The following is a 144179-nucleotide window of genomic DNA, read 5'->3' on the forward strand; positions in this document are numbered from 1 at the left end:
TTCCAAATCCAAATAACTGACTAACCTATCCATCCCTTAAAATGTACTTGCATGTTTCACTATACTAATTCAACACTAATCCTCTATGGGTCCCGGAGTAGTGTGCTACTCGCCGAAAAAGTGCTTTGACGCCTCGTTAGGGGTAGTAAGCGCTATATAAATGCAATTACAATACAATACAAGCACCAATATTCCACCCATCATCACATTGTCTCACCATCCACATGCAACATTCTACAGCATTCCCACTCACCCCATCCATACACAGACACATCACATCACTACATCATCCCCTTTCCTTACACACAGGACAAACCAGATGTATACACAGACAGATCATGTTGCAAAACAATTCTACTACACCTAAGGCGTTCATGCTCATCTGCTGCTTCATCCCTCTTTCAAACTCCAAAACAGCTTCTTTTCATCTGATTGACAGAACACCTACAGCAAACAAGCACCTCCTGCAAGGAAGAATTTTCAGAACTCTTTTTCCATCCTGCACACCACCCTATATTCTTTTGAGACTTCAACCTCCCCAGCAACTCTAACACAAAAAGCATTAAGGAAGCTTTAGGAAATCCACCTTTTCCGCACGGTCATCTCAGATGTTTTTACCTTTTGCTGGACCCTATATTGTTGCTGGTTTTATAACACTATGCACTTTACTCAACTACTTTACTCCTGTTATCCAGTAGCAGAGGGTCTGTGTTGCTCCTTTTAACATGGTCAAATTGGTGTTTTCCTAATTGACACATTTAACTTGCCTATACATCCATACTATATGGTACAAAGTGCACCAAGAGCCTGAAAGGTAAATGCCACTAGAGGCCTGCAATACCCATTGTGCCATCTGCTGCAGTGCAAACATGGCTTCAGGCTTGACTGTAGCAGTGTAAAAAGTTCAATCCTTTTAAATAATATTGTCAGCCTTATGCAGGCCTTACATCCCATAAGGCAGGGTGCATATTATTTAAAAGTAGGACCTGTAAACATTCAATGTTAACATGTTTTCATTGACTAGCACCCAAAAGCTATTTTTGACTGTGGTAGGTGTAGCTGTCCTATACAGAAAACAAGAGCACATATTAAAATCCTAATACTGTATCTTGTGAATAGGATCAGCTGGAACAATATTTAAAGTATATTTTCAATAATTATTAAAAATCCAATTCAATGGTGAAGTTGGATCTTTTAATAAGTACGAAGGGAAAGTAACTTTTAGAAAGTTACCATTTCTCTGTCTGAAGTTCCATTGAGGCTAATTTGAGTTGCCTCTCCAGCTTCACCCAGCCATTAATTAGCATTCAATAGGTGTGAAATCTTTCCCAGGAGCAAACAGGCTGACCTGAATAGGCAGGGATGATGACTCTGAACTTCATTGAATATGCAGGACGCGGGCTTTGGGCTTCCTATTTGACACTACAGTGTCAAATCATGCTTGCATGTCAAATCTGCATGACAGGTCTGCTGAGTTTATATACAACTCTTGGGGCACAGTTGAAAGAGGAGAGAACAGGACGCCAATGCAATTTTTGTGGATACAGTGTAGTTGCTGATGGTCGCTGCTTTTGTCCTACCAGACGTCTGTCTCCGGGTTTGTTGTGGGAACTGTGGCTGCCTCAAAGTGAACTTTAGTGTTAAATGTGGAAGAAAACCAGAATTACCACAATGCACTCCCTACCACACCCCCAGGCCTCAGAACCCAAGTTTAGTGTGGCCGAAGACATTTGCCATCTTGAAAATGCCAAAGGTGTGTAGGGTTGACACCAGGAACCTTTCCCCGATTGGTTAGGGCGTGCCTAGGAGTAATTCCCACCCACTAGTTAGTGCCAGGTATAAATGTGCCACCCATTTCAGAACACTTTTTGTACCTGAGGAAGAACAGAAGAAGTCGCAACCTGCTGTCTCACCTGAGAGGAGCCCTGAAGGAATGGACCTGCTCCACTTTACACCCAGTTCAAAGAATTTGACTAAAAGGGTCATAAGGCTGACCTCCTGTTCAAGCTACAGGGGTACAGCAAGCTACACTGAGACTTTTACTGAAAGTACCCAGCTAGCCAGTGGCAACTGGACCTGGAATGGACCCTGCTGTTGGCCTCTGACTGACACCCTGTGTGTTTCCACTGCCAGACACTTTTTTCCCGGACTGGACCAACTACTCTGCCATCTCGTTCAGCATTGCAGATACAAGACCTCAGCACCAAGAACAACCAAAAGGAGGAAAAAACAACCTCCACTTTATCGAGCCATAGATCTGGATAAAATCTAGGAAGAACTAAACAATGTACCAGTACACTTCCAACCTGCCACAGATGTCCATACATTCTTCAAGATCTTACACACCTCCATTAGAACTCATGTTGAACACTATTCTCCACTGAAAACCGAGCTACCACTCCAACGTTTTCAGAAGCATGAAACACTTAAGAGCCTAGCAAAACTGAACATACCATACAAAAACAGGAAGAGAAATGAAGAGGTTCGAAAATCCTAGATGACCTCACCCAACTCGGAACCCTCCTATATAATCTCTGATCCTGCATCATCAGAGTTAAAGCCTTTTACTATAAGGCTGCCATCATTGAGGAAACCAACAGAAGCAAATCCTTTTTCAAGGATGTCAAACACTGCACAAATCGTCTTCAAGAGCCCACAGCCCTATCTTCAGTCAACAAATGCAATGCAATTTTCATCACGAGAAGATAAGACAAAATAAAATCCAACATCTGTAGTGATTTCATTCTCATCCAGGGGATACTCATCAATAGTCATAATCTATGAATAATCCCCGCCCATGTGCGGGATCCCGGAGCATATAGAAAATACATATATATACATACATATATATTGCATACAATAATGCTTTATTGCCATAAAGCAAACTTGTAATTGCAGGCATTTGCCTGTAGGCTGCAGCAGAGTACTAAGAAACAAAGAAAACTGACACCTTGCCTTTAAGGCATTAGAGTAGGGGTACCGTGCCTTTAAGACCTGCAGGAGACCCCCTGCTCCCATGATGCACCCAGGGCCGGACTGGGAACCAAAACCGGCCCTGGGAAAGTGCTCGACCGGCCCCCCGGGGCTTGGGGGTGCCGCCGAGCTCTTTGCGAGGTCCGGTGCTGCAAAAACGGCCCTGTAACAAAAACGGCCCCCAGGGACCCAAAACCGCCCCCCGCCCGTGCGGCGCACCGGGGGATTGCCCGGTGCCCGCTACGGCCAGTCCGGCCCTGGATGCACCACAGGTGGCAGTTAGGTCAGTTCTTTTTTCCGGCTCCTTATATGAGGATCCTGGAGCTTTAGCTCTTCAGTTTTTTGACTGAAAGTGATTTAATTGATGTTTTTCTCAGAAAACTCGACATTTTCTGACTCCTAAAGGCTTATTCTACTGTTTTTTTTGGTCTTACCATTAATTTTTTCCAGTCAGAATGCCTGCATTATTCAGGAAATGCCCTTCCTGTGGCACTGGCAGATCCACACTCTGTGTGTATTGTGTGTCTTCCATCCTCACACAATCCTGACCAGTGTTACCACTGCCAGAAATTTTCCAGGCGGACTCTGCGTGACAGAACGCATAAAACTTCATGCCCAGCTGGAGAAGGACAGAAGCCATCATGGAGGTGACCATGGAGTCTTCAAACCACCTTCTTCAATCAAACAACACCGAAAACTGCGACATACCACCTCTCCTGAGTCCAGAAAGAAGAAGGTAACAGGAGATTCGCTGTCGCCGTCGAAAAGACCCAGACACTCTTCAGCGTCGAGGGACAAATCACCATCTCGACGTCGAGATTCTCCGCCGCATGCACGGAAGTCGGCGTTGAGGCACAGCACTTCGGGCTTCGGGCACGACCGTCCCCATAAGAGAAGAAGCATGAGATCGCCCACATGGTCTTCCTCCACGAGGTCCTCGGTCCGGGATTATTCTCCAACCTTCTCCTCAACTCCTCCATCGCGGGTGTCTCCCATCGATGACATTGCGACCTTCTCAGATGTCCTGGGTAGGGGTGCGAAGAAACTAAACATCACTTTGCATACCCCTGTAGTTCCCACATCTATCAACTTCGACACCTTACACCATCGCACAGCTCCTAGACCGCTGCTTCCTTTGGTGCCAGGATTCTTGGAACCAGCTATGGCCACATTCCTCACCTCTGCTACGGTGGGCTGCGTACTATCCAGGATTGCCAAAAAGTATAAGCCCCCAGCCGAGGATCCCTTATTTCTCAGCACTGATCAACCAGCGAACTCCGTCATTGTGGCGGCAGCCATGAGGTCTCATTCGGCGTCTGCGACATCTTCTGTCCCCCCAGAGAAGGACAGTAAGCAGATGGACTCCTATGGCAGGAAAATGTGCAATAAGTCGGCTTCTTCCAAGAAGATTGCAAGTGCCTCATCCGTTCTCAGGCTCTTTGGGACTCCCTGTCAAGGTTCACCGAAAAGCTCCCCAAAGAAGACTGGCAGGACTTCAGCGAAATTCTGCTAGAAGGTGGGCTAGTAGCCAATCAAGTTATAAGTGCGGCAGCGGACGCTTCAGATCTCGCCGCTCATGGTTACTCCCATGGCGTCTGTTTACGGCGCTCAGCCTGGCTGAGCCTTACAGGCCTCAAGCCTGATGCACAGAAAAAGATTCTGAATCTTCCATTTAATGGCTCCTCCTTGTTCGGGGCTCACGCCGACGAGGAGATGAACAAGATGAAGGCAGAGCTGGATACTGTCAAGGCTGTAGGTCTGGAGAAGCGCAAAGAATACCGGAAGCGCTTTCGTCAGGGCGACAAACGTTCCTTCCAGCAGAGGGTTCAAACCCCTCAATGGTCCTCCCAGAACCAGCAGAGGTCCCAATTCCAGCAGAGGGGCCGTGGCAGAGGAAGAGGGAACTACAAGCAACATCAGTCCACCACTAAGCAGCCTCCCAAACAGTGAGGCATTGCTTCCTCCGCACCCGTTTGCCACTCCGGTAGGAGGGAGGATCGTTTTTCACCTGGAAGAGTGGGAAACCATAACAAGAGACAAATGGGTGCTGAATATTGTGCAGCATGGTTTCTTGTTAAGGTTCAAGTCTCCCCCTCCGCAAGTGCCCCCGCAATTGAAGCGCCTTCCTCAACTTCAAAGTCGGCTTTTACAGGACGAAGTTTCTATCCTCCTCTCCAAGAGGGCCATAGAGGAGGTCCCACCTCTCCAAAGAAACCAGGGGGTATACTGCTACTTCCTAGTCCAAAAGCGAGGAGTAGCCAAAGAGTACAGACCTATCCTCGACCTGCGCCTGCTGAACAGGTTCATCAGAAAGGAAAAATTCCGAATGCTAGCCCTGCATCAAATCTTTCCGCACTTTGGATGGCCTCGTGCATCTACATTGTGCCCAATGAACGCCTTCACATGCGGCCTCTACAACAGGCACTCGAAGATCAATGGTCTCAGAGGTCAGGTCGCTGGGAAGATCGTGTCTCTCTCCACTAAGCTGCCAGGGACTCTATCAGATGGTGGATGAAACGTTCTCACCTGCTGCAAGGGGTCCCTTTTCATCAGACACCTCCAACACAGACAGTTGTCACAGATGCCTCAATGCAAGGCTGGGGAGCTCATATGGGCCAGCTTCAGGTACAAGGTCTCTGGTCCGAGACAGAAAGAAGTTATCACATCAACTTCTTGGAACTACGGGCGGTCCATCTGGCGCTCAAATCCCCGTATCCGTCTCTTCAATCCAGCCACATTCAGATTCAGACAGACAACACAACGATGTTCTATCTGAACAAGCAAGAAGGCACCAGGTCACGAGTCCTGTCTCTGGAAGCCCAATCCATTTGGCAGTGGCTGCTGGTGGGAGGTCTCTCAATCGTCGCAGTCCACCTTCCAGGAACCCTGAACGTGCAGGCAGATGGCCTCAGCAGAGACTTCGTAGAAGCACACGACTGGTTGCTCAACAAAGACGTCGCTCAGGAGTTCTTTCGGCAATGGGGAGTGCCGGACATCGATCTTTTCGCAGATGTGGCAAACACGAAATGCCCCGTCTTCGCGTCCAGATTCCCCCAGCAGGGATCACGGGGGAATGCACTTTTGATCAGCTGGTCGCAGACATTGCTGTACGCTTTTCCTCCGCTCCCTCTAATCCCGGCGGTCATACAGAAGTTCTACAGGACCAACACCAGAATGATCCTGATAGAGTGGCTACGCCAGTGGTGATCTCCTCCAACTGTCAGAGGTTCCACACCGGAGGCTGCCCTGCCGCCCGGACTTACTGACCAAGAACGAGGGGAGAGTGTTTCATCCCAACCTCCCCTCCCTCCAGTTGACTGCATGGCTCCTGAAGTCATCCAGTACGGACATCTAGACCTTTCGGCTGACTGTATGGACATACTTAGAGAAGCAAAGAGGCCCTCCACAAGAAAGTCTTATGCTTTCAAGTGGAAGAGTTTTTACCTTTGATGTAGGGACAACGCTCTTGATCCGACTCAGGGTCAAGAGCAAGTGATTCTTCCAAACTTACTGCACTTGGCAAGGTCTGGCCTGAAGTACCCCTCTATTAGGGTCCACTTAGCTGCTATCACAGCTTATAGAAAGTCTCCAACCCAGACCTCATTCTTTCAAATGTGGTCAAAGATTTCCTAGAGGGGCTTAAGAAAGTGTTTCCACCAGTGAGGTCCCCTTCGCCTCCCTGGGAGCTTAACATTGTCCTCACCAAATTGATGGATGCTCCTTTCGAGGCTATTCATAAGGCATCTTTGCAGCATTTGACCTGGAAGGCTGCTTTCTTAGTAGCCATCACTTCAGCCCGCAGGGTGAGTAAGATTCAGGCCCTGTGCTGCAAGAAGCCTTACACTGTTTTCCACGCCAATAGAGTGGTGCTGCGGACTCAACCGAGTTTCCTGCCCAAGGGGGTCTCGGATTTCCACATCAATCAGATTATCACGTTGCCCACTTTCTTTCCTCAGCCAACCACTCCCCCGGAGAGAGCTTTACATTCTCTAGACCTCCGGAGGGTATTGAAGTTTTACCTTGATAAAACCCTTCCACTTAGGAAGTCTGACCGGCTCTTTGTCAACTATGGTTCAACAAATACCGGGCTGGCTGCTTCCAAAAGATCTATTTCTAGATGGATCGTCTCCTGTATAGCCTGGTCCTACCAACTAGCCAACAAGGTTCTGCAGGGCAGACCACAAGCACACTCTACCAGAGGGAAAGCTTCTACTACAGCTCTCCTTCGCAACATTCCTATATCTGAGATTTGCAAGGCAGCTACATGGCGCTCGATACATACCTTTACACGCCATTACTGCCTAGATTCAGATGCACAGACCAATGCCCAGGTCGGGCAGGCCTCTTTGAGGAATTTGTTTGCATAACTGCTGTTTTAATGTGATGTTACTTCATGTTCTATATGCTCTGTTACTCGTCCGCGAGACTTTGGGTATGGGCTTGCTACTCTATTCATAGATTATGACTATTGATGAGTATCTCGTGGATGAGAAGGATTAGTTATTTACCTGTAATCCTAGTTCTCATTCAGGGGTATACTCATCAAAGTCATAAGCGACCCACCCACCTCCCCGGACGAGCATTCTCTTGAAGTTATTGTTTATTGATTGCACATCTACTTAGGTGCATATGCACCGTCAAAAAGAACTGACCTAACTGCCACCTGTGGTGCATCATGGGAGCAAGGGGTCTCCTGCAGGTCTTAAAGGCACGGTACCCCTACTCTAATGCCTTAAAGGCAAGGTGTCAGTTTTCTTTGTGTCTTAGTACTCTGCTGCAGCCTAACGGCAAATGCCTGCAATTACAAGTTTGCTTTATGGCAATAAAGCATTATTGTATGACAATTGTTTAGTGCTTCCTTTTTTCCTTATGGGTTAGGAAGGTAGGGGTACTACAATGCAAACCTATGTAATTTCACCATTTTTGCCATGTTGGAAACATTTTAGGCTGCATGTATATGTTTTCACATATGCATATATATATGTATATATATGTATTTTCTATATGCTCCGGGATCCCGCACATGGGCGGGGATTATTCATAGATTATGACTTTGATGAGTATACCCCTGGATGAGAACTAGGATTACAGGTAAGTAACTAATCCTTTCTGGGCCCACCTTGGTTCTCCCTTAGTTTAGCATATTGGATGTTTTAGGCTGCTTCTGCTAGTACAGCCACACATAACACTTTAGTTTTTGTGACATTATTTTAGAAATATGCTGTACATGTTGTTTTGTTAATCAGTGACGACTCTTGGGATTTCGTCTGCACATTTCATACTAGGACATTTAGAATACATAACACCATGTTTTCTGCTCAGTCAGCAATAGCTCCTAACATTTTAGATATAACACGGTGGCCCAGCTGCAGCTTTGCTACACAATAGTTTTATCATATAAACCGTTTCAGCCCTTTGTGGGCAGAGGGGAATTTCGGCAGAGAGACCAGTCATGAAACGAATGCACAGCAGGTATGGGGTCCATTGCTGATCCCAGAGATATCTAATATATCCCTTTGATTATGTAGTAAGAATAGACATAGACAGATAATTTGCCATGGTTGTGTTGTTCATTGTATACAGTCTGCTAGTAATGTTGATTACTTCGCTTAGTTGTATTAGTCTACTAATCGCGGCACACCTGCTTCATAATAGACTACGTTATTTTCAATAAATGTATTGCAAACTTCCATTATGTCTTTCCTTTGTTTACTAAGGGCATTCACGAGTGAGGTACCAAAGTCGTGTTAATGGCTTCTGTTGTAATGGCATGCGATGTAACAACGCGGTTGTTGTAATGACCGAGTTCCAATGGCTTGCGTTGTTTTGCACGCGGGGTAAATGATGTTTCCCTCGCTCTACAGAGACCAATAAATACATACAAACCATATACAACTTAAGTTATTATGATTATTAATATATCATAGGGAAGAGAAAGCTATATTTAAAAGAAGCATCCAAACATGAATAAATGACACAACCCAATCAGGTAAATTCCAGCGACAAGGAAAATGTATTAGAAGACAAGGTGTGAAATACCAAGATTGATTATTGTGGATAGAAAGTTAATCTGAGATGCCTTTCTGGGAAGGGATTCTCTCACAAACATGTAGTCGGATATTATTCCATAAACCTTAGAATCATTGCTTTCTTTTTGCAGGTATAACTTTGGCCCCTCACAGTGCATGTGAGCCCTACTTGGCTAAACATTTTCGTGAGGCTGCCTAGCTTAAGTGAATAATGAAAATCCCTGTACAAAACGTAGCAGAGGTTATTCAGTAATATTTTACTACTGTGACCTCTTTCCATCACAAGTAAGTTCAACGTCCACAAAAACCCTTAGTCATATGTATCATGTGTGCATAACTAAACCTTGACCCACTTCCTACCCCTATCAAGGTGGATCAGTGTGGTATGGCAGGTTGAACTATTGAATAGCGGGGAAAAATGCAAAAACTAAAATGCAACAAACAAGAATAGATAACAATGGATTCATCAGAATAGTGCTAACAGAGTAGAAAATCCAAAACAGCAAGGTGAGTTCTTGAGGACATCACACTTAGTCTCAGAAAATATTTAGATACCCATTTAATACAAACTTCCTATACAGCCCATTAGCACACCATGACCAGCTATTCTTATGCCCCGGTAGCACAATTTCAGCATCTTCCATTATATCATCTTACCACACCGTACCCAGTTGGTTTTATGTCCACCGCCCCATATCATGGCCTATTCTAATATATCCAGTATACTATATGCAGTCTGCATGTCATTATCAATTATCATTAAACTCGTAGCACATCATGGTCAGTTTCCTTTTTTCTCAAATAGGGCAATATTGGTCTAGGACCTAGGTGATTGGAGATCAGTCTGGCTGACCACCTTCAACTGGTGTGAATGTGCAAACTAAACTCTGCCTGGTCTCACATGTTAATGATGCTATTGTGACCTGCCCATTTTTCTAATATTGTCCAGTGTTGATTCCACTCTATTGTAGTTCCATTTGTGAAAGACAGTGGTATTTAATTGCTTGCTTGTTTTGCCAAGGTTTTCTTTTTCTCTTCTCTTTATGCCCCTGCCTGCCACCACATCCCTCTTCCTTACTTATGTGTGCCCTTTGCTATTCCTGCAGACAACAACTAGGACCTGCCTTTCACACTTTGAAAACTACAGAGGCCTTCCTATGCTGTACTATAGAACCTAGTCTCGGGCCCACCTAGTGACACATGACCAGCTCAGGACTTTCTTGCCATGTGCTACTTAAGCAGCCCCAGCCTCCACCAGCGTCCTGTTGTGGTAAAGGGCTGCTAAGAATGTATACCCCTGGCACCCTTTATGTTTGTGGATTTTCAAGCCTGGTAGGGATTACAGCCAGAATGCTTGTCCTTTGCTAACACTCACCCCATACCCACACATGTGACCTCTGCTAGCCTCACCAATTCCTTAGCAGTTACTCTAGAAAGAGTCCCCACGACCCCTTCAATTTTTCTAGAAAATTCCAGTATGTAACGTGTCTCTTTATCCACACCCTCCAATCTGACTTCAAGTAATTGTTGGTTTTTGGAAGCTGCCGATTTTTGTGCGTCATACCTACGCTGCTCTCAGGTGAACCCCATATATTCTCAATACCTTTGGTAATGTGTGAATGTGGTATCCTTTGTAGGTCTCGACTGTGCTACTCATAGATGAACTTCTACTCTTCTGTTTCCCACTCAACGTCACATATCTTCCCTTCTTTTCCTCTGCTTCACGAATCGGTTTTGCTTTTACACCATACCTCCCTACCTGCCCATTCTGTGCCCCGCCCCATACCTTTTCTGTAAAGCTCACATTTCAGCACTGCTTTCCTCCCTACCCTTGTGGCCTTCATTCCACAGCCCCCTAGTTCCATCATCTAATTATTCCTATTATACCTATTCTTTTCTTTCTGACCTCTGCATTTAAAGTCCAACCACCCCTTCTACTCTTTCCTTTTTTCTCCTCCCTCTACTCATACAAACAATGGGGGCCTGTTTGCATCTCTCCATTTCAGATCTACCCAATGTTCTCCTACTTCAATGTACGCCATTGTCTGCCTTCTCCCCTTTTGTCTGTCATCCATCCCACCCCATTTTTTCCTCTTTAGTAACAGACAAGACTTTCCTCTTTCCCCTCTACTATCCTACCGAAATCCATCAAATCACCCCCTCTACCTTGTGCAGTAGTTAGACAAATATTTCAGGGCATGCTCCATACGTCCACTGTTATCATTTTTGCAAGAGTAATTATCATCCTCTAATCATGCTATATCCTGGTTAGTGACAGATCCTTACACAAGACCAGCATCCACACATACATATTCTTATATATGATTATACCCAGGATCTTCTCTTAGTCACAGAAACCTAGGTTGGGGAAGACGCCGCACATACAGTACATCGAGCCAACTCTCTGGGTTACCCAGCCATAATCAGAAACTGCTCTAAGAAGAAATCGCGTGGACTAGCAGTAGTATTCAAGATCTCGGTTGCTGCTGGTTTATCGACCTTATCATGTATTTCAGCATACCGCCAAAATTGGTTTGATAAACCCGGTCAGTAAGATTCTTCTTCCTTCTTACTGGTGTAGATGCAATCCATTCCCACCAACTTGTCTCATACTCATTCAGACAGGCATTACGCTGAGAGGCTCTACTCAGAAATAGAAGGCATGCAGGGGATGGAAGGTAAGAAGAGGGTCACTGAAGAAAGAGTAATCAAGTGGAAGTATGTCAAAGTAAATGTTTAATTCAGTATTTTATGAGTATGTTGGAGGAAGTCTATAGAAGGATGTAAACTGCAGAAAGAAAGAAAATTATACATAATGGTCCATTTCCGGGGTATACAACTTAAGCATACAGTTCTAAGTGTACACATCATTTTAGCATTAAGAACACTAGCCTGTTGTGTGCCACATATGGCAGCCTTTTAAACATAGGCGAGTTGGCGCAGAAAAAAGAAAATGTCTCATTTACAAATCTTTCCTCACTATTCTGTAATTAAAAGTGTTTCCCTCACTCACTAAACATTAGTTATTTGGCAGAGGCTGAGAGTGTCTCACCAATGCACAGTCAGATTTATACCACTATTTGTCACATAATCCCATCAAATGGTATGTTCTGCGCAATTTCTATAATTTTTTGTCACCTAATCCCATCAAGGGTATATTGTGCGAGATTGTGTATGAAACTTTTGTAGTATATGCATTGTATTTATACGCAGAGTGATGCAGGCCTGTGGGACCATTCTGGAATTCCTGAGCTGGTTCCTGTGCGCACAATAGGGGTGATGTTTTTTTCCCAGGCAGGGGAAGTGTACCACAAGAGAAGTAGGAGGGAGGAGACTTAGACAGTGAAGTGAGGACAAAGGAGTCAAGCCTCCTATAGAAATTCCATTAGGTCGTTCCTGTAGCACTGCCCATTGGTAGATGGTGGAGATAGAGGGGGCTGCAGTCTGTTGTTAAGAGTGAGAAAGGTATTTTAGGTAAAACCACCCTTTTGAATCTTTCCTGATCAATGTCTTTGTGGCTGTTCATACCCAGGTGCAGCTAGTTCACATCTCTTTATGCCTCTGTTGTGGGTGCTCCAGATTCCCTACTTCAAATTCAACCATACAACACCAGCCGCCATACAGCTTCCTGTGCCAGAACTCTCTTTAGACTCTTTTTAAACACTGGAATAGATTTGACCTTGACTAATTTCAACTTGAATTGGCCTACATAGGGCAGGACTTCCGGTATTTGTTTTCCCTGACAGCTGACTGCTGCATAAGGCACAGTAGACGCACACATAAAAGAGAACGATGACACCCACACTTCGTGAAAAAATCATGTGCTTCAGTACCATTATTTTTTGGTCTCTATATTAAAAATACAGGATAGCCAACTTTCCAATGTTAATAGAAAATGACTACAGAGGCTAAGAGACCTAGGAATTAAGGGCACTGTCCTGGACTAGGTTACTTACATCTTGACGGAGCCCAAGTTATTTGCATTTCTCCTTTTAGTCCATCCCATTTCACCTTTCATCAAGGTGCCTTTCAAGGGTCTCAAGCTAGCCACACAGACAACCTTGACAAGGACATCAACAGCTGGATCAAGAACTGCACGGATTCCTTCGCACCCATCAAACCCAACAAGCATAATAGATCAAAACAAGCAGGTCAGCTGGTAAACGGAGACCTCCAAGACAACAAACAACACTGTAAATTGCTAGAAAGGAAATGGAGAGCCAGCCACAACACACCAGACAGAGCAATCTACAAGGCTGCATTCAGACGCTATCTCCAGCAAGTAAGAGGCACCAAGAAAAAAGCACTAGTGGATCGCATCGAAGGAAGTTCTAACAGCTGCAATGAGATCTTCTCGATTGGCAAGGATTTCACCTCATCCTCAACCACAGTCAACAACATCGCCTCCTAACGACTCTGTGACAACCTATCCAACTTTTTCCACTGCAAAATTGCTAACATTAACAGCAACTTTACACAACAGTCCCAGAGAACTCATTGCTAACTTACCCACTACCAACCAAGACGGCCACCTGACCGAATGGAGAACCCTCACCACAAACACACAACGGCAGGCAATCATGCAGACTATCCTTTCAAGGGCTCCTACAAACTCATGTCTCCACGTCATCTACAACGGGGGAACATCACCAATCAGCACCACCCTGATGCACATCATCACCACCTTCATCATGTCAGCCACTCTCCCAAATGAATGGAAACTTGCAGAAATCAATATCCTTCTCAAGAAGGAAGCCCATAGCTGACCCAAATTAACTCAGCAACTTCTGACCCACCTCCCTGCTAACCTATCCAGCCAAAGTGATTGAAAAGGCCATCAAAAAGTAAGTCACAACCCACTTCCAACTACACCATGTTCTAGACAATACTCAATCAGGATTCAGAAAGAACCACAGCACCAAAACAGCACTCATCGCATCTACAAACGACATTCTAATCATCCTGGGCAGAGGAGAAACTCAGGCCCTAATCCTCCTTGACCTCTCCATGGCCTTTGACACAATCTCCAAAAGCATCCTCATCAGAAGAATCCACTATACTGGCATACAAGGGTCCATTATCAGATTGATCTGTTCCTTCCTCACAGGAAGAACTCAAAGGGCCAGGCTGCCACCCTTCACATCAGAGACCAACAAATGTATATGCAGAGTCCCACAGGGTTCATCCTTCAGTCCCACCCTTTTCAACTCGTACATAAACTGCTCGGAAACATCATCTGATCACAAGACATCACTGTTATCTCCTATGCCAATGACACCCAACTCATCCTCTCCCTGACCGAGAAGACAACCACCACCAGAACCAACTTCAACAACTGATTGACCTTGGTAGCAGACGGGATGCGAAACAACTGCCTGAAGCTCCGCTCCAACAAGATGAAAGTACTGGTCTTTGACAACAAGACCTCCCCATGGGACTCCACCTGGTGCCCAGTGAAGCTCGGACCAACACCCAAACCCACAGGCCACGCAAGAAATCTAGGGATCACCTAGATGACAACCTCAACAAGACAACTCATGTCAAGCCTACCCTTCCAATCTTTCTAAAAATGCTTCCAAAACCTTTCAATACAACCTGCTCAGGAAGAACCCTGAAACACTTATCTTAGACCCCTCCTCTAACTCAAAAAACAGAGTGATTATTAACGATCTAATTTTCTACACTAGATCACTAGCTAAATGGCACACCGAAATTGCTAAACATCAATGAAGCAAGAAACATCCCTTATGGAACGAAGTTGATTATAAATCTCTTGAAAAACTTAAAAGCCTCACTAAATATACCCTTCTACAAAAAATGGCACGGTACTCATCCAAGCAGCCAACAGGGATCTTGAGTTATTTGAAGAATACTTTACCATGCTAAAAGACCAGGTGCATAACATCCCTATTTCAGAGCTCCAACAAGACGAGAGCTTAACACCTCCATCCACACTCCCCTGAGGGTAATTGACAAGAAGAGACCGCAGTACAGACCAGGAGATTCGACACTCTAGATCCTCTAGTACTAGACAATACACAAAGGCACACATTACAGCAAACAACCGTAGTGTAGACATACTCAATACGATCAGCAATAATCCCATAGAAGGAACCCAAGTAAAATCTAACAAACCGCCCAACCGGCGCACATCAGATGCAAATGCCTCCACAACCTTACAAATCACTGATCTATCGGACACAGCAACCAACAATCAGTACCGCTGTCATCAGCATTTTTTTTTTACCGGCACCAGGCACCACGAGGGGGGGGCTCAGGGGACTGCAAGCCCCAGCAGCCTCTGCACCAGGCCGACGCCACCTTCCAGCGCCCGGAGGCGCTTAAATCCAGCTTGCGGCTCCCGCTGGGCGGGACGCGCGCGGGCGAAGCCAGGGCCAAGGGCGGGCCCGTCCTTGCCCGTCATCGTCAGGAGGAGGCAGGGCAGGGCCATCCCCCTTTCATCTGCTGCTGTGGGCACTTGTGCAGGTCTTGGAGTCTGCTTGCAGAAACCTTTGTGTTGATACCTTCTCCGGCATCTAGGGGGGACTCCAGACCCCAGCAAGTCCTGTTCTACGTGCCAGGAGGCGCATACGCTGCTGTGAGCGCCTGGAGGCGTATCTGAACTACCCGTAGAGTGTGGGTCCCTCCGATAAGGTGAGGATTGACACATATAACCCCCCTCTTGTTGCCCACAAGGACTGGACTGAAGTGTCGTGGTGTTGCTGCTTGAATAGGATTTTTTCGTCTGGCACCTGGTCTCTTCTTACTTGACAGACACGAGTTGCGTGTTGCCAGTTGTGGCTGACACTGAATTAATCCTTCAAAAACTTGTTTCAAGTTGCTAATTTAACCCGCCACGGCTTTTGCTGCTATCGGTTTTTAACCATTTGGAGAATATTGTGAAGTAAACTACCTCTCTTCAAATCACTGTGAATATCTTTTCACTGTTCCTAAATTGCATCTTGCTACCTCGGTGCCACACTTACATATGCCCTGGTTCTACTGCCTAGGATCGTGGGCTTTAGCACTAGCACTTGCACATTGGGATCTGGTAACCTTTTGTCTTTGTACATTGTATTTTGTATCTTGTACCCAGCCCCTTGCACTTTGCACGTTTTACCTTGTAACTTTCGCTTTTTGTGCTTGTGTAACTGATTTCGACAGTTCTTTTGCATTAGGACTAGTCCTCCCTGGTGGGCATTTTGGCCCTTTTGCTGTTTTGCTATTGCATTCCTGTTTTACTCCGTTACTCAGCTGAACACAAGCTCTAGGTAGTAATACCCAAACTTCTTGTGTTGGCTCATTGTACCCTTGTTTTTTTTCCCTATTTTGGTCCTATTTTTGATTACTTTACTTCAGCAAAATCATGGGTAAAAGGAAGGCAAAGGGACAAGCCTTGGGCCCTAGCAGGTCGTCCAATGTTGTTTGTCATGAGACAACGGACAGGATTGAGTCAATTCTCGCTGATTGTCAGGCTATAGCCAATTCTGATCCACCTAGTCCTTCTCTCTCCTGTGGCAGTTCTATTAGCAGTATCAACACTACTTGTTTAATGTCTGCCTCTTACCACCTCCTGCTAAGAAACTAGTAAAGCAGATTCCCTTGATGTTTAAAAAGACAAAAAAAGGTGCATTAAAGCTACTGATGATGGATCACTGGTAGCTACCTCTCCTGAACCCCCACCCACAAAAAAAAAAAATGAGGCAGTCCCCACCTACTTCTAGCTCACACCGGGTCAAACGCAGTAAGGATAGAGGCACTGGGCAGGGGCTACGTGCACATGTTCATCTATCTGGTATTGATCCTCAAACAGTCTGCAGTCGCACCCCGATACTTAATATCGAGTGCCATATTAGATTTGATGCTCTGGCAGTGGAGAAGGTAGTGGCAGGAGAGGGGACCAGGGTTGCAAATGCAATAGTCACCCTAGAGACATCAAGAAGTACGATAGGAGTGATTCAGTCACTAAAAGATATGATAGAATCCTTGAGAACTGAGGTGAACACACTCAGAGAAAAGGTTGCTACCTTATTGGATAGGTTTGATTGTGAACATGGGGTGGGATCTAAACCAACCTATAGACACCCTCCCCCAAACTGGGATGCAATTTGCATGAATGAAAGTAAGCTAGCCCACACAAAGGGAACTAATCCCCAAAACACTATCCAAACAAGATCTTCACATCATTTGTCACCAACAGTTGGGCATAAGCAGCAACTTCCTGATACAAGGAAACTAATCCAGAGCAATCTCCTGGTCCCTAAGCTAGGTAGGGAAACATATAGAGATGAGACTGCACTGGACGAAGGTAATACACATATGCAGGACCCTGGGAGGGGGTCTGTGCGTGAGGGTGTTTATGTGAGACCAAGTCCAAGGGAATGCACCCCAGAGATCTTTCTTACAGAAGTCCCCAAACTGCCCAATAGACACTTTGAAGATCAGTAGTCGCTCAAAAACAAGCTTATATATTGGCTTAGGTCTACACGTCATTGTTATTCAGTTATTAGAGATGATATTAGAGGGGTTAGAAGACTCCCAATGCAAAACACAATGTGGGATATAATCAGGGATGTGGAATTCCTATAGCCCGACGCCCAAGACCTATTGTTTGGGGTCAAGGGCAACAAGTTTTGATTTGTTATTCGTCCTTGGGACAAGTAGGCCCAACCCCCTACATCACAAACCCTTTGACTGCCAGTTTACAGTACCACATTATGGATAAGGGAAAGGCATTGCTTGCAGTTAAGGTAATATTTCTGTCCATGTGTTAATGCAGTTCAAAAATAATATTATTACGGTGAGCGATCCAAGTACATGTTGTAAGCTCAGACTGTACTACTGACAGTGGTTACAGTATAAAAATGTGTATAAACGTTTTCAATGTTTAGCAATATGAGGCTATGTATACTGCTCCCAGAATGCGCTCTCTGATTTGATGCAAATATATGCAGAAGCTTGAAAGCTTTCAAAATAAAATGTTCACAAAATTATGCAAAAACATTTTGCTAAACTACTGTAACATTTTAGGTGCTGGTTTTTTTAAGCATCGTTTGGTAAAATGTGTTGATGTATGCTAGTATTTCTCAAAAATATTCCTAATGGAAAATCAGTGTAACCAGTTTTAATAAGATTATGGGAAACATAAAAATAAAGAAACATTGGTAAAGCCAATAGGTCTGAAATTGTTGGTCAGCCATGGTTTTGTCAATGCATGACTTGTTTTGGCATGGTTTTTGTAAAACCTTATTGGTGTGGGAGCTGCCGGGCCCTCGTCATTATAACAAACATTGGCAAAAGCAAAAAAAGTTTTGGTCTCAAAAAGCACACATTGCCACATTAGTTCCTTGCACTGCACAAAACAACTGTGTCGATTATGCTCCATGTGAAAGAACAGAATGCTGTCACTCCCAGGGAAGATAGCCGATAAACCGAGACAGAATTTTAATAAACACAAAAGGTTATGGTTAACTCCAGACCTATTATTAAATAAAGTCTCAAAAGTGCACTTGTGTCCCTGCATTAAGTGCAGATATACAACTTTCATGAATTCACAAAACTTTACAGAAGTAGGCCAAGAAATAGTACTCCTAGAAAATATTTGTTGACAGCATTTTAGCATGAGCAAATATGCAGATGTAGATTTGCTCATGCAAAAATCTGAGTGTTTGCAAGTTCACTTTCCCTTCAACCACTTTTTTGCCAACCCTGGAAGAAGTTTTATGTCTGCCATTGTCAGGAGTAAATTTCCAATCTTTCTCACTATGGGAAAAGATTAGAGAAGAGTTGGTGAAAACCCTTAGAACATGCACGTTAGTAGGTTTGCACAGACTCAAAAGGGCATTCCACCCCTGGAACTGTTTACCATTACCTTCAGCGCCAGTATGTAGATCTGCGGAAACGTGACAACATAAGGGAATTGCTAGTTTTCAAACCCTTCTATAAAAGGATCCCTGGCATAATCAGAGAGGGTATTTCGGAGCGCTTATATGAGATTGCTGCCATAATGTCACCGCATTACATGGCACAAAAGGGACAACTGGATTCTGTTACAGGACAAGTAGATTTATGAAGCAACCTGCCCCATGGACAAGTAGATATTTTATTAAATTCCACACCCCTGGGATATAATCAAGGTCAGTTTTTATGATGTTGCAATTACCTCTGGGCCTTTTGTCGATCGATTCCCGTACAGTTCCCCCCAAGAATTCCAATATATCTATAAGATACAGACCCCCAGTAGAACTATCCCCCAGTTCTCCTCTGGTATCCATCTCTGCACCATGCGCAGGGTTGCATTATTCAACCTATGGGTTGGCCCACCATGGGCTGCCCTCATTAAATATGGCCGAAGGGAGGTGGAATAGCTGACCACTTGCTGTGGTGACGCCATCATCTGTAGCCAGGATGGGTCCCTCCAGTCCCACAGGGCCGACCTATACCAACAGCCCCACTAACTCAAATTTACTTGCTCCAGTATGCATACCAGTTCCAGAAATTGTTGCCAACAGTGAGAGAGCCAATAATGGTGAAACCGGGATGGAGTCAAAAGCTTATGGAGGAGACCCAATAGGGCTTGAAGGCATTGAAAGGCGCCTGAGGAAACTCCTTCCCCTAAGGGTATTGGTTTGGAATGTTGCAGGGATCACCAAGCTAATGTCGGACGTAGCGTGGTGTCGTTTCGTAGACTCCTTTGATGTTATTTTATTCCAAGAAACCTGGAGCCTTACCTGCCCGCATAGGAATGGTTTCTCCACTTATGCTAAAGATGCCACCAGAAAAGAGAGGGGTAGACCCTCAGGAGGATTAGCACTATGGATGAATATTGCCCTAGGGAGAAAGGTGAGGCCATTGTATGTTGATTCTGATAATATACTTGCTCTGGAGCTCATCTCTAAAGATGGTACTAGAACAAGGATTTTTAATGTCTATAATAGGGTTCAGAAGACCAAGTCTGAAACTGATACGCTGCGCATCCTAGATAATGTACTAACACAATACTCAAATAACTCCCAGGTAGTGGTGGGTGGCGATTTCAATTGTACGTTTGAACTGCTTTCCCTAATTCCCCCCAACCTGACTGATGAATGGGATAGGGAATGGCAGGTCCCTCAACTTGACTTGCCCCCGGTGAGGTGGAGTGAGAGAGGAGCACAGCTGTTGGCACTTACAATGCAGCACGATCTGAGGGCAACAAATGGAAGAACACTATCTGACCCTAATGGTGAACCCACATTTAACCCCTTGTGTGCCCCACCCTTTCCCCGCCCTGTGCCGGGCGTTGAATTAGTGGGCGGGGTTCATGACGAGATAGTCTCGTCATGGGCACAGCGCAGCCGCGGCCCATGACGAGACCATCTCGTCATGGGCACTCAAGGGGTTAATAGACTAGCCCAGGAAAGTAGGATTGACTATTGCCTAGTATCCCTAAATGGCACCTAGTCGTGGACATGGAAGTGGTGAAAAGGGCTGACAGTACTCATCACCCATGGGGCCTGGTAATCTAGGGTGTCCAGACCCAGGAATTCTATCTGTAGCTAACAATCAAAGGAGAATAAACTGGGATTGGGTGGAGGCCCATCCAGAGGCACTAGGTGCAGTGAAGAGAAAGGTTTCTACGTTTCTTGAGAAAGCTGCTAAGTCTACTGTGGAATATGTGGATGAGATAATAGGTTCCATCCACAAATTGTTATACAAAGAGATAAGGGATCTGCTAGGTCGCCAGGGAAAGCTCCAAAAGTTAGAAAGATTGTGCCCAAAACTGAGATCAGATCAGCAGGGCAACTGGTATACTAAGGACTGCAGGCTTAGCAAGCATGAACTATTAAGGGCTGTAAAGCAAAAATCACACCCTGAAATAGTGATCTGTAGAGCCAAGTAATTGAATCCGCAATGAAGGAGTGGGAGAGCACTCTAGGGTCATCCTTGCGGAGAGCTCTTAGATAGAGATGTAAAAACCTTCTGGAGTAAAGCTGCGTACTGGCTAAAGGGGTACAAAAAATCCTAGAGTTCACAGTTCAGCCAGAGGACTGGGAAACTCATTTTGGCACCTTGTACGAATCCAGGGATGAGATAATTGGGGGGCGTGAGGTAGTTCCACTTAAAGAAGCCACAGTGGGTAAACCTCTTCATCTCTCGCTTGAAGAGACCAAAGCAGCAATAGCCTCTTGCACCCTGTCCCGCGCTCCGGGACCTGATTCAATCCCGAATGACCTCTATAAGGAGGATGCAACATTATGGGGCTCATATATAAACCTATTATCTGATTCGATTCTTAGAGGTAATTCTATTCCCCCTTCGTGGAAAAATACAGAGATTGTCCCAATCTACAAAAAAGGGGACAGAGCGAACTCGTCCAGCTACAGACCAATTAGCCTCATTGATTTATTGCAAAAGATATTTTGTAAGCAGATCTTAGTTAGCCTGCTGGACTGGATTACAGAAGCAGGTGTCTTCAACGTCCTCCAGGCTGGTTTTCGAGCCAAAATCAGTACCCTGGACCAGACCTTCCGTCTATTATGTATATAATGGAAGGAAGTACACATGAAAGGAGGTGAGCTATATGTGGCTTTTGTAGACCTACGGTCTGCATTTGACTTAGTCCCACATGACAATCTCTGGAGGGTTCTTAAGAAACAGGGCATGCCACAGAATCTTCTAGATGTCTTAATTAGGCTTTACTCTTTTAACACAGCTCAGGTTAAATGGGCTGGGAATAATCAATTTACGGACACCTTTCCTGTCCAGTGTGGTGTAAGGCAGGGGTGTGTCCTTGCCCCCACCCATTTTATTCTTTTTATCAACGATGTTATTAATTGTTTAGATAGGGATGGCTGTGACGCCCCATAAATTGGTAACAAGAGAATTCCGGCTCTTCTCATTGCTGCTGACACCCTTTTAATTGCAAAGACTCCACAGGATCTCCAGCAGCTTTTAAATGATTTTATCATGTTTTGCCATGAGCGGGGCCTGGTCCTGAATGAAATTATAACAAAAGATATGATTTTCAGGAAAGGAAAGTCCAAACCCCATAAAATACAGGTGCTAGCTGGCAATAGTAACCTGGAGAGTGTCGATGCCTTTGATTATTTAGGCATCCGCCTGACTCTATCAATTAAGGGGGAGCCACACATTGAAAAGGTGAAGATGCAACTTAGACACCAGACCACTTATCTAGGTAAAATACACAGAAAGACATCTTCAAGGCAGCTCGCACCTGCAATTTACAATACAAAAATCCTAGGGGGCGCTCTATATGGGGCTGAACTGTGGGGCACAGGTCCAATTAATTCCTTGTTACCAATAAAAAATCGCTATCTTAGATCCCTGATAGATCTACTAGCAAGTACTCCAATGGTGCCTCTTTATTCTGATCAGGCACACAGGCAGCTGGCTCATAAAATTAGTTATAAACTTTTGATGTTTGATATAGACTGTGGACTGTGGAAGAACTTAGCTCTTATCGGGAACCTCTTTTAGAATTACTAAAACTTCCCTCAGTCACCTCAATTCCTTGGTTTAGAACTTTGAAGGAACTACTTGAGAGGCTTGGAATGATGGGTCTCTGGTCAGACCCGGGAAACATGTCCTCTGTATCCAGGTCCACTCTGAAGGCATTGTTCTGGGAAACCACACTTGTGCAAGCTACATCCAAGGTCGAGGGCAGTCTGACAATCAATTTCCTTAATTTTAAATGTGTCCCCCGCTTTGAGGATACACTGGACAAAGTTGTCCCTCCCCTGGCCCGGAAAATTTTCTTTCAGTTTCGGTATAAAACCTTACCCCTCAAATCTTTTTGCACAAAATGGACTAAGGGCTTAGCCAACAATGATTTAAGTTCTGAATCCATTGTCAATCTGCTAATTTTTTGTCCTAGCTACAAATCACTGAGGGAAAAATGGATTATCCCCCTTTGTAAGATTGTAGGCCCTGGCCACTACTTGGAGTTGCTTAGAATTTTAAGCACTGATACCAGCAGAGTTGTGGTTTTTGGAGTGTCTAGATATTGGCATGCTTTGAGGCTCAAAAGGACTAAATGTATATCTTGATGGACCCTGATTTGTGATGTAATAATTGGTATATATTATATTTTTTAATGATAATTAATTACTTTTAAGACCATCCCTATCTGAAATGTATGTTCATCCTTTTTAATGGTTACATGTGATATGAATTGTTTCTCTATCTTTGGTTCTTTTTGATTACTTGTGCTGTGTACTTTTATGACCCCATGGTCGAAATAAAGTATTATGATGATGATGATGATGACAATCAGTACCCGGAGACGACAAATCACACGACCGATTTGAAGGCAGGACATGCCCTTCAGAATAAAAAAATCATTACGGAAAGAGCGAAAGATATAATCAAAATGCCAGAAGATGAACCTTCCAATCTAACGAGCCACATTTCAGAAGTCCAGCTACAAAAACACCGACTCTCACCATCAGGAAAGGAATTAGAAATGCTCATGGCCCAGACAGATAGGATAGCTACAGACATGCGAAACGCTATTAGGAACATGAAGAATACGCTACTGCTCTCAGAAAGTTATCTCTCCAAAATTATCCGGACTCAAAAATCGGCACGCAATCTCCACAATAAGCCCAACACAACCCCACTATCTCTTGCCAATAAGATTTACCGTCTATGTATCTTTCTTAGATATTTGTCGGACATAGAAACCCAAAACCTACTAATTTCTTATGATACAACTTCCAAACTACCCGAAAAAATAAGCGACCAGAAGATTCAGGTGGTCCCAATTAATGTCAACAGAATATCACATACAAATCAAAGAAAAACAAACTCTAATAACCTGAGAGAAATGGCGCTAAGCCCAGGGGGGACCGACTCCAATTCTGAACTAGAAAACCCTACAAAAAAGATCTCATGCCTACTTATCAAATGCCACTCAGCAATTAATCATGCCGCTGACATTGCCAACCTGATCATGAATCAAGTTACTGATGTGGCTATTCTAACGGAAACATGGCTATCTGAATCATCCTCCCCATACCTAGTCGTGTGGTGCCACCAAATTATAACATTATAAGACTAGATAAGCTAATCAAAACGGGAGGTGGAGTGGCCTGCATCCACAGATCAAACATCACCATCTCCAAAGTTCTCTCAGACCCTATAGACTCATGTGAATACCTGGGCCTCACAGCACAATTCACAGAAAACCAATTCTACAAACTACACGCATTCTATCACCCCCCTCAGGCAAAAACCTAACTTTCATAGACCATCTAATGGAAATTATTACAAACAACTCAGAACCCCACTCCAATGATATTTTCCTAGGAGAATTCAATCTTCACTGGAACAACACCCAAGATAACCAGGTCAACATTCTGAAAGAATTCCTAACAGATCCCTCACTAGTAAAAGCATGTGCCCTACCAACACACTCCAAAGGAGCCACACTAGACTGGATCATCTCCAAAGTAAATACGATCCAAGCAATCTCAATCGTACCTTGTGACTAGTCTATTCACCACCTCATTACCTTCCAAATACCAGCCAAAAAAAAGAAAACAATCTTGCAACCTATCAAACCCAAGACACTAGAGACCTGAACTCAGAGACTCTAACATTGCAAGGCAATAAAGGATTGCAACCCCGCCTGAACTAACGGACGTTAGAGAGCTTACAGACCACTACAATCGTATGATATCTAAAATAATCGACGACATTGCACCCCTAAAACTGAAAAGAATTCAGACCAAAGATAAAAACCCATGGTTCAACGGATCACTTAATGAAGAAGGACGTAAACTCAGGTTAACTGAACGAATATGGAGACAATCTCTGTCATCCCCCCAAACAAGTAAGAATGACCAGAAAAACCTACAATAAAAGCGTACTTAAATCAAAAAAATAATTTTTCAGAAAGGAACTTAAAAAAGCAAAGAACAGATCGAGGAAACTCTTCGATATACTAAAAGAACAATCAAACAAATTAGCCAAATCCTCCCTGTTAACATCCAAATCAGATCTGAACTGTGAAGATTTCTCAACATTCTTTACTGATAAAGCCAGCTCATTGGAGAGAGAACTCAAGAATAACGCTGAAAAAGCATCAATCCTAAGGAAGGAACAAGGGAGGAACCATGCCCTACCGACACAAATAATGCCCAAAAATAATGTCCACTGGTCAACTTTCAAACTATATGATCAGCAAGACATTACCTAAATATTACTATCTTTGAAACCAAATAATCATTACAATGACCCTCTGCCGGCAAAATGCTGGCCCTCCTGCAACCTCGTGGTCACCCCCTTCTGGACTTTGATAATTAATGAATCACTTGTAAAAGGATCAATTCCAGACTGCCTAAAAACAGGCCAGGTCATCCCTCTTCTAAAGAAACCTACGGAGAACCTGTCGGACCCAAACAACTTTTGTCCAGTAACAACCATTCCCCTAGTAGCCAAAGTACTAGAAAAATGTGCTCACAATCAATTAAGTCAACACATTACTGAATTTGAACTACTAAATGACTGCCTATCAGGGTTCAGACCATACCACAGTACGGAGACAGCAATCCTACACATAGTAGATGATGCTCTGCTAGCCCTCGACCGTAATGAAACCTGTCTCCTGATCCTTCAGGACCTATCGTCTGCATTTGACACAGTAAATCATCCCAAATTACTAGAACAACTGGCTTATCGGGTACTGTTCTGAAATGGTTCTACTAGTTCCTAGAGAACAGATCACAAAGATTCCTGGTGGACAACAAGCTATCCCCACCATCTCCGAACCAAATTGGGGTGCCACAAGGATCAACCCTATCCTGTTACTATTTAACCTACTCATCAAACCATTAACTGAAGTACTGTATAAAAATAACATTTCCTTTCAAATGTAGGCTGACAACACCCACTGTATATGAAGATATCATCTCTGGAAGAGATCAACACTATGAACCAAACTCTCAAGAAAACTGTTGAATGGTTAGCTATCATATTAAGCTAAACTCACAGAAAACCGAATTCCTTCTGATCTCCCCTCCTAAAAGTTCAGCCAAGATTTAAGAATGGACCAAGATGATCACAGCGCTAAATGGTACCCCAAGGATAGTTGACTCAGCCAAATCACTGGGTATCACTCTGGATAAAGAGCTAAACATGCGAGCACATGTCAACACAATGGCAAAAAACGCTCATTTCCATCTGAATTACCTCAGAAAAATGAAGCCACTCATCGATCCTGTGGATCTAAAAATGGCAGTATCGGCACTAGTCATAGAATTGAGTATGGATGCGCATCGCTATCAGGACTCCCTAAGATATCTACAGCTCCCCTAAAAGCCTGTCTCAATGCAGCAACTAGACTTATAACGGGAACCAAGAAATACGACCACATCTCTCCACATCTGAAAGCGCTCAACTGGCTACCATACGAGGGCAAGAATAGAGCTAAAACTTGCATGTATTACACACAAGGCAATACATCACAAAACTCCTCACAACCTCTCCCATAAAGTTACGCTGTCTGTAAGCACTAGACCCTCAAGGGGATCGGAGGATTTTCTACTGAAACCAGCATTCTTCTGTAAGAAAAAGACTTATGATAGAGCGTTCATAGGAGCTGCACCAAGGATGTGGTATGTGCTCCCACTGAACATCAGAAGAATCACCTATGCTCCACGATTTAAAAAGGAGACCAGGTCCTTTCTAATGGGTACATTTCTCCCATAACGAACAATGTGGTGAACATAACAGTTCTATAACTAGCTTGGATATAAAAGAACTCAGGAATGACCCAATCTTAAATCAATCTAATGTACGATTTGACAATCTGGACTGTAATCTAATTGATTTTTTTTTAAGCCTCATTACATTTGATTTATGTATGGATAAATATATGCCAATGCTAATGGAATTCATAGACGTGCTCTTGACGTGAAAGAATTGATATCTGACGATTTCGAAGGCAGTTGAAATGTAAAGCGCCTTGACACCCAAACCCTGGGTCTGGTTCGCGCTATGGCAAACACTGAATAATTAAATAAAAATAAATAAATAAGTCAACACAGTGTTTTATTTATTTTATTTATTTTGAGGGTTTTATATAGCGCGAACAAGACCCTTGCGAGTATCAGAGCGCTTTACAAGTCAAATGTAGAAAACAAGATGTAGCAAACAAAGATATAGGTGAAACAGCTATACATAGCTTATACATGTACACATCAGCTATCGTGAAAGACAAAATGATAGCTATTGAGCGCAAGGACATAAATAGTTATAATATACGGTGAAGCTAGCAAAAGGCCAGAGTTCACGTGAATTTAGCCATGTGGATCGCTTTCACTTCTTTTTTGAAGGAGTGTGCACCTCCTACTTCCACATTCTATGCCTGCTGCAAAAGATCCCCAAATGGTTACCTCAGAACACTAGATGGACCATCACGCAAGCACTTATCACTAGCAGGCTTGACTACAACACTCTCTACACCAGAATCTCAAGGAACACCTACACATACTCCAGCTCATAAAAAAACACTGCCTCAAGACTCATACTTGACCTCCCACGCTACACCCACATCACACCGCACCACAGGAAGCTTCCCCATTAACAAGCAAAGTAAATTCAAACTTCATGCACACATTAAAATCCATACTCAAAAACAGGGCCAGAATACCTGAACAGCTGCATACACTTGCACCAAAACGCCAGACACCTACACTCTGCCTCACTCAAACTTGCACACACTCCCCTCATCTACAAAAGCAAAATTGTAGGTCGCTCATTCTCCTACATCACACCCAAGACATAGAACGACCTCCCTCAACACATCAGAGCCTCCTCCTCACATCTTAAGTTCACCAAGAAGATGAAGAACTAGCTCTTCACAAAAGCACCTGGGGGCCACACACCTACACATCTGCTCTAGCACCTGGATACCCTATCTGGCGATTAGTAGGCTATACAAATCAACATAACACAATTTTTCACATGAATCTCAGTAGTTTCCCAGAACCCATCTACTCATTCAAGTTGACATGCTACAGTTATGCATATGATATGTAGATAATTCTAAAGCTGGAAGAACCTGCGCAAGAAACACCCCGGACCAATGCCTGCCTCCAAGCAGATAAAGATTCGAAACTTTATAGTACGGTTTAATTTTGACTCTACTGCCATCTGACCTTAGTACCTATGAACAACCTCAAACCGCTTGACAGAAGTGAAGAACTTTGAAGTGTTTGTGAAACTTAAATCTCTCCCTGGACTACAGGTTAACAAAATACCTTCTTTAAAATGAGAATACAAAGCAGCATATTTCCGCACCAGGAGTACCTTCACAAGCTCCAAGCCTTATGGCCTTAGCGCTCTCATGCCTCAATTGTGCCAATTCCTCAATACCCACCCTGAAGGGTACAATGAATTCAAAATCTTGAGGCCAGTTAAGTCCTACATCTGTACTGGCTTCCCACTACAAGAAAGAACATTTTCCTTCAATCTAAACCTCCAATCTACCATCAAAGGGAGAACCTTTGACCCAGAATGTGCCACGTGATTGATAATCCATTTGATTAGAAAATCTTGTAATTGCTGTAGCTTTTTTCTGTACGGACATCCAAGAAATAGAATTCACTCTGCATGAATAAGGATAATTAATAGCCACCTAGGATTCCTGAAAGATATAAATACCTGACTCTTTCCTAACACATGATCCTTTAGGCACAGCTTACAATATACATGTTTACAGCAAACCAATCTCCCAACCTTTTTCATCACTTCCAGGTATAAGCACTGCTACCTGTCAGTAAAGACACAACTGCAGTACATCTCTGAACCTCATTCAAGATACCTGCCATTTGTGCATACAATTTAAGTATACCCGCACTCTTTCAACCTTGCACAGCAAATGGCATAGCCTCTTACTCAGCCATAACAGAAAGTGCTTTCGAAACTCAACAAAATATAAGGGCAAATATCCATTATGCATACTGAACACATAACTGACAGTTTCCATTGTGGCCGAGTATCACATCCTTGTGTTTCAAATATGCCCAGTTAGCATAACAAAGCCAGTTTCCATTTTGTGAAGATACCACACTGTGCTTTAGCACGCAGGGCCAGTTTCCCTTATAACCTATTAGCAGATCATGCTTGGTTGCCCCACCATACACAGTTAACAAACCACCAATATTCTAGTTAAGCAAACCATGGCCATGTTCTATCATTCTAAGTTAGCCCATCAATTTCATTATACCCAGTTAGCTCAGTCAGTCACTACTTGGGCAGTTTGGGTTGGACTGTTCCTATTTGAGCATGGTCAACAATGATTTGCATATGGCTGGGTCCAAACTAGAATGCAGCCCAAATGGCTGAGGTTAATTAAAGCATTCCATCCATCACCTTTTGTTGGTGCATATGGAATGCCAAAACATCTTTTATCAGAGCTCATGTAGATACAGAACTCTCTGAAATCATCAAACAACAGGTCAGCTCTATCAATCTCAACATCATCACGAATACACTCACAGAGAACTTTGATGCCTATGTGTCCTTTTTCGAAAAAATAAATAATGAAAATTGAAAGATGAATCCCCATCGACAAGAAAAGGTTAAGGGTTTCTAACATCAATGGATAACCTGCTCACATGGAGACCACAATATCTAGCAATACCCAGATTTCTTTACATCCCACCATACTTAAAAATGAGGCAACATGGAGCAAATTCAAATCCCTGAATGAAGAGGAGATCCGCAATATCCTCTACAAAACCAACATCACAATACAGTGATCCATTTCCCTCTACAATCATAAAAGATCTCAGGAAACTTGTCTCCCCCATTTCGAGAAAAATCATAAATGCATCACTAACACTAGAGACTATCCCAGACTGTAGACCGTGCAAGTGACTCCTCTCTTGAAAAAACATGACACAGATTCGACAGATCGAAATAATTTTCGCCCAGTATCTAACATCCCCTTACTGGCGAGGCTGTTAGAAAAATGTTTCATAACCAAATATGTCAATATTTTGAACAATTCGAACTACTTGATAGGTTCCAATCAGGTATTAGACCTGGACACAGCACAGAATCAGCTGTTCTATACATCATGGACAGGGTGCTCAAAATACTGGACCAGAAAGACTCCTGTCTTCTCATCCTCCTAAACCTAGCCTCTGCAATTGACATGGTCAATCATGATTGCCTTCTGGAGCTACTTAAATGCAGAATGGGGCTCTTGAGTAACATTCTCAAATAGTTCACCTCTTTTCTACACAATTTCTCGCAGCGGATAGAAATTGGAATGCTCACTATCTATATCCAGCGAGAATGAGAGTACCTCAAGGATCCACTATATCCCCAACACTCTTCAACCTTTACATGGAACTGCTGACATAGATCTTCGCAAAGGTGAACTTTGCATACCTCTTATATGCACACAGCATGCAGTTCAAGGGAAGATATCACCCAACTCAAATCCATTCTAGCAAAAACCCAAATTGAACCCCATGGAAACAGAATTCCTACACTTCTCATCTTCCCATTGTCCTCCCCGATACAAGAATGGCTGATCCACCTAGACAGCCTCAACTACAATCCCAGTACCATCAAATCAACAAAATCTCTTTGGATAACACCAGATAATAACCTTTACGTGCGTAGCATTTCGGGTTGCCTTTAGTTGTGCGACATGTAGAGCTGCCTTTAGAGGTGCGGTGCGTGAGTAATAACAGAAATGAGACACTTTGATCAAATCGCACCCTCTTTAAAGTCTCTCCATTGGCTCCCTCTAGAATCCAGGATCCAATTGAAGATAGAGTGCCTGACACACAAAGCTCTGCACCATTGCGCACCCAGATACCTCACAAATAAGATCTAGATTTCAGGAGGCGCTGGCTCCCTTTAAAGCGCAAACTCCCTCCTGTTGTAACCTCCCAGACTCCAGAAAATGAAGACATATGCACGCACCATATCTGGATCAGCCTTGGGAATATGGAACTCACTCCCATCAGAGATCCAGTCACACCCTTCGTCATCCACCTTCAAGAAAGCTATCAAAAGGATTTTGCTAGATAGATTCCTAACATAAGGTTCTCAACTTGACTTTATCTACCTACAAGTACCACCATAGACGCTACCTTGCTGCCAGTAGGGCTGATGGGGTAGTGAGTATGATATCCTAATATGATGATTTGTTATGTTGCATAATTTTGATTGTTATGAAATGAAATCACTTGTGATACCTGATATTGAATGTAATGAAACAGGATTTAGTTGTTTATGTACAGCACTCTGATATCCATGAGTTATGTATGCACTTCCTTAAAACTCTCTAAATAAAAATAAGTTAAAAAGCACATTATTTCCCATTTACATTATGCCCAGTAAGCACATTGAAACCACTTTCTAATATCTTTGTTAGCGCATCATAGCCTTTTGCCAGTCTATGTAGTTCACGGCATGTCCAAGTTCCACAGATTGCCCGTTTAAACTGTGCACTTATAGTACATGATTGCCAGTTTCAGCATGCCCACTTAACAAAAAACAGCCAATTTCCATTTGACCCCTTTGGCACTATTTGCTTTTGTAGCATGATTTTCCATTAATACATAGGACGTTGTGGCCAGTTTCCATTATGTCGAATCAATACATTATATCTATTTCCCATTATACCTCTTTAGAACATTATAAACATAAACACAATTGCCATGATGCCCTGTTAGTACCTAATGGCCTTTGGAAGTATGACAAATTAGGAATCTGGGGCACTGTAGCCAGTGTCTAATCTACCCAGTTAAAACCCCATGAGAAGTTGCCAGTTTGTTCAACCATCAGATCTTGACCAGTTGCCCTAATACCCAGTTACAGTCCTGTTCTCCGGAAACACACATGAGCCTCTGGAAGCATTCACTAGAAGCTGCAGGTCCAAACAATGGCTGAAAAACTCACAAATGACTTCCCACCATGCACTATAGAACAGCAAGGAAACCGCTCTAATGTGTTTCAACCGCGATAGCATTACACTTAATTCCTTTATGGAGTTCTACATGCTCAATCGATAAACAAGAGGTCGTCTAGTATTAGAATAAGGTAACAAACGATATGCCTGTTATCCCTAAAAGTTCTGCAAGCTGCAATGGTTTCCTTGGTGGATGTTAATCTAGGTGGGATGGAAAGAGCCTAGACATAAAATAGCTTGGTCTGAACATCAACACAAAATTAAGTGACAAGAGAGTTGCTGGCTCGCTCTAAAACTTGCATTAACCTATAGGTGATAAGACACTTAGGTACCAGTCCTGATCTGTATAAAGCCATGAGTGATAAGATACAGAATGGTTCTGGCTAACACCAATAGTAAGTCATGAGTCATCAGATACAGAATGGCTTCTGCTGAGATCCTACATGAAGTTGTGATAAAACCAAGTGTGATAAGATACGGAATGCCTCCCTGTGCAACCTATATAAAATCATGAATGGTGAGATATGGACTGGCTTCAACTAAGAGCTATATAAAACAGAGCGTGGCAAGATGCAGAATGGGTCCAGCTGAGATTTATATAAACGCATGAGGAATAGGATACAGAATGGATTATACTAAGACCTATATAAAAGCATGAGTGGTCAGATTTGGAATCGCTCCCTTTGCGAGCTGTATAAAACATCGAGTGATAAGATACCGAATGGCTCCAGATGAGACCTACATAAATCCATGATATTTAATATACTGATTGGCTCTTGCTGGGTGTTATATAAACAGATGTGATAGGTCATGCAATGGATGTCACTTGGACTCTATATGCACGCATGCTTGATAGGATACAGAAAGGCTCCCACTGAGATTTATATATACCTATGAGTGATAAAATACGGAATGGGTCCTGCTGAGACCTGTACAACCCCATTAGCCATAGGATACTGATTGACTCCCGCTCAGACCTATCAAAAAGCGTGAAAAAGATACAGAATAGATCCTGCTGAGCTCTATATAACCTTGTGAGTTATAGGATATGGATTGGCTCTTTTTGAGAACTATATACATTCATGAGAGATACAGAAAGGCTCATGCTGGACATTGTATACACTGTCAGGCGTGACAGTACATAAAGCGGAACTTTCAGACCTACATGGATAGGACACATAAAAGTCACCGCTCAGAACTTAATCAAAAATAACAAAGGCGGGGCACAGAATGGCCCATGATAGAAGACAACACAGAGCCACCCGAAGCCTTCACCCACACAAGTGATTGTGCATTGTCCATTGTGCAAACGTGACTCCCTTTGCACTTCTTCCCCTGCCCAACTCAGCTTCACCTGAGTTCAGCTTTAACTTACATAATGCACTCGATGACAATAAGATGGGATCAGGTTTGGACAGGGTAGGGGGATGTCCTTCAAATAATGGTTTGACAAACAAAGGAGTCAAATTGTATATTTTTGAAGTACTTCAAGACATGTCAAAACATACCACTTTTAACAAAAACCGCAAAAGGCGGTTTGCATGTACTCCCCAAATATTTTCCACAACAATTCAACCAAATAATGTTTTGGGATTCACCTGTTGTCAATTTATTTCTCGTGACAAGATGCATTTTAGATAACATTATTTCTAACAGCATATAGCAAATAATTCTGCTTAGTTAGTCCTCTATACATTTGTCTACTTTGTCCAATAGGCTGAGGTGCTCAGACAGACATGGGTGATTTGTCACAAAATGGCTCTGACTCAGGCATTCAAAGCACAAAGGATAGGACATAGAATGTCTCAGACTGGGAATTTAAAACCGCAAGAGATAGGGCAAAGGGTGGTTTAGGCTTAGACCTTCAGATTGCGAGTGATAGGACACTGAATTGCTCGGGATGACGCCTTCAAAGCACAAGTGATGGGTCACAGAATGGTCTGGGCTAAGGCCTTCAAGAAAACAGCCACCATTGGTTTATAGGCAAAGCTAGATGTCCTGCCAGTCAAGGATATGTTCTAGTCTTTACTAACATGTAGTGAGGAAACTCCTCACGTATATGCGATTTCCATCTGGTGTAGCCCGAATGTATGTGGGTGCTCGAGATTCATCAAAATATACTCTGAAATCTATCACACAGCAAAACAACTCACCAAGGGCTCTGCCCTTGAGTAGTTTGTCGGTAGAACATGTGAACATATGTGTCCAAGGTATCAAACTTGTAGAAAGGCCGCTGAAATGTGAACAGCATTCACCAGACTCCGGTCTGCGGACTATGTGTAGGACCCTAACAGATACTGTTAAGGGGTACGAAGGTGCAGCAGGAGTACTCATTTGCACACTGCTATGTTCACGAATCTGACCAGGATTCTGTGGACTGGAGTTCCTCGCAGGTTTTCACCTCATCTTCTGCCAGGCGAGGCTTTTTACTTTCCAGTTTCCTTTTCTTAAGTGGCTTGTGGCGAAAACTGGGGCCATCACTGTTCAGGCCATTGTGTCTCCCCTCTGCCAGGTCCTTTGCACTGCACAAGGGGCTGCGCACTTTCACCGTGTTACCAAACTTGGAGTAGTCCACGGCATACCTACCCTCCTCCTCGCTGATAATGGACACAAACCGATGACCCCAGAGGATTTCGTCGGGCAGGTAGGAAGCTCTGGCTTGGGTGGTGATGCCAGTCGTCTCAACAACACCTTCCAAGAGAACTACGATCTCCAGGTCTTGAGAGGGGAGGTCATAGGCTGAGATGTCATACAGCGGGCTCTTTTCATCAATGGTGTGACTGATAATCAATGGGGAAACCAGGAAAATGGTATTGGTGCCCGTTGGGTTCTCCACCTGAATGTCCACCTGAGAGATGGGCACAACCTCCCCCTCAGCAGTGGTGGTCTTCTTCACTACTTGTATCTTGATGGAGGCACTGATGATCATGCTCTTGCGGAGGTCTCCAACCCGGAACATGAAGCGGAATTTGCCATCACGGCAAGCAACCACGGCATGCTTACTGAAGATCAGTGTCTCTGCCCTTCGGTTAGCCTGGGCTGTCTTCATGAAAATGCAACCCAACATAACAGCATTGATAATTAGGCCGGAGATATTCTGAATGATTAGGACAGTGATGGCCATGGGGCACTGCTCGGTAACCATGCGCCCCCCAAACCCAATGGTGACTTGGACCTCGATGGAGAAGAGGAAGGCTGAGGTAAAGGACTGGATGTTCGTTATGCATGGCACAGAGGAGTTGCGCCTGGGATCCAAGTCTCCATGCGCAAAGGCGATGAGCCACCAGGCCATGGCGAACACCATCCAACTGCAGATGAAGGACATGGTGAAGATGAGGAGGGTGTGAGGCCATTTAAGATCAACCAGGGTGGTGAAGACGTCTTGGAGGAACCGCCCCTGTTCACGGATGTTTTTGTGAGCCACGTTGCAGGCTCCATTTTTGGCCACAAACCGAGCTTTCCTGACTTTGGTCCTGTACCGGTGCTGGGACAAGGTGTCCTCGGCTAGGCGAGTGATGAGAAACTCTTCCGGGATGATACCTTTGCGCGCCAGCATCTTGCCTTCTTCACCGCTGATATCTTAGTGCATCTCATAGACTAACACATTGCTTCAACAAGTCCCTTGATGAATTCTGAAAAGAGAAGAGAAAAAACATTATTTAAATGTCATTCCAGGAGTAGGGCAGCAAGAAAACTTCTAATTTCCGTGCAGCACACCCATGTGAAAATAGGGATAAAATTAAATATGCCTTATGAACATAAGCCTAATCGTGAAGTGTGACTATAGAGAAATAGAAATTTATAGTTAAATAGTATTTCTATAGTGCATATTCCTGCATCACTATAGTAATAGAGCACCTTTTGTAAGCACACGGTATAGCTTTTAATTAGGATGCGGTTGTGTAGTGGTCTAAGGCCATTAGGGTTATTATGCCAGGTTAATGAGTTGGGAGTTTTTGGTGGAGTGTAGAAACAAACCTTTTCAAGTTCAAGGTGGTAAAGCTCAGCAGGAGGCAGTGAAACATTTGTAGTGTTTTGACAAATGGAATGCATAGGGCAGACCTAACAAAAAGACACACTATAAGGGACGCTGACTATATTTGCTGTACAATTACCTCCAACAACTACAATTTATAAATTTTGAGCCTTGTATGTCCAACTGTGATGATGCTACACTGGATGCTGTCGTTGATTAAACAAGTACTGCTGCCACGTTACACTACTGCACCCAGAAAGGGGTGCGACCATCCTCTTTGCAACAGGAAATTATCACTACAACTGCTGTTTTACTTATTATAATGGAACACCTTGAAGAGAGGATAGTATCTTCTGGACTTCAGTGTCAACATTAGAGAAGATAGTACTAACACAACCATATTAACAGTGGATATCAATCGTATAATCAATATCGGGACTGCTGATCATCTCTGTGCAAAAGTACCCCGGGGCACAGCATCCCGCCTGATGCATGGCCCGCTGCTTCCTAAGCTGAGGGCTCTCACCTCCAGGCTTTGGAGGGATTGAGGTTTCACTCTCATTCTCCTGTTGAGAGTCTGGCTACCACTCTGGAGTCTCCTACCAGGCTCACAGATAGTTCTCTTCAAGCCTTCCAAAGATGTTGAAGGTACTGGTGCTCATCTCACGGTAGGAGGGACTCCTGATCCAGTCATATATAAAAGCATGCAGAGGGCCTCAGCTGCTGTCGATGTGGAGCTCACCCACAGTTTTCTTTCTCTGTTGCCACTGTGAGATCCCAGTCAATCTTAGCAGTGAAAGATTAGGGCAAGAGAAAGTGCGGAGGGCTCTCAGCGCAGTTACCCACAGTACAAACAGGTTGACACAGTGTATGTCCATCTGTGGCATGCTCACTCTCAGGACACATAATGGCCTCAGGAGTCCCCTTAACAGTGTCACCACTAGTGGGTGTCTGGTCAGAACCCGGATATGGTGAGGGGGAGCATTTGGCACAAGTGTAACCCTAAGGTAGCCCACTTGGTTCGGGTTTCACGTTGCACATGTCCAGATCCAGAAGAGAAAGAGGCTTACACAGAACCAAAGGGGCGACTGGTGCTTGGTATCACGTTCATTCACACTGCAGGCAACCGATCTGTTACAGCTCATTGTAAGAGTTATTATTAGCTGGTGTGTAATCTAGAACAGTGTTGCCATCTACTAGGCGTCACCTGGTGTATAGGTGGTGTGCAGGCGCCATAGTGATTGTGGTCTTAATTCATGAAACTTGCATCCAGATCAGCTTTTTACTCTGCATTCAGATTAGTTAAATACTCTTTCATTTCTAAGGCAGCCATGTTGGGTAGACATTTCCAATGCTGCGTACCGCTGAGTCTCGGCAGTTCCGTGTGATAGTGATGTCTTTGGGATTGGTACACCCAGAAGAGGAATTATCTTCACAAGATAGGTATGCCAGTGTGTCACAGCATCTGCAGGTCAATGACGTGTTCATACGGAACAACTACAAACTACAATGCTCAACAAGTGAAACGCAGAGAAGGATCAAATTCGTACCTGTGTTCTTGTAAGTGGTTTTCACAGCTCGAAGAATTTTAAATGGACACTAAAATAAGAATTATATCCATACAAGACCAACTTGCCAGGGGTTCCAAATCAGGCTTAACCAACAACGCAAAGTTCATGCCAACCCCAGCCAAATATGTGGTAAGAAAGCTAGATCCAAGCAGCTTTCTTGAATGCTAAAGAAGAAGGAAAGGAGTCTTTCTACAAGAAGTAGGTGGAGGAAGCTCCTTATCATGAAAGGGAAGAAGTTCTTCCTTATAAAGGAGGGATCGGGGCTGATGGCAGGGCTGCATGTATAGTTTTTTTATTATTGTACCAGCCAGTACATTACATGAGGGCTTAGAAAACAGTCTATAAGATCATGTACATCAAATAGGGATTATACAAATACATTATTTTGAAAGTTTTTTAGCACAAGGAGATTAAGTGGTTTGCCCATAATCACATGATGTTGAGTAAAGTGCCAAGACCAGGATTTGAATATGAATTCCGAAGATCGAAAGAAGGCAGCTCTAGCCACCAGACCACATCTCCTGACTAATTTATAAGAGGCTGCAACAGAGAGGGGCATGGACAATGAAAGCCACTTTTTGTGACCACAGGGTACTGAAAGGAGGAAGAGGAAAAGGACTTCCAGGATAGACTAGAGACATGGTTGCAAGAACAGACAGACTTAAGACAGTCTTAAGACAAACTTAGGACAGAGTTAAGACATACATAAGACAAACTTAGGACAGACTTAAGACAAAATCCTAACTTTACTACTACTAAATGCCTTCTGTGAATACCAAAAGTAGTAAGTTTAGGATTTTGTCTTGAGTTAGTTCTGTGAATCGGGCCCATGTTAATCTGGACTGACTGACGGCAACCTGGTTCAAGAGTTCAGGAAGCATGATGTATGTATTTCATGCAGAAGCAGCTGAATTTTGAACAATCTGGATGTACTAGCAGTGAAGAGTGTATGCTAATGCTAGACAGAACTATACAATACTCCCTGGGTATCCCATCCCTGAACTACGGACAGAAATTACTCGCATGATCAATAAAGCAGTGACTAATGAATGAATTTCTCAGCATGAGGGAAGCTTCCTGTGTAGAGCAAAAACAGTAATTCCATATTTTTACATGCTGCCAAAGGTGCACAAAACCAACAGACCACTTCCGGGACAGGAAGTAGTAATTGGGATTTGGTCCATATTAGACCCATTAACAAACTTTTGTGATTTCTTTTTCAAACCTTTGGCTCAGAGGATGGATTCATACCTCAAAGACACGAGGGATGTCCTTAACCTAGTCAAACATATGGAATTTGATCCGAGGAAACTGATAGTGAGGCTGGACATCGAGTCACTCCACACAAAGAGAGACTTTAAGAGTAGTGGAGGATATACTGTACAAACAAGAATGGACCTATGATACTCCTACATGATTTATCCTTGATCTGGCAGAGTTAGCATTGACAAAAGACTTCTTCGAATTTAAGGGCACGATCTACTTCCAATCACGAGACATCAATGGGTTACGCCTCTGTGCCAAGCCTGGCGGGATTGTATGTGGCAGCTTTTGAGAAGGGACATATTTTTGTTCCAAGAGGTCCTTGGGAAGATCGGATCAGATTATGGCATAGGTTATTGATGGCATCCTTTCGATTTGGAGGGGAAGTATGGCATCTATTTCTGAGTTTCTAGAATGGCTTAATAACCAAAACCATTTGTTACACTTCGCCTCCACCATCACATAAACCTTCTACCATTCCTGGATTTAGAGATTGTAGTGAGGGATGGGAGATTAAACATTCAAGTGCACCACAAACCAGCAGACAAGAATAGTTTGCTGTCTTTTAAAAGCTTCCACCTGAGACCCCTCTATGAGAACCTACTGGTGGTGCAGTTATTGTGCCTTCAAAGGAACTGCTCTGAGGTGTGGGACTAGAAGAAGGAATCCAATAAACTTTGTGGAAAGTTGCAAGAAAGGGGTTACCTTCTGAGAGCTTTAGAAGGGGCACAGAAGAGAGCATTAAGCTGCAACAGGGACGCCCTGTTAGAAACAAAAGAGAGGACGGAAACAAAGAATGTAATTTGTGTTACAACCTTCAATACAGCATCGAACTGGGTGAAACGGATCATTACTAAGAATTGCCACATTTTGAATTTTAATGGTCTCAATCTTCAAAAGCCCTTGTTTTCCTTTAAGAAAAGTACCAGCATCAGGGATTTACTGGTGCACACGAGACCACCACAGCAGGGCCCAGATCAGCGAAAGATTATGGAATATGCTGTCTGTATCCGGTAATGTGGTTCTTGTGGCGTGTGTGGCTTGACAAGCAGCACGAAATCTGTTAGTGTGGGTCTGAGATACCCGTGGACCCGGATGAAACACAAAAATCGGAGACTGTAATCTACTTGATCAGATGCCCATGAAATCTTTTACATAGGGATGACGACCCGCAAGATTAATTTCAGGATTATGGAGCACAGTAGCAATATCGGGTGCCAAAAAACTATGACAAAATTCACAACACATATTTTTGGAGAAGAAACATACAGTAGATGATATCCACTAGACAGTATTGGATAAGCTCAACATTCCCAATACCATAGGGATATTAAACAGGTTTTCTAATAAGGGAGCAAAAGTGGATTTATCGGGTTTGTAGCCACGAGATGGGCCTAAATTATGATATTCCGTGACACTTACTGAGTAGGCTTTAGGCTCTAGGGACTTAGTGGGAGAGGTGTGGCGCAGCGGCCAGGGTGGCTGACTCTGGAGCGCGGGCTCAAGGTTCCATCCTTGGAACCTTGAGGCAGATCAGCTCAGCATCATGTGACTCTGGGCAATAGCTCACTTAATCTCCCCGACGGCCCCCAGTGCTTTGAGACCATTACAGGTGATTTGTTTGCGCTTTACAAATACCTGTTTTTTTTTTATTACTGGGTACAGACATCTCATCCAGTTTGCATCTGGAAACTCTTGAGATAAGTGGATCAATACACAGTGAATGTTAATGCTACCTTGTGTTTAAAAAGACATGCGTTTTGGAAGAGGTGCATTCCAATACACTAGAGTGCCCATTCCAGAAAAATGGCACATTTTTCCACGTGTTGTAGGCATCTCTAATGTTAACCATATAGCGCGTTATATGTAGTAGACTTCATCATGCAAATATACAACAATATAAGTACGGATGCTTTTCACTAAACATGTGTAGGAAGCTGGCTCTGTATATACTATACCAAATAAGGTATAGTGTGCACAGAGTCCAGTGGAACCCCAAAGGTATGCAGAGGTAAAAGTAGATAACACCTTACTCTCTATTTGTGGTAGTGTGGGAGACCAGTAAGGCTTTATCAGAGGGTAGTGTTAAGCATTTATTGTACAAACTCAGGCGAGAAATTATGTCACACACTCAGAGACTGAACTTAAATTAATTTGTTTGTTGAAAAATATTATTTAGTTATTTTATTTCTAGAACCAAGCCAGGTCTGGTGCAGGTAAGTAAAATAATACTTTGCAATAGTTAAGCAATAAATTACAGTTGAATGCAGGTTCAAATGCAGTTGGTTGATTTACAGGTAAGTCAGTAATCAGAATTACGTTTCGGTTACTTTGTAGATTACAGTACACGTTACTTCTTGGATTACTTTTTAAGTTACGTTTGCTAACCTGTGTGATATGCCTAGATATCACACTGGGACATTTCCTAGACAACAGGTAAGTAATTCAGTTTTGGTACATGTGCAGTTTTTCAGGTTTTCATACAAACCAACTCTACGCTTAGAAGAATTTTCAAAGAAAAGCAGTCAATACAGTCCTATGAGAGGAAATTAAGTTAGCGGTTTACAGGTAAGTATTTGTTTGTGGGATTTGGGTTTCTGGGGGTCGAGGATGCACTCTCAGAACACCCTCAGCAGCACAAGGGCGGACGGTGAAGAGTGCTGAGGCCCAACGTTATCCAATGAGGGATAGCGGGCCTCCGTTTGGTGGCTGCTCATGAGCAGGCCACAAGGTTGTGGGAGCAAAGCTCCTTGTGTTAGGCTTAGGGCAAAGGGGGATCGGAGATAGCACACAAGGTGCACCCGCAGCGGCACAGGGTTGGCTGGGTGCTATTTTGGCGTCGGGTGCCCTGTTGATTTCAATGGGGATTCTCCGGTTGCAACAAACACTGCAGGCTCGGGGACGAATATCTTCTGGAGGTGACCACCGGCTGGAGAGACAAGTTGGGATTGCCCAACCGTCAGTTGGGCCATCCAAGGCCGTGGGATGTCCGGTGCAGGGGTGTTTTTAGGCGTCCGGTTTTTCTTACCAGCTCGGGCCGGGGGGATCCGCCAGAAAGGAGCTGCAGGTGTTGATTGGAGTTTCGAGGCAGGTGAGAGATCACCAGATCTCAGGTCAGGATCGCCAGGGAGACATCCTCATGGTGTTGGGCCACTCACACTCGGGCCGTGGGCGTCGAGTGCAGAGTGGTGCAGACTTGCGGATTTGGCCAGAGTCTGTGGCTGAGAAAATCTGGTGCTCACAGGTAACAAAGTCTTGGTTTGGGAAGGCAGGGCAGGCCCTCTGGGTTCTTGGGGGCTGCTGGCTGCAGAATATGCCGGGATTTTGCTGGAGCAGGTTTGAGGTTAGGACAGGCCGGTAGGGCTGGGGCCAAGTCAGTGGGCGTCCTTCTCTTCTTAGTTCAGCACGGCTTCTTCGGTCCTTCTTCTTCTCTTGTCGGTTCTTGTCTGTGGAGCCAAGGTTCATGGTTGCCCCTAAATACTAAATTTAGGGGCATTAAAGGTAGGAACAGATCGGGACCAATGGGTCTCTTCCTTGGGGTGGGTACACCCCCTAATATGCCACCCTACAGTGGGAGGTGGGCATATGCCTCACTTTGGTTGTCTGGGTCCCCCCATCTGCAAGATGGCGGGGACTGAGAGTGGTGCTTCACCTCGCCTCCCCCACCTGAGGGGTGGGTTGGCAAAGGTGGGAATACCACTCCTCCTAACTTGGTTTTACTGCTGATTCTCCCCCCGAAGTGTTGGTTCAGAACCGGGCGGGCAAGTTGCTGGGAGCAGCAAATGGCTGGGGTAGCTCACAAAGGCAGCAAGCCTTTGATGCTTTCCTTTCGTTGATCTTGCCCATCCTGGGGGAGGAGGCCTGGCACCTCGTCCTAGGATGTGCATAGTTTTAGGACCCAGAGAGCGACAGGCTCTCGACCCAGGGGTCCAGAAACATGTCTGGGGGTGGCAGCTGGCGAGCGGCCCCTCAGCCAGGACACTAGACTTAGGTCGTTTTTCAGGGGGCATCTCTAAAATGCCCTCTGAGTGCATTTTTCATTAAAGCCCACACTGGCATCAGTGTGGGATTAATGTGCTGAGAAGTTTAATACCAAACTTCCCAGTTTTCAGTAAAGCCATTATTGTCCTGTGGAGTTCGTAATGACAAACTCCCAGTACCATATACTCTTAATGGCATTAATGCACTTACAATGTCTAAGAATTGGCTTAGACGCTGTAGGGGTACAGGGCTCATGCACCTGTACCCTCACCACTGGTATAGTGCACCCAGCTAGAGGGGTGGCTTACCTATGCCAGGGCAGTGGGTTGTAGGCATGACACACGGGTATGTGTAATGCAATTGTGACCCACTGGGCTGTGTGCCGAGTCGACTCTTCTCTTTGTACTGCACCAAAACACGCAGCCTGCAGTGTGTGTGTGTAAAGGTACAGGGCCTCTAAGGGTGGCACAATAAGTGATGCAGCCCTTAGAGGCCTTCCCTGGTCATAATGCCCTTGGTACCTATGGTACTTTTTACAGGGGACTTACATGTGGCCAGAGAGTTGCCAATTTAGTTTTGCAACAGTACAATTTAGGGAAAGAACATAGGCCATGGAAACCTGCGTGGCAGGAACACGGAACACACTCAGTCAAAGTACATCAGCAGTTTGGCAAAAAATGGGGGCAACCATGCAAAAAAGGGGACTTTACTACAACTTGTCTTTTGAAATATATCTAATAACAAAGTGCAAGCAGGCTTATGGCACGTGCAACCCAAGTTCTGATATTTACCTGTAAAAAACAGGTGCCCCGGGTGATTTCTGGAGCTTTATGAATCAACTAAACACTCATTCAATATGGCTTCAACCTCCCGACCCTGAACGGTGTATGGTTCTAAGTAAAAGAAGGCTGGTGCAAGTGACTGGGGCTCCCGGGACCAGGAGGACAATTATACAGTCCGAGACTCTAAAGGGAGCCGTCACCTACAAGGTGAAACGAGGAGCTGACGCTGGCGGTGTCTCGACCTTGAAGACATGAGTAGTCTTTGTGAGAGAGGGCCGGTCAAGACAAGAGAAGGGGGAGACTTGCAGCTTGGGCATGACTTTCTCGCATCCCCGGCATGAGATCAAGCGGAGTCCCGCATTAGAGATATATATCAATGTAGGGGTGCTGCAAGAAAAATGAATGGAGCCGTGTTTAACATGTGTTCCGCCTTTATGTATCACAGTGTGACAATAGGGAGACGCTCTTGCTTGCACACCAATTTCAGAGGAACAATTGATGAACCTCAGGAAGTGCATTTCTTTAAAAAAAAGTTTGCATATGTCTTGTCCCATTTCACTGTTACCCTTTCACTCCTGGGTGGGGCCTCAGTGAGGCTTCAGTAATATATATAGGAGGCACAAATATACTAGTATACACCAATGAATTAAATGTGAAATTGGGTCACACTTCTTATACCAATGAGTGAGTGGCGATTTCATAAGAAACCAACATTTTTGGGTTCTCAACACAAAGAATAAGTGAATGACTGTGGCGCACTATGTATTTTTTATCAGCACTGTTTGTCTATATGTGTTATACACTATTGTCAGTGTTGATTTAAGGTATGTTTCAATGCAGGGACTACTGCAGAGTGATTAAATGGTAATGATCAGATTGGGTCAGACCTCTGTCTACCGAAAATTGCAGATAGGACAATAAGGGCATTATGGGATCTACAGTCCTGATGAAGGCTGAGTGACCTTTATGGGAAAAATATAGAAGCTGAAACATGTCGACAATTTTGTAAATAGAAGGGATGCAGGGATAATAACTTTCCCTATCATCACCATCCTTTAGAGAATGTTTAATCCTGGCAAGGAAATCCAAGAATAAAATGTTATTGGAGTTATTACTGAGCCAGTTTTAATCACAGTTATACTAAGTCTCTGCAAAGTATGATCCCTTAGACTTTTATGTTTGTACTGTCTTCCCCTCCCTTATGCTCCATCCCAGGTGTTGGTCTGCATGGGGATGGTGTTAGCAAGCCCAATGATGAAGTATGCCACTATTAGTGGGTGAGGGAAATATTAACGAAAGGTGTATTTTGTTTGCTTCACACTCATCCGGACCTATTCTCCTTTCCTCCTATTTCTTTTTGTGTGTCTAATGTGTCATGCAGCCTAGGTTTGTACCACGGCTGAAATACAAGGTCACACATAAATCAGTGTGTAGTAGAGGTTATGTCCAGGACATCTGTATCATATACCCTCATAAGCCAGGCATCTATGGCTCGAGACGTTTCCCCCAAGGAAGTAGTTGCTTGATAAAGATAAAGGCTAATTTTATATCACATCAAGAGAAGAAAATGCATTGCTCACCTAAGCAGTCTTTGGAATAGGATACTTGCTGGCGGAAACACAAAAAATGCTAAGCTATCTGGAGGCAGCCTGAGTCAGACTATATTGTATTTGACAAATGTTGAACCCCTAAATAACTCTGTCCTTTATTAATACAAATGGCAAATTACCATTAGTGTCAGCGATTTATGTTGAGAAAAGAAAAGCTACAGAGGACGACAATTAAACAAAATTGTATTTGTAGAAAATGCATATTTGAGAAGCAGAGATTACATAAAGACTTGCATTTGTATTACACCAGAAATACAGAGAATCCAGTGTTCTCTCAAAACCTTTACTGAACTAGGACTAAAATCCGAAATGTTTCAATACTTTCAAATCTGTTTCAGACAGGAACTTTACAGTAGTTACTGGCGTAAACAATACATACCAAAATAATGGATGCATCATTCATGCTGCTCAAAGTATATATGTTACACCTAATGGGTAATGGTAGACACCTGACAAGGTGGCTGTATACCAGTATTAGGGAGTGACAGGCCTCCCCGCTAGTGGCTCTGAGAGCCAAATGGAACACAGACATGGGAGAGGAACTCACAGAGAATGGACATTTCTCCTAGCTTACCCCAAAGCGGTCTTGCGCATTTTAAATTCATCCAATATATGATCACACAGAGGGCATATTTCACACCACACAGGCTCCGCAAGATGTTCCCTATAGCTACGGCAAATTGCCCGAGATGTACAAAGTCGGATGCAGGCTTTGCCCATATGCTATGAGCCTGTCCAGCGTTGACGGACTACTGGGCACAGATAGCGCAAACACTGACTGACGTTTTAGGTGGGCAGACATGGAACACAGCTAAAATCTGTATACTCGGGCTATTCCACACTCAAAGGGTTACAGAATTCAGGCACGCTTTGTGGACTTAGCTTTAATACTTGCCAAAAGACTCATTACAAGGAGGTGGAAAGCAGCTAGGCCACCAAAAATCGTGGCATGGAAAGAGGAGGTAGAGAAGTGGAGCCCAGCCGAGAGTGCAGCAATACGTGGGGAGGAACAGCGGGGGCAGCATAAAATACCCATAGCAATGGCCTGGGAAATACTACGGGAGTCCTTCAAATCATGGGACGGGACCATACAAACAACTGTCGATTCCGTAGCTGCTACTGCACAGATAGCGGCGCAAGTCGTCTATGCGGCTAACACACCACAGCACTGCCACTGCACTGTCCAAAACCGCAGAAGTCAGACGAAAAGATATAATGAGCACTGTGACCTAGGAAGTAAGAAACATGTTTATTGCAAAATGTTTCCTGTCAATAGGTAATGCAATAGATGCTTTCTTTAAAAATCAGGGTGGGTACCAATTGTGAGGCCCAGTTAGTTAACTGTGGAGTGGGAGGGGGGATCAAGGACTGTTTTAGTAGACGTTATAGGAATATTGACCTCCTGTTACAACTATAGTATGAGGTAGACAGGCGGTGAGTGCAGGCGTAATGCGAGAAGGACAATTTATGAAAATGTATGATAACGCCAGGAGGTGGCAAATGTATAACAGCATTGTGACTGTACCACTTGCATTGTGATAATTATACATGAGTACTCATACTACGGGACATATATAAAGTGTACAAGCAGGTCTACTTACAAAACTCAATAAAGTTTGTTTAAAAAAAGAATTCATGCTGTTCAAGCCTTTTTTCACCCCGATAGGTTAAACAGTAATGGATATCACAGTATTTAACTCTTCTTATTCCAAATGCACAAAAAAGATGAACCGTCTGATGTTTCCTTATGAATTACTACGATAGATACACAAATTGACATCAAAATATTCTCAAGGATACCACTTATTGTGTGCAGGTTCTACTAAAAGTAAAAATAAACTAAGACTCCAAAAGTATGTCATGTCAGAAAGGGTAACTGGAGAACGTTGTGCCTGTCTACCAGCGTGACCAGCAATACTGTTTGGTCCTTTGACTAAGTTAAATATGCACAAAATGAAAATGAGTTTAGAAACATGCATGTGGGTATTGCAGAAAGAAATACGAGCCCACTGTCCCTATGCAACCTGAATGATACTACGCGTATATTTGAAGTAGCTAGTTAATGGCTATTTCATGGGGCGTTTGTGACACTGATTGTTGGTGCTATTACAGCTGGCATTCCATAATTCATGTGAAAGCATTGAAACATCTATATTTCTAAACAGTTTTTATGACTCACTATTGGTGTATAAGGTCTGAGCCTGTAATAGTGGCATGCCTTTAAGGATGACTGCTGTCTGAACCTGCATAAAAGCTCCAGTGCCCAAGTTTATTAGCTCAGTAGGATCAAAGGGCTAGCCCAGCTGTCTACCGACTGGGTGCAGAATATGCTTAAGTTTGCATTTACATGCCTTATTACAGTCCACTCATAATAAATGACATAAATGTCGTTTAGAGGGGCGAGGTGAAGATATGTTTGGACATGTCAGGTAATTGTGAAGAAAGACTTATCATGCATCGTGACAAATGACAGCAAGCCAGGTAAAATTGCACATCCAACCTATGTGAATTGCCTGCAAAACCTATTACTTTTGTGACTGGAGCAGAATTTTTTTCTATTTTTTGCTACCACTCTGCCAAATGTTCCTGGGTGTTCTTGAGGAGTGAAACCTCTGGCAACAGTCAGATTTTTCATGCACACCATCAGAGTACTGTTCTAAATCTAAAAAGCCTCTTACGATCAGGATGTAAACCTAAGACCCGTAGGGCATTGCAACGCCAGCCCGACGAGAAGCAACTGCCCGATGATGAAGCATGACATCCTTCGGGGTGTGTGAGGGCTACAAGAGACATGACTACTTGCTCTTACCCACCGAGTCCCAGACCTAGGAAACCTCATTTTCCTGTCTCCTTTTCTTATTCCTCTCTCCCTGGAGTAAGATAGTGACTACTTGCACTACAGTGTCCCCCTTTTGTTGAATACATGGTTAGCTTGGAGCACGGGCACTGGACCATTAACTAGCTCCTGGTCTCCCCCCTTTTTCTTTTTGGCATTATGTCATCAGTCATATCATGTGTGAAGTCGTGAGCAGTGCATTTGTTGGGCAGTTATGGTTTTCATGACGGGAATCGAGTTATAGTTGTATAGCTAATTGGTCACTTTCAGAGGCATTAATTTTTAGGGCTCGCGCCCTGCGTTGCACAGCGCTGCAGTGCTCGCGCAGGCGCGAGTCCTTTAGTCCGGGGTTCCGAAATGGACCCTGGAATTGTACACGCTTGTGCGTGTGTTTTTAGTGTTGTCTTCTTTTATTGGGCTTTGAGTGCGTGCGTTTTTTTAACAGAGCATGGAATAGGCCAAAGGCGGGCGCATTGCTCCGCCCACGGCCTATTGGTGTCTGTTACGCGCACCAAAGCCCATGTGGTTTCAATTAACGTGCCCAGACACGGGCGCGATAATTGAAACCATATGGCTGCTGTGGCGCGCGCAACACTCGCCGGCGTGTTTTTTTTTTTTTTTTTTACAATAGCGAACGCTTTCACGATCACTTTCAGTGCCGCTTGTTTGTCTTATCAAGGATTTCAGAATGAACCCTTGCTTCATTGAGGAGGCAGGTGTGTGTCTGTGTCTTCTCCGTGGTTCCCTTAGAGTGACCGCCATATGGGTTTAAAGCCTACTTACTGGTCTCCCCGGTATCAGCAATTCAGAGGGAAGGCGCACAAGAAGCACAAAAAGTGGCTAATGCTGCATCTAGAAGTCCTGAAAACGCAAAGCATCTTCTTTTAGCACCATTTCATGATTGCTAAGTTACTCGCATTTCTGCCATTGTTTGGCTCGCTGTTAGACCTTACCTGAAGCCACCACCTCTGTGCTTGCAAGCCGTGGCACAAATGTAAGTAGAAGCATCTGGGATGCTATGCTGAATTCTTGAATCCACATGTGGCATTGTTTCCAGTTTGGGTGAAAGGGGAGTGGGAGGCACTGCACCAACAAAGATAAATACTGGGGGGTGTAAAAGAGATGGCACACCGGCAACCAAAATGATGGATGTTTTTTAAACTGAGCATGCTACCAAAAGGAGGCTATAAAATCAATGCATTAAGCGGAAGAAAAGGCCGGCAAATGAACGAGGAATTCTTTAAGAGACCGTAATGAATTATTGTTAATAAACGGATTGGATTGTGATGTGACATTGTTTACTCTGTACTCGTGTTGGTATTACTATAACTTGCAAAGAGACTCTTAAAGACCATGATCTGTAGGAAATATTTCTTGGAAGAGAAATTCCTAATTTATAGGTTCTAATACATGATTGGTTGGAGAGTGAGTGATAAATAATTTAAGAAAATATTTTCTGAGAACTTTCTATGGCTAGTGGTGACACAACAACTGTTATCCTCTGAGTGCATTACAATACCACTGCACGCTTGAGAGGTGCCTGTTTGTTAGTACCTCTGGATTGCTCTGTAGCATTTTGATACTATTGATCCTGGGACCAGATCTGAACAGATTTAGGTAATGCAGTGTGGTGATGGGCCAGCTAAGATCTCTCACTCTTTAAAGGCAGTGCTACATACCCCAGCCAGGCTGATTGCCCGTGCTAGGAAGTATGATTCTATTTGACTTCTACTCTAGTGCCGGATTCACTCAAAATGGTTAGTCGGGCACGTAATGTGGTTTGTCCGAAAACTCCAGCATGGTCAACAGATAAGGTAAAAATTTCAACAGGAGGTGGAGCACAAGTAGTGGTTGTTTTTCAGGACTGGAGATTTCGAGATTTAAATTATCTAAAACTAGTGGCCAGCTTCTGTGAGAAGAAATGTGTGATTTATGTGTTTTTGCCAATGGACGCATTCCCTGATCATTTCCCCAGCTAAAATGGAAACCACTTATCTTCTGTTTTTGTTGTTGTTTTCAAATTGTGGAGGGTCTAGCAACATTTTCGTTATATATATATATCGTTGGTATTCGTTTTTAGGCAACTTTTTTCTTGTGTTCCCCTTATTATTTGATTCCACAGCACAACAATGGCTTTACAGTGATGTTCTGCTTTAAGCCGCGCAGCAGATGTAGTTGTTGCAAACAGTAGCTGAATGATCAACAACTTGATCCCACCTGAGTCAGCATGAATAAATATGGAGACCAAATAGGATCTCTGTCGAGCAAAACAGGCAAAGAAAATCGACTTGTGGGTGTTACTGAAGGTCCGTTTGTTGATCACATTCTATACTCGTTTCAACGTAACCATAATGTAAACACACATTGTGGCAAGTATATGCACAGTGAAGTCATGACATTGCCAAAAAAACGGGTTATGTTAGTTTGTGGTAGATTATCACCTTCCCACAGCGGTTCCATGTTTTTTAAAATAGCTTATTTGGTGACTCAGCAACAATGCTTATGCACCCTGGATTACCCAGAATATGAATTGGACATTGTCCAAGTGGCTCCTGTCTGGCAACTTTTAACAAACTATTGGGTTAACTAAGTAGGTTGCGTACCTGCCGGAGAAACTCAGTGTTGTGCCAGCGCCAGGCTGGAATCCCGGCAAGGCCAGCTTTGCTTTTCTTCTGAGTACTGAGACCTAGATCTATAAAGCGCATTAACTACTCCTAAAGCCTTTTCCCACATTGGCATTCTGGAGAACCTTTCATAAGAAGGCCTAGTTTAACAAATCAAATACATTAGCAATGTCCAGAGCATATATCACTAATAGTATCTCGTAGGTCACTGGAAGGTCAGTTGAGCCTAAATGAATAGGGGTTGCTAATTCAGGCATCAACGTGGCATGAAGTCTTTCTGAACCTCCAACAGTGTTGCCCACTCTTTTATGTGCAACACAGAAGAACCTGGGGTTTCTAGTATTCTAATCCCCTGCCCTTAGGCAATCAAATGGGAAGCTATTTTGGTAGTGGTCAAAGAACCTGAATGTCTACGGGGAGCCCTTTCAGCCATTAAAGAAAACAAGTGAAGACGTTTTTGGCAGGTCTCCTGTCCAAAGATGCAGCCAGTTGAGCAGCATTGTCCACCCTCTGTAGGGGGCACCCTGAATTAAGTGTCACAGGGATTGAATGTTACGAAACAACATTGTAGTGCTATGGAGCAAAATGGTCCTGTTGGCCCACCACATTCACTAGAGCATAACAAACAAGCATTTGCAATGCAATAGGTCTCGCATTATTAAAGTTTGAGCTATTGGTGTTGCATTATTTAGCAATGCCAATAGCTCAAACTTTAATAATGCGAGACCTATTGCATTGCAAATGCTTGTTTTACTTTGTGACCGTAACATCAATTCAAATCTTATTTATTACTGGGGCTTTTTTAAACATATATTAATGTGTTATGAGCAGAAAGAACCATTACTTACACTTTGGAAAGTGTTTCAGTGACAGTAGCGGCTGCTACCAGACCGGTGGTGAGGCAGGGGGAGATAAATTAACAAAAAAACCACACTTACTTTAGAACGGACGGCCGCTGCCTCCTCTACGTCCTTTTCCTTCTTCCTTTCTGCAGTCCAGCCGGCAGCAGGAAACACAAGGCACACAGGCTCCCCTGAGCCAATCACAACACTGCAATGCATTGTTCTAGTCTGAGTGCAGTGGACGGCACTCAGACTAGAACAGGGATCCTGTGCATGTTCCTCACTAGCCTGTGTGATGCAGCCTGGTAGGAAAATGCAAAGTGCGCATGAACTGTTTGGTCGGCCCAAAAAGGCCGGCCACACAGTAAATGCACACTTTGGGTGTGCAAACTACTCCACCCCAGCTCTGGCCAGCCACGCCTCACACAGGCCACTGACTGCATGCAATTGGAAAAATAAAATGACAATAACGATACCTTACTGTAATTTTATTTTTCCTTTTTGCTCAGTGGGGCAACACTCCTCCGTTCAGTGACATATGTAAGATACAGGGGCATACCCACCAGCCCCTGCGCGGTGTGGGGGCCCAGTCTTCTATACAGGAAGGCAGTGATGCTGGAACAATTTTCAAACTGGGAGTGCTGCCATCAGTGTTGCATCACTGAAGTGACAGAGATTGTGAAAAATGTAACCGTCACACAAAGAACAAGTGTAGTAACTGAGTCACGCTCATTCAGCAGGAGAGTGGCGAGGGTGTTGTATGTAGCCGATTGTGCATTTTGGAGAACATTGTCGCAAATATATTACTAAAGCTTGGCGTCGTAGTGCATTGTAATTTACAGACTGCACATTTTGACTGACCAAACAAGCAGTTTTACTGATAAAAGTATATAGTGCACAAACGATAATGGGTGGAGATTTGGTTTCAGTTAATATTTATCATTTGTGCATCACCAATTGTATTGCTTTCTTTTTAAGATCGTATTAAAAATCCATTACTGAATTACCAAAACGGGTGCCTCCTTTGTGCTTTGGTTACTGCTGGTATATTTTGAAATATATTTATACAGTTCATTTACAGGTACTTCCATTTTGCTGTGTTTTAGAAAAAATGTAGATCCTACAGCCTGTCCTTTAACACTCTCGGTATCCCAGCAGGAGTGTCCCATAGCTCACTTTACTAAATCCTCTCGCTTTGTAGACAGAGAAAGAAAAGTAAGAACCAGTCTCCTTGGTAAAAGAAAAAGCAGCTGTTTGTCATAAGGCAGAGCATGCCATTTATCCCGTCTTTGCATGCACAGCAAATATGACCAGTATATAACAGAATTTACAGGTTTTTTTTAAATTGCTCATTCAACATTTGAACTCCAGCATTGTGACTTTGAGGGGTGCTACCCCTCCAACCCCACCCCTACTTCCAGCGCCACTGCATGAAAGAGGCCCCCTCAACTTGTGCAGCGTTCTTGCCACGACGGAAGAGAAACTAAATAACTGATCTGTTTCCCCTTCAGTTAGCGCCCGCTGTTCCTCCCAACGTGTTACGTGTGAGGCCTCTATACTCCCACCTGCTCCCCTTCCGGCTATAGCACCATTTTCGCCAGCGCCCCTTGCCTAGTTCCCGAGTTTTCATTTTTGTGCACGTCCGAGCAGGGAGGTAACACACGCTTCCAAACTCCTGAAGTATTGAGAACAGGCGTAGAGGTAACAGAGTGATATAGGGGAGGGGCACCCCTGAGTTCCTTTCCTACCGTGTATGCACCTGCATTGCTGGACCGCTGCCAGCTCCTGTTTTTTTCTATTAAATATTCACTGTGATGGACAGAACTGGTCCAGGGAGAAAGTGCATGTCGTCTGTCCGGCCCAGTACCGGAGGTCGTAGGAGGCAAGGCTGTTGACTACAGATTGCAAGTTGTGTCATTTCTAGTGAACACAGCTTGCACAAACATGGGTTCTGCTTTCACTTTGTTGTATATAGTCTCACAATGCACAGAGCAGTGAGGGACGGATGATATATGTGCAACTAACATGCAACAATTTCATGACTGCTTTGTAGATGCTGCTTGGCCCAGAGAATTCTTGAATTATATATTGTAATTAACAAGAACTAGTGTTTATGCTTTGTAGTGAAAGGAAGGTGCTGTAAGGTGTCGTAGAAGAAATAAAAAGTGCATCACTTAAAAAGACATATGAATCATGTTTTATATAGCGTAAGTGGAGTCCATTTAAGTCTGGTTGTCGATTGGTGTGGGTCCAGCTCGCCCACACTGAAGGCCAGCCTTAATTGTTAGAAGCCGGGTCAGAAAGAAGAACATGTGGGAGAAAAGCGGTATTTGAAAAAATCTAATTCTTTTGATATGTTGTGAATATTGGTTAAAGGACATAACAAGCCTAAGTGAACAAAGGAATCGACAGCTTTACTCCATGAAACAAACACACATGCAATCATGTGCTGTCATGTTCAGCATCATGAGGCATATGTTAAAAGCAATCTTCAGTTTCATTGACAGACATACCTGATCACCCAGCACTCCAAGCCTCTTGTTCTTGCTACTATCCCTAGAATACAAACCATCCCTTGGCTGCCAGAAGTTGCCATAAAGGCGCGAAAAAGAATGCACGCCCTTTAGTTAATCTCCTACGTCATGTAAGTGCCTAGGTTGTCATAGAATACCTAACTCCCATCTTAGCCTGTTTCTAAACACTTTCAATGTTGTCAGTTAAGACAACAGCACAAAGAGAAATGACATGATTCCCTCGGGAGCTCACAAATCAGTAAAATTGGGAGGCTGGGATTAGAACTCTGGTCAAATTAAACCAGCGATTAAACAACATCCATTCTACTCACTCTCCTTGTATGTGAGGGCCAAACAATCCCGTATTGTCTGCTCTTGAGCCCCAAAGCTTCCCACAGGGTCCTAGTGGTATTGAAAAGGCCGAAAGTGAGATGTGTGTGAGATATAGATAGATGAAGTTGAAGGAAAGAGAGATGACCATAAGCTTGATGTGAATATACGGAGGAAAGCTATATGGATGTGTCATGAACAGAGGGAGGACTAGTACGTGGTAGGGAGAAACATACGGTCATGAAAGAGGTAGAGAAAGCAGTAACTAGAGAGTTTGACGCAGTGCGTAATTTGAGATTGTGGTTTCCGGTACTCGGCTACGGCACTTCATTGTCAACACCAGCACTTGTGACAGTCTGCCACAAACTGACACTGTCTGGCTTATTTAGAGATGACCACAACAACAGGTAATTATTAATTCAACATACATTAAAAATGACTATTACCTGCCACCCATGCCATTCTTATAGCTTCGAAGGCCACAGTCCGAATATCACACTTGTAGGAGTGTGATTGTTAGTAATTGTGTTGTTACTATCATTGGCAGCATGGCAGGGGCAATGTGTGATGCAAGCTGCAGTTGCCTCCTAAATGTCTTTTTAATTCAGCACTGGGTAGACATAGGTATGGTAGAGAGTTGAGAAAGAGATGGGATACACAGACATATATAGGTGAAGGCAGAGAGATAAAGAGGGTTAGGGTAAAAGAGTCTAGGTGATATAATGAGAGAAGAAGGAGGCAGAACAATTATTTTATAAATGAAATGGCACTAACTGCCTGGCAGTGCAAGGGAAAGAGTGACATGCAGGAAGTTCAAATTAAAACAGAAAGGGGCAGATTTACAAGCCCCCTGCAACACGTTTGCACCGCAGTTGCGTCACTTTTTGTGACGCAGCGGCAGTGTAAAAAATGTGCCACGTTGCGGCCCATTTACAACGTGACGCATTAGAGAGATACTTCACGTTGTAAAGCCATGCGCCACATTATACCTGTGTCAGGTATAATGTAAGCAGGGTGGGCGTTCCCACGCAAAAGGCCACATAGAACTGACACAGTGAAATTTGCAACATTTCACTGCATCACTCTACGCCTTCATTGCGTCAAAATCCCTACAATTGCTAAGACCAGGCGTAAGGAATGGCACAGGACTTTTTGAATGGGACTCACCTATCTGTTCTGGCGCAGTGCTGGAGTTGCGTCACCTTCATGAGCAACTCCAACAATGCATTACTTTTGGGCCAACAGATGCGTCAGAATTTCTGACGCATTTGTTAATCCTTGCGCCATGGAGCACTGTATTGTAAATACAGCGCATCCATGGTGGCGCAAGGACATTTGGCACTGGCGCAAGGAAACTGACTCATCTTTGCAGATGCGTTAGTTCCTTGCAAATGAGGCCAAAGTGTTTTTCTGCATACCCCTAATATTATTATTACAGCAGGACTTTAGGGTGATCTGATAACTTTACAAGGGACCCCTTAGAAGTTGAGGGTGCTGGGCAACTGCCCACTTTGGCCATTCCAAGCGTCTCAGTGCAGCAGTAGGAGAGAGTGTGGGGGGCCCTGCAGGCAGGGGGGCCATTTCAACTGAAAGAGGCGCTTGATGAAAATGTGAGCCCTACCCTGCTTTTCCGAACGTCTTTCTGACTTAGTATGAAAGATGTGTCAAAATGAGCTCAAACTGAACACAGCCAAGACTGAGATTTTGTACATTCCGAATGAGTAAGTCAATAGCCACTGCTGATTTTGTACAACCTGTTCTTTCTTCTGGATAAATGGCTCCTAAGGGCAAGCCAGAACAATACATTTGCTTTCTCCTGCTTTCACCAGCTTTGTCTCTTGAACAAAATTTTCCCGCTACTGCCTGATTTACAAGTCCTTCCTGGCAGTCAAAGCATCAATTTTTTCATGACAAGGTTACGGTTACACATTTTATCTAGGCCTCCCAGCATACTCACTGGGAAACTGTAATATGTACAAAATCTTGCAGTCAAACTTTTCTGCAGTGTTTTGAAAATGTGTTCATGGCACCTTTGCCCAATTAAGGCTACACTGCCATCCCGGACCACAGCACATTTTGTTTAAGGCTTTCAGCCTTGTACACTGGCCATCTTACCACAGAGGACCATCTAGTTATGAGAAAGAAAATGAAGAACTATATGTTCATGTTTAAGCTTTGTTAAAATCCCCAGTACATTCTGCTCAACCAGTCCATCAGTCAGTCTAGTGTGTTCCTCCATTCCATGTTTTATCTACTTTAAGTGCATAGTTTATTCAGTCTGATAATGTGGCAATGTCTGCTGTATTTGGATAATTAGCAAAATGGCAACTTGGCAATATATGTAACTGAGGGATAAACATGCTGCCAAAAGAGGCAAGTCAAATAATAGAATGTAGAATATTCTGTATCTCTTACTACCTCTCCCCATGGAGGACCACCCACCCCACGTATAGCTCTTTACTGTGTCAGCAGGGAACGCTTTAACACAAGTGCACCCACTGGCAAGACTGAATGTTGAGTGGGCTGCCACATTGTTACAGCCCACTTGGCAAACTTCTTTGTTTTTCAGAAACAAGCCCACAAGTCAGAGGTGTGTGTCTGAAAAACAAAAATGGCTCCTACCCACGGGGAGATTTTCCCCTACAAGTGGTGGCCAGTGTCAATTTTTCCTCCCAGGCATGGCAGACACGGACAGGTCTGCCTAAGTAAATCCGCCTCAAGCAGGCAGACCTCCGGAGCAGCGGCGTCACTAGGGTTGGTGTCACCCAGTGCAGTAACTCATGGTGTCACCCCCTCACAACTTACCCCATGATGGACCTCCTCCGAGTCCGCCAGTGCCAAATAACGGGACCATACAGAATCCTTAGTAACGTTTGTAAATTTAGGTCCTATATTTACAAAGGCCATAGAAAAAAAATTGAATTCAAGGTCGGAGGTAAAAGATTGTAAGAAGTTAAGAACTAAAAAATAAGAACTACATAGAAAATGTTACTTTTTTATTTTTATTTTAACATTAAACTTTAAATTTTACTGTTACAGGAGATAAGGTTGTAACCGTTCTGTATTGGGTTTCCACAATCAGCAACTGCCAGAATAGTATGCAACAGTACAAATTACAATGTCACATTAAATCTCGACTAATCAGAACTTTCCTTTCCTGGCCTTTAAAGCTGCAAACTTGTTAATTACTTCATCGAAATCAACTCCCTTTGCCAAATCCCTTTCAATTGATAATATTGCAAGATCAGAAAGCCTTGACTGTCCCATGGTAGATCGCAAATAGTTCTTTATAAACTTCAGCTTTGAAAAACTCCTCGCACATGAAGCCACAGACTCACAGATTGTAAGAAATAATTGTAGGCTCACTGAGAGATATGGGAGAGATTCTAGGAAGTCCCATTCAGCTATGAATGTCAAAACGTCAAATACTGACCAGTCTTTGGCTTCTTCGAGATCAATCTCTGCTGCCTTCAGGTGCCTTCTCAGCCTTGGTATTTCTAATAAAAGCTCTCCCTCGGATAACTCATCATAGAAAGTGGACAATTTTGGAATGGACACCAGTAATTCTTCTTCAGTGGCAGATATCAAACTCTTGGCTTGAACAGCCTCAAACATGGCTGCTACTTCCTTGATGGCTCTTGATCTGATCTGGAGTTCAGAATAGAAACGATCAATACACTCAAGCATCGCTCTCTTGTTTTCTTCTTGCAGAGTTAGTCCAGCAACTTTTGTCTTCTCACCTGTCATTCTCTTCTTGAACCTGGGTCTGCTCTCTACTGAAATTCCATATTGATCTGATATTAAAAGCGCCTGTTCAATTGCCTGCTCCACTAGATGATTGCGCTGCTCGTACAGAGAAAGTCTTAGCGTCTCTAGCTTTGTCACCACCTTGTGAAGAGTTAAGCCCTTAGTCTGAAGGTATAGGTGTGTCAGATTAACTTCTTCAAGTACATCACACCAAAAGTAGAGGTAGCACAGAAACGTGAAATTGCAGACAGCAGGCAAAAGACCTCGGGCTGTACCTCTTGTGTCTAAATTTTCATCAGGATCACATAGAGCTTCAACTGCCGCCACACATTCATCGAATTTTTCTTTCACTGCCTTTACTGCAGCATGATGAGCACTCCAGCGTGTTGTTGATAGTCTTTTCACTGAGACTCCAGTGTGGTCCATTAAAACATCCCATCGGTGAGTGGAAGCTGCAAAGAAGGAAAACATTGTCTCAAGAGTTCCAAAAAAAGTCACACAGGAAGCATTTTCAGCAAGTGTTGGCCGCACAATTTAAGCGAATGGTCCACACATCCATTCAAAATAGCTTTCCTGTTCTTTCTTTTCAAAATGGCTTGTACACCCCCATGGATTCCAGCCATAGTGGCAGCATTATCGTAACCTTGAGCGCGGCACATCATAATGTCGAGTCCATCACTTTCCAGATTTTTAAGAATATCAGAACTGAGGTCAACAGCTTTTTTCCACTTTCAAGGGAAACATCCCAGAAACACTTCTCTTACTTCAACTTTCCTATTTTGGATTTTCACATATCTGATCACTTCGGACATTTGGTCAGTGTGTGATGTGTCAGGTGTGCTATCGAACATGATCCCAAAATACCTGGCAGATCTTATATCCATGACAAGCTTCTCCTTCACATGATTTGCTAGGACATGTATAAACTCATTCTGAGTTTTTGGTGCAAGATAAGATACTGATGCTTTGAGTTTACATGTGCTTCGCTTTAATCTCATTAGGTGCTCTTTCAGCACTGGGTCATATTTAGAAAGCATCTCAACCATTTCAAGAAAGTTTCCTTTATTCAATGAAGATTCTTCTTCATTGTGGCCCTGGAATGCCAGATTCTGCTTGGCAAGAAACAATGTGATACCGAGCAACCTGTGCAAGATGTCTCTCCACTTTTTGTTCTCCATGTCCATCAAAGCAATACTTTCGGCGTCAATTGTTTTGTGCAGCCTAACTCCTGCTGCCAATATTTTCCGTTTTTCAAGGCAATGTAAGTGCTCTTCGGAAGTCTCATGATTATGCACTTTCGGGCTCAGTTTCCACCACATCTGAAACCCAGTCACAAATTTGGATGTTGTGTCTGTAGCATTAGCGGCAAAGAGTCGGCAGCAAAAACAATATAATTTCTCACTGACGAGTGAGTAAACCATCCATGATTGCAACACTTTCTCGCCATTTGGCATCACCTTGTAATACCCATCTTTTGATAGCTGGCGAACATCTCCTTTTTCTCTTGGATCTTGCCTTGTCGCAATTCTGAAAGGGCCATCTTTGTTCTGGAAAGAAGAACTTCCTCTTTTGATGATTACAACCCGCAAATGATCTGGAACTGGTATAATCCAAAAAGAAGCATCATCTAAAATATTCCAATTTTCCCCCTTAACCTCATTCATCATCTTGTTTACAATATAATGGTTAGAGTCACTTTCAGTACTCTCTTCTGCTTCAAATTCATCCATTTGAATTTCCATTTCCTTTCCTTGTTTTTCTGCTTCATTTTCTTCTATTTCAACACTAGCATCAGAATCAGCGTTATCAATTGATGGCCGAGGAACTGTGTCTTTTGATGAACCCTGGCCATCATCTGGTCTCTTGACATATTGAAGCATGGATCCACGTAGTGTTGAGAGGGATTAATTTTTTTCCTTTTTTGCTTTTCTTTGCTGGCATCCACTTGGCCTCTTTGATTTATGTATTCCATGTGGCATGATTGATATAATATATCCTTGAACTATTATTAAAAAAACAGTGAAATTAAAAACAGCAATGACAAAAACAAAGCAAAGCGTGTTTTTAAGCACATGTAGTGGGCGTGGGCAGTGGGCTGATGAAAACACAACCAAGTTAAAAAGAGGTTTCTGACTCACAAAAGTGAAGTAAGGCTTGTGCCAACCAGCAAAGCTGCCTTCTACCTTCGTTAAAAAGGAGTAGGTTATCTATGACTCTGGAAGGCTGAAGAGCTAGAGCTCTACAATGCGGTTAAGAAGGCAAACAAGATGAACAAGCTGAGGAATCGGTCATGGAAGGTGGTCAAAGCTTGGTGACTGCCCCCCTTCCATTCATTTATTGGATGTTTAAGTGTGTAATCACTATTTGTAGAAATATAATAGAAATCTGTTTATAAGCATTTGTAAGTAAGGTGGGCACGACAACAAAGGCGCGGCATATAAATGTTTTTTCGCCACTGTGTTCTTTACCACTCTGTCCCCCCGCACGCTTTGAAGTGGACTCTCAAAGAGACTCATCTTTAGATCTACCCATCTGAATGCTCACTGAGAACTGGCGCTCTGAGAGGTGTGGACGGGATTGCTTCCTAAGAGTATTGTAGGTGAAAATAAAAACAATTTATTATGAGTGGCTAAACTCTTCTAAACTTACACTTTCATGGATGGGAAAGCATTTTAGCTTTTACCAAAAATGTCTGGAAAAATCCCTACCATCAATCTTCAAAGGGCCTTTTAATACTGACCATCTTGCTCCTCTTGTGACTAGGCATGCAAAGAAGTTCTGGCAGTTATAGAACAACACAAAGACTTAATTTTGATAATTATAACTGTTTTTGTCTGAACGATTCATGCAGTCCATGTTAAGTAAAAACGAGACTCCTTTTCCTTGCAAATGTGTAATGCCGGATCTGTATACATGATGGGAAGTGTTCTATTGTCCACTTTATGAAAATACTTACCTTTGTATTCTGTACACACAACTTGTGGAGATTCTTGATTAATTGTCAATAAAGAAATGTAAACAAAAAAAATAAAAAATAACCCTCAATGAATGACTAAAAATCAGCCTACAGAGTCTAAATAAATGAGAGAAAAGGAGAAGAACAAATATGATACAGTAAACTCATGGCACTACAACTAACAGTTCTACCCCCGTTGACCTTCTGTACTTGCCAACCCAGGTATGCTGATGCAGATTACATATACGGACCTCCTGGCCCGTTATATACAGTGCCCTGGTGTTTTTAAGCTTTCTTGCATTAACGAGTCCAGCAGAGATTAGATTTGCCTTACATGCTACATAAACTCGGATAACTCACAACTTATTATGCAGAGTAAACATTACCAGTATCTTTCCACTTGATCACATGACAATTCGGTGTTATGATTAATCTATGAAATAGTGTTCCTTCCTGTGAAAGGACAGAAGTAGAGAAACCAGCCACAGATCTTGACAAGGTTTCTCTTGACTGTGTGCACCTTTTCTGCAAGAGGAAGGACTCACGTGTGAGGTTCAATAATGATCTGTCCTCGAAAGACTCTATGGTGCACACAAGGATTGAAATCTAAGATGGGCACCACCGGCATTTCTCTCTTTGTTTTTATTTAAATGTTACCCACGGGCAATCACGCAAGGTCAACACAGGGAACCTGAATATAATACAAAGATAGAAGTGCACACTTTTGGAGCAAAAACACACCGACTCCAATTGTGCCACTGCCAGGCAGTCGTACTTTGAATCTTACTACAGAACCAGTTACTGGCTGCATGGAGAAAACAGCAGTGCTTAAACAGACGCCTTGAGTGGTACCGACTGTTCCTGCCATAGTAATCTTTCTGAGGAGTGAACTTCACGGTTGCCCTCTGTGGCTCTGTCCAGAAGTCGACAAACAGAAACACGTTACCTGTCTGCACGCACCGTATCCAACATGCAAAGCTCCTCTTTCAAGGCACAGGGCGCTCTCCGGGCATCTTATGTAAAGGGAAATCAAAAGTGCTTCTTTTGACAACACCCTTCACGCGCATTGAAAACAGCGGGTCCGGGAGCCACCTGAGTGACGTTTCGAACGTCGTCGACGTCCGGACGCCGACGTCGTATAGCTAATTGGACAATAATCTTGGCTGGCGGCCGGGTAAGGGTTCCTCCGGATTTATGTAGCGATTTAAAGCAGAGGCTCGGCAGCGGCGTCACTAATCATAGACAGACAGTAATATTTTGCATTTTGGTGTCACCCCATGTGATGGTGTCACCCGGTGCGGTCCGCACCCCCCGCGCCCCCTAGTGAAGCCACTGCTCCGGAGGTACTGACTGCAGTGGATTAACCTCTGCCTATAACTGTCCCCCGGTGGACAATGGTCACACCCGCAGAACCCAGAGACTTCCTTCCAGAGTTATCCGAACCACCCTTTCTTCGGGAGGTGGAATAACCAGACTTAACATGTGCTATGATAAGACGCTCAGAATGAGGCCTTAAATGGCCACGGGAGCAGCTAATTTTGCAGAACGGACGTTCCACTTGTTTATGGAAGATCAACTTGCTCCATCAAACAGTCTTCACCTGTTTGTGGATAGCTTTCATTTGCATCTGCACATCCCTTACAAATACACTCCAATATTTTAGTGTCAGTGTGAGGGTCATGTACAGCTATCCCCTAAATTTCAATTTTGTAAATAAAAGGTATCTCTGTCTAGTACAGCTTGATATATAGCATGCTGATCCGACATGAATAGCTGGGTTTTCTTCAAAGCTAAACATATCACGGACAACGCTTCTGATGCCGGGTGGTTAAAGACTCATGGTTATGTGTGTTGTGATGGGCCGGGGCCCCTCACCATTTGCCCCGCCACTAGTTGATGTTGCTATATAAATACAGGTTGAAAGCACGAAGGTATGAAGAGGCAGTCAGTGGCGAAAAAGGTTCTCCCACTCCACTAGCATAACGCACTGAAGTCATACCGCAGAGTGTTATGGATTTCTATATGTGTAGCTGAAAGAATGGCTCAGTGAGCTGAATGCTCTAGAGGTCCAACTTCAGACCCTGAAAAAGCAGACACAATATTTCATTTTTCTAAGGTGGATAAATACAGTACCATAAATGGGGTAATAGTGGCATCTTTAATTTACTGCGCTTAAGAATGAGAGAAGCCTTGTATTTAATGCTGTGTTTATCATGAAAACTAGTTTTTGGTAGCTGAGCACGGTGCAGATCAGCAAAGATGAGCATGATCAAAGCTTTACAAATGCCCCAATAGTGACATCTCTGTGCATGCATGGTGTAACAAGGATCACAGATGCAGTACTGGATCTCCGTGGATTTCTGAGTATTGAGTGGACCTGTCACTTTCTCAGGAAAGGAATTGTAGTGGGTGGTGCTGATCAGCACACATAACTAAAACCCATGTTGCACTGGAAACACGATAGCTGGCACGGCCCTGCAGACTAAAACATCTGAAGGGTTATGTGCCTGCTGCAAAGCTCTGCACGTAACCTGTAAATTATAGTATCCGTATCCTAATGAGCGAGTACAGTGGAACTAATGTTTTCTGATGAATTTCTCATACAACGTGCTGCTCACACGTTCCTATGTCCGAAAGTATTTTTTTAATATATTTAATTGAAATTCATCAGTACAACATATCAGCAGCAATAATTTCAAAATCATTTGGTATAAAGACTATCTGGATGTATTCCTTCATGCAATGGTTACGTAATACTTTAAAGGCTGTGTACAAACCATATTTACATTTAACTGATTTCTTGTACGGCTTACTAATTAATTCTTCTCCGCCGATAACATGAGTGGTAATTAACACTCAATATTACACTCTAAAAGAATTCTGTTTTATTGCGTGATTCATATATGCCCATTATTAACATTTATATGGTGTTATACTTTATTTTTACATGCCAAGGGAAACTGCACCTTTTTTTCTCGCGAATTTTCATGAAATTGCTTTGAAAACGTTGCAAACTTTTGAGTGAAATGTGATTTGCCGATATTGTGAGTCCATTTTTTTTTCCCCCCCCATCACCCTGTGTAAAAAAATCTTGCTAGCTACGGGCAGGAGACTATTTCGAAAAGAAAATGTCTTTTAGCAGAACAATTACTGTGCAAACCAATTTCCAACTGGTATCTCACAAGACGTTTCTTTGTGAGGCACGTTCGGGCTTAGAAAAGTTACACAAAACCACGCAATGAAAAATTCCAAGAGTTTCTACTTAGAACATTAGAGAATTTTACCAATTTTGCCAGGGTAATAGGCTGCAGCTATCAGTATGATCTATTGGGAGAAATTGCTGAGTAAAAAGCTCGAGGGAAGGGAGAAGCAGGGGGAACTGAAGCAGTGAAGTAAACAAAAGGAGGGAGGCAGAGAAAGGAAGCAAAGATAGAAAAAGGATAAAGGACTGAAGGGAAAAAAAAGTAAAAGTTGGATGTAGGAAATGATATAGCAGAGCAGGAAGGAAGAAAGCGGTAGAGAAAAGGAAAACATGTGGGGCAAGGAGGACACGGAGGAGGGTTGACAAAATGATGCTTAATTTAAGAAAGAGGAAGGGGGAGGAGAAATTCAAGCTTGAACTGTGTTGGGAATTAAAGAAGAAAAGAAAGGGGAAGGGGGAAACTAAACACAGAAGGAAATGTAGTGTAGCGCTCTACGTAGCGCGCGAGGACAGAGCGCTAGAGGCTATGCGCATGCGCGAATCGCGTTAACCACAGCGCGGTCGTGCTTGGCCCGGCGCTCTCGTGTATATCGAGAATAAAGTAAATTCCTGAACCATAACCACACCGTGTCCCCTTGCATTATTGAGAGAAACCTACAACATTACAGTGGCGACGAGTTATGGGATATTTCTGATCGGGAGGAAGAAAAAATGGAAGACCAGACCCACCACCAGTAAGCACAGGCCAGTCCAGCAACAGCCACCACTGGGGACCACAAGAGGAATACCACCACTGCAGCATATACACACACAGAGAGCGTGGCGGAGGCAACAAGGAAGGAAAGCCGACCACCCGGTGAGAAACAAGTGTGGGGGATAAAGCAGTAGAAGAAAGGTTAGACCCTAAACCACAGGGAACCTGGCGGAAGCGGCAGCACGCGGTGACGGGGGAGCGGAAGAGACACGACAAGAGCAGGCGCAGCTAGGAAGTGCGGATGCACCAGGCAGCCCAAGAGGCCCAGGGGCGGCGCCAGAAAGACGCGCAGAGATGAGCGCGCAAGGATCTTCGCTGACGGCGCTAATACCATTCCTGCCGAGACCGGGAGAACCCCAAATGAAGTGGGAAGATTGGCGAGAGTATTTCAAGAACTATATTGCAGCGCTTGAAGATGAAAATGGAGAAGCGTTCCCCAGCGCGAGGAAGAAAAGGATTCTCCTGCACAACTTAGGCCCGGAGGGCATAAGAGTGTATCAGAACCTGGTACCCGACCAGCTGCAGATGATGACGTATTTAAACATGCCATGGAGGACCTCGACACCCACTATCGCCCAGCGGTGAGTGTTTCAATTGATAGATACAATTTCCAACAGAGTAAACAAGAGGCTGGAGAAACCATAGATGATTACGTAGCAGCGTTGAGGAAGCTGGCAGTGACATGCAGGTATGGAGCTTTGCATGATGAGTTCATTAAAGACCAAATCGTCATGCATACCACCAACAAGAGCGTACAAGACAAGTTGTGGGCGAATAGTGAGGCGCCACTAAAAGAAGTGATTGCTATGGTAAAAAAGGCAGAATTGACAAAAAGGTGTGCAGAGGCAGCAAAAAGGGAGACGCTCCCGAAAACCATGGTGAACAAAGTGGATGATGCCGAACCACAGGGAAGGAGCAAACCCTTGCCCCCGGAAAGTAAATGACCTAATAAATGGAAAGGGAAACAAGGGCAAACCTGGAAGCAAAACAGGGACTACAATGGGGCATGCTACAGGTGTGGAAGTCTAGCACATGCAGCCCAGGACAAACGTTGCCCGGCGTTCCGAGCGAAGTGTATGTTCTGCGGCATAATGGGAAACTATGAGAAAGTCTATCGATGAAAAACAAAGAGACCCATGGTGAAGTATGTTGCTCAAGATCAACTGGAGGAAGTAGAAGATCAAGAGGAAGACGTGGAAGTACTATGCGTAGAAGACCAAGTACTGGGGATCGATGGAAAACGATCCCGCAAACCACAATGCGACATGGTGATAGGAGGAGTGAGAATCAAGATAGTGATAGACTCGGGATTCCCTTACACCATCATCCAAAGAGCAGTGTGGAAGGAACTATTCGAGCCCAGTTTGGGAACAAGACTAGAACCACTGGATATACGACCAGTATCGTACACAGGTGAACCGATTCCCATGGTGGGTTACAGGAAGTTGATCTTCGAATTTAGAGGAAGACGGGCAGAATGCAAACTGTACATAGCGGAGAAGGGCCCCTCCATCCTAGGATGGGTGGATCAAGGTGATTTAGGGATTAAGCTGGACCCTGGAGGGGCCACACAAGTGCTTATGACAGCGCCAGGGAGCTGGCCGGGACTGGAAGAGATGAAGAGCAAATTCCCGAAAGTGTTTGGAGGGAAGGTTGGGAAACTGGAGAAATTCACACATAAGATAGTACTCAAAGAAAACTCCAGACCAATAGCCCACAAAGTCCGCAACATACCTCTAGCCGTAAAAGAAGCAGTGCAAATGGAGCTTCATAGACTGGAAAAAGATGGAATAATAGAGCCGATAGACAGCGCAGAATGGCTCGCCCCTTGGTAGTGGCGATGAAACCCAATGGCAAAGTCCGCCTATGTGTGGACCTTCGAGAACTGAACAACTGTCTCATAGTGGAAAAATTTCCATTACCTCGCATCGAAGAAATGCTAGCCAAGACCAAGGGGGTAAAGTGGTTCTCCACCATTGATCTGACGTCGGCCTATCACCAGATAGATCTACATCCGACAAGCCGGAAACTGACATCCTTTATAACGCCCTTTGGGTGCTACCAATTCCGCAGAATGCCATTCGGTCTCGCCTCAGCAGCGGCGGTGTTCCAGAAATTAATGCATCGCCTATTCCAGGACATCGAGGGCATTCAGTACTTCCAAGACGACATACTGGTGATGGGAACCGATAGGAAAAACCATGATGAGAGGCTGGATAAGGTACTCACAGTGCTAGAGAACAACGGCCTAACCGCGGAATGGGAGAAGTGCCGACTGGGAATGACATCAGTCACGTACCTTGGTCATGAAATAGGAGGACAAGGCATCACCCCAAATATGCAATATGCAAGGCAACGGCTCCCACCAACAAAGAAGAGGTGCGGTCCTTCCTAGGAATGGCAGAGTATTACAGCAAGTTCGTGCAACACTTTGCCACCAAGACACACCACCTAAGACAACTAACGAAGGACAAAACGGCATACAAATGGACGGAAGAAACACAAAAGGAATTTGAAGCCCTGAAGAAAGACATCAGCCAAGCGGTGCCCCTGCAAGGATATGATCCACTCGGTCGGTCAATACTGACGACAGATGCCAGCGAAAAAGGCCTAGGGGCAGTCCTCATGCAGGAAAGGAGAGATGGAACGGCGGAGACTCTCAGCTTCGCGTCGAGAACACTATCACCCACTGAACAGAAATACTGCGTGATCGAGAAGGAGATGCAAGCAGTAGTGTGGGCCATGGGGAAATTTCTAAAATATATATGGGGCACAAGATTCCTACTCAAAACAGATCATAAGCCATTAGTCAAAGTGCTCACCTCAAGTGGGCATGCCAGTGCTACGCCACGCATCGCGAAAATGACGCTCAAACTATTGGAGTACAGGTACGATGTGGAATACATACCGGGGACAAGAAACTAGGTAGCAGATTACCTTAGTAGAGCAGCAGCCATGGAAGAAGCTCCGAACACTGCTACAGAAGAGGAGGAGATGGTAGCAGTAATGGAAGATCCAGAAAGAGTGATAAGTAAGCACGACTGGACACAAGCGTATGGAGAAGACAGGGAAATCCGTGAAGTCAAAGAGAAAGAGAACATAATACATGGATGGCCGGAAAAGAGACGCCTAGGGGAGGCACTCAGGAAATACTATGAAGTCAGGGAGGAATTATCGGTGGGGGACGAAGGAACATTCTTGTACAGAGGGGACAAAGTGATTCGCCCGGCGGCGTTAGTTTCTCGTTTAGTCGCATTACTACACGAAGTACATTTGGGAATAGTAAAAACAAAGGCGAGAGCAAAGCACATGTACTGGTGGCCAGGAATGGCAAGTGAGCAAGTGAGCAAGTGAGAGAATGTGATCAGTGCCAAAGAGCGGACAAAACGCTGATTCCCCTACGACCGGCGTTGGGGAAATTCACACTACCGAGTGGCCCGTGGGAAGATGTGGCGGTGGACATCCTGGGGCCAGTGCTGGACAATCATGGAACGCCCCAATACCTATGTGTCCTGGTCGACAAATATTCGAAATGGCCGGAGATACACATACAAGAGGAAATGGATGCAGAGACGGTGATTAAGTTTCTCACCACAGTGTTCCTAAGAGAAGGTATTTCGAGAACTATCTTAAGCGACAACGGACCTCAATTCACGTCTGAAAAATGGCACAAGTATGCGGAGCAAAATGGAATCAAATTGCTACACACAGCAGTGTACCACCCGTCGAGCAATGGGCAGGTGGAACGATTCAACAGAGTCCTTATGGGGTCCATTCAAGCAGCCATTATGACGGGAAAAGATTGGGAGAAAGAGATACAGAACATGATTTGGGTATACCGCATCACTCCCACAGGCACGGGGTATAGCCCATTCCAAATCTTAAGAGGGAGACACCCCTTCACCAAGGACAATGTGATGTGGAGAGAGAAGACGATCACCAGTAAATGGTCCCCTGCGGTGGTACAACACATCCTAGAGAAGGCCCAGAGGGTATACACGGAGTACTACAACCAGAGGAGGAAAGTGAAGGAAACAAAACTAGAGAGAGGGGAATGGGTGAGAGTCAAATTGGCTGTACGGAAAAGGAAGGGAGACAGCAAGTACAGTCCTCCACTACAGGTGAAGGAAGTGTATGAGAGAGCGGCATTACTCAGCGACAGGAATGTGTGGTCCCAAGACCGCATGGCCAAATGCAACAAGATCTTAAAATGGCCCGTGGAAGAGAACGAAAAGACACAACAAGAAACCAATCCAAGGGAAAACGAAGGAAGTAGCCCCACTGAAGGAAGAGACATGAAGGAGGGAGAGAGCCGTGAGGAGCAGGAAGATCCAGGGGTGACGGAGATGGAGGAACTACCGAGAGAGGAGAGCAGTAGCCCGGGGAGAGTAGGACGAGGTGACCCCCGAGACAAGGTGGGGAGCTCAGCTGAGGACAGTAACCCGGACATTTCCTTCACTCCGGTAAGGCGCACCCGAGCAGGCAGAGTGGTTGTAAGACCTAGCCGCTTCAGAGACTTTGATCTAGAGGGAAGTTATGCACCCTAGAGACTGTAAGGACTGCAGGTTCATTGGGCCTTGTAAAAGAAGGGAGATATGTAGTGTAGCGCTCTAGTCCTCGTACGCTACGTGGCTACGTAGCGCGCGAGGACAGAGCGCGAGAGGCAATGCGCATGCGCGAATCGCGTTAACCACAGCGCGGTCGTGCTTGGCCCAGCGCTCTCGTGTATATCGAGAATAAAGTAAATTCCTGAACCATAACCACACCGTGTCCCCTTGCATTATTGAGAGAAACCTACAACATTACAGTAAATAAAAGCGGAATGAGAGGATAACGACAATATGCAGGGTTTGGAATGGAAACTGTAGGAGGGTTCATATTACACCATTTCACACAGTCGCCTGTGGGATAGAGTGAGGGATGGCATAAATAATCCACCCCATCACCCTCCCAGGTGTCACCCAAACCTACGTATTGTTTCCCTTCACTTTTTTTCGCTCTCTCGGCTCACTTTCCAGTACGCTGCTCCCCCACCCCTACGGCCCCTACTCAGCAGCTCCATACATCTCCTCCTGTTCCATACCAACTTGTCCTTGGCAGCTATTTCTCCCACGCCCCCACCTTCTCACCCGTCCCTTCATTTTACCCTCATTTTCCGTAGCTTTCACTCATTCCGCTCGTCTTACCTGCCCACCACCTTCACGGGACCCTCCATTGCTCATGTTGCAGAACTCACGAGCAATTCTCGTCCCCGGAATAAAGCTTCCACCCTATTCGTTGGCAGGAGAGGACCTTGCATCCCCATTCGATCAAACAGCTGTCGCTGCTAATTGCCATTGGCTGCAGGAAACAGACAAAGCCTGCCTTTTGGCAAGATACGGTCCGTTCATTGACTTAACCACGCTGAACATTTTCCTAATCTGATTGGATAGCTGAGCATTAGACTCGCATTGCACAGCACAACGTTTGCTCCGCATTCTGATTGGATCAAACGAACAAGAAGGCATACATATTATGCTTTTAGCGAATGACAGTCTCGAGCAGCCACACCGATGACCAATAGAGATTTTTAGGATCAACCGTCACAAAAAGCAGGGTTATAGTGTAGCCAATGATATGGCAATAACAAGCTTTACATATTTTTTTACCAACTGTTGCAAAAAAGCCTGATATATATTATATATTCAGTGGTTGTTGGGCTTGCCGGGCTGTTCTCTTTGCTCACGTTGGCTGGTTGCTTCTTTCTTACTTATCTGCCGAGTTCAACCTCACTTTTCAGATTTCCTTTTGAACTAGCTACGTGCTCGACACACTGCGTAAAGGCGTGACCCTTCTGCTAGTTGTTGATGTATTTCTTAGTCATTTCGGGGTTGGATTCTTCCGAGTCCAAATGTTTATTGATATTGAAAGGCTATAACCATAAAATTGACGCATGACAAATAGAGCACATTTCTAAAAACAAGCATTGGTAAATGCATTAGGTTTCGCCTATCTCACTACCACGAATCTTTTTTTGTTGTAAGTTGTAGCTTGGTGTGCAGTTGTACAATATATGTTACTGAAACTCTGTTAAAGTGTTGACTTGTTTATTGAGAAAAGCAGTATATTGTGCTGGACACAATGGGGCAGATTTATGTTGTACTTGCGCCACTTTTGCGCCGCCGTTGCGTCACTTTTGTGACGCAGCAGCGGCGCAAATCCTGCGCCATGGTGCGGGGTATTTACAACGTGACGCATCTGGGAGATGCGTCACGTTGTAAAGCCCTGCGCCACATGTAGGCGTTCCAGGGCAGGTGGGGGCGTTCCGGCGCAGGAACGCCTCCTAAAAGTGGCTGAGTGAAATCTACAAGATTTCACTCAGTCACTTTTAGGCCCATGCTGCGTCAAAACCCTGCGCCTGCTTGAAGCAGGCGTAAGGATTGACGCAGCATTTTAAAGATAGGGCCCCCCAGATCATTGCTGGAGCTGCGTCGCGCTTGCGACGCAACTCCAGCAATGCGCCACTTTTCGGCACAGATGCGTCACGCATCTGTGCCGTTTTTGCCCCATGGTCCGCCGCATTATAAATGCGGCGCATCCATGGTGGCGCAGCTGTGGTGCATAATAACTGGCGCATCCCTGCTGATATGCAGGGATGCGCCAGTCGTCATAAATCTGCCCCAATGTGTCTGGAATGGCCAACATTTTGGAGGGGCAAACATGCCTTCTCCCAAGAGGACCAGATTACTAGTTATCAACCCCCTTACTTTGTATGAAAACAAAATACAAGCAGTAGAAAGACCACCCATCTATATCTTGAAAGGAAAAGGTGGGAGGAGCACACCACCATGAAAGACTGACCAGGCATGAAGGGTCAAGCAAGAGAAGCTAAATCGGTATCAGTATCTAACCTAGACACTCTCTACCCCCTCCTTTGAGAATAATATATTCTGATGTGATGCCAAACGCAACCACACTAAGTTTTAATTTTATCCATGCATGCAGTGAAAGAAAAAACATCTCACACTGCTAACAATTCAGAGGAGGCGCGCAGTGCCCCATTGCCACTAAAACAAACAACGTGGCCAATCGAGCCTTGAAAATTTGTTTGATACTGGTCTGGGATGCTTTCAATGTTAAAGAGAACAGTGGTCCCATACAAGTTAAATTAGTACAATACCACAATTTAGTAATCAAAATTGGGAAAACAAATGTTTCAATGGAAAATTAGGAGTTTTATTAACAATTAAGATCAATGCAAAGATAATATACGAGTGAGCAAGACGTGACAGGGTAAAAGGAAATCAGCCGATTTCCTTACCACAGGCAAGTGACTTAAAAAGTGACTTTTCAATTTGTGAAAATGTAGGTAAACAGAAAGTCACAATCAGAGTTACATCTCATACTCCACAATTAGATACAGATTACATTGCCTTCTATTCCTCAGGCATTTCCCGAGGCTGCATTCAACTTACCAGGCACTTGTTTTATCACTTAGTCCTGATGAGATCCCAATACCTAAATTGGGATAGAAATGTCGTCGACACATACATCTTCAACTCTATACTGCAATCTGTATCTAATTGTGGAGTATGAGATGTAACTCTGATTGTGACTTTTTGATACACAGAATAAACGATATGGACGTTTTTTAATAAGCATTTATTGAACATTCGTCATTCTAGTGTAAAAAAGGTGTGCTGAAACAACCACTAGACAGAAACAAATATAAATGATTAGAAGCAGTAACAAGCATTTGCAATGCAATAGGTCTCGCATTTACGCGAGTTTGAGCTATTGGCATTGTAAATGACAATGCCTTTTATTTAAGTTTTGGTTTTTAAAACCTAAAATAAAAGGTATTGTCATTTACAATGCCAACAGCTTAAACTCGCGTAAATGCGAGACCTATTGCATTGCAAATGCTTGTTTAAAAGAAAAGGACATACTTTGAAACCTGGAAGAGGGTGAGGGAAGGACTCTATGTGTCAATGCAACTCAAATGGTATCTTGGATGCAGGCTTTGGTAACGCTGTAAGACAAGCTATGCCTCTACCTTGCAAAGTTAAATGACTCCTTCCTCCACTGAGACACTGTGCCGTGACCTTTACACTGCCATGGTGAAAGGCTCACGCTTCGAGGCATCTGTTACGCGGGCTTGGAGGTACTGCTTCCAAAAAACAAAGATGACGGAATCCAGCAAAGCAGGGGTAAAATCGGGAAACGACCCCCCCCCCCTCTCTACAAGACAGGGAAACAGAGAGTGAAGCTGTAAGCTCGTACACATCGTAATGCAGCCAGTGAGTTGCTTGTAAGGTACTCACATCTGTGAGGCTCCCAGGCTGCTAGTCCGATTCTGTAGTGAACACAGTACTAGTGACGCTTTTTTGAAATTGAAAGGACATGCTTTGAAACCTGGAGGAGGGTGAGGGGAGGACTCTGTGTGTTACTGAAATAACCAGCGGAGCATAGGTAGTGTGCTATGCTGCTTACGAAAAAAGTAAAATATCGAAAAATTAGAATTTGTGAGCCGCGCCTAAGAAAACAAAGATGCGGCCGGGCAAACATCAGAGCAGACCCTTTAAGGTGAACACAGGGATTCCCAGAGTGAGAGACCGTCTGTGGCGCAGCAGTTAGAGCTGAGAACTTGAGAGCTGGGGATCCTTGTTCGAGCCTCTGCGTCGGCACATCCTGCTGATTATGGACAATCTTTCCCCCTGGTCGCCCTAAATGCACTAATTAACGGTATGTGCGTGTGTGAAAGTAATCGCGATTGCGATCACATCAAAGCGGCGAAAGTGAAAGCAAACGAGTGCTTTCAGGCCTCCAAATGGTGCGCGCGCCCGGCACATGCACTGTATTTGGAGGCCTGAAAAGCCACTGTTTGCACTGCCAAAACTCGCTTACTATAAGTCTCGCCAGAGCAGCGCTAAAGCGCTGTCTCAGACGAGACCTAAAAAGGTAAAAGGATGGTAGGTTTCTATCATTTTGCTATAACAATGAATACAGGCAAGTATATAAAATACATGACAATAAAACGCGTACTAATCCGATGCTATCCTAACTAGATGTACCTAAATGTATCTAGCATGTGTGTATGTGTTAAACCAAGAATCCCTCTAGGATAAAGTCAACCCCATTACCTGAAGTGAGAGACTGTGGAACCCCGTCTTGGTCTCGAGTTGGACACCCTGCAAGGGATGTTAGACCACTGCGAGCTGGAGTATCTGCATGCAGGAACCTCAGGGTCTCACGTCAGTGTGTCGGCATGGAAGTCGTGATCTCCTCTGACTATCTCAGCAAGATGTGATGTTTATATACCCGAAGGTATCCCCAGGGGTTCCACCTTGCTGTGCAAGTGTCAGACTTAGGATGAGATCGGGAATGAACCTTGTACTTAATTATTATACAGGAGATGGTAGTCCTGCTGCGTTTCCAAGAATCCAAGGATCCTCATGCAAAATGTATGAGGCTATTGTTCAAGGAAAACCCCACGTTCTGTAGGCATTACTGTAACTAGGTAAAAGGTCAGTCCTAGCAGCCCGTTATGTATGTAGTGTAGGAACGAATATAGGTGAAAGGTTGGGATGTTACCCGGACCTATATTGGGGTACCTATATGGAATTCAACAATACCACTGCCTAAACATGGTGGGCATGTGCTTTCAATAAAAAAAACATTACTTTTAGTATATGTATGAGTTATGCCTTATGGGTATTTGTAAAGCGCAAACCTGGCCAAAAAGACAGCGGAGCATTGGACATGGACAAAGGCATACAGTCAACGAGGGATAGCAGAGGTAGACAGCTATTGCATTGTTACTGCATTGTGATGTAGTGCTCTGCAGAAAGGTGTGTCTTCACCTGTTTCCCAAACTAGAGCATTGTTGGGGCGGTCCTTATAGATGCAGGAATGTTGTTTCAGATCCTGGGTGCATAGATGTAAGAGGCTTGCGCCCTTGTTTTATTTTTACACTTCTTAGTCCTCAATCTAATGGTGGTCTAGCTGTGGATGCGCTAAGAGTAGGGCCACTGAAATTATACGGCAGGGGAGGGCCTAATAATGCGTCAGGATTAAGTCAATTATGGTTCAAGAAAAAGCAAATTATGCCGTATAATGCGGCATATTTTGTACTAGTATTATTTCATTACTTTGCCATTTTCCCACTTGTTAACATTGTCTAGGCATTCAATATTCAAATACAGCTGTGAGCAACAAAAAGGAGACTAGGTAACTTTTGCAAGAGGCCTTCCACTGCACGGCAACTGCTGCTGGGTTTTTAGTAACGTTTGATACGTTTGAGCTAGAAACAAACCTTTTTTTTGTTAAAATCTGCAGATTATGCGGCAAATCTATAACTATGCAAAAAATGCAGCAGCCGCAAAATAGCATAATTTCAGTGGCCCTGGCTAAAAGCCACCAAGATGGTGAGCTTGTCCCCAAGATAAGTGGTGTTGCTGGTCGTGATGGCTTTGTAAGTGATGCAGCTGGTTTTGAAGATGGTACGAGTCGGCAAATGGAGCCAATGGAGATCCATCAGGATGGAAGTGATGTGATCATATATTTTCCGGCCCAGGATGAGATGTAATGAGGCGTGTAAGATGCCTTTAAGGGGTGGCAACGTGGAGTCTGGGACACCATGGAGCTGAGTATTACCACCATCCAGATGTGAGAGTGTGAGGGCTTGAATAGCAGTTCTGAATTCGCTTTTTGAAAGAAACGGTTTACATTTCTTTAGAAGAAAGAGCTGATACCAGACCGTCTTTGTATTCTAGCAATGTCTTTCTTGAGGGTGAGGTTGGTCTCCAAGGTGAATCCAAGTGATTTGATATTCGGTGAAAGTTGTTTTTCGAAGCATCAGGGTTCATGTCATTGAGACAGTTTTGTACTATTTTTTTGCTTGATCTTGGCAAATAACATGATTTCCTTCTTGGTTGGGTGGAGCTTCAGAACATCGTGATATGGATATGGTGCAGGCAGTGTTTGAGGCATTGGATGTTTTGAGCAGAGGAGGCCTTCAGGTAGAGATGTGTATTATCAACACATTGGTGACTCTTGATGCTGTTATATGTAAGCCCAAGATGGCTAGAGACAGTTTGGGACCGTGGGGGACAATCGCATGTGATAGAGATTTTTTGAGACCTGGAGATGCCCATGTGAACAGACTGGTGTCAATTGCAAAGGTATGAGGAGAGCTAATGAAGGAAATATCCAGTGAATCCCATTTGAGATTCCAGGGCAGTGTTCCCTCTAATTATTTTTCTTGTTGTGCGGAAATACAATGTTTGTGACCACACTTTTATGAGTGGTGTGAGCAACTGAGACATAACTACAAGTAGCTAAGCAGGTGAGTGTGCATTCTGTCCAGAATTGAAAGGCACATATCTGTTGCATTTTTTAAAGAAATGGGGTAAAGGTTAATTTTAAATTCCATTATTCTAACTGCATTGGCTAGAAATTCATCGTTTTTAGAGTTAGTGGTATAGGGAGATGAGAACTGATGAAATAAAACATCACTTCAAAATGTGCCACTCTAGCCAGATGCATTACTGCTCAGAGGCAGAAAAAACATTTATGTACCCTTTGATTATTTATTTGTCGACAAATATACACGGCTCAGGTGCATTGTATAAAATATCTGGAGTATATCAGATATCATGCCCAACTAGGAAATAATTACATAGCCTAAACATGAATATTTTAAAATCATGTGCTGACAAATTGTAGTGAAGGCAGCGTTTTAGATACATACATTGCTATGTTAGCATAAGCGCCTTAGACGTTAGAAACGCCATCTTGCCACTTTTGCTGCTTTTGCACACAACACTGCAGATACAGGTTATTGTTTGAAAACTGCTTGCTTGCCTTTTCTTCACATGAGAACTGTCTGTTGTTCACATCCCTAGACGTGCACTGCGACCTTGGTCTGAACATTGTGTGCAGAAACAGTCTGAGCCACCAAACAATGTATGTTTTTGAGTTCAGGTTGATCGGCCCACGCTCTAGCCATAACATGCACACAGCTGCAAATATCTGAAAGTTGAGAGCCTTTAATATTGCAGTTTGCATGCATTAGACACACATTCTGGAGAAGAACTTTTCCATGCGCAGAGCAAAGCTGATCCTGTGATGTGATTCACCTAAGCTGATCTTTACGGTATGGGGTTCCCCATTCAAACCTAGAGACCTTCTATTAGTATAATACTAGCTTACTAGCGAAGGGAGGGTGGTTGTATTCCACGGTCATTTGTAATATGATTTCTCCCTTCATTTTCTATAGTATTGTAACAATGCTGATGGTTTTCATTGTAATAATTCTTCTGCTTATGTTAGCCAAAGTACTGCATCTTAGAACACGTAGTCTATAAAATAAACGTTTTAAAATTTACCGTGTCTCTGATTACTCTTGTTGTGGACTGATATGAGAATAATAACGAACAGGTATTTCTGATTCCCACCATTCCTGAGAGTACTCTAAGTTGCTTGTTCTGGGTTGTCTATACATTGGGAGCTCCGAGAAGATACGGATAACGAATGGGACACTGATGCTAGTCGTATTGGGGTTCTGGGTACTGAGGTGAGTTTTTGGTACACTGCTGTCAGGTTCCTCGTTCCGATGTCCCCGGGGCTGTGTTGATGCTCTATGGGGGCCCACCTCTGGATGACCCCAAGTCCGGCTAGTGAAACCACGGACTTTTGGGGTGATCGAGCGGGGGAAGGAAAGGGTGGGGACTGCAGGGAGGGAGATCTGTGAAGGCAAAAGAGACAACAGAACACAGCATAAGACGTTTTGTTTCCAGTTTCTCAATGGGGACCATACGCGTTACTTTAGCAGGATTGTTAACGCGAGCTTGCCCTCTCACCTGAAAAGGAAAATAAGGTATGCCCAGACATATGGGGGAGAGCTACAGGTTGTGGTCTTTTCGTTGCAGGCACTAATATAAACGACAAGGAAAGGTACACGTGGGGAGAATGACAGGGATCAACATACAGACACACATACACCATATACCACTTTGTGGTGCAATACCCACTTGTGACTGCCCAGCTCATTCCACGCCTTCGGCTTTGTAACCACCCCTCTCTCCTGACTCGCACATATGTCTAGGAATATAAGCAGAAGAAATCAAAAGTGTAAACCAGGCCACCGGTGGGTGCGGATGCTCACTGCTAGTGTCTGCCAGGGAACTGAGGTCTGTGAGGCTGGAGCGCGTTTCGCCTATGCTTTCCTATGCCTCCGATTTGTCGGAAGATTGCATGTAACAACACACTAGGTCTCGTTGTCTCAGAGTAATGTTCGGGCTCGCACACTGCCTGTCTTGAACAGCGAGGCTTGCCCCCTTAAGTCTAGTCACTCTCCATATACTTGGTCGCTCCCCTGCATGAGACCAGCCGGTCTCGCCAACAGAGGGGCGGGTCTGGGAATCTCTATGGCTCGAAGAGCTTGTCTCCGAGTAGGATGGGTCGAGCCCCGATGGAAATACTGCCACAGTACTCCTACCTCGGTCACGACGAACCTCCGGATGTCACGGGCCGCTACCTGGGTGATGAGCTCGTCCGAACCTTCGTCTCTCGGCGTCTCCTCGTCTCGTCTCCCGGGTCGAAGAATTATCGGCTCCGTGTGCGGTGACCTTTCGCCTTTTGACGTCTTGTGGTGGGGCGTGGCGCGCGTTACGCAGCGCACCTCCCGCACTGCCCATCGGGAAGTGTAGTTCTTCGCGCATTCCTAGTGTTGCGCGAGTATTGGCCGGCGTGCGCTGATAAGTCTGATAGCACATCCCTCTTCCGAGGATCACCGCCGGCCGCTAGGCTTGTCTGGGTGCAGCCTATGGAACCGAGCGACCAGTCTGGGTGCATGGACCGCTGTGGCGGGTTCCCATGAGTCATCTTCTGGACCGTACCCTTTCCAAGCGATCAAGTACCACAACCTGCCTCGCACTGTCTTTGCGTCCCGGATGGCCCTGACTTCGTACTCCTGTTCCTGCATTACCTGGACCGGGGATGGACGGCTAGACGGGGGCTGTTGGGCACGTTTCAGAAGGGAAACATGGAACATGGGGTGGATCCGCAAGTGCGATGGTAAGCGAACCTTCACAGCTACCGGGTTTACATGCCCCAGCACTCTATATGGGCCTATGTATTTGGGGTTGAACACGCTATACTTTTTAAAACGGATGTTACGTGTTGAAACCCACACCCAATCTCCCCGACTATACACTGGCCCTGGTCTCCGACGTTTATCCGCTTGCTTCTTGTACTGTTCCTTTGCCTTCAACAGATTTCCTCTGGCTACCGCAAGCACCCTACGCATAAGCTTCAGCCTGTTGTGCAGTTCTGGGCGTCGGGTGTCAGTGTTGGGCAGAAGTAGGGGAGTAAACCTGGGATGGAACCCATAAGTGCTAAAGAACGGAGTGAACTTCGTGGATGCGTGCGTGGCACTGTTATACGCTACCTCCGCTGCCCATAACCATTCCACCCATTCCTCTGTAGCTGAGCTCACGTAACAACGGAGATATTGCTTGAGTGTCTGTTTGAGTCTCTCGGTTTGGCCATCTGTCTGTGGGTGGAAGCTTGTTGACAAAGAAGAGGTGACCTGGAGTTTGGAACACCACGTTTTCCAAAATCCCGAGGTGAATTGGGCCCCTCTGTCCGATACTATGACCTGTGGAAGTCCATGAAGCCTAACGATGTGCGTTAGCAGGAGTATGGCCGTTTGCCCCGCTGTGGGAGCCTGTTTGCAGGCTACAAAGTGCCCCATCTTGGTGTAATAGTCGACCACCACCATGATGGCCGTCATACCGTGATCGTTAGGAAGTCCCACCATGAAATCAACTGAAATCCGTTCCCACGGTCGCTCTGGTGTGGGCAGAGGATGTAACAAGCCCTGCATGGGTTGGCGGTCCGCTTTCATTTGGGCGCAGATGGAACAGTTTTGCACCCATTGCTGAAGGTCTGGACGAACCGAAGGCCACCAGAACTGTCGAAGCACTTTTTCTAGTGTCTTGGTGCGCCCGGTATGTCTGGCACAGGGAGAGTTGTGACACCATTCGAAGACCATCTTCCTCAATGCTCCTGTGGGTATAAGCAGCTGCTTCCCTTTTACTGGGAGGCCTTGATGGAGTCTCCATTCGGGGTGGAACCGTAACCAGGTTCTCCAAGTGGTGTGGCGGATCCCTCTCCGCACGCCGTTCAGGAAGTCGTCGGTGGCCACGAGACCTACCACTCGACTAGGTTCTATGATCGATGCCTCCTTCACGGGTTCTTTCTGTGAAGCGTTTTCCTGCCGTGTGAGGGCGTCGGCCTTCCGATTGTTGACTCCCGGGCGGAATGTGACGATGAAGTTATACTCCGCGAAAAACAGCGTCCAGCGTAACTGACGCGGTGTAAGGTGTCAAGCTGCTCGCAAAAACTGCAGATTGCGGTGGTCGGTATACACGGTTATCTGATGTACAGCCCCCATAAGCCAATGCCTCCATTCCTGGAAGGCGTCCTTGATTGCTAGGAGCTCTTTTTCAGCTATTGTATAATTCAGCTCTGCGGGGTTTAGTTTTCTGGACATAAAGGCAATGGGGTGTAGATATCCGGTGTTCTCCTGTCTCTGCGACAATACCGCTCCTACCGCGATGTCCGAAGCGTCTGCTTCAACAAAAAACGGCATCTCCGGTTTAGCATGTACTAGAATAGGAGCGGAGCTAAAGGCATGTTTCAGTTGATCGAATGCCCCTTGGGTTTCCGCTGTCCAAACAAAGGGAACCTTCACTCGAGTCAATTTGGTCAGAGGGGCGACCATGTTGGAAAAATGTTGTATAAATCGCCGGTAAAAGTTTGCGAACCCGAGTAGGCTTTGGATGTCTTTCACGTTCTGTGGACGGGGCCAGTCCGTCACTGCCTTCACCTTCCTCTCGGCCATCACTTGTCCTGAAGGGGTCAGCATCACCCCGAGGAATTCCACGGTGGTCACATGAAACTCACACTTTGTGAGTTTGCAGAATAGGTGGTTTGTGAACAAGGCGTGTAGCACTCTTTGCACGTGGGTTATGTGTTCGTCTTCTGTGAGGGAATACACGAGGATGTCGTCGATGTATACGACCACGAAGACGTCCAGAAAATCACGCAACACCTCGTTGAGAAAGAATTGAAAGGCGTCCGGGGCGTTACAGAGCCCAAAGGGCATTACGAGGTATTCAAACAGCCCATACCGCGTTTTGAACGCCGTCTTCCATTCATCACCATCGCGCATACGCACGAGGTGATAAGCTCCTTTCAGATCCAACTTGGTGTATATCGTTGCAGCTCTCACCTGCTCCAAGAGAACCGGGATCAACGGGAGGGGGTATCGGTTCTTCACCGTGATAGCGTTGATCACTCGAAAGTCGATACAACACCTCAACTCCCCATTGGCCTTGGGTATGAAGAAGAGTGGTGATGCCGCAGGTGATCTGGACGGACGAATAAAGCCGAGTTCTAGGTACTTATCAAGGTATGCTCGTAGGTGCAGGTTTTCTGGGATGGTTAGAGCATATATTCGCCCACAGGGTATCACCGTCCCGGGTACCAGATCGATCCGACAGTCAAATTCCCTATGTGGAGGGAGTTCTTCTGCCTTACTGTCGCTGAAGACTTCTTGGAAGGCAAGGTAGCATTCGGGTAACTTGGTCTCCTTTTCTGCCGCCGTGGCTATCCCGTGGACACTGGCGAGCACCGCCGCCGGCTGCACTGGTTTGCGGTTACAATGGGCTTGACAAAATGCCGACCTCAGCTGGAGGGTCTTCGAGGCCCAGTGAATCCTGGGTTCATGTTTCTGTAGCCACGGGAGTCCGAGGATGATCCCGTACTGCGGGGCGTGGATGACGTTGAACGAAATCCATTCACGATGATCCCCCTCATACCGGAGTTCGTACTCCGCTGTGTGATGTCGTATGGGTCCGGAATCCAGCTCTTTTCCGTCCACGGCTTAGACCAGTTCAGGGGAGGCTTTTAGGAGGAGCTGTACACCTAGTCGGTTGGCCTCCTGCATATCCATAAAACAGCCTGTGGCTCCGGAATCAACCATGGCTCTGACCGGTAGGAGCACGTTATTGATGTCTATCTGCATGTTTATAAAAAAATGTTCTTTTTCCCGGAAGGAAAAAAAATCCACTGAAGGGATGGTATGTTTCCCTGAAACCTTCCCTCCTTCCGATTTCAGGTACGACAGTTTTCCTCCCCTTTCTCCGTGGTTGCGACTGCCGCCTGGCCGATCCGTGGCCGTCCAAATGCCGGTTTCACGGGGCATTCTCTGATGAAGTGGCCTTTCTTGCCACAATAGAGGCACAATCCCTGTTTGCGCCTATGATCTCTTTCGCTCACGGTTAACGAGGCCCTCACTGCTCCGATCTCCATAGGTTCGGATTTAGAAGGGGGTTTCTCCGGCGGTCCGGTACGATCACTCCATGTAGTACCCCTTTCTTTGCGGGTATGCTCGCCTTTCCGCTCTCTCAAGCGATGGTCCAACCGCAGCGTCAACTCGATAAGGGCCGCACAAGTGCTAGGTTGCGGCTCGATTTGGGCCAGGACGTCCTTCAACTCCTCGGTGAGGCCATGGTAAAAGACGACCAACTGTTTGGCTTCCGGCCAATCGGTCTCGGCCACCAGTCTTCGAAAGTTGTTCAGGTAGCTCACCAAATCAAGAGAGCCTTGCTTCAGCTCCATTAGATCCTTATCCGCTGAGAACGTCTCGGCTCGTCGATCAAATGTTTTCTCGAAGGCCATGCGAAAGGCGTCCCAATCGTACAGCAGATGGTCGTCGTTCCTTACGATAGGGACCGCCCACTGTGCAGCTTCGCCCCCCAGATAGGATATGAGAAACGCGACCCTGGCTTGGTTGGTGACAAACATCTTCGGTTTGCAAGTAAAGTGGAGCAATATCTGTGTCATAAACACCTGAACCTTTTTCCGGTCACCATGGAACCTCTCTGGGGGGGCCAGGGGAATGGCCGCCGGCACTTCTACCACTAAGGACGTAGGGGAAGACGGGCTACCCATGCTAAACGGGTTCCTTTGCATGTAATCGACATGTGAGTGCAATGACGCAGTTTCCTGTCGTGAGGCGGCTAAGTCTACCTGCATCGACGCTGTTTCCTGGCGTGAGGCGGCTAGGTCTACCTGCATCTGTGCTAACAGAGCCATCACGTCGTCTAAGGTAGTCATGACCAGCTTTCAACACAACCAGGGGGATAAGAGAATTCTTGGGCTGATAATTCTGTCAGGTTCCTCGTTCCGATGTCCCCGGGGCTGTGTTGATGCTCTATGGGGGCCCACCTCTGGATGACCCCAAGTCCGGCTAGTGAAACCACGGACTTTTGGGGTGATCGAGCGGGGGAAGGAAAGGGTGGGGACTGCAGGGAGGGAGATCTGTGAAGGCAAAAGAGACAACAGAACACAGCATAAGACGTTTTGTTTCCAGTTTCTCAATGGGAACCATACGCGTTACTTTAGCAGGATTGTTAACGCGAGCTTGCCCTCTCACCTGAAAAGGAAAATAAGGTATGCCCGGACATATGGGGGAGAGCTACAGGTCGTGGTCTTTTCGTTGCAGGCACTAATATAAACGACAAGGAAAGGTACACGTGGGGAGAATGACAGGGATCAACATACAGACACACATACACCATATACCACTTTGCGGTGCAATACCCACTTGTGACTGCCCAGCTCATTCCACGCCTTCGGCTTTGTAACCACCCCTCTCTCCTGACTCGCACATATGTCTAGGAATATAAGCAGAAGAAATCAAAAGTGTAAACCAGGCCACCGCTGGGTGCGGATGCTCACTGCTAGTGTCTGCCAGGGAACTGAGGTCTGTGAGGCTGGAGCGCATTTCGCCTATGCTTTCCTATGCCTCCGATTTGTCGGAAGATTGCATGTAACAACACACTAGGTCTCGTTGTCTCAGAGTAATGTTCGGGCTCGCACACTGCCTGTCTTGAACAGCGAGGCTTGCCCCCTTAAGTCTAGTCACTCTCCATATACTTGGTCGCTCCCCTGCATGAGACCAGCCGGTCTCGCCAACAGAGGGGCGGGTCTGGGAATCTCTATGGCTCGAAGAGCTTGTCTCCGACTAGGATGGGTCGAGCCCCGATGGAAATACTGCCACAGTACTCCTACCTCGGTCACGACGAACCTCCGGATGTCACGGGCCGCTACCTGGGTGATGAGCTCGTCCGAACCTTCGTCTCTCGGCGTCTCCTCGTCTCGTCTCCCGGGTCGAAGAATTATCGGCTCCGTGTGCGGTGACCTTTCCCCTTTTGACGTCTTGTGGTGGGGCGTGGCGCGCGTTATGCAGCGCACCTCCTGCACTGCCCATCGGGAAGTGTAGTTCTTCGCGCATTCCTAGTGTTGCGCGAGTATTGGCCGGCGTGCGCTGATAAGTCTGATACACTGCAATTCACTGAGGTCCTGGTTTCCTGTGCATACTTCTGTGAATGAGCAGAATCCCTGCAACATGGCGCACCTAACGTTTGGTCTTCTGATTTGAAACACCTTAGTAGTGCTTATATTAGTCCACGATGCCCTCACTCTTGTTTCCGGATAGCGGGAGTGACGGTTGTAACCTACCTGTTTGTGCGATAGGTTCCCTCAAGCTTGATAATTAAAAAGGTTTTTATATTTCTGAACCCTTGTGCTACTGTAATATCCATTGTTGTTCTTCTCTGTGTCCTTATGGCGGTCGATATTGCAGCGCATAGCCGTACACCTCTGCGGCGTCATTTGACGCAGTTTGGGGTGCCGGACGATGGGATGGCCGTTATTTTTGTGATGAGTGCCGATCCGTCCTACCCCTATGAGTTGTTTTACTCCTGGGTGACTATGCCGGCGGTGAATGCAGATGATGATACGTTTCACTCCTATACACCCACGTGGATCCCAGCTAACTACACGCCATATAGGACGCAAGAAATTCCTATTTCAGCTTGGCAGCATCGCATTTGGTTTAATGGCGCCCTTCCCCATGCGGTTACACCAATTAGAATGGGCCCTTTGTCAATTCCAGGGGCCACTTGGCCGGTGCTGGCCGGATTTACACCTCATCCTCATTATTTGAATGTTGCGGTGGATGAGTTACGTGTCCTCCATTCAGCCCTGATTACTGTATATAGAGCTTTAGTGCAATACGTTTCGCGCAACGTGCAGGTGAGGGCACCTGCAGTTGCGGGACAGCCAACTGGCCAGACCAGGGTTGTTATTAGTCCAGCTATGGTTAATTCGGTAATGGGCAAGCGCCCCCAGAATAAGGGGGATTTGCCTTATTGGCTTGCTGAGAAATTTGACCAGCTGGAAGCAGTATTTCCGCACTCTACTCCTGTGGAGAAACACAGGATCCTCACCATTAGTTTGCAGAAAGACTTAGTCCCAGAGGTGTCCGATTGTGACAACTGGGGTAAGGTTTTTGCAGCGGCCTACTCAAAGTGCTTCGGCACCTCATCTATGGCTGTGCTTCCCTCCGTCATCAAACATGTTCAAGATCAACAAGGCGGCAGTCGAGTTAGGAATGCGGCTTGTCGGTGTGTTCGACGTAGTTGCCACTCTCATCCTTGGTAATCTCAAGGGAGATGCGGTACAATTTCAAGTGGCTAATGGCTTAGCCCGCGTCGATGAGCTTGATAAGCCCCACGAGTTGCCTAAAATGATTTCGGAGGCTTATAGAACTATTGGCCGCAGTAGTTTAGGGATTAAGCCAACTATTGTCATTCCAGACTTAATACAGCAAACTAAGGTGAGTTTGTCTGTCAAAGACGATCGTCCAACTTTTCCTAAACAAAATTGGCGAACAAAGAAACAGGGGAAGCAACAGCAGAAACAAGGGTCTCGTCCTGCGTCTCCAGTACAGGCGACTGGTGAACGCACATACAATTTGCGCGATCGCACTAGTACTAGGTCACCTGATAGATTTCAGGTTACTGAACAACGTTCTCCTCGTTCTACACAGGAAACATCGGTCTCACAGTCCGGTGGCGGAGAACGTGGCAAAGGTCGGGGTGCCCAACAAGGACTTGAGCAACCCCGTCAGCCTGACGGTAAAGGCAAGCAGGACGAGTTTGCACGTCAACGTCCCCCGTTTCAGAAGAAGAAGGTTGCTGCGCTAACAGCAAGGTATGCCACAGATAGTGAGAACGCAGCTTCGGAACCTGACATGGGCACTAACGCTGCTCGACAGCGCAGCGGAGGTTACAGTAGTACGGCAAGCACTGCGTCCATATCTGGAGGCGACAGCAACTGACACGTTCATTACTGTAGAAACTGCTGATACTAGAGTGACTCCCCCTGATAGACTATATTACATAGTCCTTTTAATTGAAGGTGACATACAACGTACAATACAAGGGATTTTTTGGGATAATCTGACCTCTTCCTATGCGGACTGGCCCCCGGCTTTCATTTTGGATGCTCCTAGAGGGGAGGAGATAATCCTCCCGTCCTTTGCGCACACAGTGCCAAAGGAGCACGCTGAAAGGTTTGCCGAAGAGTGGGCTCAGGTGCTTGCTCCAGCGTTATACCGTACTCAGGTTGGGTGGGATAAATTGTCTCCAAGCCATGAAATTCCTTTACGGTCCATGCCCCAGCCCCAATATCCCATGAGCCGCGAAGCTCGATCTCACGTCGCGGAAATCCTTGAGCAATTGGAATATCAGGGTGTTATTGAAACATGTGTGTCACCAATGAATAATCCTTTATTCACTGTAACGAAGCCTGATGGGTCGTACCGCCTAGTTTTGGATTACCGGCATTTGAACTCTCATTGTCGGACATGTGCTTTACAGAATACACACATTTCTGCCCTTGTTGATAGTCTCGTGAGTAAAAGGTTTAAGACCACACTTGACATATCCAATGGCTTTTATAGCCATACCCTGTCCGCTATTAGTAGTCAGTGGACAGCGTTTACTTCTGACGGCAAACAAAAACAGTTTAAGAGATTAGCCATGGGTTAAAAACAGCCCTGGCATCTTTGCCGCACGTGTTGTCTCTCTTTTAGAGAGCATTGACCCTGATGCGTACTCGTATGTTGATGATATCTATCGCACGGACGACGAGTTGTGGCCGCATCTGTGTCGCGTTGATCGCATCATTGTTATGTTTGCAGACTTAGGTTACAAATTCAACTTTGCGAAGTCTCACATTGCAGAGTATACAGTGTTGTTTTGGGGCTACGAGCTCAACAATGAAGGTCGAGGATTAGCTCCTCCCTTTCTGGAGAAGTGCGCATGCTTACGTGCTCCTACGACACTGAAAAAATTGCATTCTTTGCTGGGCTTTCTGAATTTCGGTCGTACTTACATTCCCGATTATGCCCAGCGTATCAATCCGCTATATGCCTTGGTACAACCTACTTTTTCCAAATCGAGCTGACTGCCATAGCATTCAGCTATTTTGCAATCTTTGCAGGCTGACCTTCTTGCTTCGAAATACTTACTGACACGTGATAACCACACTAACCTGGTAATAAGAATTGTGCCGGGCGCAGTGGGTTTCACGTACTTAACGTTCAATGAGGGCGATACCGTCCCCATTGCCTACAAATCACACCTGTACACTTCGGCTGAACTGCGCTTTTCCACAGTCGAAAAAGTTTTGACTGCAGTGCAGATGGCGATCCTTAAAGAACGAGCGCTGTCGCAAGGAAAACGCATGTTGGTGGTTACACCATATCCTGCTCTAGAGGCAGTGACGAAAGCCAGTATACCTAATTCTAAAGCTTTGCATCCACGTTGGATACAATGGGCCACTTCTTTGACATCGCCAGATGTCACCTATATCTTTGATGCCTCATTGAAGACTCAGGAGTACTTGCAGTATGAATTCGTTCATTCAGCTCCTCTGTCTTTGCGCCCGCTTGAAGATTACCATTGTGTCATTTACACTGACGGTTCGGCGCAACCGGCGACGGAATCGAAGCATGCCTATTCAGCAGCCTGCGCAGTTGTGGCGGGTACTTTCGTGAATGGAGAATTCAAATCTGATGTCGTGCATACGCAGTCATTGGGTGATTGTACCGCACAGTTGGCAGAGCTCCGGAGTTTGCTGATCCTCGGTTTACTACTCTTATAGTGAGTGACTCGTTTTACTGTGTTCAGTCTTTTAACGACAATCTATTCTTTTGGTCTCAGAATGAATATCGTGATTCCAAAGGTAGCACAATTAAGCATAAAATGCTTTAGGTTCGAGTGGCGGAACTTAAACAGCATCTACCTCTCGTGAATGTAATTCACACTCTTGGTCACCAGCGAGTTGGTGTCCACGCTGTCGGCAACAGTTTAGCTGACGAGGCAGCGAAAACAGCAGTGGCGACATATCTAGTAGCAGTAGTTACAAGATCCAAAAGTAAGATCGATGATGACATCTTGGCAGCTATTGCTGCTACAGAGAAGGGAATTAATTACCCGAGAGGTTTCCCTTCTCGGTACCATTATCACTTAAGACCTGATAACGTCCCGTATGTGAGAATTAACGACGTTGGTGACAGATTGATTCCCAACGCGGACTGCAGACCGTCCTTGATAACAGCGGCTCACGAGGGTATGGCCTCTGCCCATGCCGGCGTGTCAGCTACTGTTACTCAATTACAACAGCGTTACTGGTGGCGCAGATTGTATAAACAATCTTGCACTTATGCTCTTGATTGGGACATTCGCCAGCAGATTAAACCTTCGACTGCTGCGCGCCCTCCACAATCTCAGTTGTACATATCTAATAAACCACTTGGGTGTGTTTATTTAGATCACTGCGGTCCTTTCTCCTCTGATACTGCGTACAAGTACATCTTAGTTGCAGTGGATTCGTGCACACGTTTTCTCTGGGTGTGGCCTCAAAGGATTGCTGATGCTCGTACTGTCATAAGGGATTTGCGTGTCTTTGTGGGAATTTTTGCGTGTGGTACCTTTCATTCTGATCAGGGCCCTGCGTTCACCTCTAAGGCGTACAAAGAGGCCGTGAAATCTTTGGGGGTCCAAGTCAAATTTTCGTCTCCATACCGACCTGAGGGTAATAGTGTAGTGGAGCGAATGAACCGTGACTTAAAGCAATCCTTGACAGCAGGGTTTTAGGCACTGGCCGGAACTGGTTAGTCTGTATAACGTTCAACGTGCACTTAATAATCTCCCTATAAGGTCTCTGGGTGGGCGGACCCCATACATGATGCTCTTTGGCATAAAAATGTTTGTCCCGGACCTTGATGGTCTAGACATGGCGGCGTCAGCCGCACCCTTTGACGTAGATGATCACTGTGCTGTATTGCAGAATCTATAAGAGACCAGAGACAGTCTCGCAAAAGAACACTTGCCCTCCACATCTGATGCTGCACTTCAGATTCCGGTAGTCGGCTGGCTACCTCGAGTTGGAGACCTGGTCCGTGAGAAGGTGGAGAACAAGAAGGAGTTCGGCCCCTCTTATCGTGCCCTGGTTCCAGTGCTTGGCGTGCAGGGCACAAGAACAGTCATTTTACCTCCACTTCCTGGTCGCAAGGATAACAGGTACATCTCCATTGACAATGTCAAACTACAGCGAGTGGCCGATTCTTCTTAGTATGACTCCAGCGGTTTCTTGCCCTGCGATGCTGAGAAATTCTGTTTTGGCTCCGGCTTCTACCACCTTGCCTGATGTTGCCATCGAGATGCATACAGTTACTAATCCTTTGTTGCCACCACCGGCTGGAGGTCCACCTGAAGATATTGAGTATGCTTATCCCGCAGATATATCATTGCCTGTTTTACAATCAACCGCAGTTAACCAGTCGCGTTTCTTCTTTGACACTAACTCTATGACTTACAGTGCTCCATCAAAAATTTCTATTTTTGCTGTTTGGTTTAAAAGACATTTTTTAATTCCCCCTTGGACTTACATTTGGCTGGTGCTCATATGTATTTTTTTGTTTATGTCCATTGGATTCCTGGTGGTATATTTTCGTCTTGTCAATGGACACTACCTAAAGGAAAGATCTACAATTAGACTAATTGTTGGAACTTTGGCCCCCCCACTCCTCATCACACATCATGAAGAGGGACCGGACTTTTGTGAATATTACTGCCTGGCCTGTGTTAGATGGGATTGTGCGGGATGCTGTTAAATTTCAGATTCATGGACCCACTGAGGTTATTAATGTTCCACATGTTCTTCGTGTTTCTATGGGCGATGTAGTGAAACAAAACATCCGCTCTGATGATTGGGATGTTCAGGCCATAAAGGCATTATTTTCTGATTTGAAATATTATGCCGCATTTGATGCTGAAGATTTGTATTTAGACACTGCTAATTATGGGGAACTGTTTTGCTATCAACATTATGGCAATAATTTCCTACATAAGCCCAATACATTTCGAAATTTTGTAAATTACACGCAATGGGAACATTGTCCGATGCCAATGCAAGGCAGCTCCAACACACTGGTAAACAAATTTGCATATTTTACTGATTTCAGTGTTTCAAAACCTGCCGCTTTTTATTTTAAAGTAGCAGCGGAGTCTGCCTCAAAGGTTAGGCTGACACACACTAAATTATTGTATTCCAAATCCTTTATGGATGATTTGGCAGTCAGGGGTTATGATCTGTGGAAAGCTACTATTGATCTTAAATCTGTTTGGGGTTCTAAAACATGGCAGGTACAAGGAACAGAAGCTTTGCATCGTGCCTGCCTCATCCCAAACCATATATTATTTTTGAATTCAACTATTTTTCAAACCACCTGCTTTGGATTGGCTACCTCTAAAAAATTGAATTCTCCCTCTATTCCGGATCTGGGTGCTTATCCAAATTGGGATAATCATACAGATCTGTCCCTTGATGCGTTGCAGTCATACATTGCTAATACTTCCTTCAATATTTCCAAATTAGATCCAGAAGGATGGTTAACGTGGCAGACGAGCTCAGATTCCTGTCAGCATCGTTTTCTGGGTCTGCAACCGGGGTATACGCAGGTTCGCATAGACCCCCGCTTTGAATCTTCCCACTCAGTTACTACCTACTCTGTAGGGAAGTTATGTCAGAACTGGCTGCAACATTCCACTTTGGCATCTGTTAAACTTCATTTATCTAAATTAAATGACAAAATAGATTTGAATGATTTTGTTAAGGGTCCTGTGGGTGGAAGGTCCTAAACGTGGGTGTATGCTGTTTATAACGAAGTTTGGAAATTATCTCAAATTGAAGCGGCTTCCAAATTGAGAGCCATTGATCAAGCCAATTTTGAAAAAGTACTAGCTGTTATTGATAATAGCATTAACACCCTTTCTTCCAGAATTTACACATTAGATAATATTGTTTCATCTGTTGTTGATATTGTGCAGGATGATGTGTCTGTTTTGTATCATGGTCAAAATCAATTACGTTCTATAATGCAGTTTACATGGACTTTGCAAACGTTAAAGGCTGGGAAAGTCCCCTGGGACTACATGAATACTTCATCTTTATTCCTTCCCTTTAATCTAACAGCGAAACAACAATTCATGTCCATGAAAGATGCAACATACTCATTACTGCATATTGAAAAGTTAGAACCTTTGCCCTTCTCTGTGGCCGAATTGAACTCCGCTGTGTGGCTTAGCCACGGGTTAATCACATTACCATTTCCTTTGTTTAAGTTCAGTTCGTACATGAAACATTATGCCCTAGGCAGGTATGAACTGTTGGGTACGGCTTTCCTGCATGAGGTTTGGTCACTTCCATTTACATATAGGTGCATGCGAGAAGGTAAAGAAGTTTATTTGAAGGGTGAGGAATGCACTTCCACATCTGATCACTCTGTAGTCTGTAGGCACATCTAATTGCATGGCGCGTGCAATGTGCTAGCACCTAATTTGGCATGCGTCCTGAAAGTTATTCCGGTGCCAGCTATTACACCCTCTTTCACGTTGCTGGCTAACGGTAGTTATTTGCTTTTAAATAACGAGGCTTGCTGCGGGAGGCTAGTGGCTACATTGTGCCTGTATCACAGAGAGTAGTCTGCTGTAAAAATGTCCTTCTTCCACCCCCGCATGGGCGGCTGGATGTATCCATCTGGCCTTCCATTCCAACCTTGAAAGTTCAACAAGATGAGCAGAATAAGGGCTTTATTGTCTCAAAAAGAAGTCGCATTGACTTCATCCCGTGAAACATTTGTCCTTCACGTAGCAAACACCCGCACAGAGGTTCATGCGCTTTTAAATACTGATCTCCCACTGCATTTCGGTGCCCTGATTCAAACTATATTTAATGCCTCGTCCACAACTGGCTTGGCGCATTTTTTCAAAATTGTGGGCTCCGGCCTCGTGACCTTCTTCCAAACTATTTTTGGTGTGATACCGGCATTTTTTCATTCTATTTTTTCCAGCGTCTTTGGCGGGCTCCCGTTGATTCTCGCCCTCACGGCTGGTGTGCTCGTGTTGGTCTGCTTACTGCGCAATGGCTGCACAATTTGTGCCACACGACAGCCTGTCCAGGCTGCTCCATCTTCGTAACCGGATGCTTGAATATTGCGGAACATTACCACTGGCAACCCTGAGTATAGCCTATGGATTGTCCTTCCGGTTTTCCTACTTTACTTGCGTGCAGCCTGTTTTCCATTGCCTAGATTGTCCTTTCGAATGGGCTCTGGATTTGTGCTTGTTAAACTCGGTGTCTCCTGCCCCGGATTATGATCGACTGATGAGTTCCTTAGTGGTTCATGAGTTGGACAGTTCTGGTGTTAGGATTATGGCCTGTGGAGCCGCACATGGAGTCCTAGAGAATTGGGACATCTGTACGGCAGCGTATGACTTCCTGGCAAGAAGTTATCTTGAAGAACACGGCAGTTGTCCTCTGATTGTGCTAGAGGGCCCAGTTGTCGAGGAACATGTATGTTCGTTTACCTTGTTAGACTGGATGGCGGAAACTTTTACAGAACATTCCAATGAGTTCCTCTTGGAAGCTGTCGCTACTTACTGTGCTTACACGTTGATGGATTAACTTGGATGTCGTCCAACTTTCCTTGTACGACCCACACATTTTTTTTTTTTTTATTCGACATTTCGGCTCGCTGAGCCTTTGCAAGATGTTATGAATTTCCATTTCCTTTTTTTCCCCTTCTTTTTTTTTTTCTTTCTCTTTTATGGTTTTTTCTTCGAACTTTCACTCCCCTTTACTTGGATTCCCAATACATGCACTTGGTTCCGCTCTGTCGAACTTGAACTCTGCGTTATATTAATTGTATCCCTAATAGTTCGTGGTCCGATCAAGGGAGGGTGTAGTGAAGGCAGCGTTTTAGATACATACATTGCTATGTTAGCATAAGCGCCTTAGACGCTAGAAACGCCATCTTGCCACTTTTGCTGCTTTTGCACACGACACTGCAGATACATGTTATTGTTTGAAAACTGCTTGCTTGCCTTTTCTTCACATGAGAACTGTCTGTTGCTCACATCCCTAGACGTGCACTGCGACCTTGGTCTGAACATTGTGTGCAGAAACAGCCTGAGCCACCAAACAATGTATGTTTTTGAGTTCACGTTGATCGACCCACGCTCTAGCCATAACACGCACACAGCTGCAAATATCTGAAAGTCGAGAGCCTTTAATATTGCAGTTTGCATGCATTAGACACACATTCTGGAGAAGAACTTTTCCAGGCGCAGAGCAAAGCTGATCCTGTGATGTGATTCACCTAAGCTGATCTTTACGGTATGGGGTTTCCCATTCAAACCTAGAGACCTTCTATTAGTATAATAATACTAGCTTACTAGTGAAGGGAGGGTGGTTGTATTCCACGATCATTTGTAATATGATTTCTCCCTTCATTTTCTATGGTATTGTAACAATGCTGATGGTTTTAATTTTAATCATTTGTCTGCTTATGTTAGCCAAAGTACTGCATCAAAGGACACGTAGTTTATAAAATAAACATTTTAAACTTTACCGTGTCTCTGATTACTCTTGTTGTGGACTGATATGAGAATAATAACGAACAGGTATTTCTGATTCCCACCATTCCTGAGAGTACTCTAAGTCGCTTGTTCTGGGTTGTCTATACATTGGGAGCTCCGAGAGGATACGGATAAAGAATGGGACACTGATGCTAGTCGGATTGGGGTTCTGGGTACTGAGGTGAGTTTTTGGTACACCGCAATTCACTGAGGTCCTGGTTTCCTGCGCATAGTTCTGTGCATGAGCAGAATCCCTGCAACAAAATATATCATTCTTTATACTATTGTGATAAAAACTATAATAGCAAATGTCTGTCAGTATAATAGCAATGTACCTTGCGAAGTAAAATGACCATCAGAATGCATGTGTAAGGAGAATATGTTCATCAAAAGTATGATGTCACATAATCACTGTGTACTTCAAAGTTACTTTCTACAGAGACCAGTGCCCTTCATAAATAAATATTCAAGGACACTGCTTAATGGAGAATGATTCTTCTGAACAGCTTCCATTTAGTACATTTTCTCTATATTGTCAAACAACCAGTAAGCCTGCTGATTGTAAATGTATGTAAATGTATGGATACTTGTATAGCGCACGACTACCCGGAGGCCTCTCGGCGCTTGTACGAATACCGCTGTGGAACCCATCCTGGCTTTTCCCTGTGAGGCGTCCACTGCTGGGCACCCCCAAGGTGAAGGCCAGGCATCCTTAGCGTTGTGGGGGCCGTTGTGGAGATTAAGCAAGCTATTGCCCAGAGTTGCAGAGTGGGACTCCATGATTAGAATGGCACCGAGGCGAGAATTATCAGGTCCGTGGAATTTTTTTTTGAGCCCAAGACCCGCCGAGGCGGGGAATTGAACCCTGGTCCTGGGCTAGACCTCTGCATCAGGGTCTGCCGCTCTAATCATTGAGCCACACTTCTCCACTGGATTAATTGGGAGAGGTGAGCCGTAGCCAAGCCAGGGCTCTGACTTAGCAGTAATAGCTAAAGTGTGAATGCTTGTGCTTCACCCCTAATGAACTTTCAGAGGTGAACCTGACCAGTGAGTGGTTTTTCTTCAAACCTACCAGCCTATCAGAACCCCAGGCATAACACACTAACATGACTTTGGAATTATTTGCCTTCAACATTGTTGCTTTATAAACACCTCTGCCATGAAACCTACTTTTGAAAAGACAGGTGTGCTGCACTAAAACACGCAGCCTGCAAGGGCAGTGTGTGTGTGTGTGTAAAGGTAGAGAGCCTCTAAGGGTGGCACAATAAGCGCTGCAGCCCTTAGAAGCCTTCCCTGGTCACAGTGCCCTTGGTACCTATGGTATCTTTTACAAGGGACTTACATGAGGCCAGAGAGTTGTCAATTGGGTTTTGCAACAGTACAGTTTAGGGAAAGAACATATGCCCTGGGTACCTGGTTGGTAGGAACTCAGTCAACGCACATCAACAGTTTTGCAAAAAGTGGAGGCAGCCATGCAACAAGGGGCACTTTCCTACAGAAAATATCATTCTTGGTCATTTTGCTTACTTGGTAAAAGTTTGGGCTGGTATAAAAGAATAATTCCACGGTTGTTTTGGGTTACCAGTCTAGGACTAAGTGCATTATTAGATCATAGTGATGCACTGAGGGACATTAAAAATATACATTTTTAAACATAAACTTCAAAACATTCACAAAGTCTTCTATCCACTCATGAGAAGTCAGTCTGTCATGTCCACTCTTTATATATAAAATATTGTTATTATTTATGAAGTCATGTTATTGTTTAGTAAACGCAAAAAGAACAATTGATGGACAGATTACTGAACAATGTAAAAAACTCACCCCCAGTACAGAGACCTGGTCCTAAATCCATTGTTTCTTTGCTCACCACGCCACTCGAGTTTGGACCTAGCCATATCTAAATCAGTCTTGACCCTGCCCCCCAAGGGAACAGTCCAGCCCAAACTGCCAGGCCAGGTCAGGTCCTCCTTGGACGGGAAACATGCATCCTAGGACGGGTTTCTGGGTATCACCCTTCACTAGCCGGGATAGCTTTAATCCAGTGGCATGGCGAGCACAGGACCCGCGTCTAGGCATCCCCGTCCTGCTTGAGGTGAAAAATGCAAAAAGAACAATTGATGGACTGAATGCTGAACTTGTCAAACACTAACCTCAGTACAGAGATCTGGGCTAAAACCATTGTTTTGTTGCTCACCAAACCACCCCAGGTTGGACCTAGCTATATGCAAATCAGCCTTGACCCGGCTCCTCATGAGGACAGTCCAGACTGAAATGCCAGGCCTTGTCCTCCCTGGACCGAAAACAAGCATCGTAGGACCGGTTTCAGGGTATCATCCTTCATCAACCAGGATGGCTTGAATCCAGTGGCATTGTGAGCGAGCGATGCTGCAGATTCGGGATGCTTTGATTTTCTACTTTCATTTGTGTGCCCCAGCTCCACTTAGCATAGCAGTACGGTGCTTTGTAATGTGTGCTTCAGGCAGGACTTTTGCATGAAAAGGAAATGCAACCTGAGCGGCCGCCTCGGTCCACACCTTACAGGGAACTGTGCTCTAGGGTCTGGATGAGGGTTAGATGGTCGACTGTGTTAAAGGCAGCTGCGAGGTCCAGCATTGTAAGGAGTCAGGGGTCATCATCTGCGGCCAGGAAGGTGTTAACTACAATGTATAAGGTAGTGGTCTCCATGCTGCAGCGTGAATTGAAGTTAGACTGGTAGTTATACACGAGACGGTAAGCACTAATCTGATTTTGGAGTTGAGCGTAGTCTGCTTTTTCAATGATCTTGCCGATGATAGTTTGGTCAACTATGGGCCAGTAGTTGACGAGGCCAACCGAGTTTAATATAGGCTTCTTGAGCAGTAGGCGAATCTGGCCTGTGTTCTGGGAAAATGCCTTGAGTGAGGGAGGCGTTGACACTGGTAAGTACGGCTGAGAGAGCTCAACCGGAGAGAGCTTTGATGATGGATGAGGGTAATACAGCATCTCTGTAGGAAGTAGTTTTGAGGGAGTTGAGTGTCCACAAAATCTGTGAAAAACAGGGCTTTGTAAGATGACCACTGTGGGATTCTATGAGAAGGGGTGGTCGTAAGAGGGGAAACAGGTTTGCTGTTATCCATGTGCTATTGGATCTTGTATATATTTTTTTGGGTGAACACATTTTATTGAATCTTATTGCAGGCACAGTATCATATAGACAGCATACAAGGGATGGGAGTCATTTAACATTATATCAAAGTCCTACTGACAGATACAGTTGCTGGAAACATGACCTCGCAGCTAGAATAAACAACGTTTAATGTAGCATTGCCTACAGATTCTCCATAGAAAGCAATTGCAGTGCCCTATGTCCCCGTCACCCAAGAACATTAAACAATAAACCATGCGGGAGAATAATAAAAAAAACTCATAGGGGCCGATTCATAAAGGTAACCTGAGACAAAAGTCCAACTTTATGACTTTTGTTATTCACAGAAGCCACTTACGACTTTTGGTATTCACAAACTTAATTTACAATTCGTATCATTATGTACACACTTGGGCCAGAATTTCAGGAAATAGACCGGAACCCATTCTTTCATAAAGGAAATGTCACACAGGAATTGATAGGCAGGAAATACATCACAGGAAGTTGCTGGCAGCCATTTTCTGTTCACTCTGATCCTTCCTCTGTCACAGATCAGAGCCTCTGCCATCCTGCTGCTCTGTAGCAGAGATCCCAAGAATGACATATTAAAGGAACATTAGAGACGTGAACTCAAAGCTAGAACAGAAGATTTAATTATGTTTGGCCTTGGAAAAGCATATGGCCAGGCACAACATCACATCCCTGAAGAGCTTGCTCCTTTGCATTATGGTACATGTAGTCCATATTTTGCGCTTGTCTCAAGAGTTGACTATAGCGTTTCGGTAAATTCAGGGGAAGAAGTGCTGTGTATCCCAAACGCACAGGGCCTGATTCACCAAGCTCATCATCACTCACAGTGGGGGCCCCACAGTTATGGGGGAGGGGATTCAGTTGGGGGCAAGTACTCCAGGATGCAATAGTTAGACCCTTTGTGAATCAGGCACCCAATGTCAAAAGGTCCTGGAAGGTCTCACACATGCACATACATTTAATCCTCTGAGGCAATGGATTTCTTAGGGACATGGACAACACTGATTACTGACATCTGCACCTGATCTAATGCATGGCCAATATTTTGACCTGTCAGGCTTAGCAATGCTTGATATTTAGCACTTATAGGAGAGTAATGTCCATCAGGACTTATAGGGTCTTGTCTACCTTCTATTCTATAGACCTTTATTGTGTGCCTATTACTATGAGGACACTAAAACAGCGATAAACAAGGAAAAACCAAGATTTGGACTATTAATGCATGGAGGAAAGTAAAGCAAGGGCTTCTTCATAGATTGTATCGACGCATTACTTGATTTGTATTTCCATAACGATTCACTTGGAAGCTCTTGCTTTTTTGTATTGAGTTAATCTTTTAGATATTTCTCTGAGTCTCACAAAACATGCTTATTTTTGTTTAGAATATTGAGTGCCTGATGGGACGTTTCTCTGGAGAAAAATATGACTGCCTAATGAGTTGGGCGCTATAAAAAGAGTCTTTCTTAGTTAAGGCAGCTCTAGTCTAAGACCTCATAACGAACAAACTTTCTTTGTGTGTTTCTTGAGTCTAGGTCCAATCAATAAATTAAAGGAGAAGTTATGGCTCTAAACAGTGACCTTTTGATGTCGTTTCAGGTCCCCTGGGTTTTGTTAGAGTAATGTGGGTGTCTGGAAAGGTCCTGATGAAGGTGGTTTGACTACTCTTCATACACTGCCGAAACGCGCGTCGAACCTATGTTCAGACCCGTTTTTTGAACATATTGATTCAATCTGGTCGTGGAGGTTCGCAGGTTGCGTGAGTTTGAATGTGTTTGAAGGAGTTTTTTTGAAATTGATGCATTTATATGTTTTTCCAGGGGTCTCTTTGTTAAGCAAATACAATATATGTGTTTCTTTTGTATTTGATGTAATAACAGGATCGGTCTCTTTTTTATTGTAATGTATACACTGTCAAAAAAAGTTTTAAAAATGAAAAAAGGGGAGGAGGAGCCTAGCGCGCAACCAAGATGGCCGCGTAGGTGCCAGGCTCCTGAGGACCTCCGCAACCTCCTACGTCTATCCTGAATTCATCCTGCCTCGGTTGAGGGAACTGTGTTGGTGAGCCTGAGTTGAGGTGGTACCCGTTTTCCGTTCTCAAATCGGACCTCGGGTGCCGGAGTGAGCACCGATTGAAGTTTGCGGCCTTCCTCTCGCCGGACCCCGGATTTGCGTTGGGGGGTGACCCAGTGGCAAAGTGAACAACAACGGCGGGCCGGGCCTGGCAGGTCGCGTACCCCGCACTTTCGCTTTCGCTTTTGCACCGTCTCCGCAAGTGAGATCGCAGAGCTTTTTGTGTTGGTGTGGCCTCGCTGGGGGACCCTGCCTGCCTGCCGGCTGTGCCCCACCCCGCCGATCTGGGGTGGCCCCCCCGGAGCTCGTGGCCCTGATTGCCTGCCCTCTACGGCGTTGCTGGTGCGATTGTGGGACTAGCGGCGATGGCCACGAAGCAAGATGGAGATCGGTCAAAGACTAAGTCGACCCGGCGTGGCACCGTCCATCAGGCCAACAGCATGGACCGCTATACCCTCCAGAGGGGATCTCCCGGCGGACCGCACAAGTCCCCTGAGGGCCCTCCTGATGCCCCGGACTTGCCCACGGATCTGACTCTCCACGACGTCATGGGCGCCATTTCCGAGATGAAGGCCTCGGTGGGCCAGCGGTTCGACACCCTGGCACAGAAGATCGACGCGGTCCTTGTGGATGTTGGCCTGGTGAGGGCCGATCTTTCCAAGACCAACGACCGAGTTGATTCTTTGGCCCAAACCGCATCGGGCCTCACGACTGAGGTGGCGGCACTACAAAGGGAGGTACGCCGGCTTAGTCAGGCGAGTGCACTAATGGATCGGCGCCTTGAGGATTCCGAGAGTCGGGCCCGGAGGAATAACATCCGCATCATCGGAGTACCCGAGGGACGGGAGGAAGCGGCGGCGGATCTATTTGTGGAGGACCTGATCGCTACCCATCTCCAGCCTCGGGGACTGAGCAAATTTTTTGCCGTGGAGAGGGCCCACAGAGTTCCCCGGGGAAGGCCGAAGGTCGGAGCCCCTCCGCGACCTCTCATTGCCCGGATTTTTAACTTTCGGGACAGAGACGCGATCCTGCAAGCCTCCAGACTACAGGGGCCGGTTAAGCTGGAAAATATGGAGGTGAATTTTTACCCTGACTTCACCCAAGCGGTCCAGAAGCAGAGACTGAGCTTCCTGGGCGTCAAACGCCGACTTCGGGACCTGAACTTAAAATACGCCATGCTCTTCCCGGCCAAGCTGCGAGTGGAGGTGGATGGTCGCACGCACTTTTTTGATCGTCCCGAAGCGGCCGGGGACTGGCTGGACGCTCTGTCTGGGGATCGTGATCGAGGTGGCGGGGGGGGCGGCGGGAGGAGACGGCCCACTGGATCGGGACTGAGCGGTCAATATTGGGCCTCACTCTGGACGAATACGATGCTATTTTCGATCAAGCATCTGTCTTTGTACATTCCCCTCCCATGGAGGTTGTGTGGGGTCTAGAAGGGGTACTCTTTCCTCCTCTAGGGGGTTTAGCTAGTTTCATTCTATAGGGGCGACAGGCACACTGCAAGTTGGGGGGGCTGTCCGGGCTCATGCAGGGGTGCAGGGAGGGGGGAGTTTTGTTGGAGTCGGTGGGTTGGGGTGGGGTGTTGTTCGTTTACACCACAAGGCAAACGTATCATTGTGTTATCTCTACAGTGCTCTCTGGGGGACGAGTGATGACTTCTGTTTATGATGGGGGGTAGGGGACTGAGTTTGTTGTCCTGGAATGTTAATGGACTGGGGGACAGGATAAAACGAGGTGTGGTCCTGCAGTTCTTGAAGCGAATTTCGCCCGATATAGTTTTTCTGCAGGAGACGCACCTCATTGGCAACTCCTTTTGCGCTATGAATCGACGGGGCTACCGCCTTGTGGCCCATTCGGGCTTCACGTCTGGTTCAAGGGGTGTGGGCATTATGGTTAAAAACTCGCTCCCGTTGGAGATTGATGAAGTGCGCCATGACGATAGGGGACGTTACACGGTATTGGTGGGCAGAATGGAGGGCAGAGTGGTCGTTTTTGTGTCAGTATATGTCTCGCCGGGGCTGCAGACGACCACCTTTGCAGACCTGGGGCGCCTCCTCCTTGGCCTTCCGGAGGGGATTCTAGTGGTGGGGGGGGATTTTAATGCTGTAGTTTCCGGAACTGTGGATCGTCACCCCCCTAGGGATCTCCCCCGGGCCCAAGCGTGGTTATCTGGCCTCTTGGATACCCTGGGGCTGGTAGATTGTTGGCGTTTAAAACATCCCACGCAGCTACAGTACACCTTCCATTCAGGGGCTCATGGTAGTCTCTCACGGTTAGATTATGTCCTGGTCCCAGCGGCTTATGTGGGGAGGGTGGGAGAGGTGCGCCATTTGGCACGGGTTATTTCGGACCACTCCCCGCTCTTGTTGCACTTTGATATTTTGCCGAGGGGAGAGGGTAGGGTGGTCCCAATCCATCCCTGGTACCTGCGTGACCCCACTATTCGCGCAGAGCTGATTAAATCCCTTAAGCGCTATTTTGACGAGAATGTGGGGTCTGTGTCATCGGCGGTCTCACTGTGGGAGGCGTTTAAGACAGTACTCCGAGGAGAGACCCTGTCCCTTATTTCCCACTCCCGGAGGCGCGAGCGGGAGGAGGTGACCCGTGTTGAAGCTGAGATAACTGAGTTGGAGGGTGATCTAGAGTGTGGGGTGACGGATGACAAATTACATGCTCTCCAACTCAAGCAAGCGGCCTATAAGGCCCTCGTCACGGAGGCGGCCAGGGGCCTCAGTAGAGAGCAACAGGGGAGACTGTATGATGTGGGTGATAAGGCTGGTAAATTGATTGCGTGGCTGGACAAAAAAGAGAGAGCGAGTCGAGTTGTCCCGTTGATTGAGAAAACGAATGGTGTGTGTGTCACTGAACCGGAGGAAATTGTCTCCTGCTTCGCGGACTATTTCCGTGGGGTGTATTCCCCGGTGTCTTCCCGCTCTGAAGAGGATTCCCATGCCCTGCTCAGAGATATCGCGCTGCCTTCCCTTTCAGAGGAGGACAGAGTGTCGTTGGACGCCGCTCCAACCTCCGAAGAAATTGCCCTCGCCATACGCTCGGTCGCTTCCGGCAGGGCCATGGGTCCTAATGGTCTTCCCATCGAGTTATATAAACTGCGACCGGATACGCTGGCGCCGCATCTCCGTGCTATGTTCCTTGCGGCCCACTCGGTGGGTTCCCTCCCGCTAGACCAGCGTCTGGCTACCATCGTGGTTATCCACAAGGAGGGGAGGCCACGGGACCGGGTCACATCCTATCGACCCATTTCGTTATTGAATGCGGAGCCCAAAATTCTTGCCAAGGTGTTGGCCAATCGGCTGGTCGGCGTAGTGTGTGACTTGGTCCACCAGGACCAGTCCGGCTTTATTCCCCATCGCAACACAGCGCTTAACCTGCGGCGTTTGCATGGGGTGCTCGCACGTGTCCCGTTCATACGGGAGCCGGCCATCTTGGCGTCCTTGGACGCCACTATGGCGTTTGACACACTTGAATGGCCATATATTTGGGCGACGCTCGCGAAATTTGGGTTTGGCCCAGGGTTTATTAGCTGGGTTAAATTGTTGTATTCCGGCCCACTGGCGCAGGTGGTTGTGAACGGTAGAGTGTCGGCTCCGTTTGAGTTGGGCAGGGGCACGCGGCAGGGCTGCCCGTTATCGCCGCTCCTTTTTGCGCTTGCCTTGGAGCCCCTGGCGGAGTGGCTGCGGTGGGAACCTTCTATTCGTGGTCTCCGCTGGACCCCTGAGTATGAGGACCGCGTATCTCTATACGCTGACGATATTCTCCTGTACCTGGCTTCCCCACGTAAATCACTGATAGTACTGGTTGATGTATTGCATTCATTTGGTCGTAACTCCGGCCTTGTCATCAACTGGGCTAAATCGTGCGTGTATGTTCTCTCTGGGGAGGCTCCTATCCTTCCGCGGGGCTGTCCTATCCAGGTCGCGCCGCAGGGATTTAGGTACCTGGGTGTCTTCATTACCCTGGACGCGGAGGCCCGGTATGATCGGAACTTGCTTCCCCCCCTCCAGCGTCTGAAGGAGGATGTCGCGCATTGGCGGCGTTTGCCGCTCTCGCCGCTTGGCCGGGCGGCATTGTTTAAGATGATGTCGCTGCCGCGTTTCCTGTACGCTCTGCAGAATACAATGGACCTCGTCCCGGCGCGCTACTTCCGCGAGGTGGAGAGTTTGCAACGCCGCCTGTTCTGGGATGGGAGACCGCGTATCGCCCTGGCGAAGCTGACGCTCCCGTGGTATGACGGGGGGATTGCCCTCCCGGATATTAAACGGTATTATTGGGCCTCCCAGCTGGCTGCGATTAATCACGGCCTATACGGGCCCGCCCTAAACCCGGCCTTTGAAATGGATAAGATGCTACTGCCGGGTGGTGACTATAATCGAGCGCTCTACTCCGGCTCGCTCGACGCACGTCTGACGGGCCCCACGCGTGTCATGGTACGAGTGTGGCACGCGGCTAATGTAGCGATGGGGTGGAAGGATCGTTTGACCCGTGCGTCACCACTATACGCATCTGAGCAGTTGGGCTCCCTGTGGACCTCGAAGGGCTTCGAGAAGTGGGACATGATAGGCATCAGCAGGGTGGGGGATCTCTGGACGAGGGGGGGATTCAAAACGTTCGAGATGCTGCAGACAGAATTCCAGTTGCAGGACAGGGAGTACTTTCGGTATATGCAGATCCGTCATGCACTATGCTCCGTCTTCCCGGACGTCGCCTCCATCCCGGAGTACTCCCCTCTGGAGGATAGAGTGCTGGATGGACATGTACCGGAAAGCACGATCTCATTAATTTATAAAAAACTGATTAATGACCGCTCGGGATTGCTGACTAATCTTCGTGAGGCTTGGGTTGCCGATGGATTGGAGCTGGACGACGAGGACTGGGTCTCTGCGGTGGCCTCCCCGAAAGAGGTGGCCATACCGGCCCGCCTTCGCTTCGTCCAGCTCAAGATACTCCATAGGGTCTACATAACGGGGCCACGACTATTGCGTATGGGCTATGCTGTGGACGGGTTGTGTAAGCGTGGGTGTGGTTCTTTGGGGACCTTTCTTCATATTTTGTGGGAATGCCCAGAGGTGGAGCGATTCTGGCGTGGTGTGCATGAGGTCCTGCGGGTGGTTACGCATGTGTCGCTACTGCCCGAAGCGAGGAGATGCTTGTTGAACGTGTGGGAACCAACCGACTACTCGGCGCCATAGACGTGGTGGGTGACTCTGGGATATATGGTGGCCAAGCACGATATTGCTCAACTGTGGGGTTCCCAGAGGTCCCCGACTGTTTCGGCCTGGAAGGAAAATATGGACTGGTGCATGTTTCGGGAAAAGGTGGTGTATGTAGCGAGAGGTAAGCCTGGGACATGGGTGAAAGTATGGGGCCCCTGGAACGCTTACCGCGGGGGAATCTGTGCCCCGCCGTTATTGCCCGATCCATCGCCTGCCCCGTCCCCTTAGCCGGTTTAGCTCTCCGGTACCGGGTACGGAGTCCACCCAGTCCCTGTCCTGACCTTCTCCCCCCCTTGATACTCCTATGGATCGGTAGGGTCCCCCTTCTAGGGGAGCACATGCTGCTGTTTTCGATTGTGGGTTGCCTTGTGGTTTGATTTTTTGTTGTTATTTATGTTAAAAAGAAACCGTTATGTGGGGTCCGGATGGTGTGGCCATCAACGCTGCTAACTCCTGTACGTTTCCCTTTGCCGCAGCATGTGTTCTACTGTGTGTATCATATGCTCCTCTTGTTCGCTAGCGGCCGGCCTGAAGGTTGTAGGCCCATCTTTGTATATTCTTTGAACTTTGAAATAAACGGTTTCAAAAAAAAAAAAAAAAAAATGAAAAAGGAAGAAAAAAATGAAATTTTATAAATTATATAAAGAAATGAAATAATAAAGGAAATAAGAATCAGATTGTAATGATCAAGTATCACTGATGTGATTTAATTGGTTATTGAGCCGAGTAATGATTCAGTCCTCAGTATAATAGAAAGATAGGCCTTGAGGGAGCATTCCTAGTGCTTTTTGGTTTTCTCCCCTCTTCTCTCTGGCCTGAAAGTAAAAATTCCTAGAGGGGGGTCCCCATTTATGCAGTAGCATTCACGGTTCTTGAACTGTGGGATTGTGTGAAAAATAATCTTTTCATACAGCTGATTAATATTGATTGGACTAAAATGACATTGAAATAAATGTCTTTTTTTCTTTGCTATTCTTGGAGTCTGTCTCTACAGTGTCTTTTTCTCATATGGTCTCTCTTGTTTCTAGCTCTCTCTGATTGGGAAGTCACGAGTGTAATAACTGTGTAGTTCTACTCGCTTACAGAATTCCTATAGTTGATCCACATAAAAGCCCCTATCTCGTCTATCATGGAGGGGTTGAAAACTTTTGGTTTTTCGGATGAGGATTTTTCCTCATTAATAGGACAGGTGATGACTAGTAACAGCTCTGCTATGATACCTCAGGGAGATAATGGTGAGTGGCAACATTTATTGAATCTGAAGAAGAAACTTAAGCGCATGGAGTCACATGCGCACTACATGCTTGAGTATTTGAGAGCAGGAGTAATTTCATCTGGCCTGAGGGTACGTAATGTACCAGCATTGTTTGTTGAAATCCGTAAATTCCTGGAGCGGTGGTCACTTATTGCGAACTGCTGCTCCAGGGATTGGAAGATTTTAATAATTGAAACCGCAAAAGAAGTTATGGCGGTCGCCAAGAAATATTCACGTTGGAGGATAAGCTGAACATGTCTACAGCTTTGGAAGAGGCCAAGGCTAGGCTAGATAAGATTCATACTGATATGAAGGATTTTGAGATATATTTGAATAATAAGAAATCAGAAAAATTGAGGAAGGACATCAGATGGTATACCCAAGAGAAGGCATACCCTTACCTGAATTCGTCCTATTATCAGGACTGGAATCAAGGTAATTATTATACCGGTCCGACTAACAACTACAGGAGAAGGATTATCAATTTTTCTGATACTTATTCATCGGATTCGGACAATGACAATCCCTAAGAAATGGGTGGAGTTCAGTATAACCCTAGACCTTATAGGGGTAGACAGACTCAGCACTCTTTTCATGGCCAGTCGCCTTTTTCACCGAGAGGCCAGTACAGGGGGAGAAACCAACAATGGCCTCAAGACAGGGGGAACAACAACAGATGGGCCCTCAACCTCAACAACCGTATCTGAAGACCCGAAATCAGCAGTACTGGCGGTAGGTAGGGTTAGTAGTACTAGTTGTAAGTCTAACACAAAAGATACCTTACCGATCTATAATCTCTCCTCAGTGGACCTTAGCATTGAAAAGACTTCAGTTCTTAGTCATAGTCCGTCATTTGTTCCGAGTACCCGCCTTGACACTTTTAAATTGCATGAGGACTTATATGCTTTTTTTCAGAAAAGTCAGGCTGAAAAAATTCTTGTTGGACAGACCGATGGACACCCAAGAAGTGAATCAATCTCAATGCAAACCTCCCTCTGTATTCACTCCAACTTTGGATATGGTAGGTCCAGAGGTAAACATTTTCGAGCAAAATGTCTTAAAAGAGATTGTGCGTGTTGTGAAACATCCATGTAACCAACAATACAATTTGTCACATAAAGACAATATAGGTCTTGATAAAATCAAACTTAATAATAACCTCATTGTGAAACCCTGTGACAAAGGCGGTGGAATTGTCATCATGAATAAATCTGATTATAACAACAACATTTTGGAAATGTTGGCAGTCCCTGAGCATTATAAAAGGTCACATTTGAGAGAGCTTGTGAGATTGAGTGCACCCGTTTAAGAGGTCACCCATGTAGCACTGGAAGATGGACTCATCTGTGAAGAAGAATATAGTTTCCTTAACAAGTCATGTCCTATAACTCCAGCATTATATGGCTTGCTGAAAACACATAAAAATGTGGATGACCCTCCGTTACGCCCCATTATTTCCACCATTGGCTCAAGTACGGAACCATTGTCGAAGTATGTGGATTCTTACCTCTGTCCACTAACACAGAGCTATGCCTCTTTTATTCGGGATACGGGGGACATCATCAATAAGATAGAGGGTATACCCTACAATCCAAACAATGATATCTTGGTGACGCTTGACATTGAAGCATTGTATACGAATATCCCTAAGTGTCAAGCGTTAAAAGCGGTGGCATCTTTGCTCCAGCGATCCCTGGGTGATAGACCGGATGGCTTTATACTACAGTGTTTAGAAATAGTTCTGCTGAACAATTTCTTTGACTTTAATGGATCCCTGTATCAGCAAATCAAGGGCACCAGTATGGGTGCTTCCTGCGCGCTGAGCGTAGCGAACACCTATATGGGCTTATGGGAGCTGAGAAACGTCTTTAACAAAGCAGCACCTTTTTTTGAAAATGTTTTTGCTTGGAAGCGTTTTATTGATGACATTTTTTTTATTTGGAAAGGAGATGCTGTGACTCTTCATGAGTATATTTTCTGGCTTAATGCTAGTGACAAGAACTTGAAATTCACTGCCAAGTTTAGTTCCAAGCAGGTGGAATTTCTGGATATTTTAATCTTCGGATTAGATGATACTTTGCAAGTTAGCTTATTCAGGAAACCTACCGCCAAGAACACTATATTGCAGTACCAAAGCTTTCATCCAACTTGCCAGAAGGATTCAATTCCTTTTGGGGAATTCCTTTGTGTACGTTGTAACTGCACAAACATGGAGGATTTCCATAGACATGGAGATGCCCTGAAAAAACATCTATTAGATCGTGGCTACTCACATTGACTTGTGAGACATGCCTATAAAAGAGCTAAATATTATAACCGAGATGCTCTTTTACAAGGCACTAATCGTTTACCATGTGATCAAATGTTGTGTGTTATCAACCATTCTTCATTAAATTATAAAATAAAAAATGTGATCAATAAGAATTGGAAGATTTTAAATACAGATGAGGATGCGATCCAACTTAAGCAACCATTAGTGACATATAGGAGGAATTGAAACTTAAAAGATCTTTTGGTTCATACAAGACAAAAAGCACCCAATACTCAGCGCCAAACTACCCTTACTGGATTACCTCCTATATTAGGAAATCATAAATGTGGGGCATGCCATGCTTGCGATGTAGCATTAGTCACTGAATCCTTTAGATATAAGGATAAGGATGTAAAACTTAGACATCGCACCAACTGCAGGAGCTGCAATATTGTATATATACTACTCTGCCCATGCGGCTTGGCTTATATCGGAGAAACTGGACGTTAATTCTTCCTTAGATTTAGTGAGCACAAATCTGCAATAAGGACAGGAAGGACTACGGCACCACTAGTACAGCATTTCTTGGACAAGCAGCATTCAGAGATGGATGTGAAATGGTGCATTATAGAAAAAGTCCTTAGTAAGGCTGGTCAATCGGCAGAAGTTACACGTAAGAAACGAGAAACGTTCTGGATTTTTCATTTGAATAGTGTGAAGGAAGTATTAAGTGAAGATATAGCCTGGCATATCACTAAAACTTGATTTTGCCTTTTTTCAGAGATCCGTTCTTTTTTCAGAGATCCGTTCCTCCCTATCTGATCTTCATGGAAACAGTAATTTTGTTTTTTGGAACCCGAAGAGTACAGATCATAGAGCAGTCTTTTGGCAATTGATTGTTTTTACTATCCATAATGCGTTCCTTTCAATTGAGTTTTTGGCTATCTGAATAGTTGGACCAAGGTCCATTGCTGGGATCTGGCCCTTTGGTTTTATTGGTGCAATTATGGAGTCTAGGATGCAAGCTGAAATAAACATTTGCACGATCACTATACATATTGTCCTTGATAGGATATATATGAGTGGTGCCTTGCACAGATCTGTTTGTGTCAACTTTAATGAAGATGTAATGCATCTCTTTGAAATTATGGAAATGTTTATTCGAGATTAAAAGCAATATATCCTGGTCTATTTGAGGATGAGTTTTTGTGTTTCATATAGGACTCGGTCCTTGAACAGATTTTGCGTTTATAGTTGAAATCTATACCAACTAATTTGGTGGTGTCTTTTTTAACATCGTCTCATGATACTACAGTGCAAGATGGTGCCCATGGTTGAAAAATGCGCTAGTCCTATTTCTATAGTGACGAACGCGATACAATGCTTCAATTTTCGCGCCGTTTTTTCAGCCGGAGTTCCACTATTTATAGGTTGCGCGTTGCGGTGTTTTGTTCATCGCGTTCCTGCCACCAAGAGACGTTGGGCGTCCCGTGTATGTATTCAGAGCCTTCCCTAAAGGTAAGCGCGCTTCAAGGAGGGAGAGCTATGGAATAATTCTGCCACAGACCGTTTTACGGGAGGTTATTTATAAAACCATGACTGAGCCAAATAGGTAATGGCTGCAATTTGTTATAGCTATCGAGCGCTGAGGGGATCGCAATCTCTATAGCAGTCTTTTTGGTAAGCAGAGGGCTCACTATTATCGGAGTCACTCGTTTTAAATACTTGTAGATATTGGATTCGGGGTTCCATCCAAGTTCATAAATAATGCAAGTGGCATTGTATGTGTGCTCATCCACACGAAAGAGTGACTGTGGGTGTTGTCCTTGGACATATGGGGTCGTGAGATTATATTTGACAGTCATGACAATAGGTCATGCACATCCCCAAATGAATTAGTCATTTGTAATCTGTATTGGTCTTGATGCCAGTCCAAGACTCCTACAGACTGTCAGGCTTAGCAATGCTTGATATTTATCACTTGTAGGAGAGTAACGTGCAATTTTGTCCATCATGACTTATAGGGCCTTGTCTCCCTTCTATTCTATAGACCTTGTCTCCCTTCTATTCTATAGACCTTTATCGTGTACCTATTACTATGAGGAGGTTGCTCTGCACACTAAAACAGCGATAAACAATGAAAAACCAAGATTTGGACTATTAATGCATGGAGTAAAGTAAAACAAGGACTTTTTCATAGATTGTATCGACGCATTACTTGGTTCGTATTTCCATAACGATTCACTTGGAAGCTCTTGCTTTTTGGTGTTGAGCTAATCTTTTAGATATTTCCATGAGTCTCACAAAAACATGCTTATTTTTGTTTAGAATATTCAGTCCCTGATGGGACGTTTCTCTGGAGAAAAATATGACTGCCTAATTAGTTGGGCGCTATAAAAAGAATCTTTCTTAGGTAAGGCAGCTCTATTCTAAGACCTGATAATATTAACTTGGGCAATCCTGTTTCCTAGTACTTATGCGTATTTAATATCTTGTTTATATAGACTGAATATCGTCTCTCTAAAAATAGACCATTGGCTTAATCCCTAAGTGGAGTGATTGTTTGTTGGCCATTCATCATTTTTTGTAAGTATCATTATGTATATAGTCACGAGTACACTAATTCACCTTGTAGGTTAGAGTTGGCTAACTTGGGAGTAGGATCTGTTACACTCTTTTGGGTTTCAGTGACTTTTTACACAATGTTGAAGGGCAATTAAGGTATTACTATACTATACACTTGTGGATATATTGTGTGCTGTCTTTCTTATATTAAATATTTATTGTTGGAATATATTATCTCGATACTCCTATTGGTGAGTAGTGGGAGCAAGAGAACTTGGGGGGTGTGGGTTCCATCGATTATTAGTTTTGTATTCTTTTGAACAAACTTTCTTTGTGTTTCTTGAATCTAGGTCCAATCAATAAATTAAAGAAGTCATGGGCTCTTAACAGTGACTTTTTGATGTCGTTTCAGGTCCCCTGGGTGTTGAAGTAATGTGGGTGTCTGGAAAGGTCCTGATGAAGGTGGTTTGACTACTCTTCGTACACCGCCGAAACCCGCGTCAACCCTATGTTCAGACCCGTTTTTTGAACATATTGATTCAATCTGTTCGTGGAGATTTTTGTTATCTATAATCTCCCCCTTGTTCAGATGCAGGTTGCGTGAGTTTGAATGTGTTTGAAGTTTTTTTTTTTAAACTGATGTATTTATGTTTTTCCAGGGGTCTCTCTGTTAAGCAAATACAATATGTGTTTCTTGTGTGTTTGATGTAATAACATGATTGGTCTCTTTTTTCTCTTTTTATTGCAATGTATCCACTGTCAAAAAGTTTTAAAGGAAGAAAAAAATGAAATTTTGTAAATTATATAAAGAAATGAAATAATAAAGGAAATTAGAATCAAATTGTAATTATCAAGTGTCACTGATATGATTTAATTGGTTATTGAGCCCAGTAGTGATTCAGTCCTCTGTATAATAGAAAGATAGGCCTTGAGGGAGCATTCCTAGTTCAATATTTTGACTCCTGTCAACAGCTGTGTTTTACATACATTTAGTGTGGCTTGCAAAGTAGTCTCAGGATGGAATTTTTAGATTGAGTCGTAAATATCCAGCTTTCATCATTGACAACAGACTGCAAACCATATTTTTTTTCTGTAACACAACAGGCTGCGTTGGTGAAACAACGTGCCTATCAGTTGATCAGTCTTGCATACCTTGCCCTCTGTTCGGTGCAATGGCCCGGTTGGCCGGAATCAGACCTAGCTGAGGTACAAGAAGTATGTGTAAGCCATGACTTGAAGCTTTGTTGTGCAATACACAACAGGCTATTATGATCTTGCATACAACTTCAGGGGAGTACATCAGCATCCCCCTGTACGATGAAGACATCTGAATCGAGACTTCAGGAGACCAAAAGAGTGCTTCATGATGGCTCGAGTTTGTATGTGCGTCCTATTGCATCTACGCTTAGATACAGTGGCTGCACGTCTGTATGGTGTGAGGAGTTGCGGGGGTAGTGCATACCCAGCATCACCTGAGGAGGGAAAATAGGGAAATTGATTACATATCCTTCTTACATCTGAACAGAACATGATCTATACTTTGGTGCATGCAGGTCTGTGGAGGCTGTGTATGTGGCATAATGAATCTTATTGTAAAATGGTTGTTTATAAGAGACGACATTCATACATTACATTTATACATTTCCCACACGTTTGGTGCTTGGTACTTACCCAGTAGCCACATGTTTCCAAATTCTCCTGCAGCCATCCGCCGGGCAAAAAGTGGCATGCGGAATACAAAGCTGTCATGGGTACTGCCTGGAAACACTGTATGCACATCAATGAATCTACCACTGGCATCACAGACACCCTGCACATTGATGGAATGCCATTGCTGTCTGTTGTGCAATATGGTGGGGTGGCTGTAGAGCCACATGGGTACAATCAATTGCACTCAGCACACTTGGAAAGCGGGAAATGCAATAGAATTCCCTAGCTGCCCTTTGTCTCTTGTACAGTGTATGGGGTATTCAAATGTGGAGGTGGGCTCTCGTATTGATGCAACTCAGTACCTGATGCAAGCTCCACAACTGGCTAGCCTGAGAGATGCCCACAAGGTCACTGATGACATTTTAGAATGACACCTAGCGAAAAAATGGTGCGCAGCAAGGATCTTGAGATAGGCTAGGCTGGCATAGGAGCAACAAGTCACATGGGCAAGTTCCTCCTCCCACTCACAAACCACCTCCAAGATAACATCTTGGCTGGACATTCCAAATAGTTTAATCCTTTTTCTGAGTATCTTCACTATTCTCCTCCTCCAACTCTTCTTGCCACATGGCAATGGACAGAACAGCAAGCACATTCATTGACATGTTGTAACGTTTGTATGCGTTAGCTTTGAATTTATATTTGATGCAGGGTTGGGATTGGCTGTTGGGCTGCAGTGTTTCAGCTGTAGCATGGTGGGGGGGTGGTAAGCACGTACACAGGTGTTTAGCATTGGAAGGCAATGATCATCCAGCCCAAATACGGACATTCCCACCCGATTGCGGAAACTACGGTCCGATTTCAGAAATTCAGGTCCGGTTGCAGAGATTCTGGCCCGTGTGCGGAGATTCCGCGTCAGATGCGTAGATTCCGCCATGGATGCAAAAATTACGGCCCGAGTGCAGACGTAAAGATACGAATCGTAAATCACTTTTGTGAATACCAAAAGTCGTAAGTGGCTTCAGTGAATAATAAAAGTCGTAAAGTTACACTTTTGTCTTTACCTTTGTGAATCAACCCCATAGAGTGTGCCATGTGGAAGGGGTTTTGGCAGAGCCAGGCATAGGGGCAAGTTTAGGGTATTGGGGAAGTGACCATTAAAGCTGGGGAAGGGTCAGAACTGAAAGATTCAGTGCTCTTGTGTGAGTTGGACAGACCGTGAGTAGTAGTCCTTCCGAGATTAGGAAATTTGTACATGTATCTTGTAGAACGTCTGTCATCTGCTCCATCGTTAATGCATGCAAAAGCCTGGTTTGTCATTGTGTAAGAGAAGGTGCAGTGGTTTTCTTCCAAGCAGCCGCCATGCGTGCCTTAGCAGCCGCCATGGCTGCCTTAGCAGCCCCCGGGCAAAGGCACATAATGAAGCGATCCCTTGAGATTTGGAGTTTTAAAGTATCATCTTGTAGACATAGTAGTGCAAAGCCGGGAGTAGATGGAAGGGGTTAGCCCAGTATAGTTTTAATTTGTGCTAACATTTCTGCCCAGAATGGTCAATGACCGGGCAGTCCCACCAGATATGTCGGAGGTCTCCTAGAAAGCCGCAGCCCCTCCATCAAAGATCTGATGTAGTAGGAAATATAGTTTGCAGTTTAGTGGGGTAGAGGTACCAGTCAAACAATTTTATAGTGGGCTTCTCTAAGTCCAATTAATGGTTGTGTCTGAGATTTTCTGCCACTGCTTTTCGGACATTGGATCTCCAAGGATATTCGCTCAAAACTGGACATGGCGTGGTGTGGTCGAGGGGAAAGTGTCAAGTAGGTTGAAGTAAAGGAAAGAGATTGTACAACAAACGGGAGGAGCCAAAAGCACAAATGTTTTGATGAGCCTAAGATCCCTAGTGGCTGCCAAGCGTATGTCAGGCTGTAAGACCCAATGTATCAATTGAGTATAATGATATCTTTCGGAGTTTGGCAACCCAAAATCATGCTAACTATGTTTAAAGGTAAGGATGTCCCACCCTGGGAAGAGGTCTGAGATGATGAGAGATCAAAGGGTCCTGGTGTTATGTCTAGGGTTAAAGCAGGGATGAAATTATTGGGGGTGTAATCTTCTATATGTTTTGACTGAAGAAGAGGTTGATGGCATTGGACTTGTTTGTGGACTATGGGATAGGTGGATCTGTTGATACTGTGCTTGATTGTCTTGAAGTGTTCTGCTTCTGTTGGTGGCTTCATTGATGGTACTGGTATAGTATTTTGCTTTGCCTTATGTGATGAACTGTGTACATGTTGAACAGAGAGACTTTATTATCATGTGATCATTGGGATTTCTGTTTTTCTTCCATTTTCATTCCTATCTTTGGGTGGAGCATTTATTGTCAGGAGATCTTTAGAGTACCAGAGTGCTGAAGGCTTTGACTTGCACTCAGGTGTTTTCATTACAAGCTGCACTGTCAGGTAGGCTCGACCATGAAAGCGGTGAGTACAACCTGAACTAATTGACTGACTACCTGCTGCTGGTACACTTAGGTTATTTGGCTGACTGGTACACACTTTCATTGACTTAAAATCCGCTGCAGGGTATTATTGGTCATATGAAACTTGCTGCATGCTGTCATCAATTATTTATTTAACTGATCGACCTGTGTATTTTGAGGTTTTCAGTTTGTACCTAAACTTTACAGATGGATATACATGTCTGTCTGTTTCACACCTAAAATCTGCTGTCAGATTAACAACTGGCCACAGGTTGTTATCAGTTTATCTTCTAGCAGCACTATCAATTCCCAGAAGCTGGTGTTCTTTCAAATCTCTCCAAACTTTACACAATACAGAGAATCCTTATTCGTAGATAGGAAAAGAGGGGCAGTTGAAATTGGACACATTACAGAAAAGCTGAAGTTTCTAGCACCTTTTTGAACTGAGGGGATGATGAAAAAATATGCTTTATTCGATTTCTTTTAAAATCATAAAAGCAAAGAGTGATACAACAAAAGATGTACTTAAAATCATTAGACATTTGTGTTAGTTCAAAATATTCGGTTACAATCTGGTTAATATAAGGTCTAAAACTGATAATGCAGCCACTTTCCTATGACTTCTTATAAGCCTAGGGCTACCAGCCCTGAAGTCAGTAGATGAGACTTCAAATACGTACGATTTAGTCCATCCGCACACTGTCTAACATCGTAACGCAAGTAAAGCTAACAGGTAATACGGTGACGTGAATAAAGTGCTGATGCAATAATCGTATAAACTGACAGTTTGTCCAAAGAAGGCAGTGTGCCTATGTATTTGTAGCTTGTGTCCCTGTGTGAGTTCTCTGATTTCGCGTTAGTTTTGTTCAAGTTTGACGTTGGCTGTGTGAACAGTGCGCCTCTCTGCATTTCTTTTTCTGTTCAGTTACTATAGGGTTGCTGACTTTAGATCACCTCTTTTTTGTGGCTCAAACTGACTTGTAAATTAAAAACACAACTTTACAAGGCTTAATGCGGGTCTGAGCTTTAGATTAAAATGAACTGGAGAAGCAAAGTTCCCTAATTGGCAAAATTGATGATTTTGTCTCTCTTTTCTAGTTCGATACGATTGAGGTTTAACAGTTTTATATGTTGGAATCACCACCTATGCATGGCTTGTGGTCGTCAAAGTTGCTTTGTCTATTAGCAGTGATTGCAGCCTGATGGCTTTGTTAGTAGTTTGTTTGAACTCAGAGTAGGCCAAGCCAAGCCTCTTCTAATTTTAGAGTTGAAAGTGATTGCAGTAGAACAAAGTGAACGGAGTTCTTTAGTCTGGATTGTTTTTCGATTTCCGGCCAACAATGATGGGCGAGGAAGTTTGCCTCTGCTGCCCTCATTCTCCGGTAAAATATTATGAGGGTACCTTGTTTTGCTGGAATCTGTTTTTTTAATCCAAACTCCAACCTGATGTGAGCATGTGGTGTGTATCGTGGAATTGAGAATAACTTTTTGAAAAAACTAGATTGTGCGGTGTTTAAACATGGTGCATAATTGTTTTTAAGCAGTTTCGATCCGTAGGAGACCATCAGCAAATGATTTGTTGAACAGTCTCTGAATTCATTTGCAATATTTTGAATGCAAATAGCAGCTGGTTTACTTTTACTTGCCTTGATGCTAAATATTCTTTATAATTGAGATGCCCATCAAGTAATACCCCAAGATATTTAGAGGTTGCACCTGATCCAGGATGTTACTGTTTGCTGTACAGGTGTAGATGGGTTGTCTTTTGTGAGAGCTTGAACAGCATATAAATTTTGTTTTATGATAATTGAGGTCCAATTGAAGTGATGCTGTACAATCTACTAACTGTATTAACAGCCAGTGTAATCCCCGGAGCGTCTTACTAAGCAGGACAATGTCATCAGCTTATTGGAGGTTTGTTCTCGGTACATTTCCCAGTTTCGGGGGTGTCTCCTTGTACTTGGCATAGATAATTCTCTCAGTCCGCTGTGTAAATGTTGAACAGACAGGGGGCCAGGATGCACCCCTGTTTTAAGCCGTTGGTGGATGGGATTTCATTAGTGACACTTTGGCCAATTCCTAATTTAATTTGGACCCATGTTCTTGAATAGAGGTTAATTATTGCCTCACACAAGTTTGTGGGGACTCCCCAGCTTTTCATTTTTTCCCATAGCTTTGTTCTGGGGACCTTATCGAAAGCGGCTTTATGGTCTACAAAACATTCATACAGGAAGCTTAATTTTATAATGGCTTGGTCAGCCAGGAGGGTGATTGCTAATAGATTTGTTAGGGTGCTCATTCCCGTACAGATTCCAGTTTGAGTTTTAGTAATTGTATTTATACTCGTCACCCAGTCCTCTAGGTCAGTCAATGGGTTTGAAGCATAGATCTTAGCCTCCACGTCTGAGTGCTATAAATTTGTGCTTGCTAGGGTTTGAGTGCACCCCTGTTTTATATATCAGTTGAAGTGTACCAACTTGCCACGAATCTGGATAGTACCTGTCTCCAGTGCATAAGTAGACAGTGGGATTAGATGTGTGGACCAGAAGAATGGGTCTTTTTAAAATAAGGCATTAGGCAGACTGTTTGGTCAATTGGCCCCGTCGGATCTTTGCTGTTTTATGGCATGCATAACCTGCCTTTGCCTTAATTGCGGGCTGAAATCCTTTTGAATGGCCCATGATGTTAGGTGTGCTACTGGATAAACTTTTTTGATGTGGCTGTCATGGATCATGAGGGGGTTAATGGATTCTGATGAAAAAGTATTATTTGAATGCAACGGAACGTTGGTGATTGAGTTTAGATTTCAGACCAACTGGGTGCCACTCAATCTTTCATCAGTGGTTAATGCACGAGAAGTGTGGCTCAATGATTAGAGCGGCAGACCCTGATGCAGAGGTCTAGCCCGAGACCAGGGTTCAATTCCCCGCCTCTGCGGGTCTTGGGCTCAAAATTCCACGGACCTGATAATTCTCACCTCGGTGCCTATTCCAATCATGGAGTCCCACTCTGCAACTCTGGGCAATAGCTTGCTTAATCTCCACAACGGCCCCCACAACACTAAGGATGCCTGGCCTCCACCTTGGGGGTGCCCAGGAGTGGACGCCTCACAGGGAAAGCCAGGATGGTTTCCACAGCGGTATTCGTACAAGCGCCTTGAGACCCTTGCGGTAGTGCGCTATACAAGTATCAAATTTACATTTACATTTATGAGGGTGAGCCACATCGTTGTATGTAATGGCTATATGAGCTCTCCAGGTGAATTCCGTGATGTCTGAATTATAATGGTGGTTGTTTCCATTTAATAGATTATTTATGTTTGCCCAGATAAGTTTAGAGTTTCTTTGCAGACTAGCGTGGAGCATTTTTATCCGAAAAGCCTTGTTATGTGTATGCTTCGCCGCCCTTATTGCTTTTTTATAGTCACGTTTCATTTTTACCATTGTCGCGAGAGAGTCCTGGGTTGGTTGAAAGCCCAGAGAGCGCATCATTCTGACTTGTTTGTAATGTTGTTTTTTAAAATCTTTAGGTTATGTGTAAACCATGCCGCACCAGTGTTTCCAAGTGCTTTGTGGTTGGAGGACTTGGAAGGAAATATTTAATTTAAACTGGTGACCAAATCCTCCCAGACCTCTGACCTGGATGACTTTGCATTGGCTGGCGACAGTTAAGTTGTACAAGGATCCATGATGGCATCTATGTTATCTTCGTTCAGGTGTTTTAAATTATAGGTTATAGGTAAGGGCGTTGGCTTGCCAGGTCCTTTCCGGGGTGAGGGCTAGTGTAAATGATTGGGGGTAGTGGTCGCTTTCTGACCTTTCCTTTATGCTAAAGTTGGAGAGATATGGAAACAAGTCTGGGTCTGCCAGAGTGAAGTTGATAGTGGTGCCAGTCCTGTCTGTTACTCTTGTGAAGGCTGTCAGGCTATCCAAAGGGCCTTGTCCATTTAGTGTAAGCAAGGACAGTTCTTCTAACGATGACCTGCATTTATACCTAACACATCGTGTCTTGTTGTGTTGCCCTGCCTCACCTGTATGTTTCCTGCTAAATTGTTGTCTCGACCTTGTAGTAAGTTCATGTTAAAATCCCCCAACAGAATTACACTGGCATATGGATAAGTGGCTTTTAGTGTTTTGAGATACCCCATCAATAACTGGATTTTTTTATCCTTATGCTTGTGTACAGGGTGAATGTAAATATTCAAGATTAATAAAGTAGAGGAAGGTGTGATTGCTAGTTTAATACACTGCATCCAAGACGAGTCTAGGTCTACTTCTTCATATTCCCAAAGGATGTCAGTGGAAATGTAGGTCGATAAACCTCCTTTTGCCCTTCCGTAGTTTGCTTCTCTTGTCGCTATATTGAGATGTTCTTTGTAGCCCATGATTGGTGTGTTTGTTGACTGCCTGGTTTCCTGAAGTAACAGAATATCATATGCTTGTAGAAATTCTAAAAAGTCACCCTTGTCGATCTTACTGCATAAGCCGTTCACATTCCAGGAGCAAATCTTGCAGCCTTGCGCAATTTCAGTGATTTGTTAGGAAATATCTCATGCTTTTCTGTGTCTGGTTTTATGAGAACCATGTTTGTAGGTTATTCTTGAAGTTAGCTGCTTGGGGCCGAGGGCTTGTACTGATAATTTGCCTTGATTTGATTCCCGACATTAACTGTGCTGAAATTATGAGGTCCTTCTGCTCCTCTCAATATGCCTGTGGTTTGTTAAAACCACTGTAATGGATTTGGGTAGGGTGGTCGCACCACCTTTTTTAACTTGATACCACATGTTGCAAAGACTTGCCTGTGAAGCAATATGTGTTCAAAGATGGTGCGATCTGACCAAGTTGTGATCGTAATTTCGGACCCCGACTGGTTGGGATTGGGTTTGAACTGGATTCTTTCCAGGTCGCTTGATTTGATGTATCTCAGATCGGGAAGGGCTTCAAATAATTTTAGAAGAGCGCTTCTTTTCAGTATATTGTCAGCTCCCCTTCATGTATAGTGCAGGACCAGCTCGATTTTACGTTGCTCGGGCTTGGAGATTTCATCAACAGTGACTTAGAGTGGTGGGTGAGGGTCTCTGCTGGTACTTCGGTTAGCCCTTGGTAGGATAGCAATGCTTGTGGGTAATTTCTTGTACGGTACTGTGAAATGCTTTGGAGGTCCATTGTTGGTGGTACTACTGGGCATCTTGGAATTGGTAAAGTTATCTGACCGTCTTCGCGGTTACACTTCTCTATCATGACTTGCCACCTGCCTATGGCTGCATCTTGGTTGCTGATTTCTATCACGTGGAGGCCTTTTGTTAGAAGGTTGTCATCACTTGTATTTTGTGTTATTATCATTGGTTCTCTGAGGGATTGGGTTGAGCTGATCTTCAGTTCGACCTGGACTGTTGTCTTGTTTGCCTTGCGCATATCCGAGCATTTGAGTATTCTATACGTTCTTCATGCAAGGGGTGTTTGGCTTGTTGGTTCTGTGCTAGACTTATTACCTCCATGGAAATGATGCTTAGATTAGTTTTGATGGACTGTGGTCCTTTAGCACAGCTATGAATTTCTCATATATACTTTTATAGCCTGAGACTTATATTAACGCTTAAGTAGAGCCAGTATAGCTGGGAGACTGCGGAGAACTGAAGGTAAGCAACATCATCAGTATGTAGGGACATTTTATTTTCCTGATAGCCAAATTTGTTGTCTGGACCCTCTTGTGATTGCAAAATCTGACAGGCCATGGGATCAATAAATAGGGTGACCAGGAAAAGTGAACGCGGACAGCCCTGCTCAGTTCCCCTTGGTAGCCCGACATGAGATTAAGTAGAGCTATTGAGGAAGACTCTGACAGTTGAGCCTGAGTAGTTAGGCTAGGGCCCACGCTTCTGGACGATTTTTTTCCTATCTGCAGGATAGGAGCTGCAGGAAGGACCAATCCACTCCGTCAAAAGCATTTTCCGCATCTAGAGACAGGAGGATTGCAGGTATCTTTTTGAGTGTGGGCATTTCAACCAGATTGCTGCTCTAACATTGTCATGTGTTTGTCGCCCCTGGCTCTTCACTTTGTGGACCAGTGAGGGAAGGACCTCATTGAGGCAGGGGCCAGAATTTTCATACAGAGCTTACAGCCTGTATTGAGGAGCACAACGGGGTGCCATGAGGTACATAGACTGGCATCTTTCCCTGGTTAAGCGAGAACTAATCACCCTTTTGAGGGAATTGTAGCTTAATTGGAGGTTTAGTAAATAAAAAGCTTCTGGGGGCGTGGCTATGACGCGCATGGAGCACATGGAGCGAGACGCATCTTCCTGAGTCTCCACTCCATCCCATCCCGTAATCGCTCTTAATCCCGACCACCGGGCCTGGTATTGAGGCCGATGACCTGTCCTGCCATGGTGGTGTGGCTCAGGTGACTTTTCTGGTGGGGGATTGCCTGGATGACCCTGCGGAGCTGAGATCCCCCGGTGGGCCAAGGCGCATCTCCTTCGTGCCATTTTGGGCGGGGACAGCGACCGGCTGGACATCTGGTAGCCCTACCTTCGAGTACAGAGTGAAGTCGGCCCCCGTGGGGGAGTGCCGGGCGCTGCTGCCGCTGAGTGGGATTTCTCACTGAAGCTACCCACCCTGCACCGCCCCGACTGCCCTTCCTGACCCCCCCCTGCTCTCTACTGCCTGGGAAGACTGCCTGAAGGGGGCGGGGGGACACCTGCGCCTTCGGAAGGGCTGCATGGGGAGGGGTGCTATTGAGCACCTTATGGCAGCTCCAGGGGAGGACTAGAGACTATCTTCACGCGACAGCCCTGTGGAGAACCCCTCTCCTTGTCTTTTTTTTGCTGAGGCGTTTGCCTGGGCCCCTGGCTGGGGACCTCCCTGTTGTTCCCAGGGCGTGGCGAAGACCTGTGGGGGGCCTTGCCTTTTATGAGGTGCAATCGCCATCTACTGCCGCTGACTGGTAAGCTGCCTCCGGCCTTTTTGAGATCCCCCTCCTGACGCTGGCCCTGTTAGCTCTGTGGCGGCTGGTTCTCACCCTTCATCCAAAGGGGACCGGCCTTAGTCAACAGCATACTGAGTGGCCCCCCCAGCCTCTTGATATACTGCTGTCGCCCTCCCCGAGGGGTTTCCTTTTTTCTCCTTCTCTTCTGCTTTTCTTCTGCTGGGCCCTTGGCCACTCTGGCCTCTGCTGTTATGCCTCCCAAGAACATGGGCAATAAGGACGCTGATTACGCAGCCGCCCGTAATAATCCAGGTACCTCTTTATGGTCCAAGGTGACCCCGCAACCACAAGAGGATCCCTCCATTCCTTCAGCGCTCCCTCCGCTGTACTGATCACCCAGGCCTTTATATCATTCTTTCTGCAAGAGATTAAAGACCAGATTTGCGCCCTACAGCAGGATTTTAAGACCGGGCTCCAGGATATTCGCAAAGAGGTCACGGAGATAGGCGACAAGGTGGACGGACTCGAACGCACAATGGACACCAGGACGGAAGGCTTTGGAAGAAGGTATCCGAACTTGAGGACCAAAAAAATCACCCTACAGTTGAAGCAGGAAGATTTGGAAAACCGCAGTCGGCGGAATAACCTATGAATCAGAGGGGTTCCCCTGGGAACGAAGGGGAACAATATCCTGTCGTACTGTCAGAATTGCCGGATACGCGCCCCCAAGAAACTACAAAATGGCCGACCCCCGATTCGACGCATGCACGGGAGCCGGCCGGGGAGGATAAAGACCTGCTGATCCTGAATTGTGACGTTTTGCGTTCCAGTTTCGGAATTGTGTACTTCGTTTCCGGGGCACTCACCTTCACTTCCGGGCCGTCGTTCACCTTGTCGGCATCCTTCTTTGATGCACCGTTTTCTTCGGGGAGCTTCTGTGAGCTTCTGGTCTTGGGCGTTCCTTCCCTCCGTAAAGATCCTGATTTCCTCTTCCTCTTCGCGTTTCTTGCCAGTTCGGTTAGCACTTAAACAGAAGATATTACGCAAAGCTGCATTACGTTTATTTTTGCAACAGCGCTTGTATGCTGTATTCTTCCAATATTAGTTTGCATATTATTGACACTTATCTGACGCGAGTTACGAGTCATGGAGATCGGCTTTCTGTTATTTACTTTAATTCCTGAAAGATAAGGAATTCGATTATTCTACGTGACATTAAGGTGGACATTTCTTCAGTTCCTGCTAGAGCAACACATAATTTTGAGAAAATGTTTGAGCAATAGTTACATGTGTAGAGGTGGGTTGGTTACTATACATTCACTGTATTACCTTTGCTCCTCTCATTTGAATAAATTACTTACCTCACTGTTTTTTCTCTGGATACACACTCTCTCTCTCTCTCACCCCAGTGGACAGAACATACGGAAGAAGGGAAATATTCAGGTAGATGGATGTGCAGATAGAAAGATTGTGTATAGACAGACGGTACATACTTACCTTCTTTTCTGTTATTTCTTTTGACAGACTCTTGCTTGTGGCCGACTAATCCTGTTTCAGACTGGGGTACGACGTGGGACCGTTTGTGTTTCTCTTCCTTGTTTCTTTTACCTTCTTCCCCAAGTTGCTGTTGATACTTTGACTTTGTTGGGTGCGATATGCAATTCGGGGAGGTTGTGGACCTTTCTTCATTTCATGGCGTTCCTGCAGAAATGTGAGTAGAAGACCGTTATTTGACAGAACGTGAAATCAAAAGAATTGATTTCTGCCCGAACGCTGTGGAAATGAGTCAGGTGACACTTGCAGATCAAGCTCACGTGCTAGGTAACCTACAGAAAGAAACCCAAGCCCTCTTTGCACAGGTGGATTCCCTCCAAAGGGGCATGGGAGCAGAATATTAGTTTAGGTAACAGAACTGGGACACTTTTTCCTTCTTTTCAGCCTCCCGGTACCAGTGTTTCAGTTATACAAGTAACCACACCTCAGTCAATTCCCTTGGCACCTCCTGAGTGTTTTATGGGGGATTCCACCAAGTTTGCGGCTTTTATTAGTCAATGTCCGCTCCACTTCATGTGTAAAGCAGCATGTTTCCCAACCGCCCAAGCTAAGGTAGCTTTTGTCCTGTCCTATTTAGGGGGACCTGCAGCCACCTGGTCCATACCCCTCATTGAAAGAAATGATCCACTGCTGCATAATTACGCTGCATTTAAGGGAGAACTCAAGAAGCTGTTTGACAGGCATTCTTTTATGCAGTCAGTAGACACTGAGCTCCTAAAACTGAAACCGGGCACAAAGGATTTACCAACATACATTTCTACCTTTAATAAATTGGCTGCAGAGGATGGATGACCTGAAGAAAAACGCAGTGCCTTGTTCTATAGAGGGTTGCGGGATGAATTAAAAGATCTTTTAGCACAAGTAGTCGATCCTCCTGAGCTTGTACGGCCCTTATAGATCTGGTGGTCAAGTTAGACCACAGAATTTGTGAAAGAAAAAGAGAAAAAGGAAGGCCAGAAGAACGAGTGTTTGTCTATAGAGAGAAGGCAAGATGCTGAGAAACCACCAGTAGACCCAGAACCTACGCAAATAGGAAGTGTTAGAGGGCCCCTTAGTGAAGAAGAAAGGCAGAGAAGGAGTGACAAAGTTGTGCCTATATTGTGGACAGCAGGCCCATTTCCTAAGAGACTGCCCTATTAAACCAAAACAAAAGAAGTTGTCAGGAAACTAGCAAGCCCGAACTCTCCTGAGACGAGGACTTCGGGTAGTTCAGGTTTAACTGTCTCGCAAACCAAAGCAGTTGTTTTATCTCCACATCACTTCCTTCTCTCCTCTCGCCTCATATGGGGAGAACAGGCTATAGACGTCCAAATAATGGTGGATTCTGGTGCCTCTGGTAATTTCATGGACCTACAGTGGGCACATAGTAAGAATCTCCCTCTGGTGCCTAAGACCTCTTGGGATGAAGTTACAACCATAGATGGCAGTAGCCTTAAATCTGGTCCTATTACACAGGCTACCGTTGATTTAACTTTGGTTATAGAGGAGAAACATCAAGTAACTATTACATTTGATCTTATTCAGTCTCCTCAGTTTCCAGCCATATTAGGGCTGCCCTGGTGTGCCAACATAATCCCTTTATTATTTGGAAAGAGATGACATTCGTCTTCAATCCGGACATTTACAAAGAACATGTTTTCCATAAAGATTTAGAGAAAGTAGTGGCATTCACCAGTTCTGAAGAATCAGATTTACCTGTTATTTATCACGACTTGAAGAGGTGTTTGATGTGGAAAAGGCAACTATCCGTCCACCTCACAGGCCTTATGGTTGTAGAATCGATCTTTTACCTGGTGCCCGCATACTTTGTAGCAGGATATATGTTTTAACAGAAAAAGAGAACATCTATTTGCGTGACTATTTGGATGAAATGCTCCTCATCTCTTTTCTTTATCCCTAAACGAGAAGGTGGTCTTAGGTGTTGTAGACTATAGGGCACTCAATGATGTTACCATCAAGAACCGATATCCTCTACCACTGATTTCCACCCTTCTTGACCAAATAAAAGATGCCAAGATTTTCACCAAATTGGATTTTCGAGGAGCCTATCATTTGGTGAGAATCAAAGAGGGGGACGAGTGGAAAACGGCTTTCTGTACTAAATTCGGCTTGTATGAATATTTAGTCATGCCATTCGGACTATGTAATGCCTCCTCAACCTTTCAATTTTTGATCAATGAAGTCCTAAGAGATATGTTGGACCTCTTTGTTATAGCTTATATTTATGACCTTTTGATTTATTCCTCATCCATACAAGAACATGAACTTCATGTGAGGAGGGTCCTTGAACGCTTGTGAGACAATCATTTATAGTGTAAACTGGAGAAGTGTGAATTCCATACCTTCCGTGTAGGCTTTCTTGGTTACATTGTGTCTCCACAGGGAATCCGTGTGGATCCACAGAAGGTAGAGGCTATTACTCGTTGGCAAGTACCAAAGACTGTCAGATATTCAGAGCTTCCTTGGCTTTGCCAATTTTTACAGACGTTTTATTGATCACTTTTCTGAACTAGCCTCCCCCATCACCAAGCTTCTCAAAGGGGTTACATTTTTGTGGACCCCTGCTGCGGAAGAGTCTTTTGGTAAATTGAAGGAAGCATTTACACAAGCACCTATTTTGAGACATCCCGATCATCCCGACCCTTTGTAGCCGATGCCTCACAATCGGCCGTAGAAGGGGTTCTTTCTCAGGCTGACCCAAGCACAGGATGCCTTTATCCTGTACAGTATTACTCACATAAACTAACACCAGCTGAGTTGAACTATGCTATAGGGAACAAGGAGCTATTAAAAAGGCTTTTGAGGAATGGAGGCAGTATCTTTTAGGTGGTAACCACAGATTAACAGTTCTCACGGATCATCGCAATTTGCAAATTCTCAAATCCGCAAAAGCCTTATCTATGCGACAACTACGTTGGACACAGTTCTTTAGCTATTACGATTTTATCATACAATATCGGGCAGGAAAAAGTAATGGGAAGGGCAGAAGCCCTGTCCCGATTAGGCTATGAATTAGAGGAACCCCAAACTGAGCCCCCACTCATCATTCACCGGGAGCGCATACTAGGGGTACTTTGTTCTGAGGAGGTATTCCTGAAGTTTGTTAAGGAGGCACATGCGTCTGGTGCTTCCTACCTCTGACTAACAGCAGCAGGCATTAGAGTGGGGTCACACCCATCATCTTTCTGGCCACCAAGGATGCAAAAAAACAATGGAAATTTTAAGAAGACAGTTTTAGTGGCCTGATATGGAGAGGGACACCAACCAATACATCCAAACATGTCAGGTGTGTGCACAAGGGAAAGCATCTCATCAAGCCCTTGCAGGTTTATTAGTACCATTGCCCACTCCACCTAGCCCTTGGCATACAGTATCTCTTGATTTTATTGTGGAACTTCCCAGGACTGCTCAGGGAAACACTACGCTCCTTATAGTGGTCGATTTATTAACCAAGATGGCCCACTTCATTCCGTAGAAGGCGCTCCCCACGTCTAAGATATTGGCATCCTTGTTCATCCAGGACATTGTACGATTACATGGCCTTCCCTCTGTTCTTGTGTCCGACAGGAGCTCAATTCATATCCAAGTTTTGGAGAGGGGTAGGTGATTTATTGCAGATAGATATTAGACTATCCTCCAGCCTTCACCCCCAGGCGGACGGCCAAACCGAGAGGGTCAATCAATGTTTTGAACAATACATACGGTGTCAGTGTTTACACTCCTCTTCTGACTGGGACACAATGGTGTGGGTTGCTAAATTTTCTCATAACAACAGTTGCCATTCTTCTACTGCGTACTCTCCTTTCTACTGTACTTTTGGTTTTCACCCACGAACCATGTTAACCCCGCTTTCTTCTTCCTGTTCTGCTCCTGCAGCATCAGACTTTGTGAAACATTTGTAAAATATTCTCAAATCAGCAAAGATGAATCTAGACAAGGCTAAGGCAGGTTACAAAGAAAGGACTGATCTCCATAGACGCCAGCACCCTCACTATATATATATATATATATATATATATGTATACTCAAGGAGACTAAGGGCCTCATGTAGGTAGCCAAATACCGGTCGGTAACGGCCGATTTTCGGTAAATATGCCGTTACCGACCGGTATTCAGACAAGTGAGATGTAGGAGTCCAAAAACCACTTTTCGTTAAATATGAGGCGGTAAATACCGAATCATATTTACCGAATTCTAAAATACCGATTCATATTTACCGAAGACATAATTAACGAATCGGTAAACATGAAGTGGTAAATATGAAGTGGTAAAATCTAAAATGACATGTAGGAGCACTCGGTAATTAAGAAATCCAGTAAAATCGGTAAATAAGAGTCGGTAATTAACACGGATCGAAAGCAGGTGGTAACCATCAACAATGCATATAATCAAACCCAAAATGCAACAGCGTGGACAACATGGCCGCTATGTACGTCATTGCAAGGCGCCTACGTCTACAGGCAGCAGGACTGAGGGTGTGGCGACGGGAGGAACAAATCTACAGACAGCGCATCACACTATTCCAGCTGACTGTTGCAGAGATACATGAGAGGTACAGGCTACACCCCGAAACCATCATGGACTTAATCAGGGACCTACACCCACTCCTGGACCATCCAATAAGAAGGGCGCACGCCATACCCCCACATGTGCAGGTGCTCTGCAGCCTACATCTGTTGGCATCCGGCAGTTATCAGGTGGTGATAGCTGCGGTGGGTGGGGTATCCCAGAGTTGCCTGTCACGTTTCTTCAGGAAGTTCCTGGATGCCATGATGCAGAGAATGCACCACTACATAAGCTTCCCGAACACACAGGCTGCACTGCAGAAAACAAAAACTGACTTTTATCACATGGCACAGTTCCCCCATGTCATCGGCTGTATTGATGGTACACACATCCCAATCTGTCCTCCAGCTGATACAGAGCACATCTACAGGAACAGGAAGTCCACCCACTCCATCAATGTGCAGGTGATCTGTGATGCAGGGAACATCATCACAGATATAGTTGCAAAGTTTCCTGGGAGCACCCACGACTCTTACATCTTCCAGAATAGTGGGATCTACACACGACTGAGTGCCGGAGAATTCGGAGAGGGATACCTGCTAGGTAAGTAACAGTGACGCCCCTTGAAACCTGCAAATCATAGTGTATAGAGGCTTGTTACTGATGGTTCCCTTTTACTCATCCAGGCGACAGTGCATATGCATGCCGGTCATTCATCCTCACTCCCTACCTACACCCAGCAACCCAGAGTGAGAGACGATACAACGTGGCACACAAAACAACACGCAATGTGGTGGGGCGCACGTTTGGACTACTGAAGAGCAGGTTCCGCTGCCTCCACAAGAGCGGAGGCGCACGCCAGTACAAACCCATCACCTGCTGCAAGATTATTGCCACTTGTGCAATGCTGCACAACCTTGCCACGAAAAAAGGTACAGATGTGGAACTGACATATTTTGAGGACAACGAGGATGAGTCAGGCCAGCCAGAGGGCAACGCAGCTAGAGTGCCAACTGCAATCGATGGGAGAGAGAGACGGGCAGTGATCACATGCAACTATTTCTGAGTAAGTAAGGGGACACAGCGAGTTGTGAGGTCCTGACGTAGTTTTAATGTGGCACCACGCCATGAACACATGAACAGGCCAATCTGGCAATATACCATCTATACAAGGAGTATGTCCAGGGTTACGTCACCCAATGGGAAGTGGCTAAGCAGGGCCACATCAATGTTTGCGCATACGCGCTGCAGTGGTGGATTGCACGGCCTGTGCATCCTCACTAGAGCCAACCCCAAGCCGCCTGCTGCTCCTGCGTGCTTCTGGGACGGGGGGTGTGATGCTGCTGCTGGTGTCGATGCTCTCCGCAGCATCCCCTGCAGCAGTTGTCGACGCCTGACTAGTCAATAGCACCCCTAGTGCACTTGTCACCTGCACCATCCCCCGAGACAGGTCGCTGCAGCACTGTGTTAGGCCCTCCTGCATCGTCACAGAGCGCCGGCACAGCAGAGAAGTCGCAGTTGCCAGACGGTTGAGTGCCCTGCTGGTGGTGTCCCGTCTCTGGCGTTCCCGGCGCCGTGCTTCGATGTCAGCATCTAATTTGCTGCACAACTGCTGGATTGACTGGGACATGTCCCGAATGCCCGCAGCCATGCCGCTAATGTTAGTGTCCATGTTGACTAATGTTGTCTTCATCACCCGCATGTGCCTCTGGACTGACATGACTGCCTTTGATTGCAGGCGCTGTTGCTTCAACATTTGGCCCTCGAGCCCCAAGAAGACACCATGGCCGTCAGTGGGTGCTGGTGGACTCTGGACACGCGACCTGCGGCGCCCTCTTGCTTCCGTCTGTGCTGCCTGTGAGGTGTGGGGCACAGTGGCATGGCTCCCTTCCTGGGGCCCGGTGCGGTCTTCTGGGCCCATGCTGTCGTCTGACGAGGTGTCGAAGGCTCGTAGCCTGGCTGCTGGACGCCTCCTCATTCTCACACCTGCAAGCGGAGATGTGGCCGGTGAATCGAACATGAGTGGCGATGCTGGCTCTGGTGGTGGTGATGCTGGCTCTCGGTGAGGTGATGCTGGCTCTGTGTGCGGCGAGGCTGGCTGTGTTGGTGGTGCGGCTGCCAGTGGGCCTGCTCCCTGGTCTGCACTTGTGCTGGCTAGAGGTGATTCATGTGGCCGGTGTGCCGTCTCTCCTGCAGCATGCCCTGTCCTGCATGATGTCACATCTGTGGACAGAAATACAACATTGGCTCAGTGTCCCCGAAGGGATGCATTGCAAGCGTCACAATAAATCATTTCACATTTGTTCTGCTTCGGTTTTCGGATCGGGTGGAACCCGCTCTACAGAGCCCTTCTGACCCAAAACAGAACGTTACCCCCTCCCTAGGGTCTTTTTACACCCAAATAACCACATATATACGTACCACCTAAGGACAGGGAATTCCTATTATATATATATATATATCAAGACCTCACAGCCTCACAATCTCAGCAACCACAGTCTCGCGGCCTTAGGCAGACCCAGAATCTCCTACCCATTCGGCAGCGACACACACACGATCTCACGACCTCAGTCAGGTCCAGAATCTCCTACCCATTCGGCAGCGACACACACGATCTCGCGACCTCAGTCAGGTCCAGAATCTCCTACCCATTCGGCAGCGACACACAAAGTCTCGCGACCTGGGTCAGGTCCAGAATCTCCTACCCATTCGGCAGCGACACACTCACGATCTCGCGGCCTCAGTCAGACCCAGAATCTCCTACCCATCCGGTAGCAACACACAAAGTCTCGCGACCTGGGTCAGGTCCAGAATCTCCTACCCATTCGGTAGCAACACACAAAGTCTCGCGACCTGGGTCAGGTCCAGAATCTCCTACCCATTCGGTAGCAACACACAAAGTCTCGCGACCTGGGTCAGGTCCAGAATCTCCTACCCATTCGGCAGCGACACACTCACGATCTCGCGGCCTCAGTCAGACCCAGAATCTCCTACCTACACGGCAGCCTTAGCACGAGCTCATCCTATTAGTACACGACAGGGGAATTGGGACTATATATCAGATCACACAAAGACTATTAGTTGAGCACAACCTGTTCTCTAGTTCGAGGGGCTTGTTTTCCCCCTCATCCAGTTACCACTTACCTGACCAGGATTAACCTCTGTTCATTTTAAGGCAACCCTGACTAAAGAATAGGCTATCCTCCTATACAAAAGTACACAACACATGCTAACGTACAATAAGCTAAATACTTTATTTAAATGCCACATGCACATTTACGGAACACATCATACATATATAACCTGCAAGGAAAGTAAAAGATTAAGTTATACACTTCAAAGAAAAAGGGATCGACTTCACCTTGAGGGTACGTCGCCTGTACTCAATGGTCATCTAGGTTCCCTTCTCGTCTATGCCTCGGCTTAGCCTGGAAGTCACCCCTCTGCAGTTGTGGGTCTGCTCCCTTCTCCCTCTCCGAGTCACTGGAACCTCGTCCTTATCGGCTACTCTCTCCTCTTTGGATTCAAGTTCATCATCAGTCTTCCCTGGAATAAGTAATAGCTCTTCTGCTAACGGCCAGATGCCGCCTATGGTCTAGAAGCAAGTGCCCTTATCTCACTCAGACTTTCACTAATATAGAAGTGCATTCCCTCATGGAAATTTCCAGCTCGAAACCTGCCGCCCACCAAATTCCTGTACCTCCCCGTACCAAGGACACTTTCCCAGCCGGCCGGCCTGATGTAGTGTCTTCGGCATGAAGAGAAATACAATCCTTCGATAAGGGCCGGCCTGAACCGGTTCTCTCCGAGCGAATAACACCTCATAACTAAAACATCCCCCTCCCTCTGGAAAGGTCCCGGGCTGCCGGAGCAGAAAGAAAGATGGAGTCTCTCCCGTTTGAGGCCTACCAGGCCTGAATTCAACACAGCTCCATGAAACAGCCTCACTATAGGGCAAATTATCCTCAAGGCTAATGAATCTATCCCCTAGGCTATGTGTGTAGGCCCTGAGCTAAGGGTAGGAGCACGGGATGGTGTCACAAGTGTCTAATAGATAGGCTCTACTCACTACTCCAGTCCTTAGGCTCGGATGGAAAGAGACTGAAGTCATATGGATTGCTCTGCAACACCGGAAGGCCGGAAAAATCGAGCAGTACATTCCACCCTTGACTTCAGTCTATTATATATATACTAAATGGAACTAACATCTGCGGAAGAATAATATGAAACAAAACTAACTGATCTATGTCTAGTACCAGATGTGCAGAATTGAAGCAGTGAAGGGATACACTGAATAAAACAACAGATAGAAATTAAAACAACAAGAGCAATCAAAATGCCACCTAATGTGTGGCGTAGCATATTCATGTCTGGCAACCAGTTAAAGAGCCAGTCAAACCAGCTCTGATCAATGTGTTTCCTAACTTCATTAGTTAGGTCATGCAATTTATCTATGTGTGCACGAATGGATTGTGTATGATCAGATAAGTTAAAACAGCAGAGGCCTTCAAAGTCCGAACAGCCATGTCCATGTTTAAGCAAAAGATAATCAATGGCTGCTCTATTTTGCAAGATGGCTCTACGTTCACCCTGGGCGTCTAATAGTAAGTCAGATAAGACTGTGGAAGTATGATTAATAGATTTGACCATCCAGCAAGCCATTTTCCCAATGGATTTAGCATTATAAACCGCCAAAGCAGGGACACCAATAATTGAAACAGCTAGACTAAGGTATTCAGACTTGGAATATAAATGCAAAGATGAGTCACAATCCTCCTGTAACGTAGTTGTATCTCGGAGCACACGAGAGTTGGCATTTGGATGTGATGAGAACATAAGTAAACTGAGTCTAGTAATGGCACACGGGCCTCCGGAAATGTTCGCAGGGACATAGGGCCAGGAAGTATTACCACATGAGAAAAGCCATCCGGCAGGTAGCAATATTGCACGATAGTGACTGGGAGTAACTACCAAACTATTGCAAGTCATATTGTTCTGGACTGAAACACATGTGGTCGGTGTCCTCTGGAAACACAGAGTTCGTTCATGAGATGTGAGAACAGTGGCGCCTCTTAACTTGAGACGTAGACATTCAGAAATTGCATTAGGATTACATGTGAGGAAAAAGCATAGATCACCTTGTGTAATGTTATACGTAGTTATTTGGGATTGGATGGGAAGTTGCTCATTCGGCAGTTCAGTACATAAAGGACAATATGCATGGGTAGCAAAATCACCCAGAATAATATTCGGACGAGCCTTTGAAACGTTAAAGATGCTTATTAACGTCTCCAGCGAGGCGGGGACAGCAACTAGGCACGTCGCTAAGATATCGTGCACAGATCTCATCGGTGTCAAACAGAAGTGAGGGGCATCAGTTACTCTTTTCGCCAGCAGTGTCCAAAAGTTCGATGACGAGTCCCACGCATTGAAGGAACGCAACACTCTGGTTCCCAATTCATCCCGGGTTAATGGGATCCCTTCTCTCTCTCCGAAGTAGACCGAACGGTGTCCAGTACCGACACATCCTGCAGCAACAATCCAAAGAATGATCTGAAAAAGAACCAAACACAGGCATTAATCATTCTCGTAAATAACATTTATCAGCTGGGACAGCTTCCCAGCTATCTTTCCCTGGCCTCATAACCAAAATGGTGTTATCCTGACCGGTGGCAATAACCTCTGCTTGTTCAGGGGGATTCTTAGGCGATTGCACCCAAATCTTGGCTCCAGGGTTATCCGTAGAGCCAAAGCCTTTCTGGCCTCGTACAGTTAGCAAAGTTGGGGCAGTGCCTTTCATTATTTCACCACTGAAAACAGGCATAATGAGTAATTGAGCCACTCGGTCGGTGCGGTGTATCAGCAAGTCATTCTCACTGCTATTTAGCAGAAGTACCTTAATCTCTCCCTGATAGTCGCTGTCAATTACCCCTCCAAGTACCTGGATGCCTTTTACAGCCAGCCCCGATCTAGGGGCGATCAATCCAAAATTCCCCGGTGGTATATGAATACCAACACCGGTAGCAATGATGACCCGATTTTTGCTTTTTAGAACGGTGTCATCCATGGCATGCAAATCTAAGCCTGCCGACCCTGGGGTCGCTCTGCATGGAGCCAGAGCTCCGGAAGTAATTTCCCAATACATCACAGTTTCATTAATTACATTAGGCATAGTCTCAACCTTTGGGGGGAACAAACGCATAAGTGGAGATTCAGCATTTAAAAAAGGACGATTATTCAGGATTAATAGTGCTTGGGGTAAAAAGTCTCGCCAATTTTTATACTTGTCATCTGTTAATTTGCGTAGCTGATCCTTTAACAGACCATTCAATCTCTCCACCAGGCCCGAGGCCTGCGGGTAGTAAGGTATATGAAAGATCCATTCAATATGGTTTTCCACACAGAATTCCTGTACCAATCTTCCACGAAAATGGGATGCATTATCAGATTGAATTTGGAATGGCACACCATAATACATCATAATCAATTCTAATGTTTTAATGGTATTCAATTGGGTGGCTTGCTTACATGGAAAAGCTACCAGCAAACCACTATATGTATCGACAATTGTGCAAACATATTGACAATTTCTGCTCATGGGAAGGGGTCCGATGTAATCAATCTGCCAGATTTGAGCGGGCAATTTCCCGCGATGTAAATGACCTCTAACAATTTGGGGTACTTTACGCTGTCTGATATGCTGACAGACGGGACAATGTAGAATAACATTTTTGATTAGGTCCAGGGGAATATAAATTCCTCTATCAGCAGCCCACCTGCTAGTGGCCTTCTCTCCAAAGTGTCCTGCCTTCTGGTGTGCCCATTTCGCCAATCCCGCAATATCAGGATCTTGTCTGTCCACCACTGCCTCAGCAATTTTAGATTTCTCATCTGCAATGTTATGAAAAAATTTGTCGAGAATCTATGGGGGTATGAGCATCCACATGGAAGATGGTAACAGTACTCTGTGGGAGCATTTCCCAAATCTCTTGCCATAACTCTTTTCCCCATAACTCTTTGGAGTGTAACCTCCAATTATGGGAATGCCAGGTCGGTAACCAAACGGCCAGTCCATTGGCAGTGGACCAGGAGTCGGTGAAAATATGGCATACACCAGGTAACTCCTGTTTCAAAACTTGATAAACGGCATAGAGCTCTGCGAACTGACTACTCTTCCCTTCACCAGTTGTGCTCAACAGTTTCTGTGTGATCGGATTATAAGACACCGCCTTCCAGTGCCGTGTAGTTCCAATAAATTTTGCTGACCCATCTGTGAACCACACATGGTTCCTGTCCTCGACGGACAAATCATCAAAAGGTTTACCCCACTTGACAGGAGACTCCTGTTCTAAAGGTACAGAACACTCACTCTCAGTCTCAGTCGATGGTGCTTGCGCCACTTGCTCATGTAAAGACGCAACTCCTTTCGGACCCACACGTACCCTGTCTTGTATGTACCATTTCCATTTAATCACACTCGCCTCCTGAGCATGCCCAATTCGATGAGTTTTTGGTGAACTCAAAACCCACTGCATAATAGGAATTTCAGGACGCAAGAATATGTCATGTCCCAATGTTAATTGCTCGGTATCCACCAAAGCCCAATAACAAGCAAGTAGCTGTTTCTCAAAGGGTGTATAACGCTCTCCAGCATCAGGTAGCTTTTTGGTCCAAAACCCTAATGGTACTTTGCACCTGCCTTGTTTCTGCCACAGACTCCAGTTTGCATAAGGGCCTTGCACAGACACATTCAAATCCACATCACCATCACGTACAGGCCAAAGATCCATAGCATGTTGAATTGCCTCTTTCGCTAGACTAAATGCATCTTGTTGTTGCTTACCCCATTCAAATGCATTCTTTTTACGTGTAACACGGTACAACGGGGCCAATATTTGACTCAAATGAGGAATATGCTGGCGCCAAAAACCAAATAAACCAATGAAGCTCTGGGCTTCCTTCCTATTCCTCGGAACCGAAAAATCAAGAATCTTCTGTTTAACTTGAGGGATCACCTCGCGGTGTCCCTCATGCCAATTAATACCTAAAAATTTTACAGCTTGGGACGGACCTTGTAATTTGTCCGGATTGATCTCCCAACCTTTCCCACGCAGACACTCAATGACTCTATCTAATTGTGTCTGAACATCCTCTTGTGTTTCGCCTTGGATCAAAACATCATCAATATAATGACATATCTGAATTTTGGGATGAACTGGTACCTCAGTCAAGTGTTCTGCCACCAGCCGGTGACAGATCGTAGGGCTATGCACATAGCCCTGAGGAAGACTTCTGAACGTCATCTGACGCTCGTTCCACGTAAAACTGAACTGTTCCTGACACTCAGGGGCAATTGGAATAGAAAAGAAAGCATTAGCAATATCGATGGACGCATACCATGTACCTGGATGTGTTTGGATTCTTTCAATCAGGGTGATAACATCCGGTACTGCAGCAGTCAAAGAGGGCGTGTGTTTGTTCAATTCTCGATAATCAACAGTCATGCGCCAAGAATTATCACTTTTACGCACCGGCCAAACAGGATTATTCCAAACAGAAGTAACTGGAGTTATAACGCCTGCATCAACCAACTCCTGAATGGTGGTACTAATCTCTTCATGACCACCCGGAATACGATACTGCTTCTGACAAACCACTTTGGTCGCCTGGGGAACTTGTATGGGGGGCATCCTTAAACGACCAACCCGTATAGGTCTGGACGAGATATAATGCGTCGTTCCAAATTGGTAACACCCATCATCAAGATGCAATGTCATTCCCTTCAAAATATCAATTCCAATTATGAATTCTAGAAGTGGCACCACTAATACAGAATATTCCTTTCTAGGGATTCTACCTATTCTCATTTCAAGCAAAGTTTGAACTGCAGGGGTTTCCTTTCCTCCTAATCCGGTAATAGTGAAAGGCTGCCCTGTAAATTTCTTTGATTTTCCATGAATAAGAGTGGCCTCCGCTCCTGTATCAACTAATGCTCGGGCCCTTTGGATATTACGATGTCTCCAAAAAATATCAATATCTACATAGGGTCTATTATCTCTGTGAGCCCATCTGTGTACCGGAGCTTGACCTATTTCCTAGTCATTCTTACTGCATTCTGTGTACCAGGACAAATCAGGATAAAGACTCTCACGTTTCTTAGGTATCGGTACCTCCTGTTCATATCCATCTCTATTACGAAATGGATTCCTGTCCTCTACATTGCACTGCGAGTTTCGATCGGCCAAACTGTATCGATCCTCCCTCCTTCTCAATTCAGGGGATTGATCCCTATCATCTCTACGTCTGCTGTAAGCATGATCATTTCTCCCCCTTTCCTTTTCCGCCTCTCTCTCCCTGTCCCGCTCTCGACGAGGGGACAGATCACGTACAGGACGCCGATCATCACGACGATCAAAGCGCCCACGGCGATCATCATCACCGCTACCATCAGAACAACCACGATCACACTCAGTCGTCCGAACACGCCGGGCACCCTCCTTCCGGTCCAAGCCCCGTTTGCGAAACATTTCCCACAAACGAGCAGTAGTCTCACCATCAATATCCTCCCGACGCACACCATCAGCCAAAAGACCAGTAAAGATATCACGTCTAGTAAATTTATATTCACCAGGAGTACGAGTGTCAGACCGGGACTGACGTTCAGGTTTAAACCACTCACCCAACTCACCCAGTTGGCGTACCGACTCCAACACCGTAGATAGTACATTACCAGTCTGGTTAATCAACAAAGTCATCATGACCTGCTTGTAGGCAACAGGAGAAGAGCGAATGATACGATTCCGCACCGAAGAAGTCAACAACCCATCAAGCAACCTGTCAGCAGTGCCCAGAAAAATAGCCGTTTTCATCACTTCCTCCTTAAGACGTTGCGCAGCATCACGCAAGGTATACCACGGCTTGTCATTGACAGGCCAGTCAGATTCAGTAGGATACTTCAAATTGCAACCTTCAGTCGCCAATTGGAGCAAAGAAATTTGACCACCACCATTATAGTTACGAAAATGATCTTGCACAGTAGAATCCAAACTCAAAGAACAAAACTTCAAACAATCGCCAGTATCCAACATAATACCAGCAGCGCCTAGTTCATAAAGGCGCACCATCCACGTGAGCAAAGCCTCACCAGTCCGCTGCCGAAAGCGTTGCAAAATATCACTAATTTCTTGCTGGGTAAAATCTTCCAAACAGTCCAAAGAAACACCCTGCGGAGCATTGGGAGACTGCTGCAACTTCCGACGAAAAACCGGGTGCGCAGAAACAACGGGACGAGCATCACAAGGAGCCCGAGCAGTACGAGTAGAGGGACAGTCAGTGTGAAAAGTATCAATCCCGCCCGAAGAACGAGCGCAATCACGGGGTGCACCATCAGAGGTGCGAGAAGTAGACTTACTGTCAGGACGGGAACGAGAAAGCTCATGCATAGCACATTCCTCACCCGAGGAACAAGACGTAGTCGAGTCCCAGATATTACCATCCCATTCATCAGGATTCCAATCCAGTCCAGCTTTCGCCACGACCAGACGCACTTTACGCGACGAAACACGACCACGCCTGTTCTTCTACTTATAACGAGCAATCCGCACAGCCGCCCTTTCGGCAACCGTTTGGTAAGTGTCAAGTTTGTCGGAAAGCAACTTATTTTGACACCGCAATAAAGTGTTAGAATTCTGAATCTCAACAAGGTGTGATTCCGCATCCTTAAAAGAGACCTGCAATTTCAGCAACCTCTCATGCAGAATCCGATACGCAGACAGAATAACCCAACCTCTGCGCCCCAAAGCGGGAACCTCCTCACCCTTCAAGACAGGTGCCGTCTGCAAACAAGTAATCACGTCAGCCGGTTCCGCCGACTCCAAAGAAGAATTCCAATTTTCACTCAGACCAGTAGAATCAGCCCACTCTCGGGCCAAGGCACCATAAGGCGTTGAATCCCATCCGGGAATATCAACGGACAATTTAAGAGTAGATTTCGATTTCCTAGAAAACATCGCGAAAAAGAAAGAAAAAGAAACGCAGAGAAAAGAAAGGAAAAGAGAAAGAAAGAGAAAGAAAAAGTATACACGCAAATATACAAAAAAAGAAAATCACGCACACGCCGAAAGCAAACACAAGACAACCACAACGCACACAGGTTACGTAAACAGTTCGTGACGCCAAATGTTCTGCTTCGGTTTTCGGATCGGGTGGAACCCGCTCTACAGAGCCCTTCTGACCCAAAACAGAACGTTACCCCCTCCCTAGGGTCTTTTTACACCCAAATAACCACATATATACGTACCACCTAAGGACAGGGAATTCCTATTATATATATATATATATCTCAAGACCTCACAGCCTCACAATCTCAGCAACCACAGTCTCGCGGCCTTAGGCAGACCCAGAATCTCCTACCCATTCGGTAGCAACACACAAAGTCTCGCGACCTGGGTCAGGTCCAGAATCTCCTACCCATTCGGTAGCAACACACAAAGTCTCGCGACCTGGGTCAGGTCCAGAATCTCCTACCCATTCGGTAGCAACACACAAAGTCTCGCGACCTGGGTCAGGTCCAGAATCTCCTACCCATTCGGCAGCGACACACTCACGATCTCGCGGCCTCAGTCAGACCCAGAATCTCCTACCTACACGGCAGCCTTAGCACGAGCTCATCCTATTAGTACACGACAGGGGAATTGGGACTATATATCAGATCACACAAAGACTATTAGTTGAGCACAACCTGTTCTCTAGTTCGAGGGGCTTGTTTTCCCCCTCATCCAGTTACCACTTACCTGACCAGGATTAACCTCTGTTCATTTTAAGGCAACCCTGACTAAAGAATAGGCTATCCTCCTATACAAAAGTACACAACACATGCTAACGTACAATAAGCTAAATACTTTATTTAAATGCCACATGCACATTTACGGAACACATCATACATATATAACCTGCAAGGAAAGTAAAAGATTAAGTTATACACTTCAAAGAAAAAGGGATCGACTTCACCTTGAGGGTACGTCGCCTGTACTCAATGGTCATCTAGGTTCCCTTCTCGTCTATGCCTCGGCTTAGCCTGGAAGTCACCCCTCTGCAGTTGTGGGTCTGCTCCCTTCTCCCTCTCCGAGTCACTGGAACCTCGTCCTTATCGGCTACTCTCTCCTCTTTGGATTCAAGTTCATCATCAGTCTTCCCTGGAATAAGTAATAGCTCTTCTGCTAACGGCCAGATGCCGCCTATGGTCTAGAAGCAAGTGCCCTTATCTCACTCAGACTTTCACTAATATAGAAGTGCATTCCCTCATGTAAATTTCCAGCTCGAAACCTGCCGCCCACCAAATTCCTGTACCTCCCCGTACCAAGGACACTTTCCCAGCCGGCCGGCCTGATGTAGTGTCTTCGGCATGAAGAGAAATACAATCCTTCGATAAGGGCCGGCCTGAACCGGTTCTCTCCGAGCGAATAACACCTCATAACTAAAACATCCCCCTCCCTCTGGAAAGGTCCCGGGCTGCCGGAGCAGAAAGAAAGATGGAGTCTCTCCCGTTTGAGGCCTACCAGGCCTGAATTCAACACAGCTCCATGAAACAGCCTCACTATAGGGCAAATTATCCTCAAGGCTAATGAATCTATCCCCTAGGCTATGTGTGTAGGCCCTGAGCTAAGGGTAGGAGCACGGGATGGTGTCACAAGTGTCTAATAGATAGGCTCTACTCACTACTCCAGTCCTTAGGCTCGGATGGAAAGAGACTGAAGTCATATGGATTGCTCTGCAACACCGGAAGGCCGGAAAAATCGAGCAGTACAACATTCCAGTATGTCCCCTGTCTCCTTGTGCCTCGAGTGCGTGACATGCCTTGTTGCCCTGTAACATTTACGTCATGGTTAGTGTTGCCCTGACTACATCTCCCGGAATGCATTGCCTGTCTGCACTGACACGTGTGGACTGCAGTGTGATTCTCGTTTCACAATGGGGGATGTGGGATAGGGGTAGGGGGGGCAACATTGCTGTGCTTTCGTCTTACCTTGGTGTGTTGCGGCTCTGGCAGAGCTGTCGGCGTCCCCAAGACCCACGACGCTCTCTTGCTCGATTGTGGCCGCCACCAGCTCCTCCAGTTCGGTGAGGGCAGGTGCCCTGTTGGTTCCACCTCCGGTCTGGCTGGCCTCCTTCTGGATGTCGCCCATCTTCCTCTTGGTTACAATCCTGAGGTCATACCAGCGCTTTTTGAGGACCTCAATGTCCCTGTGGGTCACTCCCACAGCATTGACCTGCGCCTGGATGGCCAGCCATATGTTGCGCTTTTCAGCCTCAGGCACTTGCAGGGATTGCCTTCCAAACAGCTTCTGGTGCTGCTTCACCACCTCCTCCACCAGCACCTGGAGTTCCTTGGGGCTGAATTTCAGCTTCCTCCTCCTTTCCCCTCCGTCTTTCTGTGTTCTCTGGCTGGACATGCTGTTCGTTTACCCGCTCGCACATGCAACGGCTCCCTGCCTCTCCTCTGCACTCCAAGCCTCTCCAGGGTCGGCTGATTATGTACACCTGCCTGGGTGTGGCCACTTCGGCTAATGATGTCCACCTGCCTGGGTGTGGGCACTTCCTGGTTGGGTGGGCTGTCGTTGCACTGGATTGGCTGTTTCGTCAAGTCATGTGATTTGATTTACCGAATCCGTACATACCGATTCGGTATTTACCGATTCGGTAAATACCACCTCGGTATTTACCGATTCGGTAAATACCACCTCGGTGTTTACCGATTCGGTAAATACCACCTCGGTATTTACCGATTCGGTATTTACCGATTCGGTGAATTCCGATTCGTATTTACCGACTGTTACCGAATCGGTAACTGTTACCGAATTTTTACCTACATATAACTTACCGATTCTAATTTACCGATTCGGTACGGCTCGGTATTTAAGAACCGGTAAAATTTATTTACCTACATGAGGCCCTAAGTGTGGTTATCCACGAGGAACGTTACTCTGAAAGGGTTTTGTAAATTCAAACCTCGCTATATATGTCTTAACAAGATATGTAAGGTCATAAACCCTGTTGTTATGAAATTGGACCTCTCGGTTGCGTTAAAAATACATCCAGTATTCCATGTCTCTCTTTTGAAACCTGTTGCACCTGGTACGCGTATCCCTGATACTCCGGCCCCTCTGTTAGTAGACAATGAACCTGAATATGAGGTTGAGGCATCATCGATTCACGAAGAGTCAGATGTAAACTCCAGTACCTAGTACATTGGAAAGGATATGGGGTCGAGAAACTTACATGGGAACCTAGTGGTCATATCCATGTCCCTCGTTTGTTGCGGTTGTTCCATCGTCGATATCCTGATAAACCCAGACTGGTAGGTGGGTTTGTAGGGGGGTGTACTGTCAGGATTGCCGGATACGCGCCACCAAGAAACTACAAAAATGGCCGATCACCGATTCGACGCATGCGCAGGAGCCGGCCAGGAGGATAAAGACGTGCTGATCCCGAACTGTGACGCTTAGCGTTCCAGTTTCGGGATTGTGTACTTCGTTTCTGGGGCACTCACCTTCACTTTCGGGCCGTCGTTCACCTCGTCGGCATCCTTCTTTGAGGCGGCGTTTTCTTCAGTGCGCTTCGGTGAGCTTCTGGTTGCGGGCGTTCCTTCCCTCCGCAAGGATACTGTTTTCCTCTTCCTGTTCCTTGCCAGTTCGAATAGCACTTAAACAGGAGACCTGCATTACGGTTATTTTTGCAACAGCGCTTGTATGCTGTATTCTTCCAATATTAGTTTTGCATATTATAGATACTAATCTGACTCCAGTTCCGAGTCATGGAGATAGTCTCTTTCTGTTTATTATTTACTTTAATTCCTGAAAGATATGGAATTCGATTATACTACCTGACGTTAAGGTGGACATTTCTTCAGTACTTGCTAGAGCAACACATAATTTTGAGGAACATTTTGGAGCAATAGTTACATGTGTAAAGGTGGGTTGGTTACTTTAGTCACTGTATTACCTGTGCCGTTGCTCCTCTCATTTGAATAAATTACTTACCTCACTGTGTTTTCTCTAGATACACACACTCTCTTTCACCCCAGTGGACAGAACATATGGAAGAAGGGAAATATTCAGGTAGATGTGCAGATAGAAAGATATTGTGTATAGACAGACTGTACATACTTACCTCCTTTTCTGTTATTTCTTTTGACAGACTCTTACTTGTGGTTGACTAATCCTGTTTCAGACTGAGGTACGACGTGGGACCTTTTGTGTTTCTCTTCCTTGTTTCTTTTCCCTTCTTCCCCAAGTTGCTGTTGATACTTTGTCTTTGGTGGGTGCAATATGCAATTCGGGGAGGTTTTGGACCTTTCTTCATGTCATGGCGTTCCTGCAGAAATGTGTGTAGAAGACCGTGATTTGACACGTACACGGCGACCTCCTGCATGCCATTCGGGAGGGCGAGGGTTCCTCTCCGTCTATGCTGGACAGAGCGCACCGAGTACCTGGCCCTTGCAATCGCCCCGACTTTATCCCGGACATTATTACAAGAATTCACTACTTCACAGACAAGGAGGCTATTCTTAGGAAGGTGCAGGGGGGGGGGGGGGGGGGTCAAGTTGGTCTCCTACAATGGTCTGTCCATACAAATCTTTCAGGACCTGGCACCCTCCATACTCCGCCGGAGGAAGGAATTCAAATCCGTGGCGGACAGACTCCGAGACCTTGAGATTAAATACCAGTGGGACCATCCGTCAGCGGCTCCTTCACCTTCCTGTCAAGCCTGATGATGAAGACCTCCCCTCCTCTCGAGCGCGACTGCCTGGCGCTCTTTGCCCGGAATGGTCTACAGTTCCTTCTCCCAGATCCAGACGCCGATCGCAGGGGTTCGAATCCTCACAGACCAAGCAAGATATTATTAGCCATATCCTCTCCTTTGAGTGGCTCCCCATCTCTTACGAACTAGATGCTTTATTAATGTGACTCTCCATTATGACTCCACTTTGGACCCCTGCCTGGTGGTTCCCGGGCCCGGTGGCCTGGCTGCTCTTTGCTCAATCAACTACTGCAAGGGATATGGATGGCGGAGACCCTCGACTCCCTGTGTGTCTGCTGCCCCCCCACATCGGAGTCCCGCAGGAGAGTGACTTCTCCGGAATGGCCCGCCTTCGGGATCTCAGGCTGTCCCAATTAGACTCTGTACTTGTTTGGCCCAGTTGGTTATTTCTCCTCTCTTTTCTTCTTCTTTTCACCTCTCTTTATCTATTACCCTCCTTTGCATGTGCCTCGGATAGGGGCTGTGATGCTGCAACTCTTTGGGGGTGTGTTGAGGGGGTCTCTCGACCTGGCGGGCCTAGTCGATCTTTTGCTGTTGTCCCGCTCTTACTTTTTTCATTACCTTTCCTGGCCGCACGCCTACCTTCCTTTGATGTGCGACAATGGGGGGCTGACCTCTTTCAATTCTTGGGGGGATGCCTTACTGAGACCCATTGGGGTGTACCTGGCCAGTGGTGGGACCTGGGCTGTCTTGGATCCTGGCTGGGTGGAAGGGACACGGGTACTCCCTCTCGTAGTATGACGAATACGGTTACATTTCTCTCTCTCAATGTGAAGGGGCTGAACTCCCCTAAAAAGCGTCGCCAGATCTGGTGTTACCTGCTTCAGCAAGACCCCGATGTAGTATTCCTTCAGGAAACCCACTTGCTCTCCTCTGACACCCACCTTGTGTCTCACCGTAG

At 45.4% G+C, this 144179-nt stretch overlaps 1 protein-coding gene, 1 long non-coding RNA gene and 1 pseudogene across 2 annotated transcripts; 1 reads left to right on the forward strand and 2 right to left on the reverse strand.

Annotated features, from left to right (window-relative positions):
- Positions 1-32667: 32667 nt before the first annotated feature.
- LOC146809349 (ATP-sensitive inward rectifier potassium channel 11-like) lies at positions 32668-70286 on the reverse strand. The gene is made up of 2 exons (XM_085616150.1): positions 70115-70286; positions 32668-35573 (listed from the first exon to the last, which is right to left on the reverse strand). Exon 2 carries the CDS (start codon positions 35495-35497, stop codon positions 34292-34294), a length of 1206 nt encoding a protein of 401 aa, XP_085472276.1. The 5' UTR covers positions 35498-35573; positions 70115-70286; the 3' UTR covers positions 32668-34291.
- Positions 58511-59896, reverse strand: LOC146809350 (zinc finger MYM-type protein 1-like; annotated as a pseudogene).
- A 38890-nt stretch (positions 70287-109176) lies between the features above and the next one.
- LOC146809351 (uncharacterized) lies at positions 109177-111160 on the forward strand. The gene is made up of 5 exons (XR_014965544.1): positions 109177-109299; positions 109857-110002; positions 110110-110194; positions 110286-110367; positions 110759-111160. It is a non-coding gene; the product is annotated as an uncharacterized LOC146809351 (long non-coding RNA).
- The last annotated feature ends 33019 nt before the right edge of the window (positions 111161-144179 follow it).

The sequence above is a fragment of the Triturus cristatus genome, chromosome 7 (assembly GCF_964204655.1).
Source record: "Triturus cristatus chromosome 7, aTriCri1.1, whole genome shotgun sequence".
NCBI classification, from domain to species: domain Eukaryota; kingdom Metazoa; phylum Chordata; class Amphibia; order Caudata; family Salamandridae; genus Triturus; species Triturus cristatus.

What these genes read in the sequence shown, in the direction of transcription:
- LOC146809349 (XM_085616150.1), bottom strand. Translation starts at nt 35,497, where the DNA reads ATGCTGGCGCGCAAAGGTATCATCCCGGAAGAGTTTCTCATCACTCGC.